Source organism: Tachyglossus aculeatus, chromosome X1 (genome assembly GCF_015852505.1).
Source record: "Tachyglossus aculeatus isolate mTacAcu1 chromosome X1, mTacAcu1.pri, whole genome shotgun sequence".
Lineage (NCBI taxonomy): Eukaryota > Metazoa > Chordata > Mammalia > Monotremata > Tachyglossidae > Tachyglossus > Tachyglossus aculeatus.
In genome coordinates, this window is record NC_052101.1 from 49,402,929 (window position 1) to 49,544,091 (window position 141,163).

The following is a 141,163-nucleotide window of genomic DNA, read 5'->3' on the forward strand; positions in this document are numbered from 1 at the left end:
AAGCACTTGGAAAGTACAATTCGGCAACAGATAAGAGACAATCCCTACCCAACAATGGGCTCACAGTCTAGAAGGAGGAGACAGACAACAAAACAAAATGTGAACGAATGAATGAATGAGTGAATGAATGAACAGTGCTTGGCATATAGTAAATGCTTAACAAATACCATCATTATTATTAGTATTAGCTTCCTCGTGTATATCCCTGTCTCCGATCTTTCACTCTCCAGTCCATACTTCACTCCGTAGGCTGGGTCATCTTCCTAAACCATTGTTTGGGTCACATCTCCCCAGTCGTCCAAAACTTCCAATGGTTGTCCATTCCTCTCCACATAATAATTACGGTATTTATTAAGCACTTACTATGTGCCAAGCACGAGGGTAGTAGATAGAAGATGATCAGGTTGGACACAGTCCCTGTCCCACATGGGGCCCATGAGAGAATAGGATTCGATCCCCATTTCACAGATGAGGAAACTGAGGCACCGAGAAGTTAGGTGACTTGCTCATCAGACGAAAGGGGAAACTCCTGATCTATAGCTTTCAGGCACTCAATAAACTCTCTTCCTATTTATTCTTGCTCCTTTCCCATTACAGTCTGGCTAATACACTTCAAGCAGTGTGGCTCAGTGGAAAGATCCCAGGCTGGGAGTCAGAGGTCACGGGTTCCAATCCCAGCTCCGCTGTTTGTCAGCTGTGTGACCTTGGGCGAGTCACTTGACTTCTCTGTGCCTCAACTACCTTGTCTGTAAAATGGGGATTACGACTGTAAGCCCCACGTGGGACAACCTGATAATCTTGTAACCTCCCCAGCGCTTAGAACAGTGCTTTGCACATAGTCAGCACTTAATAAATGCCATCATTATTTAATTACCTAATAATGGCATTTGTTAAGCGCTCACTCACAGTCTTCATCCCCATTTTACAGATGAGGGAACTGAAGCCCAGAGAAGCTAAGTGACTTGCCCGAAGTCACACAGCTGGCAAGTGGCAGAGCTGGAATTTGAACCCATGACCTCTGACTCCCAACCCCGGGCTCTTTCCACTGAGCCATGCTGCTTCTCTTGCCCATCCTATTCACTGTGCCTCTTTTCATCTTTCTCATCCTCCCTCCTACCTGGAACTTCTTGCTCCTTCACATCATCAATCGTATTTATTGAGCGCTTACTGTGTGCAGAGCACTGTACTAAGCGCTTCACATCAGGGCAAACCACTGCTCTCCCCATTTTTAAATCGCTTCTGGAATCCCATCTCTTCCAGGAGGCCTTTCCTGATTAATCACTCAACACCCTCCCTACCCCCCCCAACCACTTTAGCACTCCTCCTCCAAGAAGCCTTCCCAGATTAAGTCCCCTCAGCTTTCCGCTTCTCCCTCCTTCACCCTGATTTGCTCCCTTTGTTCTTCCCCAGTCCCAGCCCCACTGCACTTATGTACATATCTGCAATTTATTTATTTGTAATTCATGTCTGTCTCCCCCACTCAGAACTGTGAACTCATTGTGGGCTGGGAATGTGTCTGTTTACTGTTGTATTGTACTTTCCCAAGCGCTTAATACAGTGCTCTGCACACAGTAAGCGCTCAGTAAATGCAACTGAATGAATGAACGAACTGCTAAATCACCTAAGCATTTGGGTTCTCACTCCAGCCCCACCCATGTTTGTGCATATCTTTAAAATAAACTCCAGTCTCCCCTGATGGATTGTAAACTCCTTGAGGGAAGGGATTTTGTTTACCACCTCGAGAGTGCAGTTAGTACAGAGCTCTGCATAAGTTAAACACTCATTTTAAAAAACTTTTAATGGTATTTGTTAAGTGCTTACTATGTACCAAGCGTAGTGAAAAAGAGTGGCTTAATGGAAAGAGCACGGGCTTGGGAGTCAGAGGATGTGGGTTCTGATCCTGGCTCTGCCACTCGTCTGCTGTGTGACCCTGGGCAAGTCACTTAACTTATCTGTGCCTCAGTTCCCTCATCCGCAAAATGGGGATCGAGACCGTGAGCCCTGCGTGGGACGGGGACTGTGTCCAACCCGATTTGCTTGTATACACCCCAGCGCTTAGTACAGTGCCTGGCACATAGTAAGCGCCTAACTTACTATGAGAAGCAGTGTGGCTCAGTGGAAAGAGCACGGGCTTTGGAGTCAATGGTCATGGGTTCAAATCCCGGCTCCGCCAATTGTCAGCTGTGTGACCTTGGGCAAGTCAGTTAACTTCTCTGTGCCTCATCTGTAAAATGGGGATTGACTGTGAGCCCCCCCATGGGACAACCTGATCACCCTATATCTCCCCAGCACTTAGAACAGTGCTTTGCACATAGTAAGTGCTTAATAAATGCCATCATTATTATTATTAACAAATAGAATAATAATAATTTTATCGACACAGTTTTCTTTCATGGTTCTCCTCTTGCCCTTCGATTTCTTTCATCGACTTTTCCTCCACCTTCCATCCCCTAAGTCCTTCAAAGTTCCAGGCTAGGACTCCTCCTCTTCTCATTCTACATTCATTCTCTTGGGAAGTTCATCCTGGACTCCCCGGACTCTCCTTTTACGGATGACTCCCAAATCTACCTCACTAGTCAGCCATTCAATCCGTCGTATTTACTGAGCACTTACTGTGTGCAAAGCACTGTACTAAGCACTTGGGAGAGTACAAAATAACAATAAACGGACACGTTCCCAGCCCATATTGCCTAATCTCTCTCCTCTGCAATCTCTCATTTCCTTTTCCTTCCAGGACATCTCCGTATGGATGTCCAAACAGCAACTAAATCTCAGTAGATCAAAAACTGAACTAATCTTCTGACCTTCTAACCTTCTGACTCCCAAGGTTAGGTAGTGTTACCAGAAGAGGGAGTGATTCACAGCACCCTAGTTCTAAGGAATATGTTCAGGAAATGTTATGGGAAATACCTTGTTAACCTTGTTTCCAGAAAAGCGTGTAATGTCTTCTGCGTTCATTTATTGTCGTTCATTAAATCTTATTTAATAGTAATAATAATGATGATGATGGCATTTGTTATGCCCTTACGATGTGCTAAGCTCTGTTCTAGGTGCAGGGGTAGATACAAGGTGATCAGGTTGTCCCACGTGGGGCTCACAGTCTTAATCCCCATTTTACAGATGGGGTAACTGAGGCACAGAACAGTGAAGTGACTTGCCCAGAGTCACACAGCTGATAAGTGGCGGAGCCGGGATTCGAACCCAACACCTCTGACTCCCAAGCCCTGGCCCTTTCCACTAAGCCACGCTGCTTCTCTATTTGTTGAATGCTTACCAGGTGCTACACACCATACTAAGCGCTTGGAAGAGTACAATGCAACAAAAAAGAAACACACAGCCCACAGTGCTCAGTCTAAAGGGCGAGCTCACAAACTCATTTACACAGCACCTTTGTAAGTTAGGTAGGCACAGGAGGCAGAGTAAAGCAGCTCTAGGAGAGGTCAAGGAGGATTTGGAGAAACTCAATTTCTCTACTAAAGACATCTAGAACAGATCCAAGTTCAGCCTTCATTTCCAGGGGAAGATTCTACCTTCTCTGTGTTTGAATTCTACCAACACTGATTATCCCCGTGGTGCCTCTCCTGTAAAGCAAGCCAAATATTCAGTCAGAACCCACTGAAGCTGAACAAGTGTCTACCAAAATGTAGGTGAAAGAATGTTTTGGGGGCAGCGAGTTCACCGCAATTATCCTTGAAGGTATTTTCCGTGGTCAAATAAGTTTGCACGAAACCATCCACAATCCTGGTCTGTCGTGGCAAAAAAAAAAGTTTTGTTTTCTATTTATCCTGAATGGAGAACTGATGAGCCCTGTCCATCAGGTGTTTAACATGCTGTGCAGCTATCACCGGACATTCTTCTGCAGATTTAGGGAAAGTGTACAGGTGACGGAGTCAGAAGAAATTGCTGCTAATGCATGTCAGCAAATTTCACTGGCAAGGGCCATTTCCAACTCCAAGATCTATTTACTAAGGAAACCACTCTACTTGACTCGGTTATTTATCTAGCACCTGTCAACACTGCACACCGGAGATTTATAAACAGAAAGAGTTACGGTGTGAAGGGAGAGGGCAGAGAAGTGTTGCAGCAAATCCAAAAAAGGGGGATTTTTCATGGTGGGTGCTCACTGTGGATAAGGAATGGGTGTACCAACTGTTATATTGTACACTCCTTAGTGCTTAGTACAGAGCTGTGCATACAGTAAGCACTCAACAAATACCATTGATTGACTGATTATTTGGACGGCCTTGTTAGTTCTGCATAAGGTGGTCATTGATCATCCGCCGGTTTGTCCTCTGGCCGATAGGGATGTGGAAACAAGCGGCTTTATGCTGGGTATTTTAATTTTCACTTCCCACCCTCCCTCCACTATGACTTAGCTGCCAAGTTCCACACCTTGGACAAAACACCCAAGTTCACCCGGGAAGGGAACTGGGTGTCTCTGGAGTAATAATAATAATAATTATTATTATGGTATTTGTTAAGCGCTTACTCTGTGCCAAGCACTGTTTGAAGCGCTGAAGTAGATACAAGGTAATCAGGTTGTCCCACGTGGGGCTCACAGTCCTAATCCCCATTTTACAGCTGAGGTAACTGAGGCACAGAGAAGTGAAGTGACTTATGCAAGGTCACACAGCAGACAAGTGACAGAGGTGGGATTAGGACCCATGTCCTCTGACTTCCAAGCCTGGGCTCTTTCCACTAAGCCACGCTGCTTCTCAAAATTCAATAATTCAGGCATATAAGGCAGGAATCGACAGGACGTCTGCGAAGATAACAGCCTTAGGAGATCATCGGGTTAAGCCGGGTGCCAAAGTGACTTGTACATATTTACTATTCTATTTATTTTATTTTGTTAATATGTTTTGTTTTGTTGTCTGTCTCCCCCTTCTAGACTGTGAGCCCGCTGTTGGGTAGGGACCGTCTCTATATGTTGCCAACTTGTACTTCCCAACCGCTTAGTACAGTGCTCTGCACACAGTAAGCACTCAATAAATGCGATTGAATGAATGAATGATTTAATGGGATGCCATTGCTGGTCACCCTAGTTCTGAGGAATATGTTAAGGAAATGATCTGGGAAATGCATCATTTACCATGTTTCCAGAAAAGTGCGTAATGTTTTCTACATTCACTCACTCATTCAATCGTATTTATTGAGTGCTTACTGTGTGCAGAGCACTGTACTGAACACTTAAATACTAATTATTATGGTATTTGTTAAGCTCTTACTACGTGCCAGGCACTGTTCTACGCACTGGAGTAGATCCAAGGCAATCCGGTTGTCCCATGTGGGGCTCAAATTCTTAATCCTCATTCTACAGATGAGGGAACCGAGGCCCAGAGAAGTGAAGTGGCTTGCCCGGGGTCACGCAGCAGATGAGTGGCGGAGGCGAGATTAGAACCCACGTCCTCTGACTCCCAAGCCCGGGCTCTTGCCACTAAGCCATGCTGCTTCTCACATCCTCCCCTCTCCTGGAACCCCCTCCCCATTCACATCTGACAAATTATCTCTCCATCTTTAAAGCCCCACTAAAATAATATCTCCTCCGCAAAACCTTCCCTGACTTACTTCTCATTTCCTGATGTTATTTGCCCTCCCTTCTGGGTCTCCTATGCACTTGGGTCTTAAGTACTTTTGATAGTCACCCAACCGCCAAGACCCACAGCATTTATTATCATTATACTCTGACTTTCCCTTAGCTATAATTTATTTTAATGTCCATCTACCCGACCAGACTGTAAGCTCCTTGAAGGCAGGGATCTTTCTACCAACTCTATTCTGTTTTCCCAAGCACTTAGTACAGGGCTCTGCACACAGTAAGCCATAAATACCATTGATTGATTAACTGATTAATCAATCAGTGATATCTGCCTTTCTACCTGACTCACAGGTGGTGAGGGCAAAAATGAGTTAAATAATGCCAGAGCTCTTCGAGAATGAAAGCACTATACAACTAAGTTATTTATTATTATTATTATTTTTCCACAACACTCCTGTACATATCCTTATGCTTTGCTAGTTCCCCTAACTGTATTTTAAATATGTCTGCCTCCTTCACTAGATTGTAAGCTCCTAGAAGTCAGGGACTGTGCCTACCTACTATTATTGTACTTTCCTAAGTGTAGTCTCGCCTACTACACTTTAAAGAATATCCAGAAGACTCCAGAAAGGGTTAACTTTTAGAGCAGTTAAGGGCTGATTACTCAAGATAAAATGAGTTAATGGATTTCCAGTTCCTGGTTAGGAACACCAGAATATTTTCCTAATGTATGCGCTCAACTGAGAGGAAAGATAGGTGTTTTTCAGTTCATCGCAGTGGTTAATTTTATTGAATCAACTTTTTGGTGTATATTTCATGCCTGCTCCGGTAGCTTAACTTATACTACGTCAGTCATCTTCATCAGTACCATCTGAACAGGCTCAGAAATTGATTACCTAAAGCAAAGTCCAAAGAAGACTTGACAACCCAATTTAACCCCTGACCTCTGGAAAATCTGAGTCAAGAGATGTGCTTCGTACCATGCTCAGGGTCCACAGGAGATGCCTCTGTTGAAACATTTTGGTGATGTGAATTTAAAAGTTCGGCTTCCTGGATCCACGTCCCCTTGATTTAAATGGGTTCTTGGGGGAGATGGGCGGAACAACTTCACAGTACAGACATTTCCTCTACCAAGAGAGCACCTACAATTATAGTGTCGAAATCTGAAATGACACAATGATATTCCAAAACTAGAGCTGCAACAAAACCATGAAATGGGAAATGCAAAATCACCCATGGTGGTAGAAGTTCAAAGGAGATTTTACCCAAGAGAGAGGGATTGTAATCTGAGCCTCCTTCCACCTCGGCTCCTGTGGTCTCCATGGTGGTAGAAATTCAAAGGGAAATTTTACCCAAGAGAGAGGGATTCTAATCTGAACCTCCTTCCATCTCAGCTCCTGTGGTCTCCGGCCGAGTTCCAAAATTCTTGGAGCCTCTGTTCACAGAGAACTTGAACTTGGAGAGGATAATGGCCATGTAGCAGCGTGGCTCCGTGGAAAGAGCACGGGTTTGGGAGTTGGGGGTCATGGGTTTGCTTCCGGGATCTGTGGTGTTTCTGACAACCCTTCGTGGCCGTCCTGGCCCGCAGTGGCCTTCCCTTGTACTTCCCAAGCGCTTAGTACAGTGCTCTGCACACAGTAAGCGCTCAATAAATACGATTGATGATGATGATGGCCTTCACTGCCTCTCCCCCGGGGGGAGGAGATGGCCCAGCTTAGATGCCCTCGTCCCCCTCTCCATCCCCCCCATCTTACCTCCTTCCCTTCCCCACTGCACCTGTATATATGTTTGTACATATTTATTACTCTATTTATTCATTTGTTTATTTATTTTACTTGTACATATCTATTCTATTGACTTTATTTTGTTAGTATGTTTGGTTTTGTTCTCTGTCTCCCCCTTTGAGACTGTGAGCCCACTGTTGGGTAGGGACTGTCTCTATGTGTTGCCAATTTGTACTTCCCAAGCGCTTAGTACAGTGCTCTGCACATAGTAAGCGCTCAATAAATACGATTGATGATGATGATGTTGATGGGTTCTAATCCCGGCTCTGCCCCTTGTCAGCTGTGTGACTTTGGGCAAGTCACTTAACTTCTCTGTGCCTCAGTTACCTCATCTGGAAAATGGAGACTGTGAGCCTCACATGGAACAACCTGATCACTTTATTTCCCCCCCGCCCCCGCGCCAGTGCTTAGAACAGGTCTTTGCACATAGTAAGTGCTTAACAAATACCATTATTATTATTACTAAGCAAGTGTGAGGGGACAGGGATTGTCTCCCTGACCAGTATTTCCGCAGAATAACGCATCAGTTTCACAGGGTTATGCAACGTGCCCAGCTTATTTCACATAATAGCCCACGTATCTCCGTGTCTGATATATTTCAAGGGCTTCAGTAGCTCCCACCTAGAGCTGAAATGGCCACCATCTTCACCTGTCACCTTTATAGGCAGGCTGGGTTCATCCCCCCTCCCAGCTCCACAGCACTTATGTACATACCTGTAATTTTATTTATTTATTTATTATTATTTATAATATATATAATAATATAATATTATTTATATTAGTGTCTGTCTTCCCCTCTAGACTGTAGGCTCATCGTGGGCAGCGAATGTGTCTGTTTATGGTGATATTGTACTCTCCCAAGCGCTTAGAACAGTGCTCTCTGTACATTGTAAGCGCTCAATAAATACGGTCGATTGACTGACTGACTGGAAGGTCATTGTGGGCGGGGAATGTGCTTATTGTATTGTTATATTGTACTCTCCAAAGCGATTAGTACCGTGCTCTGCACACAGTAAGCGCTCAAGAAATATTATTGCCTGACTGACAAACTGACAGCTGACTGTTCCGCTCACGGGGGCCAGATGGAAGCCACCAGAAGTACTGCTGCCAAGATGGTGAGTCCACTTCTTTTAGTTGCCCCTCAGGGTGAGCCATGGTAACCAGTCCCGGCCCTCAAAACCAGCAGGAGCTCCAGGGAGTTTTCCCACCCTGCCAGGCTCCGGGGCTGGAAGAGAAAGAAGACCTTCTCGCCTCCAGCCCGGACAAGGATCCCGGTAGAAGTTCTGAAAGCGAGCTGAAGGGGAGTCACTTCCCACGTCTGTGTCCACCAAGTTTCTTGCACAGTACTTTCCCAAACACTTAGGACAGTGTTCTGCACCCAGTAAGCACTCAATAAATACAACTGATTGATTGATTGATTGATTGAATAAATACTACTGATTGGTTGATTCTTTTTCCCCACACTGGAATCTCAAAGGGAACCAGGCTTCCCTAGATGAGGTGTCCAATTCCCTTTCCATTAAGCTTCTCATGGGCAGGGAACGTTACCGACTCTGTTATATTATACTCTCCCAAGTGCTTAGTTCTGTGCTCTGCACACAGTAGGCAATCAATAAATACCATGGATTGATTGCAGTCAATTCAGCCACAGCGTGGGAGCTGTAGTCTTGAAGAACTTCACGGTGACAAAAACTCGCAACGTAGTGCTCACTCCATGTTTTACGTCATACACCGGCACAGAACCATTTCTTCTTTAGAAGGCTCATCTCCTAGATAATGCACCCTCTCAAAATCCCGTCTTGTGTCACCCCCTCCCCTTTTACCTCACCTCAAATCACCACCGGATTCAAAATGAACACCTGGGCACCTTTTCAGCAAGTTACAGGTTATTTGCAATCAGGCCCTGACCTTGAGGGTGTCTCTTACTCAGTTCTACTCTCCTAAACACTCAGTGTTCTGCACATACATAAGTGCTCAATAAATGGTACTGACTCAATAACTGATCGACCTCAGATTCTTCCGATTTTCTCTAAGATGGAGAAGGTAATATTTAACCAACTGATGCCGTTTATAATAGGCTTTAATATCCCTGGAAAAAAGGAACCCAGAATATTCTTAAGGCTAGCAATTCTAAAAGAGGATGGGAACTAGAAAACGGGAACTGGAGAAAAATAACTAAAGTATTTTAGGTCATTGAGGAAAAATTTGTAATCTATATTACTCCATTTAAAGTCTCTCTCAGGAAGTTTTAAAAAATTCTAGCAACTAATAACACAATTGTTCCCATCCTTTCCTGTCGATTTTCCTTTCTTGTTATTTTGTAAAAAATTCAAGATCTTAAGTGGCTATTTCCTTTCTTTCTCAATCATGTCTCCTATCTCAGTTGAACTCTCCCCAGGGCGTGGTACAGTATTTTGCACACAAAAAGACCTCAGCAAATGGAGCAAATAAGCAGAGGAGGATATGTCACCGTGCTTAGATCATTAGCCCCGATGGACAGGGACAGTAGGTGGGAGAGTACAGTAGAACAAGAGTCGGTAGACACATTCCCTGCCCATGAGAAGCTTAATGGAAAGGGAACTGGACAATTCAACGCCTGATGAGGTAGAGAACTTCCTTCCTATTTAAATGAGGATTCTTTTAATAGGTGTTATTACAGGAAGGAATCGATCCAGGAGTGCCCTTTGATGAATGGGGAACTATATTACATGTAAAAAATTTTCAGAGTTGAAACACATCCAGTGAGTCATGCGCATTACATACTGTTCAGTCATGTATTGGTCTTTCCTTAGTTAATTAGTAAGGCATGGTGTGGTATTCACTAAGTGCTTACTGTGGGCCAAGCTAAATGTTGGGATGAATACATAATTTAACAGATCAAGCAAAGTCTCTGTCCCAGTTGGGGCTCACAATCTAGGTGGGGGTAGAAAAATAAAGACTACGGTTACAGTGAACTGCAAGAACGGGGCAACCTGGATCGACCAGCCAAACCAGTGTCAAAATTTGGATTTTGGAGGTGGGAATCCCCACTGCTCCGGGTAAAGAGTCCTTAGTTACAAACTCCATCAGCCTCCCCAGTGCTCTAAAAGTGTGTTCTGCCATGCTGGGGGAGTCTGGGCAGACTGCAGGGGGGAGGGCCAGCCCCAGTCTTAAGAGGGTGCCGAGCCCCTCTTCATTCAGTCTTTGCCGCTACCACACAGAGAATGGGGCTTCTGGCACAGTGCCCTGGGGCACTAGGGGAAGATGGGTGGGCGCAGGGGGGTGATGTAGACCCCAGAGACCCGATCTGAAGTGGGCACCGAGCCACGTGCGACTCAATCCCTGACCTCCCGTCCTACTGTCCGGGGAATCCACACATCCGCCAAGCTAGCTCTCTTCCTCCCTTCAAAGCCCTACTGGGAGCTCACCTCCTCCAGGAGGCCTTCCCAGACTGAGCCCTCTTTTTTCTCTCCTCCTCTCCATCCCCCTCGCCCTACCTCCTTCCCCTCCCCTCAGCACCTGTATATATGTTTGTACAGGTTTATTACTCTATTTATTTTACTTGTACATATTTACTATTCTATTTATTTTGTTAATGATGTGCATTTAGCTTTAATTCTATTTGTTCTGATGACTTGACACCTGTCCACATGTTTTGTTTGGTTGCCTGTCTCCCCCTTCTAGACTGTGAGCCCGTTGTTGGGTAGGGACCGTCGCTATATGTTGCCGACTTGTACTTCCCAAGCGCTTAGTCCAGTGCTCTGCACACAGTAAGCGCTCAATAAAGATGACTGAATGAAATGAATGAATGAATGAATGAATGGGACTTCCGGCCCTGGTTTTCTGAGGTCTTAGGGGAGGCTACAGCCCCAGTCACAGATTTCCCGACCTTCTCAAAGTTGGGGAGTTCTCAACCTGCCCTTCCCTCCTTCCTCTGCCCTGCCAGGAAAGGGGCTGCTGGAAAACCCGGAATGTGCAGGGCTGGTCAGTCTCGTTGCGGGCCTTGGGGTTCCTGCTGTCGAGGGAGCCGCCCAGCCACCCACTGCCACTTGGTCCTTCCTCTGCCTCCTCCTTCCTTAATGGCAATCTCAGATCCTGAACTGAGAGCAGGCTAGAATAAAATCAGAGCTGGGATAAGGGCTTTTGGGGGTTTGTGGAACCCATAGCTCTTTTGAGCCACTCTTCACTCTGTTGGCACCTCTCCGTGATCATCCATGTGGGAAGCATTGGCCCAGAGTGCAGTAGTAATAGTAATAATGGTACTTATGGTACTTTGAGAAGCAGTGTGGCTCAGTGGAAAGAGCCCGGGCTTTGGAGTCAGAGGTCATGGGTTCAAATGCCGGCTCTGTCACTTGTCAGCTGTGTGACTTTGGGCAAGTCACCTAACTTCTCTGTGCCTCAGTTACCTCATCTGTAAAATGGGGATTAAGACTGTGAGCCCCACGTGGGACTACCTGATCACCTTGTCACTTCCCCAGCGCCTAGAACAGTGCTTTGCACATAGAAAGCACTTAAAAATGCCATCATTATTATTATTATTATCATTATTACTTGGTAAGCACTTACTATGTGACAAGCACTGTTCTAAGTGCTGGAGTGGATTCAAGTTAATCAGGTTGGACAGAGTCCCTGTCCCGCTTGGGGTTCACACTTTTAATTCTCATTTTACAGATGAGGGATCTGAGGCCCAGAGAAGTTAAGTGACTTGCCCAAGGTCGCACAGCAAACGTGTGGCAGAGCCAGAATTAGAACCCAGGTCCATGCTCTAACTACTAAGCCACCCTGGCAAGAGGTGTTTGCAATACAGGAGGTTGGTGGCCTTTCCAGTGAATGATCCTCACTGACCTCGCCCTCTTTCTTCCTTTTTTTTAAATAAAAAAGTATTTGTTAAAACGCTTATTATGCCCCAGGCACTGAACTAAGTGCTGCGGTAGATACAAGATAATCAAGTTGGACACAGTCCCTGTCCCCCATGGGGTTAGCAGTATTCATCCCCATTTTACTGAGGAGGTAACTGAGGCAAGAGAAGTTAAGTGAGTTGCCCAGTGTCCCGCAGCAGACAGACAAGTGGCAGAGACTGGATTAGAACCCAGGCCCTTCTGACTCTCAGACCCTTCCTTTCTCTCCCTCTCCTAGATGGGGAACTAAAGGGTTTAGTCTGGGAAGTTTTCTTGGAGGAGATGAGACTTTCGGAGGGTTTTGCAAGGGGTGGACTGTTGGTTATTAAGAGAGAAGGAGTTCCAGGCAAGAGGGAGAAAACAGGCAAGGAGTCAGTGGCGGGATAGACGAGCACGAGGCACAGAGAGTAGGTTGGTGTGAGGTTGGCAGGGTGTGTGGGCCGGGCTGTAGTGAAAAATGGGGGGTAAAGTAGGAGGGACAGAACTGATTTGAATGCCTTAAAGGTAATGGTGAGGAGCTTCTGTTTGATTTGGAGGTGGATGGGCAATCCTTGGAGGTTTTTGAGGACTGGGGAGCTGTAGACTGAATTCATTCATTCATTCATTCAATTGTATTTATTGAGCGCTTACTGTGTGTAGAGCACTGTACTAAGCACTTGGGAAGTACAAGTTGGTGACCTATAGAGACGGTCTCTCCCCAACAGCGGGCTCACGGTCTAGAAGGGGGAGACAGCCAACAAAACAAAACGTGTGGACAGGTGTCAAGTCGTCAGGACAAATAGAATTAAAGCTAAATGCACATTCATTCAATCGTATTTATTGAGCGCTTACTGTGTGCAGAGCACTGTACTAAGCACTTGGGAAGTACAAGTTGGCGACCTATAGAGAGGGTCCCTACCCAACAGCGGGCTCACAGTCTAGAAGGGAGAGACAGCCAACAAAACAAAACGTGTGGACAGGTGTCAAGTCGTCAGGACAAATAGAATTAAAGCTAAATGCACATCATTAACAAAATAAATAGAATAGTAAATATGTACAAGTAAAATAGAGTAATAAATCGGTACAAACATATATACAGGTGCTGCGGGGAGGGGAAGGAGGTAGGGCGGGGGGGATGGGGAGGAGGAGAGGGAAAAGGGGGATCAGTCTGGGAAGGCCTCTTGGAGGAGGTGAGCTCCCAGTAGGGCTTTGAAGGGAGGATGTGCAGAGGGAGGGCATTCCAGGCCAGGGGGAGGACGTGGGCCGGGGGTCAACGGTGGGACAGGCGAGAACGAGGCACAGTGAGGAGGTTAGCGGCAGAGGAGCGGAGGGTGCGGGCTGGGCTGCTGTATAACCTTTTCAGAACATTGATCCGGGGCAGGAGAGTAAACTGTAGACCGGAGAGGAAAGAAACCAAGCACTAGTCCCTAAAGTGAAGTCCAGGACTGCTGGCCCGTAAGATGCGTCGGATTCTGGTAAGTGCTCAGAGCCTGGAGTGGAAGATCTGGAAAGCTGTTATCAGAGAACTGGAGGGCAAGATTCACATCAACTAACTCTGTTGTACTCTCCCAAGCATTTAGCTCAGTGCTCAGCTCGCCAGAAGCGATCACTAAAAGCAACAACTCGTCAAGCAAGGCCACTCCCTGGTTTGGCGTGGGAAGGGAATGAGTCTGAGCTGGGATCCCATGACTACCCTCCCTGACTCTCCTTCCCCAAACTTACCCTCCCGCATGAAGCCATCTGACCGATCCTCAGATCAGTTCCTCAAAAATGCCGTTCCTTAAATCAGAAAATGGAGACGTTCTCGGTGGCCGTGGAGGCAACCTCTCCCTCTCTCTCCCCTTTCATTTCCCTCGCCTAGGGCTTTGCCTTCCGGCCGCGGGAGCTGACATTGGTTTTGAGCAGTTACCCGTGACAGGGGCTGGGAGTCGGGCCGTTCCCTTCGCGATGCCCTGAAGAACGGTATGTTATCTGTCCCACACCTGTGGCTTCCTCCTCAGTCGGCCGGACCACGTCGGCTGAGGAAACGAGGCGGCAAGGAGGTGGGCCGGTTTCAGGTGAGGCCCTCCACACGGTTCAGGGGAAGCGGCCGCGGTCGGCTTCATTCATTCATTCATTAGATGGTATTTATTGAGCGCTTACTGTGTGCCGACCACTGTACTAAATGCTTGGAAAGTACAATTTGGCAACATACAACAGAGACGGCAGTCCCTACCCAACAGCGGGCTCACGGTCTAGAAGGGGGGAGATGGACAGCAAGACGGAACAAGTAGACAGGTGTCAGTACCATCAAAATCAATCGAATTGTATATACACATCATTAATGAAATAAACGCCAAGCACGGGCATAGTGGATAGTGCCCTGGTCTGAGAGTCAGAAGGTTATGAGTTCTAATTCATTCATTCATTCAATCGTATTTATTGAGCGCTTAACGTGTGCAAAGCACTGTACTAAGCGCTTGGGAAGTACAAGTCGGCAACATATAGAGACAGTCCCTACCCAACAACGGGCTCACAGTCTAGAAGGGGGAGACAGACGACAAAACAAAACATGTGGACAGGTGTCATTCATTCAATTGTATTTATTGAGCGCTTACTGTGTGCAGAGCACTGTACTAAGCGCTTGGGAAGTACAAGTTGGCAACATATAGAGACGGTCCCTACCCAACAGTGGGCTCACAGTCTAGAAGGGGGAGACAGGGAACAAAACCAAACATATTAACAAAATAAAATAAGTAGAATAAATATGTACAAATAAAATAGAGTAATAAATGCGTACAAACATGTATACATGTATACAGGAGCTGTGGGGAGGGGAAGGAGGTAAGGCGGGGGGATGGGGAGGGGGAGGAGGGGGAGAGGAAGGAGGAGGCTCAGTCTGGGAAGGCCTCCTGGAGGAGGTGAGCTCTCAGTAGAGCTTTGAAGGGAGGATGTCAAGTCATCAGAATAAACAGAAATAAAGCTAGATGCACATCATTTACAAAATAAATAGAATAGTAAATATGTACAAATAAAATAAGCAGAGTAGTAAATCTGTACAAACATATATACAGGCGAAGGGTTACTGCCGATATTCATTCACTCATTCAATCGTGTTTATTGATTCTATTCTATATTATTATTCTTTCCCGGCTCTGCCACTTGTCTGCTGTGTGACCTCGGGCAAGCCGCTTCACCGTGCCTCAGTTACCTCATCTATAAAATGGGGATTGAGCCCGTGCGCCCCACATGGGACAAGGGAGTGTGTCCAACCCGATTTGGCTGCATCTACCCCAGCGCTCAGTACAGTTCCCGGCCCATAGTAAGCGCTTGCCAAATGCCACTGTGATTTTGGAAGCGGCGTGGCTCAGAGGAAAGAGCCCGGGCTCGCCCGCTGGTCCGCCGTGTGACTTCGGGCGAGTGGCCTCCCTTCTCCGGGCCTCAGTTCCCTGGGCCGTCAAATGGGGACGAAGACTGGGGGCCCCCCGTGGGCCAACCTGATCGCCTCGTATCCCCCGCGCCGCCCCAGCCCAGCGCTTCGAATGGCGTTTACCACATAGCGAGCGCTTAACCAACGCCTTCGTCAGGAATGGCGTGAATCTAGAACTCACTGGGTCCCATCCCATGAGAAGCCCCTCGTCTCCCTCTCCATCTCCCCCGCCTCACCTCCTTCCCTTCCCCGCAGCACCTGTATATATGTATATATGTTTGTGCGGATTTATTACTCTACTGATTTTACTTGTACATATTTATTCTATTCATTTTATTCTGTTAGTACGTTTTGTTTGGTTGTCTGTCTCCCCCTTCCAGACTGTGAGCCCGCTGTTGGGTAGGGACCATCTTTATATGTTGCCTACTTGTACTTAGAACTTGTACTAAGTACTTGTACTTAGAACAGTGCTTTGCACATAGTAAGCGCTTAATCATCATCATCATCATCAATCGTATTTATTGAGCGCTTACTGTGTGCAGAGCACTGTACTAAGCGCTTGGGAAGTACACGTTGGCAACATCTAGAGACAGTCCCTACCCAACAGCGGGCTCACAGTCTAAAAGGGGGAGACAGAGAACAAAACCAAACATACTGACAAAAGAAAATAAATAGGATGGATGTGTACAAGTAAAATAAATAGAGTAATAAATCTGTACAAACATATCTACAGGTGCTGTGGGGAAGGGAAGGAGGTAAGATGGGGAGGGATGGAGAGGGGGAATAAATGCCATTATTATTATTATTGTACTTCCCCAAGCGCTTAGTCCAGTGCTCCGCACACAGTAAGCGCTCAATGAATAGGATTGAATGAATGAATGAATGAAGGAGGGGAGGCTGAGGAGAGGGGCGGGCCGGTGACGTCACGGCCGGAGTCCTGCCCGCCCGCCCGCCCTCGGGGCGGGGGGAGGGGCGCTCCCTCGGGGGCGCGCGCCGGGGGAGGAAGTGCCACGTGTCCCCAGTGCGCCTGCGCCGGCGGGCGGGCGGGCGGGCGGCCGGCCGCTTCCGGTCCCCGTCGGTGGCCCCGCCCCCGCTCCGGCTCGCCTCAGCTTCCCGCGGCTCCCCGCCGCGGCCACCGGTCCCGGGGTCGCGGCTACCGGCCCCCGCCGTCCGCCCCGAGGCCCTCCGTGTGTGAGGGCCGCGCCGCCGCCGCCGCCGCCGCCATGGCCCAGCCGAGGCGCCCCGGGTACCGGTACCCCGCGCCCCACAACGGGGCCGCCTCGCCCGCGGGGCCGCCCTACAGCAACGGTGAGTGCCGGGCCTGCTTTCTAAGCAGAAACGCTGGGCCCGACGAGGGCTCTCGGCCTTCCTCCTCCTCCTCCTCCCCCGGGGAGACGCCATCAGTCGTATGGAGTGAGCGCCTACCGGGTGTGCGGGGCACTGTGCTAAGCGCTCGGGAGAAGGCTGTGCTACGGAGGCCGTAGGCGCGTTCCCTGCCCGCCGTCTGGAGAAATCATCATCATCATCATTGAGCGCTTACTGTGTGCAGAGCACTGGACTGAGCGCTTGGGAAGTACAAGTCGGCGACATAGAGAGACAAGTCCCTACCCAGCAGTGGGCTCACAGTCTAGAAGGGGGAGACAGAGAACAAAGCCAAACGTACTAACAAAATAAAATAAATAGAATAGATACGTACAAGTAAAATAAATAGGTAAATAGAGTGATAAATCTGTACAAACATATATACAGGTGCTGTGGGGAAGGGAAGGAGGTAAGATGGAGGGGATGGAGAGAAATCGAAGATCGGGGAGGCCAGGAGGCCGGGCCCGCCTGGTGCTGGTGAAGGGGTTTGAGCCTTTGGGCCAGCCCAAGACGTGGTCGTCTGGGAAACGATGAGAAGAATCAATCAGTCGTACTTATTGAGCGCTTACTGGGTGCAGAGCACTGACGTACAAGTTGGCAACATAGAGAGACAGTCCCTACCCAGCAGTGGGCTCACAGTCTAAAAGGGGGAGACAGAGAACAAAACCAAACATACTAACAAAATAAAATAAATAGAATAGATATGTACAAGTAAAATAAATAAAGTGATAAATCTGTACAAACATATATACAGGTGCTGTGGGGAAGGGAAGGAGGTAAGATGGGGGGGATGGAGAGAAATCGAAGATCGGGGAGGCCAGGAGCCCGGGCCCGCCTGGTGCTGGTGAAGGGGTTTGAGCCTTTGGGCCAGCCCAAGACGTGGTCTTCTGGGAAACGATGAGAAGAATCAATCAATCAATCGTATTTATTGAGCTCCTACTGGGTGCAGAGCACCGGACTAAGCGCTTGGGAAGTACAAGTTGGCGACATAGAGAGACAGTCCCTACCCAACAGTGGGCTAACAGTCGAAAAGAAGAAGAAGAATGGCATTTGTTAAGCGTTTACTATGTGCGAAGCACTGTTCTAAGCGCCGGGTGGGGGGGGGATGCAAGGGGATCAGGTTGTCCCACGTGGGGATCACAGTCTCAGTCCCCATTTTACAGCGCTTAGAACAGTGCTTTGCACATAGTAAGCGCTTAGTAAATGCCATCATTATTATTATTATTTACAGATGAGCTCATTGAGGCGCAGAGAAGTTAAGTGATTTAAGGCATACGGCTGACAAGTGGCGGGGCCGGGATTAGAACCCGTGACTTCTGGCTCCCAAACCCGGGTTCTTTCCACTGAGCCACGCTGCTTCTCTCCCCCAATAGTTTCCTGCCGGAGGGGTAGACTTTCTTCGTAAACGGCACTATTAGGGCCAGGGAACTCAGTCGCTACCTTTCTTTAAAGGGTGGCCCAGAATCGATCACCGGCAGTCTCGGCTTTTATCAGCTTTTGTTCTGTCACCCCCCCCCAAACAAAACAGCTTGGTTTCAGCCATCTCCTTTTAGAACACCTATAGTAAATCAGGGTGCTTTGGATAAAGCAAGAGGGAGGAGATCGGCGAAATAGTTCCACCCTAAAATAATGTCTGACCCTTCAGATTCAAGTGTACATGTGGCATCCTGGGTTTATTTGGAGGGGGAGTGTCTTGAAGCCTTACAGCTCTTCTTGGATTCTTTTGACTTCCCGAGTTATTTGCTTACCAGCGTGAACTCATGAGGAAGACTTCCTAATTCTAGAAGTTGTCCCCTGGGACAAAGCTTTTATTTGTGAGAACCAAGTTAAAGACCGGGTAGACTGCTCTGATTTCCAAGAGCACTGGAAGTATTGCGGTACAGAATTGGCATGTGTACAGTTGTTGGGACCTAGCTTAGAAGGGACTTTGAGCCCCACAGTAAGCCTTGAATATAAAATTTGAACAGAAATGGAATTCCTCTCGTAGCAGGTCTGTCTCAAAAAGACCCATGTATGGAAGATAACAATTGGGAAAGATGGGAAGGAGGGGAATAAATAGGAGAAAGGCATTAAAATTGGGACAAACTAACCAGTCAATTGGTTCTCTCTCTCAAATGGGGAAAGAAAAGCATGGAAACATTTTTTCTATGTCTTTAAATGGTTTCAGGTGAGTTTTTGCTTGATATTATATATATATATATATATGTGTATAAGCCATAATTGGTATATATGTAAGTGCTTACTATGTGTCAAGCACTGTTCTTGCTTGGCTTGCATCTACCTTGAGGTAGATGCAAGCCAATCAACCAGACACAGTCCCTGTCCCACATGAGGGTCACAATCTAAGTAGGAGGGAGAATGAGTAATTCCCATCTTGCAGTTGAGGAAACTGAGTCACCTAGAAGTTAAGTGACTTGCCCAAGGTCACACAGTGGGCAAGTGTCAGAGCTGAGATTAGAAGGTCGTCAGGCTCCATCCCAACCGCTACCCTGCTCATTCAAGCTCTCATCCTATCCCGTCTGGACTACTGCATCAGCCTTCTCTCTGATCTCCCATCCTCATGTCTCTCTCCACTTCAATCCATACTTCATGCTGCTGCCCGGATTATCTTTGTCCAGAAACGCTCTGGGCATATTACTCCCCTCCTCAAAAATCTCCAGTGGCTACCAATCAATCTGCGCATCAGGCAGAAACTCCTCACCCTGGGCTTCAAGGCTCTCCATCATCTCGCCCCCTCCTACCTCACCTCCCTTCTCTCCTTCTCCAGCCCAGCCCGCACCCTCCGCTCCTCCGCCGCTAAGCTCCTCACTGTACCTCGCTCTCGCCTGTCCCGCCATCGACCCCGGCCCACGTCATCCCCCGGGCCTGGAATGCCCTCCCTCTGCCCATCCGCCAAGCTAGCTCTCTTCCTCCCTTCAAGGCCCTACTGAGAGCTCACCTCCTCCAGGAGGCCTTCCCAGACTGAGCCCCTTCCTTCCTCTCCCCCCTCTCCATCCCCCCATCTTACCTCCTTCCCTTCCCCACAGCACCTGTATATATGTATATATGTTTGTACATATTTATTACTCTATTTATTTTATTTGTACATATCTATTCTATTTATTTTATTTTGTTAGTATGTTTGGTTTTGTTCTCTGTCTCCCCCTTTTAGACTGTGAGCCCACTGTTGGGTAGGGACTGTCTCTATATGCTGCAAATTTGTACTTCCCAAGCGCTTAGTACAGTGCTCTGCACATAGTAAGCGCTCAATAAATACGATTGATGATGATGATGATGATTTAGGGGGTTCATGGTAAACTTTGAGTGATCTCTTGACCATTCGTGCAACTGGTATAAAATATGTGCTTTTCTACATGGAGTACCCTTGTAGGCTAACTCTAAAAATTAGCACCTGATTAATTTAAAAATATAAGCTAACAATGCTCCTCATTCCGATTACAAAACCCTCCAACAACTTTTTTAAGGACTGGCCTATCAGTTTTTATTGGGGGGATGCTAAGGAATCGGTTTCTAATGTCTTGGTACACGTGTATCCCCTGACTAGACAGATGCTCTTTTCATCTTTCTAGTTTTATTCAGCAAGCATTTTTCCGAGTACACATCTCTGAAGGCCCATTTAGAAACATTCATTTTTGAAGATATTTAGGGTGAGACATTGTGTTGCTGTGACAACCACCTTGTGTTCTTTCAGGTGGTAGTTTCATTGAAGTTTTTTTGGACCCAAAAATAAAACGAGCTGGTTAACTTGGGGAGCGGTGGGTGGGGCGTCCTGACTTTTGAATGTTACTTTCGTTTATAGTTTTTCATTTTTAGTCGTCTGGAAAGATTAACATCCTGCACCGAGATCTGCATTCATTAAACTGTTTATTTTTTAATATGTAGGACTTGTTCTGTTCCCAGCCCTTATCTTTTCCTGAAGGGTCATGAACTTGTGCTTTTGCTTCTCGAGGAAGTTCATAGCCTTTAGAGCTCTTTTTCGTGCAGCTGTATTCAGTTGGATTTATTGAGCGCTTACTGTGTGCAGAGCACTGTACTAAGCGCTTGGGAAGTACAAGTTGGCAACATAGAGATGGTCCCTACCCAACAGTAGGCTCACATTCTAGAAGGGACTAGACAAATGTAGGCTTCACTTGTTTTCAAAATGATCACTCACCTCATCTTAAAATTGAAACTCCCAAAGACTCTGGGAGTTTAAAGTTCAAGGCCCTGCATAGTTTAATCCGACCCTGTAATTTTTTCTTCTGCTCATGTGTTCTCTCCTCTTCCTCTGTGCTACACGTTTTCTGTAAATTCCATGGTGTCCCCAGAACTACTCCATTTTATCCTTCAAAACTTGGAAAGTGCATGCGGATGGAAGCCATGGAGACCCTGATTCTAATCTCTTTACTAGCCTGCTGTTTTTGACATGCCCGGGGCTTCAGTGGGGTCTTGGAAACCCTGTGTGACAAGGACAAGTTATTATCTTGAATTTACCTTTGCACTTGACACAGTTAATACAGTTCTGTGGCATATAGTAAGTGCTTCATAGGTACCATAACTGCTCTGCTTAAAATTTAATTGTTTTTAGTGGACACTTACTGTGTGCAGAGCACTGTAGTAAACGCTTGGGAGAAAACCATACAATAAAGCTTGTAGCCTTGATTTTTGCCCTCTGGCTTACAGTCTAATGGGGGAGACAGACATTAAAATGAATTTCAGATAGGGGAAGGGTGGAGTGTAAGGCTATGGAAAATAAGGGCTGTGGGACCCAGGTACAAAGAAAATCAAAGTGCGTAAGGAATACAGATCCAAGTGCATAGGTGAAGCAGGAGAGAGGGCAAGTGGTTGAGGAAATGAGTTGTTCAGGGATGGCTCTCATAGGAGGTGTGATTTTTAGCAAGACTTTCAAAATGGGGAGGGTGGTCGTCAATCAATCAGTGGTATTTACTGAGCGTTTAGTATGCGCAGAGCAGAGTACTGAGCATTTGGGAGAGTACAGTACAACTGAATTAGCAGACATGCACCCTGCCCATAACGAGCTTAGAGTATAGGGTGTTCTGACAGGAATGAAGGGAAAAAGAGTTCCAGGCTAGGGGTTGTTGGTAAGACAAATGAAATCAAGGTACAGTGAGCAGGTTGGAGTTGGAGGAGCAAAGTGTGAATATGGTTGTATTAGGAAATCAGTGAGGTAAGTTAGGAAGGGGAGAGCTGATTGCCTTAATGCCAGTGGTAGGGGGTTTCTGTTTGCAGAAGTGGTTGGGCAACCCCTGGAGAGTCTAGAGGAATGGGAAGACAGGATTGAGAGGGTTTTTTCCTTCTTTTTCGTATTTTAAAAAACCATCCGGTCAGCAAAATGATGTAAGCACTGGAGTGGGGAGAGACAGGAGGCAGGGAGGTTAACGTAGGAGGCTGATACAGTAATCGAGGCAGGATCAGCGTGGTAACAGTTTAGATGAAGAGGAAAAGGCGGATTTTAGAGCTGTTATGGAGGAAGAATCATCAGGATTTGATGGCAGACAGGATTCAGGTTGCATGAGAATGATGAGTTGAGGATTATGCCAAGGATACAGGCTCATGAGGCAGGGAGGACGGTGGTGTTGTCTGTAGTGATAGGAAAGTCATTTGGGGGAACAGGGCCTCGGTGGGAAGATGAGTTCTGTTTTGGACATGTTAAATTTAAGGTTGGGGGAAGAAGCGATGCCCTGAAGGCAGGTAGGACCGGGAGACTGCAAAGGAGAGAGGTCTGGGCTGGAGAAGTAGATTTGGGAATCATCTGCATAGAAATGGTAGTTGAAACGGTGGGAGTGATGAGTCCTCCAAGGGAATAGGTGAAGATGAAAAATAGACCGGGGAACCAAGAGTTGAAGGGAAACAGTGTGGTCTGGTTGATTAGAGCACTGGCCTGGGAGTCAGAAGGGCCTGGGTTCTAATTCTGGCTCCGCCTCTTGTCTGCCCAGTGACCTTGGGCAACTCACTTAACTTCTCTGGGCCTCAGTTACCTCATCTGTAAACTGGGGATTAATAGTGTGAGCCCCATGTGGGACGTGGATTCTGTCTAACCTGATTAGCTTGTACCTATCCCAGTGCTTAGTACAGTGCCTGGCACATAGTAAGTGCTCAACAAATACCATTAAAAAAAAAAACCAAAACAAAAAACACAAACTGAATCTTTAAGGGATTCCCACAGTTGGGCGGCAGGAGAGGAGCCGACAAAGGGGACTGAGAAGCAGCAGGCTGCCAGAGAGAGGAAGTGACCAGGAGAGGATGGTGCCAGAATCCGAGGTTAGATAGTGTTTCCGCTAGAAACTCTTGTTTAGCGATCAATTTTCCAGTGGTGGTGTAGTAATATTTAACATCTGTTGTAGCGGTGGATGCGTTTTTAGATAGTTATATTCTCAAAAAAGTGGTAAGATACTTTGTATGTTACAACTCAAAAGTAACGGTAGTGTTTGTGTGGTAACAATTTTGTTATTGCTGAAGCTTCAAATCTTGGAAAGCAGTTTGTGCTCTCGTAGAAATGTTAGAGCTGTAGTACAATTTTCATTTACATAGTAGGACCTTAATTAACGAAACGGGACTTGAGAATTCTTTATTTCAAATTTGTCACGGTGCATTTGAAATACTCAGATTAATGACTATTTTGCTAAGGATAATGAAAAAAGGTTATATGTAAAGCTATTGGATTTAGAGATTAGCTACATTTTTGAGGATTTTGACCTGAAATATCTAGATTCCTGTATTTTGAAGGCCTGATTTGGCTAGGTAATTTACTTGTATAAACTCAAAGTTTATAAATGTTTTGTTTGGGGTAAGCACAGTAGAAGGCACCTGTAGACTAGTTAATTTGATTGCAGTGTGCTTTGCTCTTTTACTACGTGATAGGACACAACTGAGTTATTGTTTCTTGCATGTTAGTTTTACAGAGGCCATCAGATATCTCAAGTTGCCATTTTTAGCTTTAGTTTAAAGCAGGATGGAAGAACAAATCTAATAATGGCAAAAAAGAACAATTTACCTCTTGTCAGTAGAACTTCAGAAAGAAATATTGGGAATATAATAGTGGTTTTTGTTACATGCTATGTGCCAACTACTGTAACTAAGTGCTGGAGTAGATAGAGCATCTTTGTGTTCCACATGGGGATCTTAAGTAGAAGGGAGAATAGGTATTAAATCCCCATTTTGCAGATGAGGGAACTTAGAAGTTAAATGACTTTCCCAAGGACACACAGCAGACAGGTGGCAGGGTCGGGATTAGAACCCAGGTCTCCTGGCTCTCAATCAATCAATCGTATTTATTGAGCGCTTACTGTGTGCAGAGCACTGTACTAAGCGCTTGGGAAGTACAAGTTGGCAACATATAGAGACAGTCCCTACCCAACAGTGGGCTCACAGTCTAGAAGGGGGAGACAGAGAACAAAACCAAACATATTAACAAAATAAAATAAATAGAATAGATATGTACAAGTAAAATAAATAAAGTGATAAATCTGTACAAACATATATACAGGTGCTGTGGGGAAGGGAAGGAGGTAAGACGGGGGGATGGAGAGGGGGACGAGGGGGAGAGGAAGGAAGGGGCTCAGTCTGGGAAGGCCTCCTGGAGGAGGTGAGCTCTCAGGGTCGTGTTCTTTCCGCTGGGCCATGCCGACACCAGTTGCCATGTTATACTCAGATATTTCGCCCTGCACATCCAATCCGTCACCAAAACCTGCCAGTCTGACCTCCACAGCATCACCAAGATCCGCTCTTTCCTCTCCATCCAAACCGCTACCTGGCTGTTTCAATCTCTCATCCTATCCCAACTGGACTACTGCATGGGCCTCCTTTTTGATCTCCCATCCTCCTGTCTCTCCCCGCTTCAGTCTATACTTCATGCTGCTGCCTGGATTATCTTTCTACAGAAACGCTCTGGGCATGTCACTCCCCTCCTCAAAAATCTCCAGTGATTGCCTGTCAACCTTTGAATCAAGCCAAAACTCCTCACTCTCGGCTTCAAGGCTGTCCATCACCTCACCCCCTCCTATCTCACCTCCCTTCTCTCCTACAGCCCAGCCCGCACACTCCACTCCTCTGCAGCTAACCTCCTCACCGTACCTCATTCTCGCCTGTCCTGCCATCAACCCCTGGCCCACGTCCAACCTCTGGCCTGGAATGCCCTCCCTCCTCACATCCGCCAAACTAGTTCTCTTCCTCCCTTCAAAGCCCTACTGAGAGCTCATCTCCTCCAGGAGGCCTTCCCAGACTGAGCCCCCCTTTTTCCTCTCCTCCTCCTCTCCCCATTGCCCCCCCTTCCCTCTGCCCTGTCCCTTTCCCTTCCCCACAGCACTTGTATATATTTGTACACATTTATTACTCTATTTTATTACTGATGTGTATATAGCTATAATTCTATTTATTCTGATGGTATTGACACCTGTCTGCTTGTTTTGTTGTCTGTCTCCCCCTTCTAGACTGTGAGCCCGTTGTTGGGTAGGGACCGTCTCTCTGTGTTACCAATTTGTACTTCCCAAGTGCTTAGTACAGTGCTCTGCACGCAGTAAGTGCTCAACAAATGAGATTGAATGAATGAATGAATTTTAAAAGCGCTTTTATGTACGTTTCTGTTTGAGTTCAGTCACTCAATCATATTTATTTAGCGCTTACTGTGTGCAGAGTTTGAGTTCCACATTGTGGGTCATATTATTAGCACTCAGTGGAACAGATGTTTAAATCAATGTGCCTTCACTTCTCTTTGTCTCAGTTACCTCATCTGTAAAATGGGGATTGAGACTGTGAGCCCCACAAGGGACAGGGACCGTGTCCAACCCAATTTGCTTGTACCTATCCCAGGGCTTAGTACGGTGCCTGGTACATAGTAAGCACTTAAATAACACAATTATTATTATTATTGGTATTTATTGAGGGCTTACTGTGTGCCCAGCACAGTAGTAAAGACTTGGGAGAGTACAACACAACAGAGTCCTGGAAAGAGCCCACACCCCATTAGTAATAATAATAATAATAATGTTGGTATTTGTTAAGCGCTTACTATGTGCTTAGCACTGTTCTAAGTGCCAGGGTAGATACAGGGTAATCAGTTTGTCCCACGTAGGGTTCACAGTCTTTATCCCCATTTTACAGATAAGGGAACTGCGGCCCAGAGAAGTTAAGTGACTTGCCTAAGGTCACAACAGCTGACAAGTGGAGGAGCCGGGATTAGAACCCATGACCTCTGGCTCCCCAGCCTTTGCTCTTTCCACTGATGAGCGATGCTGCTTCTCCACTCTCTCATGCTTTGCAATAGTTCCCAAATGAGGACACTAGTCTAGCCTGTATTTTCAATTTATCAGTGATCCTGTAGTAAAAGCCATAGTTAGATATTTTGTTTGGCAGGCATGGCATATTTTTAGTCGCATGGTTTAAAAAGATGCCCCCGCCCATTTTAGGATCCTTGGGCACTGAATTATTGGATTATTGAAATCCCATAAAAGGAATCGTGTCACTTCTTACTAAAGGATAGGACCGTATGGGCTCAGGAGAATCTGTTGACCCAGTCAGTCAATGGCATTTATTTGTTCAGTGCCTGCTGTTTGCAGAGCAGCAAGTGCTTAGGAAAATTCAGTAGAGTACAGTTGGTAGACCTGATCCCTGGCCTCAAGGAGCTTTCAGTTTAGTTTCGTGGGGGCAGGGGTGACCAGACATTAAAATGAATTACAGATAGGGGAAGCAGCAAAGTATAAAAATATGTACATGAGTGCTGTGAGGCAAGTGTCATCACAGTACTTACAGGATAGCGACACAAGTGCAGAGGTGATGCGAAAGGGAGGGCGAATAAGATGGGCGAAAAAGAGATTTGTCAGGGAAGGTTTTGTGGAGGATATCTGATTTTAGTAAGGTTTTGAGGACGGATGAGAGAATGGTGGTTTGCCTGGTGTGAAGTGGAACCTTCAGGCTAGAGGGAGGACATGAGGGCGCTAGTTTTAGAGGAACTGAGTTTGCAGGCTGGGTTTGTAGTAAGAAATAAGTGAGATTAGATAGGAGGGGGAGAGCTGACTGAGTGCCCAAAAGTCATAAGGAATCACTTATGTGGAGGTGAATGGACAACCATTTGAGGCTTTTGAGGAATAAGAACAGGGAGACACAGACAGAATTTTTTTAGAAAAATGACCTGGGTGGAAGAGTGAAGTGTGGCCTGGGGGCAGGGAGGTCAGTGAGGAGGCTGTTTCAGTAATCGAGGCAGGATAGGATAAAAGCATGGACTAGCCTGGTAGCAGTTTGGATGGAGAAAATTCTAGAGGTTGCGAGACTAGGACTGACAAGCCCAGTCCCAAAATAGGCTTTCGTGACAGCCAGTTGAGACGATGCAAATTTTTGTCTCAATTGAAGGTCTGCTCATTTTTCAGTTAGGGTTTAAGGATAAATGGTCTGTTCTATTGTTAAGAGTGGCTGTGATTGACTTGAACATCTCTAATACGCCTTTACTGGTAGATGAAAGGATCGCTTGTAAAAATGGCTTGTTTGAGGCAAGATTCACTCCATTCTTTTTTCTTCTCCAAAGGTCCTGTGCAAAACCCACTGATGCATTCACCGCAAGTGTCTGTAAGCCAAGGATATAATTCTCCATTTCCAGGATCCTACCCTCACCAGATGCCCACAAAGCCTCCTCCAAGTCCAGCACCCGGACAATACAACTACAGTGGTCCTCAGACTGTTTCTGCATTAAATAACTTTCAGGGACCCCAGCAGACTCTTAACAGACCACCTCTGGACTCAAATCTAATGGCCCCTCTTCCCCAGATGCCACCACTTCCATCTCCCAACCCTGCAGCTCTCACAGCACCTGCTGGGAACTTTCTTCCCGGAGCTAATCCTGCCCAACCTTCAAACTGGCAATACAGCCAGTCTTCTCGGAGTCAGCGACCCGGTGAATCCCAAGCAAACCATCTTGCTCCTGGACCATCCCAGCCAGCCTCCTCTTCAGAGAATACAAGCCCATTGACAAGTCAGTACGTTGCTTCTCCTGGAGGGCCTCCTCTTCAAAACAGCTACGTGAAATCAGGTAGTTCTTCTGGGACAGAGTGAATGGTATTCATGACAAAACTACGTTTTAGGCTTTGAAATTTGTGAGGCAAAGTATAAAACAACTATTGTGTTTCCTTTAATGGCTTGTGTCTTAGGCAGTCTTGAAATATTTGCGGGGCACAGATTACTTCTCACAGGAGTTTACTCTGCAAACATGCTAAATCCTTGAAATACTGGCACACACACACATCACATTCCTTAAAAAAAAAAAAACCCTGACCCTCCCCCTCCTTTTTTTTAAAGTAAACATTTTTCCAGGTCAGTCCCAGTCCAGAGTTCTGGAGGAAAGGGACATTTCTGTTACCTTCTGCCTACAATTTCATCTCTGCCCTGGCAGTGATGCAGGTGGAAAGCTAATTTATCTTGGATTTGCACGAGAACAGTACAGTGGCTAAGGGATTGCTTTTGTCATCAAAGGCTCTGTTCTCCAAATCAGAAAAGTTTTCTTTCCCCTTCATAGCTTTTGATGGGATGTGTGTGTGGAGTAGACCGTTTCAAGATCATACTAGGAGAATTCAGTCATATTTATTGAGTGCTTACCGTGTGCAGAGCACTAAGCACTTGGAAGAGTAAAATATAACAATATAGCAGAGTTGGTAGTCACATTACCTGGATAATTTGAGGGCCAAAGACAGTTTGAAAGTTAGCACCTTCCTTGGGCTTTTTAGATGGGGAGGAAGGTTTCTGCCTGAGTGTCTTTTATCAAATATTTTTCACCAGTGGCTTTGGTGTGCAAGTTTAATTAACATCCATCAGTGCTGCTCTAAACTCCCGCCTCCCAAAGAACTGCCAGATTTAATTCCCACTCTTCACCTACCTCTTGTTCCCCATGTCAGTCATTTCATCTTCCACGTACCCCGCCCTTTTCCTGACCTCTTAGTGAACTTTAGTGGAGTCCACTTTGGAAAATACACTTAATTTGTAATTAATTCCATAATGATGGTATTGAACTATTGACACTAACAAAACATTTAGATTGTGGTTATATTGTTCTTTCCCTCCTATTAAAATCTGAATAGATAGCATTGGCAGTCAAATTCTAGATTCAGCTACTTCTAAAGAAACCAACCCATTGGTTTTGGCAGCTGATACCCAAATAATTTGGCAGCACTGAATATCTAGAACAAAAGAATGATGGCACTTTCTTAATAGAAGTGCATTAAGAAGTAAACACAGTTAAAAATATTACTTATAAAATGCTCCTGTGAGTAGTTAACAGCCCACCTAAGTATATTATTATTAGTACCAGAAATAGTGGTGTGCCACTTATTCTCTTCTGTTTCTGTGCTAATGAATGCCTTATGAAGATGCTGCCATTTTTATATAACGTGAACACTCTGTTAGAAGGAAATCATTCCCGTAGTGTGCTTTGACTTTTGCTGCATGATATGCTTGAAGAGAACCCCGATTCCTTTTGTTCCCTATGTATTTTCTCTGACAGTTCTCCCTTAACACTGCCTTCCCCCCGCCCCATCAGAATATTCAGGCTTTTGAGAGAAACTAAAGTAATGCACTGTTGGGGTTCTATTGTTATTCTGTTATTTCATAACAGCCAGCAAAACTGTACTATACTAATGTAGTGCAGTCATTTTTTCCCCCCCTAGACCTTGAGCTCACTGTGGGCAGGGAAGGTGCCTGCCAACTCTGTTGTATTGTACTTTCCCAAGCGCTTAGTACAGTAAGCACTCAATAAATGAAATTGAAGTCGGTAGATGAGAAAGATGATGAAACTAAGGCAGAAGCAAACCAAATCACTTGTCCACAGTCATAGTGAGTCATTCATTATTAGGGTCAGGACTAGCACTCAGAGCACCTGTTTCTTGGTCCTTGCCCAAATTCCATGTACTAATCATCATTCCTGTTGATCATCATCATCATCAATCGTATTTATTGAGCGCTTACTGTGTTCAGAGCACTGTACTAAGCGCTTGGGAGGTACAATTTGGCAACATATAGAGACAGTCCCTACCCAACAGTGGGCTCACAGTCTAAAAGGGGGGATCGTTTCCCACCGGCTGGTCAACCTGGACATTTCTTAGGAAAATAGTGCATGCCATCTATTCTTTGTGTGCTGGAGGAATGGTTTTAACAAATTTTGTTACTAAAAAAAAGTGCACAGGTGTTGTGTTTTGGACAAGCCGTGGTACTCTAAATTGGAGTTGCTTTACTGACTCAAACATGAACGATCTGTTGGAAAGGCACCCCCCCAGGCGCACAGACTTCGAATCCAGCACAGATGTGTAGAAGTGTGTATTCATAAGTAAAATTTCGGTCACATTGCTGTCTTCGATGTCTTACTGTTCACAACCCAACAGTAATTACCCTGTGTTTTCTGCTCTGTAAAATTTGCTGGGCAACAGAAACTTTTATAGATTTTTTTTATTAATAGGTTCTTTATTTTTTCTACCTTGGTGTGCTTTTTAATGCAAGACATGACAGTATATATCATACATAAGATTCTGTAGATGCCAATCAGTCAGTGGTAGGTTTTTGAAATTGTTTTTCCATATAGGAACTTGGAAATGTGAGTGCATGCCTGAGACTAGTTGTGATAGTTTTGCTAGATACTCACAGTAATTTTAGGACCAGCATGTGTGCTTTTGGGTGTGCAGGGGGCAATTTTGCCACAGCAGCATACTGATTTGGTGTATTCAGTTACATTTTTAGTAATTGTCTAACACTGTTGTGGTATTAAGCACTCACTATATGTCAAGTATTACTATTATTATTAGGTTTGTTAGCATTTATTGTGTGTCAAACACAGTTCTAAGTTTTGGGGTAAATATAAATTAATCATGTCAGACACAGTCCCTGTCCCATGTGGGGCTCACATTCTAAGTAGGAAGGAGAGCAGGTATTGAACCCCCAGTTGAGGAAACTGGGGCTCAGAGAAGTTGTGACTTAGGAGCTGGTATTCGAACCCAGATTCTCTGACTCCCATTCCCACCCCTTTCCACTAGCCCACACTGCTTCCCCAAAGACCATTTCAAGATTATGCCATTTTTCTTCCTCTTTCATCCCCCACTCACCCCCAAATTAATGAAAACAGTAGGTCCTGGGCAGAGTTGTAGTGGACTTTGCCTGTGGAAAGGCAGGAGGAATTGCTGTGTAGAAGGAGCCTTTGACCCACCTTTTATTTCAAAGTATTTAATAGTGCCTCCTGTATTTACCCGTCTTATTACCAAAAGACATGGGTGTGGGGGGGAGAAGAATGGATCAGCCATTTTGAATGATTCAGAATTAGCAGAGACCCTCTTTGGAGTCTAAACTTCACTGCTCTCCTTTGAAACAAAACAGGCAGTTTTTTGCTTCCTCATGTTTGTAAATTCCAGGTCTCAAGTTCTTTTCCCAACAGTATCCACCCCACAGTTAGGTGGATGTGCTCAGTTTCTTCACCTGCCTGTGTGCTTTCTGGGAATGTCTTCCCACCTTCTTTACATCCCTGAATTTCTGTTGCCATTTGTGATCCTTTCTTTTTCCTGATTCCCCCTTAGTTGGAGCTCCTACTAGGTGAGCTTTAAAAAAGCTTCCTAAAATAAGTCTTCTGAGTAACTTGATATAGAACATGAATTATCCCCACAAGGAAAAACCGCAAATATTCACTTTTATCATGCGCATTCATTGAGAACATAGTGGCACTCTTTTTGTTTGAAAAAGTACAGTTCAGAATTGTTACAGCTGTGAATCATAACTATGGACTAATGACAACACCTACACGATTTTTAAAGGTCAACTGTATCACTTTAATAAATCTTGCAGTTGCTGTTAGCTGGCTCTGATGACTTTGCTGAGTTGGCCATGTACTTTGCCCCTTGGTCTTTGTCTTGTCTGAATTGCCAAAGGTATCCGTGGGCACACCGTCACAGATAAGGGAACAGAATGGGAGTAATCCTATTCCAGGTTTTGTCAATAAAAACCCAGGCTAACCATGTGAATATAGTGGTTACAAAAGGTAATTGTGCAATCTATTTTAATTTCAAAATGTTCTTGTAGCTCCTCTTTCCTGTGGTTAAACAAATGAATTTAAATATAATATCCAGTTCTATTCTGTATCTTGACGACTATTTTATTAAAGGTCATTTAACACAAAGGAGCATAGTGCAAATAAAGTAATCTGATGCCTAGCTAGTAGACCCTTGATGAGATCAGGGCCAAAAAAGTCTTATTTGGGCTGATGAATGAATTGGAAACCTCCGTAAACATACCTTATGCATTACTGCTCTCTTCTACTCCCCCCCAATCCACTTTTTCTCTAAACTAAGTAATATTGTCAACTTGGAGGGTCAGGTGGCAAACACAGAGCTTCCTAGGCCTGTTGATTTTTAAACCAGCCAAGTTTTTTGGTTTCCTTTTGGAAGAGAGACAGACCACATCACAGAGTGCAAGCAGTGTGGCGGAGTGGAAAGACCACAGGCTTGGGAGTCAAGAGACCTGGTTTCTAACAGCAGTTCTACGGCTGGCCTGCTGGGTGACCTAGGGCGAGTCACTTTACTTCTGGGCCTCAGTTTCCAATGAGGATTAAATACCTGCTTTCCTTACTCAAACTGTGAGCCAGTGTGGGTCTGGGACTGCGCCTGCTCTGATGTTTCCCGGCACCTAGACCAGTGCTTCATACAGGGTAAGCGCTCAATAAGTGCCACAGTTATTATTGAGAAGTTAAGGGCTTGAAAAGTTTTGAATAGAATTTGAAAATCCAAACAGAATGTGACGCATTTTTGGCCTGGGAAGCATTCTGTTATTTGATTTGGAATCTAAGTTATGGAACACATCAGACCAGTTTCAGATACATCAGACCAGTTTCAGATGTTGGAAACTAAAGTGCATACATAAAGGCACCCAGATTAAATATGGCAGTATGGTAAACAGGTTAGTGTTAATCTGTTCCACCCTTTGGGAGCTGCTTGACATCAACTTGTGATGTCACTGAAATCCATTAGCCTATTTTCAGACTTTATTTTTCAAATTGTTTACAGTAGTCATAATGAAAAGTGTGAGGACAGGTCCTATTGCCACTAAAGAAAACTCCAGAATCACTTCGCACCTTACACGTGCCTCCAAGTTGGTAGGTTTTTCTTCCAAGAATATCTTAACAAGAGGATGCCCTGATTCTGAGAAAAATCATTGACTGAAAATAAAGCGAAGAACCAAGATACTAAATAGGTATATGTTGGAATGTGTCTAATCTGATTATCCTGCCTCTACTCCACTGTTTAACAAAGTGCTTGACAAATACCAGAGTTATCGTTATATGTTGACCGAATCTTCGGTCCAAACCCACTACTGGGAGATTGTCTAAAAACACACTCTCATTCTAATGCAGATATAAAGATTGAGTCGTGAGAATGAAATGGTATGAGATTGCAAGCGTGCGTACTGCATCTTGAAGTTCAGTGCCAACTGAGTTAGAGAGGAAAGGAAATAATCAAATCCCAGGTTGGGAGGAATTACAGTACTGTAATTGAGCTTAAGGTACAGTATTGGAAAACCTAGTTGTGTACTACAATTATCCTCAAACACTGTGTTTTATGTGCAAATAAATGTTCCTACAGGCTCTGCCCCACCGGTGAATCAGCCTTTGCCTACGACTTTTCAGCCAACTCGGGCTCCTGTTGGGCCTCCTCCCTGTGGAGGCCCACCTCCACTAAAGCCATTGGCTCCCCCAAGAGGATCACCAAACAGTGCTACTCCCCAAACCCAGAATAATTCAGCTACGAACCCAGAAGGTAAGGAATTCTGAACCATGGGGGGAAAGATCCAAAATTCGCACTGTTCCGGAATTATGGTCGTATCCTGACAGAACGGTAAACATTCCCGACCAGCAGAATTGTAGCACATTCAGTTCTCAGATGTGGTGATTAAGTTATTGATTACCCTCACTTTAAACAAAACTCATGTCACCTGGACCAGCTGCACGTGTATATGGGCTCCGTTCCTTCTGACATCACCGCTGCATTCTTTGCAGACAGTTGTGTGTTGGTAGGACATTCCGTCATTTGTCTATGCGCTGAAATCTACCCCTTAAACACTTGGTATTCACCTCACTCTCAGTCCCAAAGCATTTATATATACTTGCCATTTCCCCTATCTGTAATTGATTTTGTGTTTCTCCCCGATCCAGACTGTAAGGTCCTTATGGGCAGGGATTGTACAATGAACCCACCCTGGTGCTTAGTACAGCACTCTTGCTCACAGTAAGAGCTCAATAAGTACCATTGATTCAGTCGTTCATTCTCTATTGGCCTTGTATCCAAAACAAATAGTGAAGACACCGGCTTTGGAAAGACTTCGGTGGTATAAACATTGTTTTGCCCCATGAACGCGATGCAACATAATTTTCTCACCAATCAAATTCCTTGCCCTTCCTGGTTTAGTAAAGACTCAATCTCTTGCCCTTTCGGCTAAGGTATAAGATACAAGACCCATCTCTTTTCAGTTGACTTTCTTACATCCTTTACACATGCATTTTTATTTTTAAAAGTTGCTTTTATAACCACATTATGTAACTGCTTTTATCACTATGTGTTTCATCAAGTCGTTTTGACTTTGTACTTATCCTGAGGCAACTGCATGATGATGGCTCAGGCTTTGGAATCTAGGCGGTGTGTTGTATTATATCATTATTCAACTATTGCAGTTTGGGAGGAAAGGGCAAAGTCAAGACTAGTGAATGGTGTGATCTTTGGGGCAAAGACAACCTAAAGCATTAACAGTCACAAGAACAGCTCGGAGAATCAGAGGCCATGCTTGGGAGTCAGAGGTCATGGGTTCTAATCCTGGCTCTGTCACTTATCAGCTGTGTGACTGTGGGCAAGTCACTTCTTTGTGCCTCAGTTACCTCATCTGTAAAATGGGGGTGAAGACTGTGAGCCCCACGTGGGACAATCTTAGGGACCGTCTCTATATGTTGCCAACTTGTTCTTCCCAGGCGCATAGTACAGTGCTCTGCACACAGTAAGCGCTCAATAAATACGATTGAATGAATGAATCACCTTTTATCCTCCCCAGTGCTTAGAACAGTGCTTTGCACATAGCGCTTAACAAATGCCATCATTATTATTATATCAGTATCGAGTTTTATCCAAAATGAAGTGATTTCAGAATATTAAATGATTGGAAAGTAGTGTAATACTGTTTTCTGGTGGAGTGGGATTTTTTAAAAAATCTCCCTAAACAGAGAACCACTTTTATATTGCTGAAAAAAATTTAGTTGATCCCAAGCAAATATTCCTATTGCTTGACTATGACTGCAGAGTTGGAAAAATCTTAAGAATTTTTGCACTTGTGCTGTGATCTTTTTTTTCTGGTTAAATTTACTGAGTTCAGTGTTTGGACTCCCCTCAGTGTAGTTCTTTTGACCTCTTGGTATTATATTGAAGTCCCCAAACTCTTAACAGTTTTAGCTTAATAACCAGGATTAAAGAGTTGGCTTCTTAATCGGAAATTTTCCCTTTAAACTGCTTTTCTTGTGACTAAAAAGCACAATCTTAGTTTTTTTCCACCATTTTTTGCATCATGTCATCCAGCAATCTTTTTGTTAAGTGGGTTGTGATGATTCTCCCGGTACTTTTATACAACTACAGCTCCATCTAGTAAATTATGACCATTATTGCAATTTCTAATGCCTAGCTTTACAGGTTTACTATGGCTCCTTAAGTGCACACTTGTACCTCTAAAAGAGAGTCTCCATTGAGGAGTTTATATTTTCTCAGACTTCTATTATCGATCAGTGGTATTGAGCTCTTACTGTGTGCAGAGCACTGCACTAAGCGCTTGGGAGAGTACAGTGCAATACAGCTGAGTTGGTAGGTTCCCTGCCCACAGTGAGCTTTGCAGTCTAATGATGTGCCTGGATGCTCTGCCCTGTCAAAATATTGAGGAAGAAATCTTTGGTCATACTCATCGATTCCCAAGTTTTTGGGGGTGGTTTGTTTTGTTTTTTCGTGTTTTTAAAGTTTCAACCTGACTTGGAAACTGAAGCCATTTTGGGTGTTCTTTTAATGGCCTTTTTTTTAAAAACACACCATAGGTGATGTTGCTTCGACAGCAAATAATGGATCTACGGTCCACAACAGCTATGATGCAATTGAAGGAGGTGGCTTCATGGGTAAGACGTTAATAAATATTTGTAGTAGTGAAATGTTCTTCAATACAAATTCAAAATGAAAATAAATTATAATATGCTGTTAATATTTTGGGAGCAGAAAATTTAAGTGCACAGAAGGAAATTCGTAATAATTTCATCCTCTTTGAAATGTAAATCAATCCACGAGCATTTTGCAAATTACATGAATGGTCTTAGCTGTAGTCATGCATGACTCTTTACGATAACATGCCCCGTTCTGGTTGTAGTGGAAGTATGCTTCTCTTTTTTATGTTTAGACTCACATTTCTCTTCTATATTTAGGAGCATCACATCCTCCCAGCCAGAATCCTAAAATGGCTCGAAACGTTGGGTATTCGTATCCAACTTTACCACCAGGCTACCAAAATGTAGCTGTGCCCGGGGCACCGGGAATGTCGTCCACATCCTTGCAGTATCCCAGTGGACCGCAGCCATTTTCTCAGGTAAGCTTTTGTTGCTTTACTACTCTTCCCTCTGTCCGTCACACCCCTCGCCGGCCCTTGCCTTTGCCTTACCGAGGAGTTCTCCAGGACTGGTTTGGACGACTTGCAATGTTCCAAAGTTTCCTTAATTAATGTGAAGACAACCTTTTGTAATTGATGAGCTGCACACTTTTATTTAAAGCTTTCTATTTTTGCATGTTTTCTTCAGAGCTACGGTATTGTTGAATTGGATAAATTGATTGAATTTAGAAAGCCGAGTTTTTAGAAAAGTAAATCGAAAAACCAATTAATGTAAATGAATTTTTTTTAAGTCTCCCATAGGTGCTAATCACTTAACTGCAACCATGGGTGGCTTGAGTTTACACCCTGAAGGATTAAGAATGGTCAATCTTCTCCAAGAGAGAAATATGCTTCCTCCAACCCCATTAAAGGCTCCTGTCCCAAACCTGCATGAAGATATCCAGAAACTCAACTGTAACCCAGAGTAAGACTTTTAAAAGTAATGCAAAATCGTCTAAAACTTAACCTGCAATGATTTCTCCATTTCCCAGATTTTATTTTAGATATATAAGCCATGAATTCATGGCAAGGATGATTTTCTTAAAATGAGTATAAAGGTGTTTCAAGAACAGTAAATTTGATTTCATTCATTCAATCTTATTTATTGAGCCCCTACTGCGTGCAGAGCACTGTAATAAGCGCTTGGAAATTACATGAGCACTTAACTGAAACAAGTTGAAGAACTCCAGGCCGATTGCCTTGAAAATGGACTCATTTGAATACTTTGAGACATAGGGGTCCTGTTACTGGGGTATCCCCAATTCGGTTTTCTCTCACAAAGAGAAAACCTTTTGTTCTGTTGCATTCCACCTCTTAAGCCTCGTGAGACTTTTGATCTGTCCCTTACGGCAGATTGGCTGCTGGAACAGTAGACCGGGACCAAACCAACAACTGACAGGCCCAGCAATTAGACTCCTGGGTAACCACCAGGTTGTGGTTCGAAATACAAACCGTCCAGCCAGATAACATGCTGGAAGACCGACTTGATGGGGGAGACACTCCTAGAACAATAATGAAAATCATTGTGGTATTTAAGCGTTTAATATGTGTCAAAGCACTATACTAAACACTGGGGTTGACACAAGGTAATCAGATCCTATATGGGGCTCACATTCGAAGTAGGAGAGAGAACAGGCATTGAGTCACCATTCTGCAGCTGAGGGAACTGAGAAACAGAAGTCAAGCGCCTTGCCTACGGTCACCCAGCAAACAAGTGGCGGAGCTAGGGTTAGAACCCAGGTCTTCTGACTCCCAGGTTCAGCCCGGCTGCTTCTCTCTGAGTGTTCTTGCAAAACCTTGCATTAAGGAAAATTGTGCTGTAGTACTCAACGTGTTATACTCGGACGATTATACTTACCTAAAGCTGGAGCATCTTGGGAGGACCTTGTGGTTAGAGAATATCCCTTGTTCTACACCCAGCTGCATAAAAAATGCTGGTAGTCCAAGACTGGTCCAGCAGATTACTCTTTCCGTTGGCTCCTGGGTCCTTCGAACTTCTCCCTCCTCCCAGCCAACTCCTGGGATTTGGAAAAACATCTAATGCCACTCCAGAGTTTGTTTCCTGGTTCCTGCCTGCTAAAGGATGGAATCAGCTGCACGGATTGCCCTTGTCTAAAACGTGCCTTTCAAGTGCATTCACTATGAAAACCTCACTTACGTGTCAGGGGATTTGGATAAATGTTTAACGCCTTTCATATTGGGGGTTACTGGTAACTTGAGGGTCAGTGTCCGAAATGGTCCATTCAGAGTCATGTTCAAAACTTTATTTTTCAAATATAATTTTGACATTTATTTTTGAAATGAGAAAACTAAATGAGACTATTGTACCTCTACTAAATGAAAACCGTAACTCAACTCTGCCAATATAATGGAAACCGTGTTTAATAGCCTGATGAGGAAAAATTTTATTGCAGCCAACATAGTGACTTAACTGGGGTGGGATGGATGATTTGGCCTCTCTTTCTGGAAGTGCCTGAGTTAAAATGCTTGGTTTTAGTTGGCAGTGAAATTTTCAAAGGGATCTGGCTGAAATTAATTATTGGTGGGTGCCCCGCAAATTTTTTTTTTAACTACGTAACTTTTACTTGCTCAGATATTCATTTTCATCTGTCTAGGTTGTTTCGGTGTACCTTGACCAATATTCCTCAAACTCAGGCCTTATTGAACAAAGCCAAACTTCCTTTGGGACTGCTGCTTCATCCTTTCAAAGACTTACTGGTATGTTAAAGTGCTCGAAATGAGTCTCTCCAGATATATAAAATCAGGCATGTGATTGTCCTTTAACTGTAATCATTCAGGAAAAAAAATAACTTGAGGAGTAATTTAGACACTTGTAAAATTGATGTTTCTCTTCCTCCCAGGGGCCTAGATTGAAAATTTGAACTCTGTCTCAGCCAGGTTCCAAGTAAAATGCTACTGTTGAGGGAGATTCTGAGAGGGAGCCCAGAGGTGGCTTTCTCAAGATGTGGTGGCTCTTATATCTTTGTAGCCTTTATCACTTGATTAATCACCTTTCTCTTGAAGAAATTGTGCCTTTTGAATTGTATGAGTAAGAAAACAGTAAATGGGGTATTATGACAAAGGACACTCTACTTAAATAGAAGCAGAAGTAATTTGTTTCTGAGTGGTGCTTTCAGTGTGATTTCTCTGGACACACTTTTGGGCCACCCTAAATTTCTGAGTGTGCTGATTGCTCCTTGGAGTCATGGAAAGAGGCTGCCGGAAGGCGAGGAGGGAACAGCAGCCAGATTCAACTCCTGTACTTTTGCAGTAAAAAAGCCAGATCAGACTGTTTGAAGTGCCGTACCTTAAATTACAAATACTGTGTAGCTGCAGAACTGTGCCTCCGTCAGGACTCACGTGAGAAGCAATAGGTGTGATCCCAAGGCCTGAAAAGCATTCCTTAAGATGTTGTTTTAGAGCGTAATAACTTTGTCTTTTGTAGCAATTGCCTGTAGTTACCTCCAGTACAATTGTGAGATGTCGTTCGTGTAGGACATACATCAACCCCTTTGTCAGCTTTCTTGACCAAAGGAGATGGAAGTGCAACTTGTGTTACCGAGTGAATGACGGTAGGTATTAAACCAGAGGATTTTGAATATGCTCACCCAGGGACACTCAGCGGGGGTCTGGGAATGCTCCCTATTCTAAGTAATCCCCTTCCTCCCCCCAAAACAAAAACAAAAAACCTCTCTGGGTCTTGGGTGAGTCTTGGTACCATGTGGCGCTATCTCTCTGATCGCTCATTCTCAGGCTCCTCCTCTGCTTCCAACCCCCTTACTGTGGGAGTCCCTCAACGTCCAATTCTCGGTCCTCTTCCATTCTCTGTCTACACCCTCTCTTTTTTTATGGTACATAATAATAATAATAATGATGGTATTTGTTAAGCACTTTCTATGTACCAAGCACTGTTCTAAACCCTGGGGTAGCTACAAGGTAATCAGGTTGTCCCACGTGGGGCTCACAGTCTTAACCCCCATTTTACAGATGAGGTAACTGAGGCCCAGAGAAGTTAAGTGACTTGCCCAAAGTCACACAGCTGATAAACTTTGGAGCAGGGATTAGAACCCACAGCCTCTGACTCCCAAGCCCATGCTCGTCCCACCAAGCCACGCTGCTTCTCTGTACAGCCACTGTACTAAGAGCTAGAGTAGATATTTAGTACAGCGCTTAGTACAATGCCTGACACCCAGTAAGTACTCAACAAATTCCATCATTATTATGCAAGCTAATCAGGTTGGACATAGTCCCTGTCCCACAAATAGCTCGCAATCCTAACGCCCGTTTTACAGATGAGGTAACTGAGGCCCAGAGAATTTAAGTGGCTTACCAAAGGTTACACAGCAGACATGTGATGGAGCTGGGATGAGAATCCAGGTTCTTCGGACTTCCAAGGCCCATGGTCTATCCACTAGGCCATGCTGCTTATTTAAAAAAAAAAAAGAGCATGGGCCCGGGAATTAGAAATCCCAGCTCTGCCACATGCCTGCTGCGTGACATTATTTCCCTGTGCCTCAATTTCTTCAACTGTAAAATGGGGAGTTCTCCCTCCCACTTAGGCTTTAAGTCCCTTGTGGGACCGGGGTTGGGGTCGACCTGACTAGCGTGTATCTACCCCAGTGCGTAGTACAATGCCTGGCACGTAGTAATGCTTAACAAATGCCATTATCCTCTAAAGTATAAGCTCCTTATGGGCAGGGAACATATCTACCAACTCTGTTATATTACACTCTCCCAAGCTTACTGCACACAGTGTTTTCTAAAACCGCCAATTGATTATAAGGGGAATGAGGTTGTTAGTGTTGAAGTAACTCCCTGGAGCCTGGGAATCTGTCTGCGATTCTCTTACAGCACTCCCATGAGTACTTTAGGACTGCAAACTCCCTGCCTGAGAGCACCCGAGCCTATCACCCGTAGCTGGCCCGTGCCTTCTTCGTTTCCTATAAGCTAACACTTGGCATTTAGTAATGAGATTTAGAAAGCTGCAAAATTGGCGGACAGAAAAAGTGTTGGTAGGGGCAGGTGCTACTGTAAACTAACAAATGCTTTTTCTGAGATGAATTCCATTTTTCTTTTTTTTTATGGTATCTGAGCGCTTACTAAAGTGCCAGGCACTGTACTTATGGCTGGTATGGATACAAGCAAATCGGGTTAGAGACAGTCCCTGCCCCACGTGGGGCTCACAGTCTTAATCGCCATTTTACAGGCACTTAGGCACAGGAAAGTTAAGTGACTTGCCCAAGGTCACAGAGCAGGTAAGTGACGGAGCTGGGTTTAGAACCCAGGTCCTTTTGACTATCAGACCATGCTCTTTCCACTAGATCATGCTACTCCTCAAAATTCTTCCCATTTTATCACGTGGGAACCATTTCGTGTAAGTGGGAACAAAAGCAGAGGTGAACATACGTTTTTATTCAAGAAAAGATCTGGAAAGGAAAATATGGACCGGGGGAGAGGGAAGTCTTCCTTTCCATAGCTACAATTTAACGAGGATTTGTAGTGAGGCTGGATAAAGCCATAAAGGTTTGGGGAATGCATAACTTGTAGTTATGGCCTTTCAGGAGGCTGTGATAGTCCAGCCCTTGGCTCTTGAAATGACTTCAGAAATTAGGTCACCTGGTGAACTTGTGAAGTTGCCTGAGACGGGCATGCTTGGATCCTATTTGGATTCCTGTATTTCAGTTCAGAAAGGCACCACAACTGATGTGGCCCTTGCTAGACAGCCGTATCCCAGCCTGCTGCGGTTGCTTATCGGTAGAAGGGCCATTTTGCTGGCCAGTTTGCTGCTGCCGCTGGAAAACTTGGCATGGGGTGGTTTCCATGCCAGCCTGGAAACCTCACCCTCCTTACTCCTGCCCTTCTCTCCCTTCCAACTCCCTTAGTAATAACGATATAATAATTATTCTTGTATTTGTCAAGTCAGCCAATTGTATTTATCCAGCCCTTACTGTATGCAGAGCACTGTACTAAGGGCTGGGAAGAGTACGGTATAAAACACATTCCCTGCCCACAAAGAGCTTAGAATCTAGAGGGGGAGACAGACATTAATATAAATAAAAGAAATGCCCAAGTGCTGTGGGGCTGGGAGGGTTTAATGAATAAAGGGAGCAAGTCAGGGTGTCACGGAAGGGAGTGGAAGAAAAGGAAAAGAGAGCTTAGGCAGGGAAGACCTCTTGCAGGAGATGTGCCTTCAGTAAGGAGGGGAGCGTAATTGTCTGTTGGGGGAAGGCGTTCCAGGCCAGAGACGGTGTGGGTGAGAGGTCAAGTGTTTATGTTTTAGGCCCTGGGGTAGATTAAGATAATCGTGTTGGACAAAGTCCCTGCCAGTTACTGGGCTCACAGTCTAAGTAATAATAATAATGATGGTATTTGTTAAGTGCTTAATATGTGCCAGGCACTGTGCTAAGTGCTGGGATGGACACAAGCAAATAATAATAATGATGGCATTTGTTAAGCACTTACTATGTGCAAAGCACTGTGCAAAGCACGTGGGACAACCTGATTCTCAGGCTCCAGGGAGTTACTTCAACACTAACAACCTCATTCCCCTTATAATCAATTGGTGGTTTTATAAAACACTTACTGTGTGCAGTAAGCTTGGGAGAATGTAATATAACAGAGTTGGTAGAAAGCCCTCTTTCCACTGAGCCCTGCTGCGCCTCTGGTTGAACACAGTCCCGGTCCCATGTGGGGCTCTGAGCCTCAATCCCCATTTTACAGATGAGGTAACTGAGTCAGAGAAGTGAAGTGACTTGCCTAAGGTCACACAGCAGGCCAGTGGCAGAGCCAGGATTAGAACCCGTGACCTTCTGCCCCCCAGACTCAGGCTTCCTCCACTGCACGATGCTGCTCTCTTTTCCCTCTACTGCCACTTTGTTAGCAGCCTCCCTCTCCACCGATCTTCCACCAGGGACCCTGAAGGGTAGCACAAAACAATCAATCAGTCGTATTTATTGAGCGCTTACTGTGTGCAGAGCACTGTACTAAGCGCTTGGGAAGTACAAATTGGCAACATATAGAGACAGTCCCTACCCAACAGTGGGCTCACAGTGCCGCCACCCTGGCCATGAAGTCCCTGATCTGTCACTGGAGGAAACGGCCTCTGCTTACCCCTAGATCACATACTGCACAAGAGGGTGAAATGCGACGAGCAGTCACGTGTAACTCTTGAAGGCGTTATTATTAAATTCAGGGAATGAAGACAGTGGGTCAAATGGTAAATTCCATTGGAAATTGAAAATAGGAAGCTGCAATCAGCCGTAACTACTCAACACTCCTTGAGCGGTTTTTGTTTGGGTCAGCGGCTGCATTGCCTCCTTTCCTCCCTGTTGTTGCGGACGCTGTATTTAGTAATTGCTCTCTGTGTTTGTAGTTCCTGAAGAATTCATGTACAATCCAATGAGTAGAGTCTACGGAGAACCCCACAGAAGACCTGAAGTTCAAAATGCTACGATTGAGTTTATGGCTCCTTCAGAATACATGGTGAGTTAACTTTTTTTTTTCCATTTTTAATCTCTCAGAGTGAACTGGAACAGGGTGGATCATGAACGATGTCCATTTTGAAAACGTGACTTAGATACATGGCATAGAAATGCTTATTTGAGTGGATTTAGTTCCATCCGGATACACTGTTTTACTGTCATGATGAGTGACCGGGGTGATAAAAACTGAAGTCCCAGTACATAATTTTAACCAAAGCATATATATTTTGTTCTTTTAGTTACGCCCACCTCAGCCACCTGTGTACCTCTTTGTGTTTGATGTATCTCACAATGCAGTTGAAACTGGATATTTGAATGCAGTCTGCCAGAGTTTGCTAGAAAACCTGGACTCGTAAGTCTTATGCCTTGAGAATTATTCTTTGACCTGAAAGTAACCTAATGAAAAATTACATCCTAATTCTTCTGTTCGTATTAAACTCAAAATTTACCTTAGAATGTGATTTATTCTATTCATTCGTCCTTTCCTTTCCTCAAACTTCAACTTGTCAAGTGAACTGACATTTAGAAAGATATTTACATCGTCTCTTTAGGCACGCGGAAGTGCTCAAAACAATTAATTTAGCCATTTAATTTAACAATTAAAGCATAGACTCCTATTTTCAGTTGTCAAGTGAGCAGTGGTAAAAATTTAGGTACTTCTGAAAGTTAATGCATCCATCCTATAAAAATGAAATGCATTCTTAGCATAATTAGCCCTAAATTTTTTTTAGAAATAAAATAATTTCTAGAAAGAAGATCCCAGCACCCCTGTCATGCAAAAACTTGTAACAGGAATGTCCAAGAGAAGATTGAATTTCAGAGGATTTTTGATTCAGCATGCTCAGTATCAGGATAGCTCACACAGACCATTGAAAGGAATATATTTTTTTAGTTGAGAACTGTCAAGGTTAGGCCCTTTGGTCACTTCTTTGGGAGAAGGTGAGTCGCTTTGGCTCTGTCAAGATCTTCCATTAGAGCTGAAGGGAGCATTTTGAAGAAGTGCTTCAAAAGAAGTGCTCTGCCACTTATCTGCTGTGTGACCTTGGGCAAGTCACATAACTTCTGTGCCTCAGTTAACTTATCTGTAAAATGGGATTAATACTGTGCATCCCATGTGGGACATGAACTGTGTCCAAACTGATTCTCTTGCCTCTGCCCCGGCGCTTAGTAGAGTGCCTGGCACATAGTAAGCTCGTAACAAATACCCTAAAAAATCCATCAGAGACTAGGACAGGTGAAATGTAAGCTTCTGTGTAGCTAGTGAATTGAATAATGGAAGCAATCTACCCATCTAAACATGTTAAGGTAAAAGGTAAGAGGAACCAGGAGTGACTAGGGAGAGGACAACAAGGGAAACAGTGATATTTATTGAGTGCTTACTATCTGCAGAACACTTGAGCATACAGTACGACAGAAGTAGCAGACATGTAATGCATGAAAACTCTGGACTGTTCAATTTGATTCTTATAAATGATCTCTTTTAGCGGGAGAAGCAAATGTGAATGCACACAATTCTGCTGTAATTGGTGTTTTTGTTGTGCACTTTGGATAGGACACTAGGAAATAAGTGCATTCTGTGCATTCTGACATTGCACATCTGTTTTGAATAGAGCGCGATGCAATATTGGGAGAAATGGTTTTGCTGGTCAAGACATATGTACATTAATGTGTGTTTTCTTCAATATAGGGTTTGTCAGGAACTTTCCCCATACATTCTAGTAAAACTGAGTGTATTTGGAACCCAGTCATTATATCACCGTTTTTAGGACCCCTTTATTCTCTGTGTTTTCTGGTTTCTCACTTCCCCTATTCCCTCTGTGTTTTGCATTATCCTTGAATTTGGATTTGGGCCCTTACCCTCAGCCCCACAGCATTTACGTGCATGTCTGTGATTTATTTTAATGTCTGTCTGTGAACCCCTCGAAGGCAGGGGTCGCCTCTACCACCTTTGTTGTATTGTGGTCTCCCAAACGTTTAGTACAGTATTGTGCACCCAGTAAATACCATCTATTGAGAAGCAGCATGGCCTAATGGAAGGAGCCTGAACTTGAGAGTCAGATGACCTGGGTTCTAATCCAGCTCTGCCACTTGTCTACTGTGTGAACTTGGTCAAGTCACTGCTCTTCTCTGTGCCCCAGTTTCCTCGTTTGCAAAATGGGGATTAAATCCTACTCTCTCCAATTTAGACTGTGAACAGGGACTGTGTCTGACCTGACTGACTTATATCTACAGCACTTAGTGCTGTATTGTGGGTTTTTATGGTATTTGTTTAACGCTTACTATGTGTCTAATACTGTTCTAAGTGCTGGGGTAGACACAAGTCAGGGTGGACACAGTCCCTGTCCTATGTGGGGCTCACAGTCTAAGTAGGAGGGAGAACAGGAGAATCAAGGCATAGAGAGGTGAAGCCTAAGGTCACACAGCAAGCAGTTGGCAGAACTGGGATTAGAACCCAGGTCCTCTGACTCGCAGGTGTGTTCTCTTTCCACGAGCCATGCTGCTTCTCATATAGTGTTTAACAAAGACCATTTAAAAGAAATTGATTGCTTGATTGAGAGCCAGATAAAAGCCAGATTGGAGACTGCCGTGGGCCAGGTGGGACCAGTCTGTGCTATCTGGGAATGCAGAGGAACTCTGCATGGGCTCAAATTGCCCAACTCAGCCCACCCAACCCAACCTCCTGGCCATCCCAGCCCAGAGCCCTGAGACTGTCTTAATCAAAGCCTGACTGGAAGTTGGCCCAGACTTCACCCTCAAGGGACCTGTGGGATTCTGGAACTCATGCTCAGGTTACCCAGCTAATAGTTCCCTTAACCAGAGTCATCAGACCCCTGCCAGTCCTGCTTGGATTGAGTGTTGGCATATCTGTACTCAAATAAGCCCCGGCGGAACCCTTCCTCTGGAGGGTGGAGGGATTCAAGCCTCCTTTGCTTAATTGGTGGAACCTGTGGTGGCTTTGATAGGTGATACGTTGATTTGCCCTACTGCCCTGTAAAATAGAACCAGGCCAAACAATCTCCAGTGGTTAGGTATAGGGACATAAAAAAAACGTTTTGTGATAGTTAACTCCTGAACTTCTTTTTAGGCTTCCTGGCAACACTCGAACAAAAATTGGTTTTATCACATTTGACAGTGCGATTCACTTCTACAGTCTGCAAGAAGGCCTGTCTCAGCCTCAGATGCTAATAGTTTCAGATATTGAAGGTATGGGGAAAACTTTTATGACATGAAAATTTTCAGATGCCTTAGGGATTTTCCACATGGGGAAGTAAAGTTGCAGTTGTGCTAACTAAATGCAATTTAACATTTACTGAGCATCAACAGAGTATTGAGAACCGCATACAGATTAGAAGTGGTCTCTTTCAGGGTCAAATTTTAAATATTTGGGGTAAGACCTGTGAATTAACGAGACCCTTATGTAGTCATGGAAAGATTAAAAAAAATTCCTTAACTGTTTTCGGTTCACGGTCAATCTTTGGGGGTAGAGATTTTTTTCTGTCTTTCTTCCTTTCTTAATTTTTCCTTGGTCATAGCTACAGTCGCCATCTAAAGTGTTTTGTTTGGAAAGGAATATAGTTGGTCAGTATGTGACAGTGCACACAGATACTCTTTTTGCAAAATCAGCAGTAGGGAACTGTGGGCACTTTCAATAGTTTTCACTTTTAAGGGCCAGTACAAGAAACTGTAACTTCATTCAAAGAGTTCTGGACTGAGTCCATTTATGACATAAGTGAATTGAGTCATAATTGAGTTCACAAATTTAAGCTAGAAAACAAGTATTTTTTTTACGATGTTCAAAACTATTATATGGCTTGTTCAGTCAGGTTTTAAAGATGCACTTCAAATGGAGCTCTTCATTTGAAATTGCACATCGGGTGGGTTCAGGGGTTGCCACTTTGCCCCGCCGAATGTCAGACAAATCCCAGTCTTCAGGAATGGTAACAGCACCCTGCTATGCAAAGGAGCTGGGCGATTCAAACACCGTCAGCAGTGTGCCTCATAGATTCAGAGAGACGGCAGCATGGCCTGGAGGAAAGAGCATGGATGTGGGAGCCAGAGGCCCTGGCTTCTAATCCCAGCTCTGCCTGCTGTGTGACCGTGGGCAAGTCACTTAACTTCTCTATGCCTCAGTTTCCTCATCTGTGAAACGGGGATTTAATACCTGCTCTCCCTCCTCTTAGTCTGGGAGCTCACGTTGGACAGGGGCTGTGTCCAGTGCGATTCACTTGTATCTACCTTAGTGCTTAAAACAGTGCTTGACACATAGTAATCGCTTAACAAATGCCATAATGTGTGTTATCGTAGAAAAGGCCGCTGGGTTTCCTGTTAGTCAACATTTTCCTCCCTGCACCGAGCATCCTGAGTCTGGGTGGCTTCCAGGAATAAGCAGGGAGCTGAAACCAACCTTCCAAATTGCTGCCCTTGACCTAAGGAGCCCGGCTCTTTGGGGTGAATCATTCATTAGTGAGTCCTTGGCAAACTAGGAAGCTGTGGACCAACAACGTGCTAATTTAAAATGGTTTTTTTTAGGGTAGCGCTCTTACCCAGTCAAATTGAATTGCCCATTCTGTGGGTTTTCTTCCACAGATGCGTTTTTAAGCTCTCCCGTTTCGTCTGCCTTTTTTCGCCTCCCAGGCTGTGGGGCACACCTGTCTGCCACAGTGGCTCCCTCTGAGCTCCAATGCCCCGAGGTCCCACGTCCTCTGGTTTCTGCTCACCAGATCCCTTCTCTACATTCGTGCTGATGGGAAATATCGTATTTTACTCTTCCAAGTGCTCAGTACAGCGAGTGCTCTGCACTCAGAGAGCGCTTGGTAAATACCCCTGATCGGCCGAGTGATTGAAGATGCCTAGAGTGATCATAACCAAGCCAGATGTCATAAACGTAAGCCCGTCAGGACATCTGTTCCTTTTGAGCACAAATGCATCAAGCCTTCGGGGACTGGAGTTTGATTAGGGACAAGGAGTGCTTTAATGTCTTGGGAAATAATTGAACCCTAAATACTTTTCTTTTTCAGATGTCTTCATACCAATGCCAGAAAACTTGTTAGTAAATTTAAATGAAAATAAAGAGGTAAGACCTCTTTTCCCTCTTGGTACGAGGCATTTAAGGTAGAATTAAATCATTGTGGTATTTAAATGAACTGCAGTAAAATACTGCCCAGTTTTGTGAAATTACAGAATTTTAGACGATTGGCAGTATGTTCAAATTCACCTTCCCTAGAAGTTTTGCAGTGTAGTGTTGTAGTCTGCTGTTGACTTAATGTTGCGTAATAGTATCGCTTGTTCAAACGAAGGTGTCAAAGTAGCAAATCCTACGGCAACCTTTTAGGACGGGTAGTGTTTTCGAGCGGAGGCATTTCGTCTTTTAAAAGAAGCACAACAGCTATGCTGCTTTCAGTGCACTTTGCTTTTCTAATTCACAGAATGACTTTGGGGTCAGTTCAGAAGAAACTGTCCTATTACCAGCCTGGAAATTGACATGACATAATGCAGTGAGAGGTGAACCGAATGTGTCTGAAGGGATTATGTTGTCTACCCTGTACATTTACAGTAGGGGGTAACATCTTAACGAATGAGTCTATGGTCTGGGCTACTGGCATATATGACTATGTGGAGTGAAACTTTTTTTTATTCCATTAACTCTCCTTATTCGTGCAACTCATCCTGCGTAAATATTGATTTTTTTCTTTAAGTGGTATCGCTAGTTGGCAAACTTACTAAACGGTTTAGATTTTAAAGCAGGGAGCCCTGAAACTCACTTTGTGGTGGACTTGAGTGAAATGCGTAGAGGGAATTAAAGTTCCTGACATTCCTTAAAAGTGAGGCCTTGCACCGTCAGACACTTTTGCAAAAAAATCTCTTGGACTTATAGTCTTGCTGGAACCTCTGCATGTGCAAGAACTGTAAGGACCCAACCCTGATTCGTGTTGCTTGCCGATCTTATAAGATCGACTTAATAATAGGCTCATCTGTCTTAAGGCAAAACCCATTGTTTATCATGTTGTCTGTAGGTTCTCTAGCCATCCTCGTGGTTCCCAAATGTGTCTTGTCTTCGGTTTTAGCCATTGACTCATGGTGAAATCCAGCCTGTAAAATTATGACACGCCTAAGTGAGTTTTTGCTCTTTGATTCCACCAGCTCATCCAGGACCTCTTGAAGACGTTGCCGCAGATGTTTACCAAGTCTTTAGAGACTCAGAGTGCTCTGGGCCCCGCATTGCAGGCAGCCTTTAAACTGATGTCCCCCACTGGTGGCCGCATCACTGCCTTCCAAACCCAGCTTCCATCTATTGGAGCAGGAGCGTTAAAATCCCGCGAAGAACCTAACCAAAGAGCATCTGCTAAGGTTAGAAAAACGCCTGTCACCTCATCAGTAAAATGGGAATTAAGACTGTGAGCCCTACATGGGACAATCTGATTACCTTGCATCTACCCCAGTGCTTGGCCCGTAGTAAGCACTTAACAAATACCGTAATTTATTACTATTGTTATTATTAGAGAGATTGGGCTTGGGTGAATGAGGAGAAGGCAGCTGGTGGAGAGCCTTGAATCCGACGTCAGGTATTCCCGGTTGAAATGGTTTGTAGTGGGTAGCTATTGAAGATTTTTGAGGAGGGAAGAAGAGTAGGGGAATAGACTGAAGAGTGGGGAGTCTGCAGTATGGTGCGAAGCTCTTCCTGGCTCCCCTTTTGACCGTCTAGAAGACTGGAAGAAGAGTCCATGTTTGTGTTGCATATCTCCAAGGAATTTGGGTTCCTTCTAAATCCTCACCTGATCCTCCCTGCCCTTAACCTGTCCCCCTCGGTCACACCCATCCAGCAGTGATCCACGAAGTCAGGGTGATGCAGAGTGCCAGGTGGGAAGGGCAGGACTTGAGAAACGCTCCCGTCCCCTGGCTCAGTGAATCAGTCAGTGCTCTTGTGTGCAGAAACAGACTCATTTCTTGCAACAATCTAGGAGTTGATGGGCCTTAGTTTCCTCATCTGAAAAAAGAGGATAAGCTGGATTGTGAGCCCCAGGTGGGACAGGAACTGTGTCTGGTTTTATCACCTTCTATGTACCCCAGTGATTAACACTTAGTAAGCTCTTAATAAATGCTGTAATTATTATTGGTGCCTATCGTTACAACAGTTTTCTAGCTCTGGTGTGTTCACTGTTGTTCGGGTGGTTAGGAAAGTTGATGTACAGGGCATTCGTGAAACTTCTCTTGGGATTTCTTGTGGTGAACAGGACATACATCTCACACCGTCCACTGATTTCTATAAGAAGTTAGCCCTGGACTGCTCGGGCCAACAGGTAGCAGTTGATTTGTTTCTCCTCAGCGGACAGTATTCTGACTTGGCTTCTTTAGGTAAGTCACTTTTGCCACGTTCCTGCTTTTCACATTGCTCCACCGTTAATTTCCTCATCGGTAAAGAGATTCCCTATCAGTGTTGCACTGAATGGCGTGAGTGGCAATATTTTGGCAGAGAACGTGTCTGCCAACTCTCTTGTAGTGTACTCTCCCAAGTGCGTAGAACAGTATTCTGCCCAGAGTAAGTGCTCAGTAAATACTATTGATGTTATTTTTTCATAACAAATTGCTTAGGCCAGTCTTAATAGTAACTGAAAAATCCCAAATGCTGCATTGCAGTATGAGACCTGAGAAGATTGGCTCAGGAGAAAAACTTCTTTTGAAGGCAGACTTTGGGTGGACAGCCTCGGGTGTTAGTCAGTGCAATGCATAGCACTGTGACCTGGGAGCTTCATCTGGCCAGGGAAAAGATAGGGAATATACATTGCACAGGGAAAACCTTTTCAATACCTGTTCTCCCTGCTGCTTAGGCTCTGAGCCCAGCGCAGGACAGGGACTCTATCTGGCCTGATTAAGTTGTAACTCCCCAATGCTAGGAAGTGCTTGAAACATAGTGTTTAAGAGATACCATTCATTCATTAATCATAGTTGAGCACATACTGTGTGCAAAGCACTGTACTGAGCGCTTGGGAGAGTCCAGTACGGCAACAGACACATTTCCTGCCCACCGTAAAAAGTGACAGCTCTAGAACCTGTGTAAGGTTGAATTCGGAGTGAACATCATTTAAATGTAGATATTCACTCCTAATTCATACTTGAACAGGTTCGTTTTTCATTCAAAATCACATTGGTGGAAAATTATGCCAGTTGGTTCTTGTTACAGTTGTGAATCCTAATGGACCTTTCATATGGCCTAGTCTGGAAACACTGGCCAATGTGTATTTGCATGCTGCATTTATAAATAATTGCAGTCTCTCCCCTCTCCCTGTTGAATTGTAAGTTCCTTGTGGGTGGCAGATAAGTTCATTTGTTCTGCCTAGTACTTAGGACATGCCTTGCAGTCACTAAATCAATCAGTCATATTCATTGAGCGCTTACTGTGTGCAGAGCATTGTAGTAAGCGTTTGGGAGAGTACAGTATAACTGAGTTGGCAACTGTCCACGAGAAGCTTACAGTCCAGAGAGGGAGACGGACATTAATACAGATAAATTACGGATGTGTACCTAAGTGCCGTGGGGTTGAGGGACGGGTTAATAAAGGGTACAGATCCGAGGGCAATGGTGATGTAGAAGGAAGTGGGCGTTAAACGAGGGCTTAATAAATACCACTACGTATTTGATTGCATTAAAAAAATGTGACTAAACTCGCCAGAAAGCCACTAACTGTGAATGTCCATATTGTGTATTTTGTATCTTCCAGGTTGTATTTCTAGATATTCCGCAGGAAGTGTCTATTACTACCCATCTTACCATCACCAGCATAATCCAGTTCAAGTAGAGAAGCTACAGAAGGAACTGAAGCGCTACTTAACTAGAAAGATTGGTTTTGAAGCAGTCATGAGGATAAGATGCACCAAAGGTCAGAAACAATGTTTCCCTTGTAGATCTGACTATTTTATTTTGTACTACAAGAGCATGGAGTCCATTGTACTTCCTATTAAGGGCTACCCTCTGAGAACTCGTATTCTAAAATATTGGTCTAATAAAATTCATTCAATTGTATTTACTGAGCACTTCCTGTGGGCAAAGCAATGTACTAAGTGGTAGGGAGAGGACAGTATAACAGTAATTAGAGACACATTCCTGGCCCACATTGAGCTTACAGTCTAGACGGGGAGACAGACTCTGGTGGGAAGAGTCTGTCAGGGGGCTGGGGGAGCTGAGAAAGCATCAAGCAGCCCCTTGTTTCTGTCCCCTCAGAGGAGCACAAAGACCCGTTGGTGGTGGTGACCAAATGCGGCAGTGATTTCCCAGCAGGCAGGTCCAGTTATAGATGGGGCTCTAAACCACAGCAAGCTCAGCTCGCTGACCCGTAGAACCATATCCGCAGTCTGTCCTTCTGTCATGCTCAGTGTCCCAGCTTGGGTCCAACTGACCCAAGGGAAAGTCTCTGGTATCGAGTAGTCTCTGAGCACTGCCAAACACCCTAGAATTCAGCTCCTTCTGTCTTCAACCCTGGCAGACTTCTTTGGCCTTCTAGCAGCACCTCCAGGGAATGGTTGGGTATCAGCTTCCTCTTGGCGGGGGGTGCTCCTTCTCCCTACCCCCGTCCCTGTTTCTCGTGGCCCCGGGCATTGTTTCCCCAGGGTGGCAGAGACTGTGTGAGTGCATTGTGCTGAGGTGAAATTTCCAGATATTCCTGTTTCAATTGTCCCTGAGACAAAAGGCAGCCAGCTCCCCAGAATACATCAAGACAGCCCACACACATACATACAAGGAGAAAACAAGGCAGAGGAAAGAGATGAGCAGCAAAGACACTTTGTAGCAACAAAGACACTTTATAGGCTCACTCACTCTCCTGGAAGTTGAATCTGAGTTCCTATACCTAGGAGCATCCTTTCCCTTCCCCGAGTCCTCAGAGCTGCTGGGAATTTTGGAGAAGAGGGAGACGTTTGGGGGTGGAGATGTATAGGTGAGCGCCTCCTCCTGAAGTGGTGTGCGGAAATCCCAGACGGAAAAGTTGAAAGGAGTTGGAGGCAAAGTGCTAACAACCATACCAAATGAAAGGCTGTGGAGGGGATCATAGCCTCCTATGTACACTTTCCTCGGAGTTGCTGCTAACATTGTATTCAAGGAGAACAGAACTTTCTGGGTTTTCTTTTGTGACTTTTCCTACCTGCCACTGTTTCAGCTTTCTGATTTCTTCTCTCTGCCCTCTTCCTTCCCTTTCCCTCATTCTTAAGAGGTGATGTGTTGTGCTAAGAGAAGCAGCTGATTTTCTACAGACCATTTAGTTACACTTATGGCCCTCTCTTCCTTCCCTCCCCAGTCCCACACACAAACCTATACTGGAGGTGTGTGCTGTATTTAATCCCGTGTCCCTGTAAAAAAAAATCAGTAGAAAAGCCCAATCTGGTCTGGGATGTATCTCTTAAGCAAACTCTCTTTGTAACTGTAATTGCCAGTAAGTTTCAATTGTTCTAATGATCACATAATGAGGAAAATATCTGGTTCATACTAAAGGTATAAGCAGTTTTTTCCAGGAGACTACTGTTGCTTCTATTTATAGGTGGAAATCCTACAAAGCAGGCTACCCTCAGTTCTCCGTATCTTGTCTCTAAAGGGGTTATTTTCAAAGCTAGGAATAGAGTGACTGGGTCCCAGAGGCATGGGGAAAATGAATTTTCTTTTCCTTTCTGGTACATCAAATCAAGTGGGGAAGGAGTCTTCCATCCAGGTTTGGGCACAAAATGGTATGCGGCCAAATGACACAATCCTTATTGCTGGTTTATTCCTAACACAGAATGGTTTGGAGAATAGCAGAAGACAGCTACTGAAGCCATCCAGATCGCTGATACATAGTTCTCCGCTTAGTTTTAAAAATAAAAGGCCAAACTGGATCAGAACAGGAGTCCACGAAACCTCTGTACTGTATTTAACAGCAGCACCAAAAAAAAATGCTGTAGAGAATGAGATGGTTATGCATGTTCTGGCCATAACGTTTCTTCTTGGAACCCATTGTAATACGATTGATGATTGTAAACCACAAATTAATCCAGATCCTTGAACTTATTGTTCTTTTCTGCCCAGTCACCAGTGATAATGAACTCCAGGTGTTATCACCTACTCTGTGAAAAAATATTGGCTCTTTTTTGGTACACTGCACGCACGCACACCACACACACACACACCCCATTTGGTGTTTGCCCTGTCCACATTCTGTGTGTTGGTTTTGTGGGGGGGGGGGGGGGGGTTGCTATTTTTGAGTGGGTGTGTGAACGCACGTGTACACTTGAAGACCCTCCTGACAGCAAAATTCAATTATGAGTATGGGGATGACTGGAAAGGCCAGTGTGGGATCCACAGTTCAGGCTGCTTGGAGCATACACAAAACTGTTCATTGCTGGACTGTTGCTTGCAACACTTAGTGCGTTTTAATGACCTCTTGACTTCTTTAAAAATAGCCTAGTGTGTTCACAATTTCATGTATTTGATTATTTGCCAGTGTGCAGTCTTCAATACCAAAACATTTTTTCTTTTGCAGGCCTTTCCATTCACACCTTCCACGGGAACTTTTTTGTACGATCAACAGATTTGTTGTCTTTGCCTAATGTGAACCCGGATGCTGGATATGCAGTACAGATGTCAGTAGAAGAGAGTCTTACTGACACTCAGGTGGTTTCTTTCCAGTCAGCCCTCTTGTATACGTCCAGCAAAGGTACGTAATCTGATTGTACCATACTGTGAGTGCCCTGTCTGAACAAAAGTCCGCTGAATGATAGTTGTGTAATTGTCCTGATTAAAAAGCAGAGGGCCTCTGTGTTTACCCAGAAATTATGCTGGAGTTTCCACTTGCACAGAACTTCTGAAAACCTTTTGGACTTTATAGTTTGAACTGAGGTAACAGTTATCTTAAGTAGATAGTTAATTCCTGTTCTGACTACTCACTCTCAATCATTGTTATTTTTCAGCACTTACCGTGCACAGAGCAGTGTCAGCCTGGACTGTACTGTACTCCTCTCTGATCTCCCATCTTCGTGTCTCTCCCCACTTCAATCCATACTTCACACCGCTGCCCGGATTGTCTTTGTCCAGAAACGCTCTGGGCATGTTACTCCCCTCCTCAAAAATCTCCAGTGGCTACCAATCAACCTACACATCAGGCAGAAACTTCTCACCCTCGGCTTCAAGGCTGTCCATCACCTTGCCCCCTCCTACCTCACCTCCCTTCTCTCCTTCTACAGCCCAGCCCGCACCCTCCACTCCTCTGCCACTAATCTCCTCACCGTGCCTCGTTCTCGCCTGTCCCGCCGTCGACCCCCGGCCCACGTCCTCCCCCTGGCCTGGAATGCCCTGCCTCCCCACATCCACCAAGCTAGCTCTCTTCCTCCCTTCAAGACCCTACTGAGAACTCACCTCCTCCAGGAGGCCTTCCCAGACTAAGCCCCTAGTTCCTCTCCCCCTCCTCCCCCTCTCCACCCCCACAGCCTTACCTCCTTCCCTTCCCCACAGCACCTGTATATTTGTACGTATTTATTACTCTATTTTACTTGTACATATTCTATTTATTTTATTTTGTTAATATGTTTGGTTTTGTTCTCTGTCTCCCCCTTCTAGACTGTGAGCCCACTGTTGGGTAGGGACCGTCTCAATATGTTGCCAACTTGTACTTCCCAAGCGCTTAGTACAGTAAGCTCTGCACACAGTAAACGCTCAATAAATACAATTGAATGAATGAATGAACAGAGCACTGTACTAAGTGCTTGGGAGAGTGCAGTACAACATTTTTGATAAAAACATGCCCTGCCCAACAGAAGCTCACAGTATAGAGACCATCTAGGCTCTCCTAGTACCCAAATGTTGGTTATTCGACCAACCATGTCTTGGTGGGAGTGAGTGAGGTAATTCTAAATAGGCAGTTGGTTGTCCAGCTTTAGCATTGCCAGGGATGAAGAGAAGTCCTGGGCAGTCCATTCCAGCATTCATTAATCCTCCTCATCAGGGATGCTTTCTTTTGTCTGACTGAAATCTCTCTTGCTACAGTTTACGTCCACTTTGTTATACCCTGATTGTGTTCTCGGCAAAGATGGACAGCAGCCATTCAGCCTCCTCCTTCGCATCACTCGTGCAGTTCAGCCCTTTTTCATGTTCTATGCAAGGAGCAGTAAAGCTAGATTCTGTTAAGTAGTTCTGTGTGTTTTCAGTTTCAAGTAGTTTTTTCATGGACTTGGAGTTTTATCCTTCCACAAGGAAAAATCAGCCTAAGCACCAATTTCATGTGGTGCGCAAATGAATTATTCTGTTTTGAAGAAAAAATCTCAATTTGGAAGTATTAGAAACCCTAAATTTAGTTGAAATTTTCCGTCACCTGCATACGTATGGGTTGACCTGATAAAACACGTGAGCATGCTGGCCGTGACAGTCAAGGTAGATGCTGCACCGTCCTGCTGGCAAATGAAGGTTTTAGACAAACATCAAATCTGGCCTGACTTTTCTATCTCCAGGGCTCGTGGGAATTAGTCAAAAAAAGGAATAGGAATCATGGGGTTTGGAATATCCAGAAAAACTAGCTTCAAATAAAATATTGACTACACTTCTAGTAGCGCAAACGGCTGGGCACAGTTCAGCTTTCCCCAACTTAAATTCAGTCCAAGCTGGGTTAGTCTAGAAAAAAACTAAAACCAAAATATGTGCCTTTATTATGGGGTTGGTATTACCTATTTAAAATTTTCCCTTCCCCTTCTTGTGGCATGATTGGATCGCCTGCCGATCTGAAGTGAAGGGAGTCTTTAATTCTGACACTTAGTAAGCATCAAGTGGTGGCCAAGAGCAGGGGGAGCTAAAAGATCATCAGAATGGTCACAGTCCCTGCCCCACATGGGGCTTACTGTCTAAGAGGTAGGGAAAGCATGTATCCTATTCCCATTTTACAGATGAAGACCCTGAGGCCCACAGAAGATAAGTGACCTGCCCAGGATCACGCAGCAGGCCTGGGAGAAGGCTGAGATTTGGCACCATTCATTCATTCAAACCTATTTGTCTCCTGGCTCCCAGCATTTGTGGAAGACTTTCCCCTGGGTCCTGTTGCTATAAATTTACTGTGATTTCATTTGTATTTCTTCCCTGAAGGCGAACGAAGGATCCGGGTACATACAATGTGTTTGCCGGTTGTTTCAACACTGAATGAAGTCTACCTTGGAGCTGATGTGCAGGCCATTACGGGATTGTTGGCCAACATGGGTGAGAGTCATGGGCCGAAAAGTCTCCACAATCTCTAAAGAATATTGCACGAGATGTTCTGTGGCAGCTATGAAGGCAGAGTGGTTGCTAGGACAGTAGAGCCGTCAGGGCTCACGACTGGAGTGGTGGGACAGAAGGAGATTGACTAGGCCAGTCCGAGGACGGACAGGAGAGCTAAGATTGGAGGCCATTCTGGAACCCTGGCAAGGTGGACCGTGGATTTGCTCTGGGGAAGAAAATCCAGCTGCCAGACAGTGGCAGCCGGGACAGCAGGCCGAGCCGGAGCCCATCAGGAGGGCCGAGATAAACCGGAACACCAGGCCAGGCTGGATTTCCTGGCAGGCCAGTGAAAGATGGCCAGAGTGACAGAATGGGCCTGGGCTGGTAGAGATGGGAGAGGAGGACCAGGCAGGTCAGGACCCTCCAGCAGGTTGGGTCAGAAACAAAGGGCGATCTCGGGCTGGAGAGGCCTGCCCCAGACATCACAGCACAGCAGTCGGGCTGGAGCTGGGCGGGACAGAGGGAGCGGGGACGTGAGAAGGAGAAAGATGAGGAAAAATGAGAAGGTTAAAAATGGGTCACAGTCAATCCTTAGTACGTTCTGAGCTCTGACGATGGTGGGGTCAGAGAGGAAGACAAAAAGTGGCTTGGAGGGCAGAAAACCCCCGTGACTTTGTCCCAGGTTAAGAATGGGCTTTGAGAGAGAGCCTCACTTTTCAGGTGGGACGTGGCCTAGGTTTACTGACGAGGCAGCTCTGAAATAGCACCAGAGGTGATCAAAAGATTATATAAGGGATTCACGTCCGTCAGTGGCAGAATCTCAAGATGTCCCTGTAGTATTAAGAAAAAGCAGCTCTGAATGTTTTAGGCAGTGGAAGTGATTTACCCAAAACTTAATTTGCCACTTTTTCCTCATCTCTGCTTCCTTTCTCCGAAATTCATAACTCTAGTGTCCTTTTTAATTAACCAGAGGCGACTCCTTGTTTTCTCTGCTTTCTGATACTCTTACATGCTACGACCTCAGAAGGCAGACTGAGTCTAATTCCAACCAGTGTATTCTTTCCTAGTGCTTAGTACAGTACTACACACACTGTAAGGGCTCATTAAATACTGGTACTACTACTACCAAGTCTGTTGAATAGTTAGCTATATTTTCTTCTCATCCTCCTTCAGAATTACTCTGAAAAACATGTTTCTTCTATGGTACCATCTTGGCCATTCTCCATACCGTAAAGTGAATGGCGTTCACCACCCTAATACTCTAGCCGTCCTCATTGCTGGAGATGTGGATATCTGTAAGTGATATGAGTTTGGAGTTAACCTGGGCCTCTAAGGTAGTGATGTTATTCCATTTAAAAAATGACCACGCCTCACCTGGGCAGTTTTAGGTCCCGGTTGACCAGCCTCAGTAGCCCACTGCCATTTTCTCTCATTTTCATTCTGGACAGCTGTTGACAGGTCAGTGTCCGCCAGCCTCAGCGATGCCCGGGATGCCTTGGTGAATGCTGTCATCGACTCTCTGTCTGCCTACCGCTCTTCAATTCTGAGCGGTCAGCAACCTGGACTCATGGTTCCTTATTCTTTGCGTCTCTTCCCTCTGCTTGTGCTGGCCCTCCTTAAGCAGGTGAGGAAGAAAAGAGCTTTCCTGGGGGGAAGTGGAGCAAGAATACGTATGGCTACAGGTCTGATCTGCCACTGTTCGGGTGATCCAATTTCCAAGGATGGGGTCCTGTACCATAACCTTGCTGTCTCAAGATGCTACAGTAACAGTGGCAGGCTCAAGAGATGCAGGTTTTATGATTCGCTTGACTTAAACCATCTAAAGAATGCTTTTGCCCTTCGATTTTGCCCAAAGGGAAGAGGAGGGTTGGAATTACTCGATGAAGACAAGCAATGTAAAACCGTTCGTCCTCCAAATCCTGTTCCCTCAGCCATCTGAATTAGTCTGGTCTAAGCTAGAATGCCCCGAATACATTTAATATGGGTGGCTTTTCGTTTGAGTTTCCACGCCCTCCCAAATGCCAAGAGGTTTCTATAGTAATAAATATATCATTTCTTCAAGTAATTATTTATTGCGATACTACTGCATTAGGTTGCCAGAAGCAAAGCAGACAATTGGCTGTCAGTGTCTTGAGTTTTGTTTAATGTTTGATACCACCTTACCCCAATTAACAAGCTTACCCCAATTCTTGGTGGGGTGTTTCTTTCAGAAATCATTTCAGACTGGGATCACCGCACGATTAGATGAGCGTATTTTTGCCATGTGTCAAGTGAAAAATCAGCCCCTGGTATTCCTCATGCTCATGACTCACCCTAATCTGTATAGAGTTGACAATCTCTCCGATGAGGTAAAATTGATTATTGCGCCACGTTTGTGTCTAAACTTTCACAAAATGCATCTTCTGCTAAAAATGATGTGTTTGTGTGTTTCCCTGAAGATGTCTGAAGACCTGTGAAAGATGCAGTTTAATTTTGTGTTTGTCAAAAGTGTACCTAAAAATGTCCCTCAGGAGTCCTAAAAGGGCAAACTATTCGGAGTTTTGTGTTGGTAATTGTGTCATCAAACAGGCTGTCAAGAAAATTTTGAAAGTAGATCTCTAGTTACATGGTGCTTTCAAGCAAATTGAATAGTAAGGTGTTACTGAGATTAGGATATGATTTGAAGTTTCAAGGCCCTGAATTCAGGAACACGAGTGATGGCAGCCCCAGGTTAGACAGGTATGTGGTCCTGAGTGCCAAAGTGACAAGCATGTTGCAAGCTACACCCTCTCCACTAGTTGGGTGTATGGTAGGATCATCAGAGCTTATTTTTTTAAGAAAGGAGTAAGAGGACCTATTAAACGTGGGTGGCATAAATACCTAGAAAAGTGTGTTTTAAGAATACTAGCAAATCTTAGATTTCTATCAAGCCTGGAATTGATGTTTTTCTGGTAGAAAAACCCAAAATTTTATTAACGCCTTGTGAGATCATACAAATATAGTAATTCATTAAGAGGCAGTCAGCTCTCTGGCTTTTCCATGAATTTACTGTGATTTTTAATGAGTCATATAGCCCCTACCCTCATTTTCTCCTTGTTTAATCAAGAATACTTATGGTCTGCCTGGTAGGTTTTGTGTGCAAAGTCTGGGATTTGTGTTTGGTTTTTGCAGTCCTTGGGGGAGAGCCACTGGAGGTGTTCGTTTCTGTACTTAATTAAATATGTTCCCATATCTGCCTTCTTTCCCTATTGAAGTCACATACACCTGGAAAACTCTGGATATATTTCCTTATATAACATGAATTCTCTTAAACCCTTCAGGGAGCCCTGAACGTCAGTGACAGAACTATACCCCAACCCCCCATTCTCCAGCTGTCCGTGGAAAAGTTGAGCCGGGATGGTGCCTTCCTCATGGATGCTGGCTCGGTGGGTAGTGAAGTATACCGCAGGTTCTGAGAAATCCGAATTGTCACATTAATCCGCTTACAAACACCCAACTGATATTGAAGAGGAATGAACAGACAGTGCTGTGGTGAAAGACAAATGTGTGGTTTCTTTTCTCTCTTTAGGTGATGATGCTGTGGGTTGGAAAAAACTGTGGGCAGAATTTTATCAGCCAAGTTCTAGGGGCTCCCAACTATGCCTCCATCCCACAAAATATGGTAAGATTGAGTCTTGAATATACGTTTTGGGGTATGATTTTTAGAATGAGGCCATTGAACAAATTCTCTTTGGGAAGGCAAATGCCTCCAAGAGTCAACTACGTGGTGTTGCTTTCCGAAATGTCTGCTTTCAACCGGTCAATGGTATTTGAGTACTTACTGGGTGCAGAAGTGTACTATGCCCTTGGGAGAGTTCAGTGCAGCAGAGTTGGTTGGATCCCTGTCCCCAAGGAAGTTACAGTTTAGAGGAGGATACAGGCCTGTAATTAAAATAAATGACAGATATTTACGTAAGTGTTGGGGTGGGGTAGATATCAAATGTTTAAAGGATATAGATCCCAGTGTGTAGGGAGAGGGAGTAGGGGAAATGAGGCTTAGTTTAGGGAAGCGGTCTCGCCTCCCCAACATTGCCAAGATCCGTCCTTTCCTCTCCATCCAAACCGCTACTTTGCTGGTTCAGTCTCTCATCCTATCCCGACTGGATTACTGCATCAGCCTCCTCTCTGATCTCCCATCCTCCTGTCTCTCCCCGCTTCAGTCAATACTTCACTCTGCCGCCCGGATTATCTTTGTACAAGGACGCTCTGGGCATGTCACTCCCCTCCTCAAAAATCTCCAGTGGTTGCCTATCAACCTTCGAATCAAGTAAAAACTCCTCACTATTGACTTCAAAGCTCTCCATCACCTTGCCCCTCACCTCACCTCCCTTCTCTCCTCCATCCCAGCCCGCACCCTCCGCTCCTCTGCCGCCGCTAACCTCCTCACTGTACGCCGTTCTTGCCTGTCCCGCCATCAGCCCCTGGCCCACGACCTACTTCTGGCCTGGAATGCCCTCCCTCCACACATCCGCCAAACTAGCTCTCTTCCTCCCTTCAAAGCCCTATTGAGAGCTCACCTCCTCCAGGAGGCCTTCCCAGACTGAGCCCCCCTCTATCCTCTGCTCCTCCTCCCCTCCCATCGCCCCCACCCCCTCCCTCTGCCCTACCTCCTTCCCCTCCCCAGAGTACTTGTGTATATTTGTATGTATTTATTACTCTATTTAATTTATTAATGATGTGTGTATATCCATAATTCTATTTATTTTGATGGTATTGACACCTGTCTACTTATTCTGTTTTGCTGTCTCCCCCTTCTAGACCGTGAGCCCGTTGTTGGGTAGGGACTGTCTCTATATGTTGCCGAATTCTACTTTCCAAGTGCTTAGTACAGTGCTCTGCACACAGTAAGCGCTCAGTAAATATGATTGGATGAATTAATGGAAGACCTCTTAGAGAAAAATGTGATTTTTATTTTAAGTAATGCTTTGAAGGTGGAGAGAGTGGTTATCTGGCATATATGGAGCGGGAGGGAGTTCCAGGCCAGAGGGAGAACATAGGTGAGGGGTCATTGTCATGAGATACAGTGTGCAGGTTGGCATTGGAGGAGCCAAGTGTGTGGGCTGGGTAGCAGGAAAACCAAATGTGTGCTTTAAATCCGATGGGAAGGAGGTTGTTTGAGGAGCTCTGCACACGGTAAGCGCTCAATAAATACGACTGAATGAATGAGATAGATGGGCAACCACTGGAGGTTTTTGAGGACTTGGGAGATATGGACTGAATTGTTTTTGCTTTTGTGTTGGTTTTTTTTTTTAGAAAAGTGATCTGAGCAGCAGAGTGAAATGAGGGGAGACAGGAGGCAGGGAGGTCAGTAAGGAGTCTAATGCATCACAAGGTGTTTGGATCAGTCCGATAGCAGTTGTGATGAGGAGGAAAGGGCAGATTTTAATGCTGTTGTGAGGGTAGAATCATGAGGATTTTGCGACACATTGAGTGTGGGGGTTGAATAGACTCCCCCTGTAGACTAAGCATGTTGTGAGCAGGGAACATACGTGCCGATTTTGTTATATTTTAATTGGTGCTTAGTACAGTGCTCTGCACGTAGTAAGCACTCAGTGAATACGATTTAAAGAGAGCTGAGTTGAGGATAAAGCTGAGGTTACAGGCTTGTGAGACAGGGAGGATAGTGGTGTTGTCTATATTAATGGGAAGACCGGAAGGGCAGGACTTGGGTGGGAAGATGAGTTCTGCTTTGTTTTGCAAATTTTTCCAGGGACTCTGGAAGTTAGAAGGCCGCCTCCCTATCCCTTCCCCTCACTAGCTAAGTTATGCTTTGCAGTTAGGTCTCGCTCACAACCAAATTGTTGCTCAAACGTGGTAAGAACAGCGAGAGCACCTAAAGATGGGATAGAGAGAGCATGGTGATTGTATAGGTTTGATGGTGCCCTTCATTTCATAAGGGATTTTTTGTGCTGACTGACTTTGGGGGACCCAGAGTCATTTTACCTGCTGCTGAAATTCAGCTAGATAGGTCAGTGCTGCACATTAGCATAACTTGATTGCTGCTAATGACTGGATAAGCAGTGTGATTCTGGATGCAATTGAAACCTCAGAGAAAATATTAAGTTGGTAGCGTGAAAGTGTTGGAATGCAAAGAACACTTGGTTGTGGTGTCTTTAGTGACTTCTTAGAGGTCTCGACTTCCCATTTAGTGAAACACCCCCCCCCCCCCCCCCCCCCGGTATATTTTTCATGTCAGCTAGGTCTTTTATATGTGAATTCATGCAACTGATCCCATTTTATAAATGAAGAGCTGAGTGACTGATTTTAAGTGATGGGCTCAGGTTTACCTGTTACAGCCCAACCTGCAAACTTCCCTCCTAAATGCTAACTTACTCTCTGCACCTCGATCTCATCTATCACATTGCTGACCCCCTCCTCTCATCCTCAGGCCTGGAACTGCCTCCTCCTTCATATCCAACACACCACTTCTCTCCCCACCTTCAAAGCCTCCTAAAATCACCAAATCACATCTCCAAGAGGCTTTCCCCGACTAAGCCCTCATTTCCCATTCTACCCTCTCCTCTGCATTGCCTAGGCACTTGAATCTGTACCCCTTAAGCATTTGCTATTCACCCCTCTCTCAATCAATCAATCAATCAGTCGTATTTATTGAGCGCTTACTGTGTGCAGAGCACTGTACTAAGCGCTTGGGAAGTACAAGTTGGCAACACATAGAGACGGTCCCTACCCAACAGTGGGCTCACAGTCTAGAAGGGGGAGACAGAGAACAAAACAAAAGTTTTGTTAAGTTTCAGCAAAGGAAAATAAACAATAATCTTCTAAACATCTATCTTCCAACTTCAGTACGATCTAATAAAATCTAGAGCGTTATATCATCTCTTCATAGTTTGTGACACTAATGAAATTCCACTTAGAGAAACGGGGAAAATTCTGGCTCAACCCCACAGCATTAATGGACATTCGTATCCTTGCGCCCTACCATTTCTCCTCTCTGTAATTTATTTTGTCTGTCTCTCTAGACTGTAGTCTCCTTGTGGGCAGGGATTCTGTCAACCAACTCCTTTTAATTATACTTTCCCAAGCATTTAATACAATGCCCTGCATTGCTCAATAAATTCCCACTGACTGGTTAAGCTAGGGGGAGACCTGGGATAACCACGGGGGTTTGCCAGTCGCACCTTCAGACCCTTGTGTACTGTGTCTATCAGCAGGCTTGTTAGGCAGTAAAGCAGATAGGAAGGGTTGTCCTTTACATGTTGCTACTGTGTAGAAGGAGCTGCCTAGGTAAATTTTTTATTCTGAGTACCCCCTTTTGGGCAGGCAGTGGATTCAAAGGATTGTAGGTAAAGACAGGGCGTTCAAGGGGTTGGCACAGTGTTAATTGGTGTGGGGTGGCGGTTTGGGGGCGGTGGGATGTCACAGCGCTCTCCAGTCTTGTGCTAAAATAGCATTGAGGCCATCAGCATCCCTTCGCCCTCCCCACATTGATGCCCTGGGAGTGGGATCGTGCCATGGAAACAAAGTAGCCTGGTCTGGCTGTGGGTGAGGAATTACGTGCGGGAGATCGAGGCTGGATTTTCAAGGCCATCAATGATCTCTGTTGACAGACACACCTTCCAGAACTCGACACGGCGGAATCTGCCAGAACAATAGCTTTTATCTCTTGGCTTAGGGAACACAGACCATTCTTTCCCGTACTCTACGTAATAAGGTAAGTTGTAATCCTTCAACCGCTGGGGTTGAGAAGCGTTTACGTAAAAAGCAATCATACCTCCAAAGAACAAGCTTTTGGGTCACAAAAGTTGCAAGTGTTGGCAAGTTTCCACTGTACCTTTTGTGGATTTTTCTGCCCCAAATTACATATCCTCCAGCTGCAGCCTGCCTTTACTCATACCATCTTCAAACCCAAGCCCCAACCATCTTTCCAAAGTCTCTCAGCCCTGGGCCACTTCCCTGTGTGCACCACCCCTGTTTGTTTATTTTTTTCATAATTTACATGATCTCATCCACTCTTCCTTTGGAGTGGTGGAAATAATCAAGGGTAAAACCGAGAATAATGCAGCAGTGACATTATTTTCCTTTAGGTGATCAATTAGTCGTTTTGTCTTTTGGAGGAAAAAAATCTGTTACTGATGAGAAAGGTGAATGCAAACTAATTTTGGCAAGTCATAGGAAGAACTTCTGGTGCTTGGCATATAGGAAGCGCTTAACAAGTACCATCATTATTATTATTATCATTAACCAAAGAGATTTTTACTCAGGAAAGGCAGCTTCAACTAGCGAGAATGCAGTGAACATTCTGACTGTACCAGAACAGGAGAGGTGAAAAATCTGGGGCTTTGGCTATTACTGTACAGTATCTCATTCCTACTAACCTTGGCACCTTTTATCCCCAAGGGAGGAGAGTCCAATGAAAGCAAATTTTCTGCAGAACATGGTAGAAGACAGAACAGAGTCTGCGTTATCTTATTATGAGTTTCTCCTGCACATACAACAGCAAGTGAATAAATGAACAAGTAAATGAAATGAACCACTGAAGGGTTCACCTTTTAATTTTACCTTTTGGTTGGAAAGGAGAGTCACTCAACTACAAAACACTTCAACATTTGAGAGCATTTAATGCCTAAGTTTGTGGCCTGGTGTGATGGTTTAAGATGCTCACACTGTGATTCAACAGAGGACAGCAAATAAAGGACCACAGCAGAGAACCTAATATGTGCAATGATGAAATAATGTATTTTCAAATCAAAATGTATCTGAAAATGGTTGGGCTCCTTTTCATTTGCTACAAATTATGTTTTTAAATAGTTGTAGAATGAAGTCTATGAGGCAATATTGAAAGGGTAAAATACAAGTTGTAAAATCAAGGATTATTTTGTTCAGATTTTAAATTGCTCTAATCTACTTCTGCTGGTTTTTCTTTTTTTTTTCTTTTGCTGCTAGAATTAAGACCTCAAAAAACTTAGTTGTTGCAGGGAAGTTACGTACCCACGAATGAAAGATGGACCGCCATAAAGATTAAAATGGAGCAGTCCATTTTGACATGAATAGATTTTAACTTCTCGACATTTTCAAAATTTGTTGTGGGCGGGAGGGCGGGAGGGTTTGAGCCTTACCTAGCTGGCTTGAGAGGGGGAATATGAAGTAGAACAGTCAAAACTTAAAATTCATCAGTATTCCTTATACCTGAAGAACAAAACCTCCACTGACAGAGGGCAAGCAGAGAACTATCCAGCTGGGCTTCAGACATGCCAACTCTTGCGCAGTTCAGATAATCCAAGCTCTCTTCAAAGATACTCACCATTTTACTAAGGGCCAGAGGAGCAAAGAGAATCTTAGGAAGGTGTGAAACTGTAATCCTCTTGATCCTTTCTCGTAGTGAGTTTCATTTGATCCATTTCTGCTTGACACGTTCAACCAACCGTTTCAGGTGTGCAGTGAAAACGCTCCTTATGTGAAATGAGATTGTTGGCCACAAATATCAGATGTCTGTCAGATGTGCATTCTGCCTCAAAATGCACTAATAATTTCAAGTGTTATTAAAGTTAGGATGAGGAAACTGCAGAGTGAACATGAATGATGTTTTTTTAAATTAGAAATGAAGACCCGTTAAGCTTGAGTGGTGGTTTGAAATTTTCTCTCTCAAGATTTCATAAATCTTTATTAACCGAAGTTATGTAACAAAGCCTGATTTCAAGATGTGCAGCAAGATAAATAAAGCCTTTTTGGTCTGCAGGAGATTTTGAGGCCAAACCAGTTAAAGCCCCTGTAATATATGGATGCTGAAAAAGTAAAGCGTGATGATTAAAAAAGACTTGGGCGCACGTAGTTTGGCCCGTGGATTTCCCCAAAGTTCTCCTTGCCTACAGAATAAGAACATCCATATGTGACTTTTTTCCTTGTATTATTATTACTCAGTGGAACCTTTTGGTTTAGTGTGTTTACAAACCCGGTCAAGTACTATCACCAATTGAGTAGTAATTTTCGGGTTTACTTCAGTGTGAACTGTACTTCACCGAGTCGACTCGGTGAAGGTGAGAAACGGGGGCCCGAGGAGGATCCAGCCACTTTGGGTAGAGGATCAGAAACCAGTTATAATTTGACGACGAAGAAGGGGCCGGGGCCCGAGGAAGATCCAGCCACTTTGGGTAGAGGATCAGAAACCAGTTATAATTTGACGATGAAGAAGCGGCCCCTGTCTTCTCAGTGCAGCTTCACGCCTTGTCCTCTCCATGTGCAAATCAACGGACTGGGGTCCTTCCTGGAAGAAGCTTGCCAGAGCTTAATCTCTAGGTTTTGTTACTATTTAGTTGAAATGAAGCGGTTTATAAATTAGAAAAATAGAGCGCGTTCTGATTCTTTTTTCCTTTCCAAATAGATTGATATATCAGTTATTTATTGTACATTGCTATTTTTCTTGCAAAACTAACGTCTTTGAGGACAGTTTTAATTTTTAAAGCCTTTCGCAAGTGGTGAGAGGGCTGCCCAGGGCACGTGGTGTTGGCGTGAAGGCTGAGCTTGTCGGCTGGTGAACCCACTGGGGACCTTCTAACCTCCCCGTGGTGAGCGGGGCCGGGGAAAGAGGCAGGGCGGCGATATCCCCAACACCACGCACATTATTAGCAGATTTCCCAGATCTACCTATTTTTTTAATTCCTGTTTTAGATATTATCTAACTTATTTTGCACAAACCAGGGTAATTATCAATCCTCAAGGTCCTCTAAACATAGTTTCTTTTTAGAACTCAGTACATTTGGGTCTTTGACCTCCCCCAACCCCCAAGGAGTGGATTTCTTTTGGGGGAGTTGGAAATTGAAGCAGTTATTCATTGCAATATTGAATGTGGATGTTTGAGGTTTTTCTTCCTTGCAGCCCAGCGTGTGCTGCTGATTTGTCTCTTCTTTTTTTCGCCATTGTAAAGCAGACCACCATATTTTCAATCTAGGCCGTAGTTTTCCGCAAAGTTGTAAATGGGAAATGCTTGCATTTTCTACTTGTCTACAACGCCTGGAGTAACTGGCAAGGGCGGTCTTGACACTTTAATCTGAGCATGACAGCGCTGCCACAAGAAATGTACTCTATTTTTCTAGTTTCTGGGATTTTTAAAAATACTTTTTGTCAGTTTGACATCCTAGGATTCAGTAGTCAAGAGCAGTACCTTCCACCTTCATTGGCTTATTGTGTTAATTTACTACACTGTGTGAGTCTAATAGACTGTTTTGCAATAATTAGAATAAAAGACATGTCTCTTTATTCAGCGTTAACAATGCGTAATCAAGGATGCATAACAGCTATTACCCTGGGGACCATCAAATGTGATTTGAAGCTTCTGTTCACTATTACAGATGTAATCCTTAGAGTAAATTTAATTTTGTAAAGTAGTGTATAATATTGTAACATTAAATCCTCGTCTCAAACTCAAACATATATTGATCTTCAATGTGAAGTGTTAAATCTTGCCGCTTTTGGAATCTAAAGAGACAAGATGGACTTGTCCTCCTTTTTACAGTTTGTAATTTTCACTGTTTTATTCCTGTAAAAAAAAAAATAGTCATTTGTAACACATGCAAATGCTTATTTTATCTGTGCTAATTTATCAATTTGGCTACTCACAATAAAGTTAATCGAAAGAGCTCGCAAAAGACCACCACTGATTTGGTTTTTTTTCCCCCTTAACCCATCATCAGGCGACTCGTTCTCGCCTGTCCCGCCGTCCTCCCCCTGGCCTGGAATGCCGTCCCTCTGCACATCCGCCAAGCTAGCTCCCTTCCTCCCTTCAAAGCCCTACTGAGAGCTCACCTCCTCCAGGAGGCCTTCCCAGACTGAGCCCCCTCCTTCCTCTCCCCCACCCCATCCCCCTCGCCCTACCTCCTTCCCCTCCCCACAGCACCTGTATATATGTTTGTACAGATTTATTACTCGATTTATTTTACTTGTACAGATTTACTATCCTATTTATTCTATTTTGTTAATATGCGTCGTTGTCCGTCTCCCCCTTCTAGACTGTGAGCCCGTTGTTGGGTAGGGACCGTCTCTATATGTCGCCAACTTGTACTTCCCAAGCGCTTAGTACAGTGCTCTGCAGACAGTAAGCGCTCAATAAATACGATCGAATGAATCGTATTTATCAGAAATGATGGCTGATAGCGCCAGCGTGTTCTGGTTGGAAGCAGCATGGCTGACGGGGAAACCCCAGGATGGAGAGCAAGGGAAATTCTAACCGCTGTCGTCTGGCCCCAGGTAAATTCAATGAAAGGTCGCTGCTTAACCCCAAGGGTATAAAAGCAGGAGAGCGCCAGCCTACCTCAGAAACCTTGCTTGGATCACGTACCCCCCAGCCGCTACGTAAACCTTGATGGTTCTAACCCTGTTGTCTAGAAATATTGCAGTAGTTCCTCCGGGAAAGAGAAGTTGGTTATTAGACACTTCAGAGTTTGTGCTCATAGTCTCTGGATTATTTGATTGATGTAGTACAGTGCTCTGCACGCAGTAAGCGTTCGATACGATTGAATGAATGTAGCAGTTGGGTGGTTTTGCGCCTTAATTCATTAATTCATCTGCAGTGCTTCAATCACCAGCGCTTTAAAATGTAGATGGCAAGTTTTTATGCTGTCATCTTCAAGACTGCGGATTGTTTCCAGCGTTCTCGTAAACGCTTCATATCCTGGTAAAAAGTTAGTAAAGCACCAAGCTATGTTAGTCTCCAAGCCAAGCCACTCCAATTCCTTTAGGGTTTCCTTATAGCCCCTCCTTTTGTTTTCCCCTAATTTTGTCAGAATGCAGAGTTTTTGATATTAGCAGATAGCAAGCCTTCCCAAGGGAAGAAAATAACCCTTCTTCCACTACTGCCAATGATAAGTGCCAGTGAGTGGTGGCGGGGTAGGAAGAGAACTGGCCTCGCCTCGCCTCTTCGGGAGCGTGGAGACAGGTAAGGTAAGAGGCCCGGGAAACCGGGGAGAGGCTAGGTCTGCCTGGCGATTATCTCCCGATAGTCCTGTAGAAGCAAGCTCCCCTCATCCGAATCCCTCGACAGTCCTTGGCCATAGCTCCTCCCAAACTTCCGAGGACTAGCTCTTCCTGGCCGTGGATATCACCTCTCCTACAGCCCTCCCGATGATTAAGGTTCACTGCACTGAGCACAACAGAGGCAAAAAGCAAGTTTCCTGGCCTCAGTGAGCTTAGTCAAAAAGGGGAGATGGCGTATTTACAAATAATGGGAGCCGGAGGACGTGACAGGAGGTGACACTGATCTCTTTACTCCTTTCCCTTCATTTATAGGGTCCTTAGAGCTAGTAAGACCAGTCTGCAACAGTTCCCAAATAAAGCGTCACTTCCAGTTTCTAATGTGATATACACGTTAGTACGTTCTGTAGAGTATCGTATCGACTCTAATAGAATTTCACTGCTGACTGATTCAATTTGTCAATGATTGAATCCCCCGGGGTCTTTTCCTGCTGGACTTGTGCATAGGTTTTAGACTGTGCATAGGTTTTCCCCCTTTTCGACTGTGAGCCCACTGTTGGGTAGGGACTGTCTCTATATGTTGCCAACTTGTACTTCCCAAGCGCTTAGTACAGTGCTCTGCACTGTAAGCGCTCAATAAATACGATTGATGATGATGATGATGATAGGTTGCTTATTGTGCTTGAAAGGGGACAGTTAACTGGAGCTATTGCAGATCAGCGGCAATCCGTGTTAAGCACGCTGCTATGCAAGCAGCTTGAGTCGCAATAAGTCTGAGAAGCTCCAAGAACTCATTACCTTGGCTGTCAAAACTGAGGATGGAGTCCAGTCACTGCCCAAATTACTGTGGCCCTATTGAAGATGACCCCTTTTGAGTTTAAAATTGGGCCTTGAGAACTAAGACTTCTGTATTAGGATCCTTAGTCTTCAGCATCTCAAAAAATTCCTCACAAAAATACCATTTTGCATACTTATCTTCCTTCCCCACCCTGCTCCCATATATTGTTTGTGAGTAACCTAAAGGATTTTCCTTCTCTTTGGTGTAAACATGTTTTTAATATTGCATGTGGAAATGTCCAGGCTCATCTCACATTTTAGCTACGATTAATCGAGACAGACATTAATGTGAATAAATAATGCATAATCTAATAGGATGATTGATCCTGTTGCTCCCTGACAGGAAGAGTCAGGCTTGCATAGTTTTTACCTCCACCCTGATCCAGCCCTAGTTCTGGGATTTTCTCCCATTTCCTCCCATTTCTTCAGGCTCTGAAGCAGGAAGAAAAGGTTGTATACACACACAGCATCGATTAAGTAGTGATACCGCTAACTTTCCCAGCCTCTGCCTCAACCTTTCTGTGTGTTTCTTTGGGGGTTTACACTGGCAGGATGCTATACGTCTTTCGAAACTCGTTGCTACTTTGCTGGGAAAATAATGTAAAGTTATAGGTAAAACAGTAATGTAGGAATTTGAAAAAGTCAGATACTGGTGGTACCTTGAACACCTACCTCTTGCCCCATTAAGCTTGGTTCCTCGTATTTTCCCGCAGCAGAGGTTCAAGAGCACAACCCCAATCTTACCGTTCTCCCTACATTTTCCCCTTCTTAAGGCTTCCATTTCAATATGTTCCAAGACAGCATGGATGGATGCTTTATTCGTGAGGTTTTCATCCTTGTTTGGTAGTTCGGAGGTTCTGAATGTTGAGTTCTCACTTGAATTTTTGGCAAGAGGAGAGATTTGTTCTTGAAAGACTGTTGATTCAGGTATCTTTGAAATCATTAATATTTCAGGCCGTCCAAGTTGTGCTGGATAGTTTTATTGTGATCGAGATTCCACGGGAATTCCAGGAACTCATCTGACACTCCGTTACTGGCAGCCCCACTGAGAAACCAGAAAGCCGGACTGTGGATTGGAATATCGCCACTAAACTAATCGCTGCATGTGGGGGTTGAGAGGAGAGACCAAGTACAATTGATAGCACAATCTTCTCAAGTGCTCCTTTCTGGCACAGCATAAATAGCCAAGTTTTGCACGGTTGAACAGTTTTGCTAAGGAGAATATAGGCAGGTGGGGCAGTGCTTTCGACTGATGGTGGAAGAGGTTGAGGTTCTATCATTTTGTCTTAATGTGGTAATTATTTTGCATATTGTGGCAGTGTTAATCGTGGCCTTTTTGCCAGCCAAATTGGAGGCCTGGAAAAGGCAGGGCCAACAGGGGCGGGTGACAGACCCTTTCCCAGGGTCACACGGCTGGCAAGCGGCAGAGTCTGTATTAAAACCCAGGCCTCCAATTTGGCTCCTTCCTCTCCATCCAAACTGCTACCGTGCTAATGCAACCCCATCCTGCCTTGATTACTGCACCTTCCTCCTCACTGCCTCCTGTCTCTCCCCACTCCGGTGTCTACTTCACTCCGCTGTCCGGATTGTTCTCCTTAAAAATCGTTCAGCCCTCTTCACCCCACTCCTCAAAAAACTCCCAATAGTTGCCCATCCACCTCTGCTTCCAACAGAAGCTCCTCGCCATTGTTTTTAAGGCACCCAGTCAGCTCTCTCCCTTCTCCCTCAGTAAACTTCCATATCCCAGTTCACACACTTCACTTCTCCTATGCCAGTCTGCTACTCATTGTACCTCATCCTCATCTGTCTCGCTGCCAATCCTCCCTCTTACCCGGAACTTCCCCTTCGTATATATGTTTGTACGGATTTATTACTCTATTTATTTTACTTGTGCATATTTACTATTCTACTTATTTTGTCGATGATGTCCATCTAGCTTTACTTCTATTTATTCTGGTGACTTGACACCTGTCCACATGTTTTGTACTTGGCACTTGGGAATATTGGTTCTTATTTTTGGCTCTACTGCTACCACCCCTTGTTCCCATTTTATACGAACAATTTATCTGTCCCACTCGGCAAATTCCTCTAGTGTAACTTCCTTTTATGGTATATTCCCAAACATCTGACATGGTGTTTGTTCTGTATACATAATAATAATAATAATAATAATAATGGTATCTGTTAAGTGCTTACTATGTGCTGTTATCGACAAGTAGGAGACAAAATAGGTTAAGCGGTGTAAATCGACCGCAGGGTTCGAGAACCCAAGGTGGTGACGCAGATGGGAAAAATGACTCGGTGACATGAGTTCAGATGCAGCAGTAGAGGTAGGAAAGCTGACTGCTCGCCCGTCCACCTCCCGAGAAGTACGAGCGACGACCAGCCGCTTCTTCCCTTTCCTTTGGTTCCCCATCGGAGCTACACAAAGGATTCCCGCGCACTCGAAACTTTGGCACCCGAAGTTTCGGATCCGATGTTAACAGGAGACATCGTCCATACAGGATGGGGTCGTCTCAGACGGGGTGTAGCCGCTTTGATCAGTGTCAGCCCTCCTCGATCGCAGAATCTTCCGGGAGGCCGGCGCCTATTCCTCACGTATCCTCTTGCTACGCCCTGCACAAAATGGAGTCGGTTATGCTAAGCCTTTAGGGAAAAAGCAGTCAATGCCGCTTCTGCTAGGGTGGACGACAGCGCGAAACACTGTTCTAAGCGCTGGGGGCGGCACGAGGTGATCAGTTTGTCCCACGTGGGGTTCACGGTCTTCGCCCCCATTTTACAGATGAAGTAACTGAGGCAAAGAGATGTGACTTGGCCAAAGGCACACGGCTTACAAGGGGCGGAGTCGGGATTAGAACACATGACCTCTGACTCCCAAGCCCGTGCTCTTTCCACTGAGCCGTGCTGTTTCTCCAACATTAGTATTATTGTTTATTGTATTTATTGAGCGCTTACTGTGTGCAAACGACTGTAATAATGACGGTATTTGTTAAACTTACTACGTGCCAAGCACTGTTCTAAGCGCTCGGGAGAGAACTGTGTCACATCGAACACATCCCCTACCCACAACGAGCTTCCAGGCTAGAGACGAACTCATTAGAGAAGCAGCGTGGCTCAGTGGAAAAGAGCATGGGCTTTGGTGTCAGAGGTCATGGGTTCAAATCCCGGCTCCACCAATTGTCAGCTGTGTGACTTTGGGCAAGTCACTTAACTTCTCTGTGCCTCAGTTACCTCACCTGTAAAATGGGGATGAAGACCGTGAGCCCCATGTGGGACAACCTGATCACCTTGTAACCTCCCCAGCGCTTAGAACAGTGCTTTGCATATAGTAAGCGCTTAATAAATGCCATCATTATTATTATTATTATTATTATTAGAGGTACTAGGGCATTGCTAGGCACACCTCAGTGCTGGACACTGAAAGAGCCCGGGCTTGGGAGTCAGAGGTCGTGGGTTCTAATCCCCACACCACCACTTGTCTGCTGTGTGAACTCGAGCAAGCCACTTCACTTCTCTGGGCCTCAGTTCCCTCATCTGGAAAATGGGGATTAGGGTTGAGCGCCCACGTGGGACAACTTGACTACCTTGTATCTACCCCAGCGCTTAGAACAGTGCTTGGTACATAGTAAGCGCTTAATATACGTTTTGTTTTGCTGTCTGTCTCCCCCTTCTAGACTGTGAGCCCGCTGTTGGGTAGGGACCGTCTCTAGATGTTGCCAACTTGTACTTCCCAAGTGCTTAGTACAGTGCTTTATGCACAGTAAGCGCTCAATAAATACGATTGAATGAATGAATGAATGAATCATGATTATTATTACCCGGTTTTGCGCACCGTAATTGTGCCGGCCTGTGGGCCACACCATGAAGGGCAGGCGACAAGGGCCTGGGCACCATTCATTCGATTGTAGACTGAGCCCCTTCCTTCCTCTCCCCCTCGTCCCCCTCTCCACCCCCACCATTTTACCTCATTCCCTTCCCCACAGCACCTTTATATATGTATATATGTTTGTACATGCTTATTACTCTATTTATTTATTTATTTTACTTGTACATCTCTATTCTATTTATTTTATTCTGTTAGTATGTTTGGTTTTGTTCTCTGTCTCCCCCTTCTAGACTGTGAGCTCACTGTTGGGTAGGGACTGTCTCTATACGTTGCCAGCTTGTACTTCCCAAGCGCTTAGTACAGCGCTCTGCACACAGCGCTCAATAAATACGATTGATTGATTGTTCTGCACACAGTAAGCGCTCAATAAAGATGATTGAATGAATGAATGAATTATGATTATTATTACCGGGTTTTGCGCACCGTAATCGTAGGAGGCAGCGTGCCGGCCTGTGGGCCACACCATGAAGGGCAGGCGACAAGGGCCCGGGCACCATTCATTCGATCGTATTAAGTGGGCGCTTACTGTGTGCGGAACACTGTGCTAAACGCTCGGAAAACGCAATTCAGCCACAGAGCCGATCCCCACCCAACAACGGGCTCACAGTCTAGAAGGGGGGAGACGGTCAACAAAGTAGACGGGCATCAATATAAATAGAATTACAGATACATGCACATTAATAAATAGGGTTATAAATGTGTACACGGATACAGAAGTGCTGAGGGGCGGGGGGGGGGAAGCTGAGTAAAAGGGGGGCTCAGTCTGGGAAGGCCTCCTGGAGGAGGTGAGCTCTCAGCAGGGCAGGGTGGCGAGACGAGGGGAAGGGTGGCACAGCCCAACGGTGGGTGAGGACCAGAGCCGGGAAGCCACTTCCCTTCCCAACAGCACCTGTTTATATGTATATGTTTGTACATATTTATTACTCTAGTTAGTTATTTATTTTACTTGTACATATCTATTGTATTTATTTTATTTTGTTAGTATGTTTGGTTTTGTTCTCCGTCTCCCCCTTTTAGACTGTGAGCCCGCTGTTGGGTAGGGACTGTCTCTATATGTTGCCAACTTGGACTTCCCAAGCGCTTGGTCCAGTGCTCTGCACACAGTAAGCGCCCAATAAATACGATTGATTGATTGATTGATTGATTGACTGATTGATTGATTGATTGATTGATCGGCCGGAAGGCCTAGCAGCTGCGTGGCTCCGCCCGCCAGGCAAGGCGGAGGACCGGCCGGCCCCTCGCCCGTCGCCCCTCCCCGCTCACCATAGAGCTGGGCGCCGAGGAGAGCTAGAGTGTCTCCCTCCGGAGCCCGCTCCGCCCGCGGAGCAAGGCGGAGGACAGGCCGGCCCCTCCCCGTCCGCCATAGAGCTGGGCGCCGAGGAGAGCTAGAGTGTCTCCTTCCGGCCCGCCCTCGTTTTGTTCTAATAATGACGGGTTGGGGTCATTCATTCGGTCGTGTTTAGTGAGCGGTTACTGTGTGCTGAGCACTGTACTAAGCGCCTGGGACGTACAAGTCGGCAACATAGAGAGACGGTGTCCCTGCCTCACAGTCTAGAAAGCGCTTTACGTTGTGCCGAGCGCTGGGGGAGGTACAAGGTGATGGGGCTGTCCCACGTGGGGCTCACAGTCTTCATCCCCCATTTTACACCGGAGGAAACTGAGGCCTCGAGAAGTCAATCAATCAATCGTATTTATTGAGCGCTTACTGTGTGCAGTGCACTGCACTAAGCGCTTGGGAAGTCCAAGTTGGCAACATACAGAGACAGTCCCTACCCAACAGTGGGCCCACAGTCTAGAAGGGGGAGACAGAGGACAAAACATATTAACGAAATAAATGGAATAGATATGTACAAGAAAAATAAATAGAGTAATAAATCCGTACAAACATATACATATATACAGGTGCTGTGGGGAAGGGAAGGAGGTAAGGAGAAGGGGGCCCAGTGTGGGAAGGCCTCCTGGAGGAGGTGGGATCTCAGTAGGGCCTTGAAGGGAGGAAGAGAGCTAGCTTGGCGGAGGGAGGGCATTCCAGGCCCGGGGGTCGAAGTGAAGTGACTTGCCCAGAGTCACCCAGCAGACAAGTGGCGGAGCGGGATTAGAACCCATGCCCTCTGACTCCCCAGCCCGGGCTCTTTCCACTAAGCCACGCACGCTGCTTTGCAAATCAGCGGCCGCCAGCCTCCTCGTGGCTCTTCGGCAGGGACTGTCTCTATATGTTGCCAATTTGTACTTCCCAAGCGCTTAGTACGGTGCTCTGCACACGGGAAGCGCTCAATCAATACGATTGATTGATTGATTAGAGAAGCAGCGTGGCTCAGTGGAAAGAGCCCGGGCTTTGGAGTCAGAGGTCGTGGGCTCGAACCCCGGCTCCCCCACAAGTCTGCTGTGTGACCTTGGGCAAGTCACTTCCCTTCTCCGAGCCTCAGTTCCCTCATCTGTAAAAACGGGGATGAAGACTGCGAGCCCCCCGTGGGACCACCTGATCACCTTGTAACCTCCCCAGCGCTTAGAACAGCGCTTGGCACAGAGTAAGCGCTTAACAAATGCCATTATTATTATTGATTGTCTGGCGGGGGGCTCGCACCGGCCCGGGGCTGCGTGGGCCGAGGGAAAAGGCACGGGAGCCTGAGGGGGAGGGGGCGCGCGCGCGCGCGCTTTCCAGTGGAATGCGCCGGGCTCGCGCGCGCGCGCGTGCGTGCGTGCGGGTGCCCGCGAGGGGGCGGGCCCGTGGTGGGCGTGGGGCGCGCGCCCACAGTGGGCTGCGCCGGGCTCGCGCGTGCGTGCGTGCGGGTGCCCGCGAGGGGGCGGGCCCACAGTGGGCTGCACGGGGCTCGCGCGTGCGTGCGTGCGTGCGTGCGCGTGCCCGCGAAGGGGGGCGGGCCCGTGGTGGGCGTGGGGCGCGCGCCCGGGCGTCCGGCCCGGCTGAGGGGACGACGCCGCGGCCGCCTCCGCCTCCGCCTCCGCCTCCGCCTGCGCCGCCGCCATGGATCCGGCGGCCGTCACCGCCAACGGCGGGGGCCGGGGCCGGGGCCGGGGCCGGGGCCGGGGAGGGGCCGACGGCCTGACGGCTCCCCAGCGCCGGGCGGAGCTGAGGCGGAGGAAGCTGCTGATGAACTCGGAGCAGCGCATCAACCGGATCATGGGCTTCCACAGGCCGGGGGCCGCCCAGGGTGAGGGAGACACCCCCCCCCCGTCCGTCCGAACGCGGACCCCCCCCCCCCCCGCTATGTATTGAGCGCTTACCGTCCGCAGCGCACTGTACTGAACGCTTGGGAACCTCAAACGCATTCCCTGCCCACCCCGAGCTCCCCGTGCAGAGGGGCGCAGAGACGCCCACCGTGCCTTCCCCTTATGTTGCCCACTTGGCCTTCCCAAGCGCTTAGTGCAGCGCTCTGCACACAGTAAGCGCTCAATAAATACGATTGATTGATTGATTCCCCCCCCACCCTTCCTATGGGCCCCAGTTCCCCCCCAGACTGAGCCCCTTCCTTCCTCTCCCCCTCGTCCCCCTCCCCATCCCCCCATCTTACTTCATCACCATCATCATCATCAATCGTATTGATTGAGCGCTTACTATGTGCAGAGCACTGGACTAAGCGCTTGGGAAGTACAAGTTGGAAACATAGAGAGACAGTCATCATCATCATCAATCGTATTTATTGAGCGCTTACTATGTGCAGAGCACTGTACTAAGCGCTTGGGAAGTCCAAGTTGGCAACATATAGAGACAGTCCCTACCCAACAGTGGGCTCACAGTCTAGAAGGGGGAGACAGAGAACAAAACCAAACATACTAACAAAAGAAAATAAATCCTTCCCTTCCCCACAGTAGTTGTATACATGGATATATGTTTGTACATGTTTATCACTCTATTTGTTTATTTATTTTGCTTGTACATATCTATTCTATTTATTTTATTTTGTTAGTATGTTTGGTTTTGTGCTCTGTCTCCCCCTTTTAGACTGTGAGCCCGCTGTTGGGTAGGGACCGTCTCTCTATATCATCATCAGTCGTATTTATTGAGCGCTTACCGTGTGCAGAGCACTGTACTAAGCGCTTGGGAAGTCCAAGTTGGCAACATATAGAGACAGTCCCCACCCAACAGTGGGCTCACTATATGTTGCCAGCTTGTACTTCCCAAGCGCTTAGTACAGTGCTCTGCACACAGTAAGCGCTCAATAAATACGATTGATGATGATGATGATGATGACTGTCTCTAGATGTTGCCAACTTGTCCTTCCCAAGCGCCTAGTACAGTGCTCTGCACACAGTAAGCGCTCGATAAATACGATTGATTGATTGATTGATCGATCTCCTGAGGACATCGCCCACGCCCGACCCGGAAGAAAAGTCTTCTTTTTTAAGCCAGTCACCCGAAAGGAGCCACAGGAGCTGCGCCACCCAGCTAATCCATTATTGGGTCGGGGCTTCCCACTTCCCTGAAAAAATCTTCCGTTCATTCAGTCGTATTTACTGAGCACTTACTGTGTGCAAAGCACTGTACTAAGCGCTTGGGGAGTACCAGTCGGCAACATGTAGAGATGGTCCCTACCCAACAATGGGCTCACGGTCTAGAAGGGGGAGATAGCAAGTTTCATGGATGGCGTGGGGTGCTGTTTCTCCTCCATCACTCGTGTGTGTTCCCCCTTTTTCTCCCCTAGCCCCCCACCCACTTCAGTTGCCAACTTTGTTTTGCATTTTCAACTTTCTTTAAACCAGAAGTGCTGTGCAAACCCCCTTATGGTTTCCCTCAAGGCCGTAAGTTTGTAATGGGTAGGGAATGTGTCTGCTGCTTCTGTTGTGTTGTACTCTCCCAAACGCTTTGTGCAGTGCTTTGCACATAGTAAGCACTCAATAAATACCATTCATTGATCATTACTGGGATAGATGTTTTGTAATAAGACACATTTTGGCACCTCCTGCCAGATCAGGTACAGCGCAGAAGCTATTTAAATCCAGAAAAATTAAGAAATGGCACCCGTCATACTATCACGGAGAGTGGGGTCGGGATTTCTTTTGATCGTAGTATCAGAGCTCTCCATTTTCTCACCCTATATAGATTTCAGTTGCAGATTCAACTAACATCAAGTCTTGCCTTCGAGTACTTTCAACATCTTTTTCTTCTAACAGATGCCTCCATTTACAAGAAGATTATAAGCATTCAAATGCCTTTTTTTTGTGTTTTCAAGTCTGTAGTGGAAATGAGCAAGGAATGGTAGAAGACTGATTTCTGCTTTGAAAGCCATGATGACTAGGGTGTTTTTTTGTGATCGCAATGGAAGTATAGTCATCCTTCTAGCGTTTATCTTGTTTTGTCATATTAAAGAGGCACTACTTATTTAACCATCCCCCACATTTTGTTCCCATATAGAGCATTGTCTGGACTTTTTTTTAACTTGGCAGGATGTGTTTATCTTTCTTCCAGCCACCATATCTAACATAAGAATGTCATAGCTCCTTTTATTTCCTTGTGCACTTTATTCACACGGAGACCTCTTTGACAGCGAATTCTGAAACGCAGACCTTGGAATAAGGAGAGGGTAGTAGATTTCCTTTCGGCAATCTACACACTCCAGGATTCACTAGCATATTGGAAAGGTAGCTCATAGTTATTAAATCACCCAGACGCTGTCAAGTAGCGAACGGGAGAAACCCAGTCAGTGCTCTCAGCTAGGCCAATCTAAATCTAGGCCAATCATCATCATCATCAATTGTATTTATTGAGCGCTTACTGTGTGCAGAGCACTGTACTAAGCACTTGGGAAGTACAAGTTGGCAACACATAGAGACAGTCCCTACCCAACAGTGGGCTCACAGTCTAAAAGGGGGAGATCTGAAAATCTGAAAAGGTAGGTGTGGCAGAGTTGCCTGAAGAGTTCTAGACTTCAGCTCCATAGGACCAACAGGACAAGGAAATTCTAGGGATAAGTTGTTCTTTCTGCCCCTGCCCCCTGAAGTTCAAGTTTCTTCTGAAGCAGGACTATGTCCTAGTTGAATTAGAATGAGCCAGTTTTAATTGGGCATAGCTTGACTATGGATTCAAAACTGCCATGCTCTGACATTCTCTTTATAATTTGCCTTAGCATTGTGTACGCAGGCTAATGCTGATGTGGTCTAACTTAAAACGCGTTTGTTTTTTTTATTTCCCTCTCAGAAGAAGAAAGTCACACCGAATCAAAACAGCTAAGCAGTGAAAATCTGGACTGCCTCCCCGCTCCATCGGTTTCAAAGAGGGTGGTGCTTGGAGATTCAGTAGGGGCCAAGGATCAGCAGGGTGGTATCTCAGAGCTCAAGAGTTCCCACCTGGGAGACAAAAAGGACTCCTTCAACACACCCGTAGAATGTAGTAACGAGGGTCACCTTGAGCTCCGGCAACGGAGCAGAGGTGATCCGACCATGGAAAACGCCCAGAGGGGCCCCCGGCACGGGTTAGACCAGTACCTGTCGAGATTCGATGAAGCCATGAAGCTAAGAAACCAGTTGGTTAGTGAGAAGCCCGGTCAGGAGAATGGGAATTCAGCAGAGGAATTCGATTCTTTTCGCATTTTTAGATTGGTGGGGTGTGCTCTTCTTGCCTTTGGAGTCAGGGCTTTTGTATGCAAATACCTGGTAAGTTCAAGAGAAGACACCTGTGGGGAGTAGTGACAGTCCAACACCACAGATCTCTTTTAGTAGCGAACATTTGTCAGTGTTCACGTCTGGAGAAGCAGCACGGTTTAGTGGAACGAGCCTGGGCTTGGGAGTCAGAGGTCGTGGGTTCTATTCCCGGCTCCACCACTCATCAGCTGTGTGACTTTGGGCAAGTCGCTTCACTTCTCTGTGCCCCAGTTCCCTCATCTGTAAAATGGGGATTAAGTCTGAGAGCCCCATGTGGGAAAAGCTGATTGCCTTGTATCTAACCCAGTGCCTGGCACGTAGTGAGCGCTTAACAAATACCATCATTATTATTGTTGAATGACATTGATACACAATGGAGGGTTCATTTTTCAGGCAAAGAGAACCTGGGGAGGCCAAAAAAATAACTTCTCTGCCCAGGGGGACGTGCTGATTTTGCTATGAAAATCTTATTTGTTTTAGGTAAACCAAAACTCGTAGGGATATTCTCTAAATAACAACACGTGTAAAGTTTATGCTTTGTTGTAGTTCTTCCTCATGGGTTTTTTTTTGTCGTTTTACACGAGATAGTGTAAATTCAAGCATATACCCTAACGGTGGTTATTTAGACGGGGCCATAAATGACAAGAATGAGGAAATGAGTGACCTCGAATGAGGTCTGAGAAGAAAGTGTGTCATGGTCCCAATAGTCAAAACATCAAATTCTATTACTCACCATTTTTCTAAGGAAAAATTTGATTTTAAGACATCTGATCTCAAGGGAAATACTTTTTCTCAGGAATGAGGCAGCTGGGGCGGTTTTGCCTTCTGACTTCAGAGCTCTGGGGTGGGAAAGTCTAATTTTCTTCCGTTGTGTTTCCACAGTCCATTTTTGCACCATTTCTTACTTTACAACTTGCTTATATGGGATTGTCAAAATATTTTCCCAAGGTAAGCTCATTCTCTTAAAGAAGAAATGCATCAAAATACGTGTCATTCTTGGAGGGAGGTGTCCATGTTTGCTTTGTTTTGCTAGCTTGGGGGCCCCTACAGACAGTTCAGTAGTTGGAAATTAAGACCATGCCTCAAAATGAACAGTAACAGTGATCAGTCTGAGGGTCTGGGCTGTTTTAGCCCCAGGAATAGAGTTCTCTGGGGCTTTTTTTTTTTTTCTTTGCCCAAGGAACAGAAGTAAATAGGAAGAGGTGCCACTAATTTGCCCCTGGAGACCTCATCACTCTTGCCCCCCGGCCCTCTCTTCTCTGGAGGTGGCCCAAGCAGTGAAGAGCATCTGGGTTGGCCGACAGGGTGAGTGACCAAATCTCTAGAGCTGCGGATAAGGTTGGAAGCCCCGAAGCTCGGACTTGACTTGGGCCCTGCTTTCCTCCCAGCACCTCCCCAGTCCGGCTCACCGCCGTGGATGGTGGCGCTGGGCATGAGGCAGGGAGCGTCCAGGCCTCCCGCAGAGCTTACTCTAGTCGTACTTGCGGGTCATAGTATTGTTCGGGGAGCCTTGCTGCCGACCTAGACTTCCCCCCATCACATTCGCCTGGCCATCTCTGGGTGCAGGAGGGTATCTTGGTAAGCCCACTGCCCCTCATCTGCAAGGGGACGGTGTCAGGGGAGAAAGTACCTAGGTCAATCAGTTGTATTCGAGTGCTTACTGTGCGCAGAGCACTGCACTAAGCGCCTGGGAGAGTACACTCTAACAGTCGGTAGACACATTCCCTTCCCGCAGTGAGGTTAACAGTCGAGAGAGCGAGACTCATTGATGTATCGATAAAGTACGGATATGTACATGAGTGCTGTGGGGCTGAGAGAGGAGTGAATAAAGGGAGCTAATCAGGGTGACACAAGGGAGTGGGAGAAGAGGAAATCAGGGCTTAATCTGGGAAGGCTTCTTGGAGGAGGTGTGCTTTCGACAAATCTTTGAAGCTGGGGGAGAGTGATGGCCTGTCGAGATTTGAAGAGGTCGGTGGGAAGGATCCCCAGGTCTCCAGACTACCCTCGGCTTAGACCAGAGCCTCGCAGAGAAACGAGGTCTTGGGAACATCGCAAATCAGGCCCCAGCATTTCTTCATCAGAGCTGAATTTCACTCTGTATAAATATTTCCGGTTCAAATGGGTATTATCCCGCTGTACTGCCCCGTGGGTACTTTTGGACGGTGCAGGTGCCAGTCTTAGGGGAGATTACGGTACCTGAATAGTGGAGCTGAGCTGGGTAGCTTACAGCTGGTCTGCCTGGTTCTAGCCCTTGGAAGAGCCCAGGAAGGAGGAGGAGGAGTTGGCAGTCTCGATCCCAGGAGTGATTTTCCTGTTGAAATGATTTCTTAGCCGACCGCTTACCTCCAAGCTGCCCTTCACTTGCCCTCAAAGACTTTGAAAATGGAGCGTTAATGTTTTTAAAAAGAAACATCTCTGATTCAGAAAGTGAAAGGACGGGGGTTATGGTTATTTCCAGCTAAATGTCTGTTTATAAATTAAGTTTTGAAGGTTATGCCAAATTAGATTGGAAAACAGAGAACAGAAATCACTTTTTGCGAGGCCTCTCCTGCCTCCCCCTGCCCCTCCCACCCCTGGGATGTATCTACACAAACTGAGTGTCTTTTGTGATTTTCCCGTCTTCAAGTCCATCGCTCTGAATTTATTTGCAGAGCAAATGAATTAGAGTCACCATGATAAAAGCTGGGCCGTCTGAACTTGGGTTTATGTCCATCTTTTCTGGCCATTACTGACTATTAGGAATTTGGACCAAGGTATACTGGCTAATGTTTTCTGCTTTTGCAGGACAGAGGGTTGTAGTTTTTAATGCTGTAGTGGAACTGTTGGCTTAGCTTTTTATTTACCACCTTGTTAATAATGTCTGTTGAAGTGATTACCGTGTGTCCAGCACTATTCTAAACACTGGGGTAGATACAAGGTAATCAGGTCAGTCGCGGTCCCTGTCCCATGTGGGATTCACAGTACGTAGGAGGGAGAACTGGTTTTGAGTCCTCATTTTACAGTTGAGGAAACAGGCTCAGAGAAGTGAAGTGACTTGTCCAAGGTCACACGGCAGACAGGCGGCAAAACCAGGATTTAGAACCCAGAATCTCTGATTCCCAGACCCGTGCTCTTTCCCCTAGGCCACGCTGCTTCCCTGGGTCAGTGTCCTTCTGGTTCCTGACACTCTTCCTTTTTAACTATCATGTAGGTGGAGGAAGAGGCAGGAGCCCTGGGTTCCTTTAAACAGTCACCTCCAAACCTCAGGCAGGGACGGGGTTGGCCATCGGAAGAATCAGAGCCCCTGGCCTCGGGTTTCCTTTGGCAGAAACTCGGGGGCTCAGTGCCTCCGGGTGCAGTTCCCCCTTAAATCTCTGATGCCGTGGAGGGGCAGACGATAGGAAGGGAGCAACAACTGCTGCTGGTTTTTATTCATGCCCATTGTCCTAAACTAAGTCTCTTACCAGCCCTCACCTTTTTCAAATGTGCCAGCCCCCAAATCTGACGGGACTCTGTACGTTATTGTTGGATTGTAAGTGAGATAGCCTATCTCCTAGGGTGACTTCCTTGGAGTTTCTTCTTCCCGATCTCAAAGCACCTCATTTTCACTAGCCCCTAGTACTCGACCACTGGTAGAGGTCTTCGGGCTTAGTTGTGCCTAAATACACAGTGGCCAAGAGGAGGAAAAGATGGCTTTCACGTCGCCTGTGGTGCGGCATCCGGGTTTCTGTAGCCGATCGTTGGTCCACTTTGGCCTTGTCTTCTTTGAACTCAGCTCGCCGAGTGAAGCGAGTCCAAAGCAAAGGCAAGCGACATCGCCCGACTTGGCCTCTTCAGCAGTAGGGAACAGTGGTGAAAAACAGTCAAACCGCTGCCAAAATGAAGATTAGACGTGTCTGCCGGTGGGGTCCAGGAAGTGCCAGCTGTGCCACTGAAAAGGAAACCGTAGCTTCATGCCCCTCAAATTGACACTCTTGTTTTGAGGCCCGCTTTCAGCTTAAGCTTGCTAAAAATTGCCACGCTGATTTCATGTATTCTTGGGGTTTAGGTCGCCCGCTCAAAGCGGTGGTGGAATTTTTGCTCACCAGTTTTCCCATGTCTTCGTTCAGGGGGAAAAGAAGATGAAAACAACAGTGTTGACGGCTGCACTTCTACTGTCTGGAATCCCCGCTGAAGTTATCAGTCGGTCCATGGACACCTACAGCAAAATGGGCGATGTCTTCACAGACCTCTGCGTTTACTTTTTCACTTTTATCTTTTGCCATGAACTGCTTGTCTTCTGGGGGGTATGAAGGGCCAAAGTGCCTGTGAAACTCATTAGAGTAGCTTGCAAAACGTGTTTTCTTGTCCTGTATTACCGTAGCACCCCTGGGGGACGGACAGGTTTCCCTCTTCGTACAGAATTCTTCCCAGGGGTTGTAAATCCACTACTGCGAAAGGAAGAGCAGGGTCTTTGGTCAAATGTGTTGGGATTGTGTCCTAGTACCAATTATTTCGTTGCTAAGTATACAATTTCAGGTGTGGAGGGTAGAGGCTGGGTGTCACTCCCAGAGTTCCCAACTTACTCCCCACTTCCCCCTCGAGTTGTGCTTTTTTTTTTTTTTTTTAAACTGAGAGACCTTTGTAGTGAATTTAGCGGAACTGCCAGACATCCGGGTCACCTGCTCCTGGGGACTGCTTCCAGTATTCGTCTTCTCCTTCTGTACAATAAATTAATCCGTCCTAAAAATAGAAAGGACTCCTGTCTCGTAGCCGTATTTTGCCTCGTTTTACACCCAAAAGGGAAAGCCCTTTCAAGTCAACCAATCAGTCACATTTATTGAGTGCATACTGCGTACCAAGCACTGGATTAAGCGCTTGGAAAAGTACAATATAACAGAGTTGGTTTTCTGCCCACAACGAGCTTGCGGTCTAGAGCAGGAGAGGGGCACGAGTATAAGTAAATCTATAATTTCTGTAATTTCCTTCGAATACAAGAATCCAGAGCCATCCCTTCTTCCTCATCTCTCCCCAGCTCATATGGCCTGAAAGCATGTACCTGGCCAGATCAACCCTCCGACTTAAAAATGGCTTTTTTTTTTTTACTGATTGGCTAAAGCTTCCGTATGTTGAAGAATTACTTTTGACAAAGCGCCGATGAGAACCTGAAGATGAGAGTTTTAATGCAGGCAAGCCTTAACATCAACCTGAATCAAGGGACAGCCAGTGCGGTTCAAATCGAGCTGGTGGCACTGGAGTACAGTCTCTTTTGCGGGCTCCTCCTCCTCCTCTGCTTCTCACCACCTAACTGTGGGTGTCCCTTCAGGTTCAGTTCTGGGCCCACTTCTATTCTCCACCTGCATGCACTGCATCGGAGAACTCATTCGAGCACATGATCTCGACTACCACTCTTGCGCAGGTGATCCCCAAATCTGCTTCTCCAACCCTGATCTCTCACTCTCTGCAGTCTGGCATTTCCTCCTGCCTTCAAGACACCTCGAGCTTGGATGTCCTCTCATCCGCTCAGACTTACTATTTCTAAAACAGAACTTCTTATCTTCCCACCCAAATCCTGTCCTCCCCCTGACTTTCCCATCACTATAGACAGCACTGCCACGAGCCTGTAACCTTCCTGTTAGCCGTGACTCCTCTCCTTCAACCCACGGATTCAGTCCATCCGGTCGGTTCCGCCTTCACAACGGTGCTAAAATCCACCCTTCCTCTTAGGATTTCCTCTTAGGAAAGTGTCTGGCACATAGTAAGTGCTTAATAAACACCATAATCATCATCATCGTCAAATGCTTACCAAATGCCGTTTCTAGAAAGACAAAAAGCTACCAAGACTACCCAGATGCCCGGAGCCGGGGCTGCACTTTTTACTAATGGCTGCTCTCAAGCATTACCAACTAGTTTGGGGAATCAATAGTACTAAGTGCCTACTGTGTGTGCAGCGATCAATCTATGATAAATACAATAAATATATAAGATAAATTAGATATTACATTATATTATAAAATATAGTCTTCTAGACTGTGAGCCCACTGTTGGGTAGGGACTATCTCTATATGTTGCCAACCTGTACTTCCCAAGCGCTTAGTACAGTGCTCTGCACCCAGTAAGCGCTCAATAAATATGATTGAATTATACAATATACTATCTAATTAATATATAATAAATATAATAAATCTAGACTGTGAGCCCGCCGTTGGGTAGGGACCATCTCTATATGTTGCCAACTTGTACTTCCCAAGCGCTCTGCACACAGCACTCAATAAATACGATTGAATGAATAAATATAAATATGCAATTAATTTGTTTTAATGCCAGTCTCCTCCTCTAGACTGTAAGCTCGTGGACAGGGAATGTGTCTGTTTTTCGTTCATTCATTCAATCGTATTAAGCCCTAACTATGTGCAGAACACTGTACTAAGTGCTTGGGAAAGTACAATACAACAATAAACAGTGACATTCCCTGCCCACAACGAACTCACAGTCCAGAGGGGGGGGAGGCAGACATCGATACAAATAAAATGACATATGTACATAAATGCTGCGGGGCTGGAGGGGGGAAGAACAAAGGGAGCAAGTTAGCGGGAGTAGAAGGTGAGGAAAAGTGGGGTTTAGTTTGGGAAGGCCTCTTGGAGGAGATGTGCCTTCAATGAGGCTTTGAAGCAGGGGAGAAGGTTAGCACTGCTATTATATTGTGCTCTCCCAAGCGCTCAGTGCGGGGCTCTGCACACAGTAAGCTCTCAGTAAATACGATTAATTGATATTTAATGAGGGCTTAGTGTGCACAGCACTACACTGAGGACCTGGGATAGTATAGATCCATCCCCACAAGGAGCTTATAGCCTAGAGGTGGGAGGGAGACTTTGAAATAAACTACAGATGGGGAAGTGGCAGGGTGAAAGACTACATACCTAAGTGCTCTGGGGCAAGGGAGGAGTGAATATCAAAGGATTAAGAACAGATCCAGTGGCCTAGGCAATACAGAAGAAAGAGTGAATAGGGAAATGGGAGCTTAATTGGAGAAGTCCTCTTAAATAGGTGTCATTTCAGGTGGGCTTTAAATGTAGGCAGAGTGCAAATGAATCCTTCCCAGACTAAGCCTCCCTTTTCTTCAGCTCCCCCTCAGCATTCATTCCCTATGCTCTCCCCTTCTCTCCCCTCCCTAAAGCACTTGTGTATATATGTACGGGTATATAATTCTGTTTATACTGATGCCTGCTTACTTGTTTTGATGTGTATATATATATATATATATATATATATATATACACATCAAAACAAGTAAGCAGGCATCAGTATAAATAGAATTATATATACATATATATATACATATATATACATATATATATATCAGAGAAGCAGCATGGCTCAGTGGAAAGAGCACGCGCTTTGGAGTGAGAGGTCATGGGTTCAAATCCCAGCTCTGCCAATTGTCAGCTGTGTGACTTTGGGCAAGTCACTTAACTTCTCTTTGCCTCAGTTACCTCATCTGTGAAATGGGGATGAAGACTGTGAGCCCCCCGTGGGACAACCTGATCACCTTGTAACCACCCCAGCGCTTAGAACAGTGCTCTGCACATAGTAAGCGCTTAATAAATGCCATCATTATTATTATATATCTACCATTCTATTTATATTGATGCCTCTTTACTTCTTTTGATGTCTATCTCCCGGGGTGGGCAGGGATTGTGTGTCTTTATTGCTGAATTGTTTTTTCCAAGTGCTTAGTATAGTGCTCTGCACCCAATAAGCACTTAGTAAATATGATTGAATGAATGAATGAATGAATGCAATGCACTGGACGCAATGCAGAGTACTAAAGACTTGGGAAAGTGCGTCAGCTGCACAAGGCACTTTGTCTGCCCCGGGGTGATGATGATGATGAGGTCTCAGAGATATTTTGTTCCCCACCTCTGACAGCACTGCTATCCCTGCCAGCTGTCTTTCGGTGTCATCGTTGGCCATGGTGTGGGGGTCGAGCAAGAGGGCGCGAACCCGTCAGGGCCGATCATCACCATTACAGTTAAAACCGCTGTACACATACGTGTCCTCCCCTACTTTCTCTTGTCTTCCCGCCCTTACGCTCCAGTCCTATGGACAACAGTCTGCGCCAATCCGATCTCTTGCTGAAAGAGAGACAGTGCCGTTTGGCCGCTCTGCGGTATCCAAGCGACGCTCATCCCGAATGGCGAAGGCCAGAAAAGGTGGCCTGGGGCACCGTGTGCAATCTGCCGCTCAATCAACCGATCGTATTTATTGAGGGCTTACTCAGTGCAGAACACTGTACTCATTCCCTGCCCACAACAAGTTTATAGTCTAGACGGGGTCTAGAGTGCAAAAGACACTCACACAAATGGAAACAATGTCAATCAATCAATCGTATTTATTGAGCACTTACTGTGTGCAGAGCACTGTACTAAGCGCTTGGGAAGTACAAGTTGGCAACATATAGAGACAGTCCCTACCCAACAGTGGGCTCACAGTCTAAAAGGGGGAGACAGAGAACCAAACCAAACATACTAACAAAATAAAATAAATAGAATAGATATGTACAAGTAAAATAAATAAATAAATAGAGTAATAAATATGTACAAACATACATATATACAGGTGCTGTGGGGAAGGGAAGGAGGTAAGATGGGGGGCGTGGAGAGGGGGACGAGGGGGAGAGGAAGGAAGGGGCTCAGTCTGGGAAGGCCTCCTGGAGGAGGTGAGCTCTCAGTAGAGCCTTGAAGGGAGGAAGAGAGCTAGTTTGGCGGATGGGCAGAGGGAGGGCATTCCAGGCCAGGGGGATGACGTGGGCCGGGGGTCAATGGCGGGAAAGGCGAGAGCGAGGTACGGTGAGGAGATTAGCGGCGGAGGAGAAGAGGGTGCGGGCTGGGCTGTAGAAGGAGAGAAGGGAGGTGACGTAGGAGGGGGCGAGGTGATGGACAGCCTTGAAGCCCAGGGTGAGGAGTTTCTGCCTGATGCGCAGATTGATTGGTAGCCACTGGAGATTTTTGAGGAGGGGAGTAATATGCCCAGAGCGTTTCTGGACAAAGATAATCCGGGCAGCAGCATGAAGTATGGATTGAAGTGGGGAGAGACACGAGGATGGGAGATCAGAGAGAAGGCTGATGCAGTAGTCCAGACGGGACAGGATGAGAGCTTGAATGAGCAGGGTAGCGGTTTGGATGGAGAGGAAAGGGCGGATCTTGGCAATGTTGCGGAGCTGAGACAGGCAGGTTTTGGTGACGGCTTGGATGTGAGGGGTGAATGAGAGAGCGGAGTCGAGGATGACACCGAGGTTGCGGGCTTGTGAGACGGGAAGGATGGTAGTGCCGTCAACAGAGATGGGAAAGTCAGGGAGAGGGCAGGGTTTGGGAGGGAAGACAAGGAGTTCATTCTTGGACATGTTGAGTTTTAGGTGGCGGGCAGACATCCAGATGGAGAGGTCCTGAAGGCAGGAGGAGATGCGAGCCTGGAGGGAGGGGGAGAGAGCAGGGGCAGAGATGTAGATCTGGGTGTCATCAGCGTAGAGATGATAGTTGAAGCCGTGGGAGCGAATGAGGTCACCAAGGGAGTGAGTGTAGATCGAGAACAGAAGGGGACCAAGCACTGATCCTTGGGGAACCCCCACAGTAAGGGGATGGGAGGGGGAGGAGGAGCCTGCAAAAGAGACTGAGAATGAACGACCGGAGAGATAAGAGGAGAACCAGGAGAGGACGGAGTCTGTGAAGCCAAGGTCGGATAGTGTGTTGAGGAGAAGGGGGTGGTACACTGTGTCGAAGGCAGCTGAGAGGTCGAGGAGGATTAGGAAGGAGTATGAGCCGTTAGATTTGGCAAGCAGGAGGTCATTGGTGACCTTTGAGAGGGCAGTTTCCGTGGAATGTAGGGGACGGAGGCCAGACTGGAGAGGGTCGAGGAGAGAGTTGGTGTTGAGGAATTCGAGGCAGCGTGTGTAGACGACTCGTTCAAGGAGTTTGGAAAGGAATGGTAGGAGGGAGATGGGGCGATAACTAGAAGGTGAGGTGGGGTCAAGAGAGGGTTTTTTTAGGATGGGAGAGACATGGGCATGTTTGAAGGCAGAGGGGAAGGAACCAGTGGAGAGTGAGCGGTTGAAGATGGAAGTTAAGGAGAGGAGAAGGGATGGAGCAAGATATTTCATGAGATGAGAGGGAATTGGGTCAGAAGCACAGGTGGCCGGAGTAGCACTTGAGAGGAGGGAGGAGAGCTCCTCTGAGGATACTGCTGGGAAGGATGGGAGAGTAGCAGAGAGTGTTGAGAGCCGGGGGGTTGGAGAAAGGAGGGGAGTGACTTTGGGGAGGTCGGACATGATGGATTTAATTTTGTTAATGAAGTAGGAGGCCAGATCGTTGGGGGTGAGGGAAGGAGGAGGGGGAGGAACCGGGGGCCTGAGAAGGGAGTTGAATGTACGGAAGAGCTGGCGGGGGTGATGGGCATGGGTGTCAATAAGCGAGGAGAAATAGTTTTGTCTGGCAGAGGAGAGGGCTGAGTTAAGGCAGGAAAGGATAAACTTGAAGTGAAAGAGGTTGGCACGGTGTCTAGACTTTTGCCAGCAGCGTTCGGCAGCTCGAGCGTAACAGCGAAGGAGGCAGACAGTGGCAGTGATCCAGGGCTGTGGGTTAGTGGTACGAGAGCGGCGAAGGGAAAGGGGAGCGAGTGAGTCTAGCTGAGTAGAAAGGGTAGAGTTGAGAGCAGCAATCTGATCATCAAGATTGGGTAGAGAGGAGAGGGAGGCGACGTGGGGCGTGAGGCGCTCAGAAAGATGGATGGGGTCTAGAGAGCAGAGATCTCTGTGAGGGAGTAATATGGATTTACAGGGGAAAGGAGTGTGAGTGAGGAGGCAGGTGAGAAGATTATGATCAGAGAGAGGGATTTCAGAGTTGGTGAGGGTGGACACAGTGCAGCGGTAGGAGATGATGAGGTCGAGGGTATGACCAAGTTGGTGAGTGGGTGAGGTGGGGTGGTGCAAGAGGTTGGCAGCGTCGAGGAGAGATAGAAGGCGGGCGGCAGAGGAGTCATCAGGGATATCCATGTGGATATTGAAGTCTCCGAGGATCAGAGTGGGCATGGAAAAGGAGAGAAGGAAATTGAGGAAGGGGTCAAAATCGTTAAAGAAGTTGGAGGTGGGGCCGGGGAGGGGGGGGGCAGTAGATGACGGCTACAAGAATCTGGAGGGGGTGGGAGAGGCGAATAATGTGGGCTTCAAAGGAAGGGAAGGAAAGGGAAGGGGGAGGAGGGATAGTGTGAAAGCGACATTGGGGGGGCGAGAAGGAAGCCGGCACCTCCTCCTTTTCCGGTGAGTCTGGGGGAGTGGGAGAAGAAGAGGCCTGCACTGGAGAGAGCAGCAGAAGAGACCTTGTCGTCCGGAGACAACCGTGTTCCAGTTAGGGCGAGGAGGAGTAGAGAGCTGGAGAGGAATAGGTCCAGGATGAAAGGGAGCTTACTTCAAACGGAGCGGGGGTTCCAGAGGCCACACTTGGCAGCAGCTGTCGAGGGAGGGGAGGGAGGGGGAAGGGTGCGAGGGGTGGGGAGGGTTTGGATTGGGATGAGTTTGCGGGGGCCTGGGCGGGGAGAGTGGGAAGAGGGGTGGCGATGGGAAAGGAGAACTGGGATGGGGAGGGGCGGGGAGGAGGGGAGGGATGGGGGCCGGGAGGGAGGAGCGGAGGACTGGAGCTGGTACAGAGGGATCCTTGGTAGGGGGTGAGGGGAGTGGTCTCGGTGGGGGAGAGGGAGGGAAAAAGCTGGGTGGGAGAGGGGAAGGGGAAGGTGAGGAATGGGAATGGCAGTTGGGAGCAAGGGAATTGAAAGTTCATGGTAAGGACAGCAGGACGAGTGACAGTCCCGCGGGGGGTTAACAATTGAGATGCAGAAGCGATAAAACAGTAGCAATGATATAAGTAGGCGATGGCATCACAGGGGGTAGACAATTAACATGCTATGGCAATAATAAAATTGGCAGATAATGATTTCACAAAGAGCAGATACAAACTATAATGTGCTGGAGTAGGGTGGACCTGTTAAGGGGGTCAGGGAGCAGAGATACCTGGGGAGAGGAGTGAACAGCCAACTAGCATGGGAGGGCTGAGGAGGTGCCAATGAGGTTACAAGGTAATGGAACTTGGTGATAACAAGGGCCTTTTTCCCGGGGTGGGGAAAAAGGGGGGGTGGGGGAGAGTCAGTCAGGACCGGATTGGGAAGGGGGGGATGGGGGGTACTTTAAGGAAGGTCGCTTAAATGGGGGGGGGGGGTAGAAGCAGGGGGCGTCTATGGTGGCCTCCGGCCTAGAATGCCCTCCCTCCTCACATCCTTCAAACAATCACACTTCCCCCTTTGAAAGGCCTACTGAAGGCTCACGTCCTCCAGGACGCCTTCCCAGACTGAGCTCTCTCCCCCTTTTTCCTCTCCTCCCCCTCCCCTTCCCACCGCCCCCCTTCCCTCCCTCCTCCCCCTCCCCACAGCACTCGTGTACATATTTCTAATTCTATTTATTTTAGAATGATGTGTATATCGCTCCAATGCTATTTCAAGTGCTTAGTACAGTGCCCTGCACACAGTACACGCTCAATAAATCTGATCGAATGAATAAATAAATAGAGTAATAAATATGTACAAACATATATACATATATATAGGTATTATTATTATTAGAGAAGTGGCATGGCCTAGTGATGATGATGATGATGGCATTTATTAAGCACTTACTATGTGCAAAGCACTGTTCTAAGCCCTGGGGAGGCCCCCCACCCCACCTTACCTCCTTCCCTTCCCCACAGCACTTGTATATACGTATATATGTTTGTACATATTTATTACTCTATTTATTTATTTATTTTACTTGTACCTATCTATTCTATTTATTTTATTTTGTTAATATGTTTGGTTTTGTTCTCTGTCTCCCCCTTCTAGACTGTGAGCCCACTGTTGGGTAGGGACCGTCTCTAGATGTTGCCAACTTGGACTTCCCAAGCGCTTAGTACGGTGCTGCACACACAGTAAGCGCTCAATAAATACGATTGATTGATTGATTGATTGATTAGAGAAGCGGCATGGCTTAGTGATGATGATGATGATGATGATGATGATGATGATGATGGTATTTATTAAGCACTTACTATGTGCAAAGCACTGTTCTAAGCGCTGGGGAGGCCCCCCCCCCCCCCTTACCTCCTTCCCTTCCCCACAGCACTTGCATATATGTATATATAACTTGTACATATTTATTACTCTATTTATTTATTTATTTTACATGTACATATCCATTGTATTTATTTTATTTTGTTAATATGTTTGGTTTTGTTCTCCGACTCCCCCTTCTAGACTGTGAGCCCACTGTTGGGTAGGGACCGTCTCTAGATGTTGCCAAGTCGGACTTCCCAAGCGCTTAGTACGGTGCTCCGCACACAATAAGCGCTCAATAAATACAATTGATTGATTGATTGAATTTCTATTGGTGCCCAGGTACTTGTTTTGAGGTCTGCCTCCCGGCTTCTAGCCTGCGGGGCCCGTCTCTGTGTGTTCCAGGCGCTCAGTCCGGTGGTCCGCACACAGTAAGCGCTCGCTAAATACGGTTAAATGAGTGAATGAATGAGAGAGGGAGAGAGAGGGAGAGAGGGAGGTAGAGAGGGAGAGAGAGGGAGAGGAAGGGAGAGGGAGAGGGAGAGGGAGAGGGTCACCAATGGTCACCAATGGAGGGTCTCAAAGGTCACCAATGACCTCCTGCTTGCCAAATCCAACGGCTCCTACTCTGTCCTAATCCTCCTCGACCTCTCAGCTGCCTTTGACACTGTGGACCAGCCCCTTCTCCTCAACACGCTATCCGACCTTGGCTTCACAGACTCCGTCCTCTCCTGGTTCTCCTCTTTTCTCTCCGTTCGTTCTTTCTCAGTCTCTTTTGCAGGCTCCTCCTCCCCCTCCCATCCTCTTACTGTGGGGGTTCCACAAGGTTCAGTTCTTGGTCCCCTTCTGTTCTCGATCTACACTCACTCCCTTGGTGACCTCATTCGCTCCCACGGCTTCAACTATCATCTCTACGCTGATGACACCCAGATCTACGCCTCTGCCCCTGCTCTCTCCCCTTCTCTCCAGGCTCGCATCTCCTCCTGCCTTCAGGACATCTCCGTCTGGATGTCCTTCCGCCACCTAAAGCTCAACATGTCCAAGACTGAACTCCTTGTCTTCCCTCCCAAATGCTGCCCTCTCCCTGACCTTCCCATCACTGTTGACGGCACTACCATCCTTCCCGTCTCACAAGCCCACGACCTTGGTGTCATCCTCGACTCCGCTTTCTCGCTCACCCCTCACATCCAAGCCGTCACCAAAACCTGCCGGTCTCAGCTCCGCAACGTTGCCAAGATCCGCCCTCCATCCAAACCACTACCCTGCTCGTTCAAACTCTCATCCTATCCCGTCTGGACTACTGCATCAGCCTTCTCTCTGATCTCCCATCCTCGTGTCTCTCCCCACTTCAATCCATACTTCATGCTGCTGCCCGGATTATCTTTGTCCAGAAACGCTCTGGGCATACCACTCCCCTCCTCAAAACCTCCAGTGGCTACCGATCAATCTGCGCATCAGGCAGAAACTCCTCACCCCGGGCTTCAAGGCTGGCCATCCCCTCGCCCCCTCCTACCTCACCTCCCTTCTCTCCTTCTCCAGCCCAGCCCGCACCCTCCGCTCCTCCGCCGCGAATCTCCTCACCGTGCCTCGTTCTCGCCTGTCCCGCCATCGACCCCCGGGCCTGGAATGCCCCCAATCCCTCTGCCCCTCCGCCAAGCTGGCTCTCTTCCTCCCTTCAAGGCCCTGCTGAGAGCTCCCCTCCTCCAGGAGGCCTTCCCAGACTGAGCCCCTTCCTTCCTCTCCCCCTCGTCCCCCTCTCCATCCCCCCATCCTACCTACCTCCTTCCCTTCCCCACAGCAGCTGTATATATGCATATATTTTTGTACATATTTATTACTCAATTTATTTCTTTATTTCACTTGTACATATCTATTCTATTTAATTTTGTTAGCATGTTTGGTTTTGTTCTCCGTCTCCCCCTTTTAGACTGTGAGCCCACTGTTGGGTAGGGACCGTCTCTATATGTTGCCGATTTGTACTTCCCAAGTGCTTAGTACAGTGCTCTGCACATAGTAAGCGCTCAATAAATACGATTGATTGATTGATTGAGAGAGGGAGAGGGAGGGAGGGAGAGGGAGAGGGAGAGAGGGAGAGAGAGGGAGGGAGGGAGGGAGGGGGGAGGGGGAGGGAGAGAACGCGCGTGCGCGCGTGCGCGCGAATGATTGACGGCGCGAGGTGCGGGCGCCTGGCTCCAGCGCCGTGGGTTCCTCCGGCCGCCAGAGGGCGCGGTGGGGCGGGGCTGCGCGGCCTGGGCCCGTCCGGCTCCCCCTCTTGGCGGCTTGGCGGCTTGGCGGGCGCTTCCTGTCGGCCGCGGCCCGCGGGATGGACGGCCCGGGCCCCGCCGCCGCCGCCGCCGCTTAGCGCCGCCGCTTAGCGCCGCCGCCCCCGCCGAGCCCCAGGGAACGCCGGCCTCGCCATGGGCCGGGAGTCGCGGTGAGGAGCGGACGGGCGGGCGGGCGGGCGGGCGGGCGGAGGGGGGGAGGAGGAGAGAGGGGAGGGCCCGGCCACGGCCACGGCCACGGCCGGTCAGTCAGCCAGTCAGTCAGCCAGTCAGTCAGTCAGTCAGTGGTTTGGTGGGTGCGGAGCGCTTGGGCAGGAGGAAGGGGCCGCTGGGAGCGGGCGGGCTGCGCGGGGCGGCGGGCCTGACGGCTTCCCGGGGTGTGTGTGTGTGTGTGTGTGTCGCGTGCGTGTGTGTGTGCGTGTGCGTGTGTGTGCGCGCGTGTGCGTGGGGTCGGTCCCCGGTGTGTCCCCCCCGCCCCCCGTTAGGCACTACCGGAAGCGCTCGACGTCCCGGGGCCGTTCGGGCGGGCGGTCGGGCAGCCGCTCCCGCAGCCGCTCCCCGGCCGACAAGCGGCCCAAGCGCGACGAGCGGCGCTCCCGCAGCCGGGACCGCGACCGGGACCGCGACCGGGACCGAGACCGAGACCGCGACCGCGACCGGGACCGGGACCGGGACCGGGACCGAGAGCGGCGCAGGGACAGGTCGCGCAGCAGGGACAAGAGGAGGTCGCGATCCCGCGACAGGAAGCGCCCCAGGTACCTCCCCCCCCGACCCCGGGAACCGTGGCCACGGGCTCCGTTAGGGCCTCCGGGGCCACAGAGAAGCGGCGGCCACGTGCCGGCCGTGTGGCTTGGGCCGACTCCCTTCGCTTCTCTGGGCCTCAGCCACCTCATCTGCGAAATGGGGATGAAGACCGGGCCCACCTCATCACCTCGTATCCCCGCCCCCCGGCGCTTAGGGCAGCGCCTGCTCGGCCCGCAGTGAGCGCTGAAGCAGACAGCGTCGTCGCTAGTAGCCCCCGTTTTCCGGAAGAGGTAACTGAGGCACAGAAAAGCGAAGGGACTCGCCCGAGGTCACCCGGCCGACAAGTGGCAGAGCCGGGCTGAGAACCCACGTCCCCAGGCTCCCAAGCCCGGGCCGTGGCCACTGGGCCACTTGGCTTCTCGTGGAGCCGGGGATGGAGCTCCACGGCCCTTTCCCCTTCCCCAGTTTACGTCAGCCACAGCCCCCCGGCTCCCACCCGTCACCCCTTCCAAGCTCGCCCAGTAACAACAACAGGCTCAACAAACCACCAGACCACGGCCCTCTCGAACCATCGCTCTTGCGATCCTACGTAGTAGGCGCTTGCGGGGTTTCGAGCGCCGTACCGAACACCCGAGCGGATACAGTACAGCAGGATCGATAGCCATATTCCCCATCCACGGGGAGCTCGCGGGTCTAGGGCGGGAAACGGACGCTACGGTAAGTTACAGTTACGTACGTAGGGGGAGCGGGGCCGAGGGTCGGGTGACCGTCGAATGCCTAAACCCTTCAGATCCACGTGCCTAGGTGACCCAGGAGGGAGAGGAAGCAGAAGAAGTGAGGGATTAGCCGGGGAAGACCTCTCGGAGGAGGTGGGTTTTTAACAAGGCCCCGAAGGGGGGGGAGAGCGGTCATCCTGTCGGATACGAACGGGGAGGACGCTCCAGGCCAGAGCGGGGATGCGGGCGAGGGGTCGCCGGCGAGGTAGACGAGACGGAGGAACAGAGAGCTGGGTTGGCACTAGTGAATTGTGAAGACTGGGTTGTAGGGAAGGTGGCGGGGGGGCGAGGTGATCGAGTAAGCCGCCGTAAGTTCGTGGTTAGGAGTTGTCATATGAGGCCGAGATGGATGGGAACCACCGGGTGATCGAGTAAGCCGCCGTGAGTTCGTGGTTAGGAGTTGTCATACGAGGCAGAGATGGATGGGAACCACCGGAGGTGTCGAGGAGTAGGGAGATGTGGGAATGAACGCTTTTCTAGAAAAGAGATCTGGACAGCAGAGCGCAGGCTGGATGGGGGAGAGACAGGAGACGGAGGTCGGCGCGAAGGCTGAAGCCCTAGTCGAGGCGGGCTACCGTAAGCGCCTGGATCAACGCAATAGCACTGTGGATTGAGAGGAGAGAGTGAGCCCTAGGTGTGCTGTGATGGTAGAACTGACAGGTTTGGTGACGGAATACGGGGGGTTTGAATGAGAGATGAGTCCAGGAGAACGCCAAGGTTACGGACCTGAGACGGGTAGGCCGTTTCTGCTGTCTTCGGCGATGGGAAAGTCGGCCGGGGGACGGGGTTTGGGTGGGAAGTTGAAGAGTTCCGCTTCGGGCACGTTCAGTCCGAGGGGAGACCTCCGTGTAGAGTTGTCTCGAAGGCGAGATTGCAGAGAAGGAGAGAGGGCAGGGCAGGAGAGGGGATTTGGCAATCATCCACGTCGACCTGGTCGTTGAAACCGTGGGAGTGAGTGGGTGTAGGTGGGGAGTGGAAGGGGAGCCGGAACTAAGCTCCGTCGTACTCTCCCCCTCTTCAGAACCCTTCCAAAATCCCACCCCATCTTCAAAACCCTTCCAAAATCCCACCCCCTCTAGAAAGCCTTCTCTGATTAATCCACCACTCCCCAGTTAGGCCCACCTCACCCTACCTATAACGCTTATTTCTTTCAATCCTATCCTGAGAACTTGGCGGTCATTCTTAGTTGTACGTTTGTCCTAAAAACTGTGGTCTTTTAAAAAAAAAAAAATTGTAACGGTGGTATTTGCTAAGCGCCTACTTTGTGCCTCGCGCTGTACCGAGCACTGCTGTAGATATGAAATAACGAGGTCCGGCACAGTTCCTGGCCACGTGGGGATCACAGTCTAATAAGGGAGGACAGGTATTTGATCTCCGTTTTACAGAGGGGGAAACTGAGGCACAAAAGTTAAGTGACTCACCCGTAGTCAAAGGGTCGGCAAGTGGTGAAGCCGTAACTAAAACCCAGGGCCCCTGACTCCCAGCCCCTCGGCTGCCTAGCACTTTGCTCGGCGCTGGGGTGGATTTGCATTTTGTATTTTGTAGTAAGCGCTTAGTACAGTGCTCTGCACATAGTAAGCGCTCAATAAATACGATCGATGATTTGCCTAGCTATTCCATTCTGATATATTTGTACTGCCTTCTGCTGTATCCTTCCTTTTCCTCCTGCTCCCGCAATGGGTCCACAACTTCTTTGCCTTCCCCATTAACCTGTAAGCTCCCTGAGAACCGGAAACATCGATGTTACTTCTCCGGGGCGTTTGTCACAATGCTTCGCATTCAGCAGATACCACGGATGACGGTGATATCCGACGTCACACAGCAGTCGGTCGGTAGCATTTATTGAGCGGTACTAAGCGCTTGGGAGAATGCAGCATCGTTAGCAGACATGATCCCTGCCCTCAGGGACCTCACACGGTCGCTGGCAGTTGGCTTGGGGACAGTGGGCACCCCTGAAAAGCTCTCTCTCCATAAGCCATGTCTGGGCGGAGATGATTGAAGCGCAAGGGCCGCCTCTCCTTACCCCCACCCCCTCGCCCCGCTCCGGGCCGATTGAGATCACTGCAAATTTAGGGGTACAAAAAAGGGTGCTTGAACTACGTCTGCTACTGTTTAGTGGTGGATAGGGCCCTCCTGGGTACGATGAACAGCACAGAGTGTTTCTGAACGGTCACGCCGTTTCAGCTTAAAGCCCATTCGATCCACCTTTACACCGCCAGCCTCCCCCATGGCCCTAGCTCTGGGGCCGTCCCCGCGAGCCGCGGGGAAATGGCGAAACAATTTTTCAAAACTCGGGTGCACGGGTCACATTTCCTTCAAGAGGTCTTCCCCGGTGAAGCCCTCCTTTCCCCAGCCGTCTGTCTTTTCCACAGACTTCCCTCTGTGTCCTCTGTGCACTCAGATATTTGACATTCACTCCCTCCTCGGCCCCACGGCACGTACGTATAGGTCTTCGGAGTTACATATTATAAATGATTTATAGTCACGTCCGTCTCCCCCTGTAGACTGTAAGCTCGTCGTGGGCACGGAGAGTGTCCGCCAGCTGTTGTACTCTCCCAAGCGCTTAATACAGTGCCGTGAACGTAACGCGAGAAGCAGCGTGGCTCAGTGGAAAGAGCCCGGGCTTGGGAGTCAGAGGTCACGGGTTCTAATCCCGGCTCCGCCACTTGGCAGCTGTATGACTTTGGGCAAGTCACTTCTCTGTGCTTCAGTCACCTCATCTGTAAAATAGGGATGAAGATTGTGAGCCCCATGTGGGACACCCTGATTGCCTTGTATCCCCCCCAGCGCTTAGAACAGTGCTTGGCACAGAGTAAGCGCTCAACAGGTGCCATCATTATTATAATAAGCCCTCAGTAAATGTCACCGATTGAGTGATTGGCGAGTAGGGAGGGATGGGCCCGGGTGGCGGGGGGCGGGAGAGTTTAAAGAGAGCCGTGGGAGTGGAGCAGAAGAGGCTGGGGGATCGGACCACGTGGAGTGGTGGCGATTTTCAGTGAAATCATAGTGAGCGGAACCTCTGACTCAATCCGGTCACCTCACGACTCAAATCCGTCATGGGTTGAGTCCATAATTCTGGTAAAGATGCGGGGGCGGGAGGGGGTGTTACAGCCCCAGTTCGGGAACCAGTCCCCTGTATTTTACAGAGATTTCCAGGAGCAGGTTGGTTCCAGCGTAGGTTCTGATGAGAGGTCCAGTTCTCAGGGAGCAATTGTGTGGCTCATCCTAGGACTGTAGTACGCTTTAAAAGAAATTAATGTCTTCTCAAGAAATGTGCCACCACTTCCCCAGCCCTAGTGCCACACAAAGTTTTCCCAAACAAACTTGAAACAAAGTCCTGAAGATTGATCCCAAGTCTGTTATTGCCCCTCACCACCAGCCCTAGTGCCACACAAAGTTTTCCTAAACAGACTTGAAACAAAGTCCTGAAGATTGATCCCAAGTCCGTTATCGCCCCTGGCCGACCGTGGTGTTATGTAGAAAAGTTCCGCTTTTATATAGGCGTTCCAGAAGTAGAGAGCGGGAGAGAAGCAGAGATCGGAGACGGTCACGGAGTCGAGAGAGGAGGCGATCGAGAAGCAGAAGTCGAGGGAGACGGTCGCGGTCCGCCAGTCCCAGCAAAAACAAGAAAACCGAAACGAGGTACCGTGACCCCTGGATCGCTGAGAGCACCTAGAACTGTTCTTTTTTTCCTCTTCAGTGATTTAGGTTTTAATTCGCCTACCTAGGTGACTGCCGTCAGGGGCAGGCCGAAAGAGCTTCTTTGTAGTAAGTCGTAAAGTCTCAGAAAATGCAGCTGGAACTTTGTGACTCCTTGTCCATTGCGCTGGTTCTTATCATTTAGGCTTCCGAAGGACCAGAAGCGAACCGCTTGTTCCCGAGGTCCTACAGAGACAGTGCCTTTTGCCCTTCGAGTTGGGTCCTCATCACCAGTTACCGATTCTCTGACGTTAACCTGGTGATTAAACGTAGAGGCGGAGATTTGGCCTCGAAAAGACTTCAGACGCCATTAGGCGCTCTCTTCCATGCTCACGGGTGGCTTTTCTCTCTGCAGATCAAGATCTAAAGAGAAAACAGATGGTGTGGATGCTTCGAAAGAGAAGAAGAAGGAGAAGGAGGACAAGGAGGAAGAAAAAGAAAAAGATGTTAGCGTATGTGTAGTGACCTCTACGTTAAAAGGCTCTGCAGACCGACATAGTTTGCTTTTGTTTCAGAAAGAGGAGTTCCATTTGGATTTTATTCTCAAATCATTCGTTTTTTTCAGGTTTCGGAATTTAGAAGCCCAGCTCGTTCATTTGAACCCTGGATGTAGGGCTAATTAATTGCCTTGGCAGAGACTAGGAAGTTTCCAACGTATTCTGCAGGAAGGGTGGCCGTAAAACCACCATCCGATTTCTTGTGGCAATATGCCATAGGGGTATTTGAGCTTTCTTTGTCTTTTTCCCGTTCTTCTGCTCAGGGCCAGGCAGGTTTATAATAGAAAAGTTATAGAGTTGTGAGGAGGCAACAGAGGAACGGTGAATAGTGCTTAAAAGGCGGGGCCTGAGGGTAGTTGGGTGAAACTTGATTGGAAATTATTTCCGTTATCTCACCCATCCAAGTATAAACCCTTATATTAGTTGGGCCTAGAGCCTAACGTTGAGGTAGTTTTCGGCAGCTCTCGGATGTTAACCTGGTTGAATGGTTATTTTTGACCTTAGCGTGAGTTACACGTTGCAGTATTCTCCAAAGAAAAATAGCTTTCAGACGTGTTTTAGCTGTGCATTTGTTTCCCGTGTGATCATCCCAGATGAAATTGCCCTGTCTAAAGAATTAACTGGAAGTCACCATTTCTTTTAGAATTTTGACCAGAATAAACTGGAAGAAGAAATGAGGAAGCGCAAAGAGAGAGTGGAGAAGTGGAGGGAAGAGCAGAGGAAAAAGGCTATGGAAAATATAGGCGAACTGAAAAAGGAAATTGAAGAGATGAAGCAGGGCAAAAAATGGAGCTTAGAAGATGACGATGGTATTCTCTTTAATTTATTGGCTAAGTAGCTGGTGTTCCGATCGGTTTTATGTATGTCGTTTTGAAAACATTCATTTGTGAGCTTGAAACGGTCGCCTTTTCTCTGTCACATATTTTTAAAGTTTTCAGAAACTAGGTACGTGTAAGTCAGGAAATCCTTTGTGACGGAATAGGGTGTAGGATCGAATTCATTTTTAAAACAAACCCAGCCAGGAAAAATCCCCGTTTTAATTTGTCCGTGAACCCATTTGTGTGCCCTCTAGCACGACTGTCGTATCCTAGAGATCCCTGGTAGTAGTAGTATAATGGCATTTTAGGAGACCTTCCTCATCCCTGCACCCCGCTCCGTCCCCCAGAACTCCACGTAGTGCTCTGTCCTACATCTCAGGCCCCGTTGAAAGGTTTTCAGTCTGTTTGAACCGAATGTCATAATCTGTGAGTTCAAACTTGAGACTTGGGGTTTTATTTGGGCTCGAACTAATTCTCCTGCCATAGCTCCTTTTGTGGGGAAAAAGAGGCAAAAATCTTTTGTCTTTGGTGTTTTAGATGACGAAGAGGAACCTGCCGAAGGGGAGAAGGATGGAAATGAGGTTGAAGACGAAGAGTTAGATCCACTAGATGCTTACATGGAAGAAGTGAAAGAGGAGGTCAAGAAATTCAACATGAGGAGTGTCAAAGGGGGAGGTGGCAGTGAAAAGGTACGTCGATTCATTTGGCCGTTTGTGTCCCTTGGGAGTTCTTGATTCCCAGCGATTGTGGGGTGGTTTCGAGCGGCAGTTCAAGCTAGAGTAGCGCTTCACTGGGTGCTCGCTTGGGTTAGTGACAAGTTATGAATTGTCCCGCTGGGTATGTTCCAATGAGCAAGTTGGTTCATTTGTAGGTGTCAGTTTCCCCATCGCGACTGGGTCGTCAGTATGAACGAACGATAGATAAAAACACAAGCGCCATCCTGGATCCGGCCCGGGGTCCCCCCTTCAGTATTTTGGTTGCCCTCCTTGGCAGCGATTGTAATGTTCAAGGGCACACCAGCTGAAAGGGAGACAGCATTGAGGAGTGGAGAGAGGGCGGGTTTAAGTGTCAAAGGACCCAGTGTGTAGTCCCAACTCTGCCACTTGCCGATTGTGCGGCCTTGGGCAAATCACTTACCCTCTCCCTGCCTCGGGACGATGATGACATTGCCTGCCTTCCCCTACCTCCCAGGGATGTGGTACCACGGGGACAAAATGACCTAATCACTGCAAAAGCGCCTGGGGAATTTTCAAGATATTAATAATAACTCTGGTGCTTGTAAAGCACCGGGGTGGATGCAAGGTAATCACATTGGATACAGTCCCTGTCCCACAAGGAGCTCGCATTCTGAGTAGAAGGGGATCCCCATTTTACAGGTGATGAAAACTGAGGCACCAAGAGGTTAAAGTGACTTGCCCGGAGTCACATGCCAGATAAGTGATGGAACCGGGATTAGAACCCAGGTCCTCTGGTTCCCAGGCCAACACTTTTTCTACTAGGCCACGCTGCTCTCTAGCTGTAGTTTATTTTCTCGTCCGCCTCTCCAATTTGTTTGGGCGGTCCGGGAGGGCAAGAATCTTGTCTACTAGTCGTTATCGCATTCTCTCCAGTAGTCAGCACAGTGCTAAATGAGGGTTCGGGAAACGGTATCGATCGATTCCCCAGCTTGACTCTCTGTGACCCCAACTCTCCGGTACCCCATTTTGGGCCGCTCAGCCATAAATCCAATTTTTACTGTATTTCATTATTCCTGCAAACAGGCGAGGAGTAAGGCAGGCTAATAAGCTGAAGTCCCACCTTTCTTATTCACCAGCAACCTTACTTGGATCGGCGTGATAGGATTGCAGCCCCCATTCGGGGCATCCGACTTTTCGGGTGACGCTCTTGTGGGTCCGTGGCCCAAGAGCAAAGCCTCACCTGTCTTTGTTTGCCTGTCTTCTCTCTGTTTACCCATCTTCTCTGTCCTCTTGTTGTAGAAGTCAGGACCCACGGTGACTAAGGTCGTCACTGTGGTGACCACCAAAAAGGCCACAGTGGAGTCGGAAAAAAAGAAAGGCGAGCTCATGGAGAACGACCAGGATGCCATGGAGGTGGGTGTTAACTAACATCGACCGCCTTGGGGAGACAGCGCTGGGGAACGTGTTGTCTGTCGAGCAGTCAAGCTTCTTCGGAGCGGTTGAACGAATGAGCGGGTTGTTCATCTTGCTAAAGGCAATCTTTCCTCCTACCGTGCTTTATCCAGGGGCAGGTGACCATTTCGGGGGTTGTTTAACCCCTCTGTGTCTCCTCCCCTCCGGCCTCATTAATATATATATATATATATATATATATATATTGATGGCATTTGTTAAGCGCCTACTATGTGCAGAGCACTGTTCTAAGCGCTGGGGGGGATACAAGGTGATCAAGTTGCCTCACATGGGGCTCATAATCTTAATCCCCATTTTACAGATGAGGTAACTGAGGCTCAGAGAAGTTAAGTGACTTGCCCAAGATCACACAGCAGTCATGTGGCGGAGTCGGGACTCGAACCCTCGACCTCTGACTCCAAAGCCCGTGCTCTTTCCACTGAGCCACGCTCCTTCTCTATTATCTTACTGCCCGTTTGCACCTTCCCCAGAGCGATGGGGGGATGGAGGGAGGGCAGCTCCAAACCGGTTAAGTTTTCCTGTTAGCCCTTCACCTAAAAACTTGACGGAGAAGGAGTTTGGAGCCTTGGCTAACAAACCTGACCACTTTCGGATTTGATGTGAGTGCGGTTCTCAGGGATAGTGGAGAGTGGGCAGGGAAATTTTTCTGAAACAGGAAAATAAGATGCCGGGGAGGGGATGGTTGTGCGCGCTCCTCTCAGTGGCGGTTAAAATATCTTCAAAAGATAGCTCCCTCTCCAGAAGCAAGGGCAGCAGGGAGAACCTAGGAGTTGCCCATCGGCGGGTTTCAGTTGCGAATGCCCTCCATGCGGCGAGGGGATCGAAGGGGTCTGGCTCTTTGGAGAAGAGCGGAAACTGGGGAATTGAACCTCCTGGCCAGGAATTTTACAAGGGAGCTATTCTCCCACCTTGGGTCACGCTGTCATTTTCCAATCCTTAGTATTCATCAGAAGAAGAGGAAGTTGATCTTCAGACGGCTCTAACGGGCTACCAGACCAAACAGAGAAAGCTGCTGGAACCCGTGGACCACGGGAAAATCGAATACGAACCCTACCGAAAGAACTTCTACGTTGAAGTTCCGGAGCTGGCCAAAATGTCCCTCGAAGGTATCAACGAGAAAAAAAGGAAAAGAAAATGATGGGATTTAAGATGGTCCCACTGTCAGAGTGGTATCGCTTCCCCACCCCCGACTCATTTTGGCCTAGAAATTTCTGCTTGAACCCGTTGTGTAAATCCGGTCTGATGCTGGCAGTCTTCGGACTGCTTGGATGCGGTGCTGGCCCGCCTCCCCGCTTCTTCCCAGGAGACCCGATGTCACCTCGTGGCTCCGTCTGGCTGGAAGCACGTCAGGTTTTTCCAGTTCTCTGTCCCCACCTCGTTGTCTGCCACCTCGGGGGCGTCCCAGGGCAGGGCCCACGTTTCACGAAGGCTCGCGAGGGGGGAGAGTACGGCTAAGGTGGGAGGTGTCAGTCTGGCCGCCGCCTTGGCCAGTCAGGAGACTTTCTCTTGAGAAAGTCCACAGAGTGGATGGTCCCGCCTTGTCTCCGTGTGCCCGATCTGGTTATCACGGGAATCTCAGCCCTTGGGTGATTACACCGGTGGGGAGTGGCAGCAAAAACGACTAACTCCCATCCCCTGCTTTTCGTGGGTAGAGAATGAGGTTGGGACTGGAGCGATCTCTGATCCATTCAGCTTGGGTGTTGTGCCCAGTGTAGACCCAGCATCTTTGCGTGGCTGTCTTGATTTTGTTCAAATCATAACCAAGAATCTATGTGCAACATGAGAAACCTCCCCGCCTCTTCCCCCGCAACGAGCCGGCACCTTAACACCCCTCAGAATCCAAACTCATCCGTCCTTTGGTCAGACTCCGGAACTGTTTTCTTTTCAAGTGTTAAGAATTTTGTTTTATGGTATTTGTTAAGCGCTTACACTGTACAGAGCGCTGGGGGAGACACAAGCTAATCAGGTTGGACACAGTCCGTGTCTCACATAGGGCTCGCAGTTTTAATCCCTATTTTACAGATGAGGTAACTGAGGCACAGACGAGGGAAGTGACCTGGCGAAGGTCACCCAGCAGACAAGTGGAGGAGCTGGGATTAGAACCCAGGTCCCTTGGAGTCCCAGGCCCGCGACTTAGAATTGGGGCCTTCTGAGCCTCGTGGGGGGCGTGCGGGGCTGGGGGGGGGGACGACTTCTGGTGGTGTCATCTCCGTTGTTTCTCAGTTGCCCCGTGCACTTTTCAGTTCCATTAAGGACCTCACTGGAGACCTTGTGGAGGCAGTCACATCTGAGCAGAAAATCAAAGATTTGGAATGTCAGGGTGCTTTTGGCCTTTGCCCCAGAATGATGTGGAAATCTGTGTAGAAGCTGCCCATTAATCCCGGTTGTGTTTTGTAGAGGTGAACATAATGCGCCTGGAAATGGAGGGTATTACGGTCAAAGGGAAAGGCTGCCCAAAGCCACTCAAAAGCTGGGTCCAATGCGGAATTTCCATGAAGATATTAAATTCCCTGAGAAAGTAAGTTGGTTTTCATTTCCCACGGTTGCTGTTGGATGCAGAACGCTGCTGGAGCGGTAGGCATGCTCTTTGCCTCCAGGCTACGTTTTTTTATTCCGGTCGGACGTGTCCGGCTTTCCGAGGCAATCTTGAACGGTTCGTGGAAGATTCCCCGGTTGCTCACCGCATCTGCTCTTGTCTGTCCTTTTCAAGACACGGCTACGAAAAGCCGACTCCCATCCAGACCCAGGCTATTCCGGCCATCATGTCGGGCCGAGACCTGATTGGCATCGCCAAGACGGGAAGTGGGAAGACCATCGCGTTTCTGCTGCCCATGTTTAGACACATCATGGATCAGAGGTCATTAGAAGAAGGAGAAGGCCCAATAGGTACAGCTTGCCCTCTTTAAATGCTTTTTTGTTCTAGGCGCCTACTTTATCCTTCGAGAACCCAGACGCAACTGATCGACTGTGATTGTTTTTTTCAAAATGGGGCAGTAGCAGTGACTACATTTGTCCCACCTTTCCCTGTGCCACTTTGGAATTTGGGGGCCGATCTCCCCCTACTCGCAGGTGGCGCGTGAGCCTACGGAGCTTTGGCGCTTCACGTCTCCACTGGAGAAAACATCCTCTTTCCTGGCCCAGCTCAGTTTTTAAGCTGAAATCGGCAGTTAGTCTCCTTGTGCCGATCTTTTCCTGATGTTGAGGTTGTGTTTTTGGCCAGCAGCAGTGGAGTGCCAAACTCAACGAGAAACGGGGAGAGGAAAATTGCATTTAGCCTGCCTCACACCTTCGGACACAGACTTTGCAGTTCATTTTGTCAGCGATCCCTTTTCAAAGGCCAGTAGGGTTTTTGGCCAGGTGTTCGGGGAAATGGAGAGGAATCTGTTTCTCCTCTGCCCAGAATTCCCTTAAGGTTGTCTCAGCAGGTAGTGTGGATTCTGGCCTCCCCGTGAGTCGTTTTGGATTTTCTTGCATTCCGTTCCTCTGAGAATTTTCTTTGAGGTTGGCAGAAGCCATTTCCCCCCTCATTTAACCTTCCTCTAGCTTGTCGTTGACGCACCCGTTCAATTTATCGCCTTCTCCCCGACGACTTTTGTTCCTTTTAATCTTTTGAGCTGGGGGTTTTAACGGGGTGGGAAATAAATTAAGGCCCTAAAGAAGTGAGGCTCTAAAAGGTCTCGGCTTCCTTGCCGAGGCTGAATCGGCCTCTTTGGAACTTAGCCCCCTTTGAGAACTGTGGTGGCTGGGTTGGTAACACATCCGTCTTTTCAGCTGTCATCATGACTCCAACGCGAGAGTTGGCTTTGCAGATCACTAAGGAGTGTAAGAAGTTCTCGAAGGCCCTGGGCTTGCGAGTTGTATGTGTGTATGGAGGAACAGGAATCAGCGAGCAGGTATGTGAGGTGATTTGTCTGTCCTTTGGGTAGTGGCCCAGTTATTACCGTGATCTTAATTGTTTCAGAGATCCGTACTCCTGAGAAATGAGCCGTATAAATGTGACGTGGGAATATCAAGTACTTTTTTATTTTTGTCCTGATTTTAAAGAAATACCACAGAGCGATGACCAGCCCCTGACTTCCATGAATTTACCCTTATCTGCTTTTGCATTTGTTTCCCCTTTTCCTGAAAGCCGTAGTATTTCAACATTTTAAATAATACTCTCTAGTCTTGGAAATGCTGGTCCTAGCTCTTCCGTTAAGGCTTTTCTTGCCCAGAGGTTAGACTCCTTCCCGGACGGCTGTGATTTTGATTCTGATTTTGGCGCTTCTGATTCTGATTCTGATTTTGATTTTGATTTGATTCTGACCGTTGTAATAATGAGAATGAATAATTATGGTATTTGTGAAGCGCTTATTATATGTCAAGCACAAGTTAGAGAAGCAGAGCTGGGCTGGATACTAGCTAAACAGATTGAACACCCTGTTCCACATGGAGCTCACAGTCCTAAATAGAAGGAAGAACAGGTATTCAAACCCCATTTTAGAGAGGAGGAACCTGAGGTACAGAGAAGTTAAGTGACTTACCTAGAGTCGTACAGCCGGGAAGTGGCCGAGTCAGGATTAGAACCCTGATCTTCCAACTCCAAAGTCCATGCTCTTCCCATTAAGCCATGCTGCTCTTCAAGGGCTCAGTACTGGATTCTGCTCTAAGTAGGCGCTCAATAAATAACTTTGATGATGATGAAAATAGGCCGGGACGGTCAGGATGGGTATGGCGTGCTGTTCCTGTAAGTGCCGAGACCGGCGTTCTGGAATGATTTACTTGGAAGTGTTAGCCTCGCCCTGCCGTGGCTCCTGGCGCCAAACACCGTGACTGCATCGTACTTCACGCTGACCCTGGAGGGGAAACAAAGGCTCTGGAGCTAGTGGAGGCGCGGGCTCAGAATTCCCCGGGGCAGCAGGCTGCCATCTCTGGCCCCGCTCCCTCGGAGGGGGAGGTAGCGAGGCGGTGGCACCGGCCAGGGTCCCCGCCGGGAGGGACGGGGAGATGCCGAAAGAAGGGTCTCCCTGTGGTGGAGAACAGGAGCGAGATGTGAGGTGGGGTGCCCCTGCCCAGAGTTGGGGAGGGTGGACTCAGGGCGGGAAGAGGGCTGTTGGCTCCGGGGGACTGTGTCCTCCAGTGGGGATACCTGATGGGTCTGGGAATGTGCCAGATTGACATTGCCGGGAGGGAGGGAGGAAGGGAAAGTAGAGATCCACTTCTACCGTTTAGTCAGGGAGCAACCATCCCACCCGCTTCCTGTAAAAGCCTCTGTTCCTGTGTTCCCGAGGGTCAGTCATTCACGCCACAGAGGCGAGAGCGGCCAGACCCGCCTCGCACTTTCTCTCGACTTCGGAGGGGCCCAGACCCCGGCGTTGCAGGATTGAGTCTCCCCTTTCCCCGCGCAGTCTAGAGAGACGGTGCCCACATAGCTTTGGCCCCCATTGCTCCAAGAACAGAGAGTGATTCACTAAACCTCTTGCGGGGCAGCGATAGGCCTGACAGAGCAAGATGTTAATACCAGCCTGATTACTCCAATTAACCTGTTCTCCCGCCTATGTAGGCTGTGAGCCCCATGTGGGACAGGAACTGCGACCAACCTGCTGATCTCGCATCTACCCCAGCACTTAGTACGGTGCTCGCCACGGAGTAAGCACTAAACCGATGCCGTAATTTGGAGCTGTGCTACTGCTGCATGACCCGGATACGGGGGTCAGCGGGAGCGGCCACGGCCTGGAGGACCCTACCCCTGCGGGGCCCGTGCCGCCCCGGCTCCGGAGAGGCTGAGGCCACCCAGCCCCCAGGTGGTGAGGGTGGCGGCTCTGGAACTGGCACGGTGCCCACCCTGCCCGGACTCCACGGGCGCTGCCGTTCTTAGACCAGGAGCTGCCGCGTACCATTGACGCCGCTGCTGAGAACTCAGCCAAGAAATGTGCCCCGGCAAAAGATTGGGTAGGGTGTCGCCTTGTTGCTCTCTGGGTGCGGCGTGGCAAGTCGTCATTCGTTCTTTCAGTCGTATTGAGCGCTTACTGTGTGCAGAGCACTGAACTAAGTGCTTGGAAAGTACAATTCCACAGCAAATAGAGACAGTCCCTGCCCAACAACGGGCTCACAGTCTAGAAGGGGGGAGACAGATAGCAAAACAAGTAAACAGACATCAGTAGCATCAATATGAATAAACAGAACCATAGATAAAGGCACATCATTAATAAAATAAATAGCATAACAAATATGTACCTATATATGCAAGTGCTGTGGGGCGGGGAGGGGGGTAGAGCAGAGGGAGCGAGTCGGGGCGATGGGGAGGGGAGGAGGAGCAGCGGAAAAGGGGGGCTCAGTCTTGGAAGGCCTCCTGGAGGAGGTGAACTTTCAATAGGGCTTTGAAGGGGCGTAGCATTGCTAGTTTGGTGGGTGTGAGGAGGGAGGGCGTTCCAGGCCAGAGGTAGGACATGGGCCAGGGGTCGACAGCGGGACAGGTGAGAATGAGGCGCGGTGAGGAGGTTAGCGGCACCAGAGGAGCGGAGTGTGCAGGCTGGGCTGTCGAAGGCGAGGAGAGAGGTGAGGTAAGAAAGGCAAGGTGTTGGAGAGATTTGAAGCCAATAGTAGTTTTTGCGTGATTCAGAGCTTGACAGGCAACCACTGGAGATTTTTGAGAACCGGGGTGGCATGCCCAGAGTGTTTCTGTAGAAAGATAATCCGGGCAGCAGAGTGAAGTACAGACTGAAGTGGGGAGAGACAGGAGTTTGGGAGATCAGAAAGCATGCTGATTCTGTAATCCAGTTGGGATATGATGAGTGGTTGTACTAACAGGGTAGCACTTCGGATGGAGAGGAAAGGGCAGATCTTGGCGATGTTGTGAAGGTGAGACCGGCAGGTTTTAGTGACGGATTGGATATGTGGAGTGAATGAGAGAGCGGAGTCAACGATGACACCAAGGTTGCGGGGCTTGTGAGACGGAAAGGATGGTAGTGCCGTCCACAGTGACGGGAAAGTCAGGGAGAGGCAGGGTTGGGAGGGAAGATAAGGAGCTCAGTCTTGGACATGTTGAGTTTTAGGTGGCAGGCGGACATCCAGATGGAGGTGTCCTGAAGGCAGGAGGAGATATGAGCCTGGAGGGAGGGAGAAGAGAACAGTGGTGGAGATGTAGATTTGGGTGTCATCAGCGTAGAGATGATAGTTGAAGCCGTGGGAGCGAATGAGTTCACCAAGGGAGTGAACACAGATGGAGAACAGAAGGGGACCAACAACTGACCCTTGGGAAACCCCTACAGTTAGGGGATGGGAGGGGGAGGAGGAGCCCAGGAAGGAGACTGAGAATGAACGAATAAATGAATGAGATAAGAGGAGAGCCAGGAGAGGACGTCGTGGCTTCCCGGGTTTCCGGGTGGAGCGGCGGTACTTTGGAATCTTGCCTGCGGTCACCGGAAAGTCTGAAGCCGTGGTTCTCGTAAGAAAAAACTTCCAGTTTCACCCCAATGATAAGTGATGGAGTATAGCCATGGCCTAGCAGGTAGAGCCCGGACCTGGGAATCAGAAGGTCATGGGTTCTAATACCAGCTCTACCACTGTCTGCTGTTTGACCTTGGGCAAGTCACTTCACTTCTCTGTGCCACAGTTATCTATAAAATGGGGATTAAGTCTTTGAGCCCGATTTGGGACAGGGACTGTGTCCAACCCGATTTATTATCATTATTATTAATAATCCATGTGTTTTCTTGGACCACTGGCATATATTCTGCTACCCATTTTTTTACCTGGTAAAACCAGTCTTTTGATTTTGAATAGTGAATTAGGTCCCCTTGGGATGGGCATTCTCAGCTGGGATGGGACCACCTTACGAGAGAACAGGGACTGTGTCTGACCTAATTACCTTGGAGCTAGTCCGGTATTGAGTACTCTGCTTGGCAGATAGTAAGAGCTTAACAAATGTTAGTATTATTAGTATTATCATTAATGTTTAAATTCTGTGTAGATTAGCCACACACCCTATTTCCTCCTCCTTAAATAAACTGGGGTCGGAAAAACTCACTGTGGCGTTCAAACTCTCATGATTCTGTTTTATTCGGTATTAGATTGCTGAACTGAAAAGAGGAGCGGAAATTATTGTTTGCACCCCGGGACGGATGATCGACATGCTAGCGGCTAACAGCGGTGCGTAGGCCATGGTTTCCCATCTTTTGTTCCCTCCCTTCCCCTCTCCCCCCACTCCCCACCTCCCTCCCACCTTTATTTTTGGAAGTTTTCGACTCTTTTGTTGCTTAACTCTGTCGGTTCAAAAGCTGTGTTTCGTTGGACGGGTTTATGGAATTCGTATCTCTTGAAGCTGTAATATCTTTCTGTTTTTTGTGGGCATTTTATCAGCAAGGGGCTAGTGGCTTGATTCTCCTCTTTCACCACTTGGTTGTTTTTTCCTTTCCTAAGAGGAGGACCAGAGACGTTACCGGTTTTTCACCTGAGGACGAAGCGCGTCTTTTGATTTAATTAACGTTTGGTTTGTTTCTGGGCATTTTAACCCTTGGGAGGGTTTTGTAACCCTCCACCGTAGCATCTGGCTAGAGCTGCTCAGGTCTCACCTGGCTCAGGGCAAACCTGTTCCTCCTGAAAGCCCGAGGCCCTTCTCTCTCCGGAAGCTAGCATTTGCTTGGAGTGCTCGATGATCCGGCGAAGATATTAGAGCTTCAAGAAATTTGTTTTTTTTGTAAACGTTGCATGTTTTTAGACAAAGTTTGATGCTTGATTGACGAATGCCAAATCAAAACCGTTACTAAACTGTTTACATTATTTAACTTCTGTGGGAAAAGGCCCTTCGAGATTTATAGAACTGGGCTTCCGAGACTTAAACCAGCAAAGGTAGGTGAATTAACGATCCCAAACTTTGTAAAGTGACTCGGGACTGCGGATGTTAAAGGGTGAAATGGATAGATTTTTTAGAAACCTCTTATTTTAGCTTATTTTTGGAAGTCTGAAAAAAAATGCTTTTCTGGGATTTGTATTTCCGTGTCTTACCTAGCAAAATAATTTTGCAGCCTGCAGGGAATGCTTCTTCGTTTAAAGTTTCTTAATCACTTGGTTTTACGTGAAGTCAAGTTAACCTCCAAAGATGTTAGAGAAGACTAGGAAAATAGTTTGGCATGTTGCCTAGCCAATTCTTTTCTTTACTTTGATGTTGCACTGCTTCACTTTCCTTCTGAAATGCGACTTGATTGATTTGCCTTTCCTTTATTTTATTCCTTTGTCACCTTCTGGATCTTCTTTAATCACTATCCCGCAAATGCCTTTTATTTGCAAGCTGATGGGTAAAACCATTTGCTTCTGTTGAAATCCTCGGTCGATAGATCCTTAAGGAAAGATTGCCCTTTTTCCACTCCTTCCTCTCGCACTGGCTGTGAAGCCCATTTTGTGTACCTACATCTAAGTCAACCAAATGGGTCTGATGAGGATCTTAGGCGGTCTCTTGCAGAAAGTGTTTTTATGTTTGTATTCCATATAATGGGATGTAGCAGTTTCTGGTGAATGTTCAGTAATAGCGGTAGATGGTTTATAAATCTGTGGAGATATGTGCGGGCTACAGAATGAAGGGAGGTTTTCTGCCTTCCACACATACGCTGTAATCTCTAATATGTTTTTTCCTAGGTGATGCTGTCAGATAATGGCTGATGTGGCTCGATGCTTCCTCTCAGTCTTAGTTTTATGATGTGTTTTGGAGAGGGCTGTTTTCTGAATTTTACAGGTTCTTCAGGCCCTATGATGGTATGCAAGAGCAGTTTGAAAAAAAATACAGGGCCTCAGTGTACCCGTTGCCAGAATGTTTTGACCATTCGATTAAGACCCGCTCGTCAGAGCGCTCAGTTGTTGTTTGTTTTAAAGATACCCACTCCAGTCAGTTTAGCTCCCTTTCTTAGTTTTTAAAATTCCTCGGAGGGGAAAATGACTGTGGACTAACCCCCTTTCTCCCCCCCGACCCCATCCCCTTGTTTTCTATTCTCTCTCCTTGTTCTAGGCCGGGTGACAAACCTTCGCAGGGTGACGTACGTTGTCCTGGATGAAGCAGACAGGATGTTTGACATGGGTTTTGAGCCACAGGTAATTGACCACCAGATACTCTCGAACTTGAATAGCAGTCCCCCTCTCCCCCAATTGGCTAAGTGCTGACTGTGTGTAGATTACTGCACTCGACGCTGAGAAAAATGACACAGGTTAGGCAGGATCCCTGGCCCTTCAGGGGCTCCCAGTGGGAAAATATGGCGGGGAAGGGATTGGCTGCGGGACACAGTAGGAAAAACGAATGTTCGGTAACCTGAAAGACCACATAAATGTACTGTATCTGACGAGTCCAGTGGTAAAGGGGTCGTGTCGCGGCCTTCCAAAATTTTGGAGGTTGCGTGCCGCTGTAATCAGTCAGTCCCAGTGGTATTTATTGAGCACCTGCTGCTGTGTGCGGAGCACTGTACTAAGCGCTTGGGAGAATGCAATATAACTGAGTCGGTAGACATGTGCCCTGCCCACAAGGAGTTTACAGCCTTAGAGGGGAAGACAGTCATTTAAAGAAATTACTGGTACGTACCTGAGTGCTGTGGGGCTGAAGGTGGGGTGAGTTGAAAGGGTACAGATTCAAGTTCAAGGGTGATGCAGAAGGGAGAGGGAGTAGGGGAAATGAGAACTTAGTTGGGGAAGGCCTCTTGGAGGAGATATGATTTTAATAAGGCTTTAAAGGTGGGGAGAGTGACAGTCTGTCGGAGGAGAGTGACAGTCTGTCGGATATGAAGCTCCTCACCATCACCTTTAAAGCAATCACTTTACCCTTCATATCCGGCAGACAGTTACTCTCCCCCCACTTCAAAGACTTACTGAAGGCACAGCTCCTTCAAGAGACCTTCCCTGACTAAACCCCCATTTCCTTCTCCCCCACTCCGTCCATCCTTATTATTTCCTCGTCCATGCCGTTGCCCTCGCCAGTTGTTCCAGACGTTTCACTCTCTTCTCAAACCCCCGTCCCCCTGCCTCCCCCAGCCCTTGCCCCTAATGACCTGACCACCTTCTTTATTGAGAAAATTGAAACCGTCAGATATGATCTTCCTAAAGTCTCCCCTGCCCCTCCCTAGTCCCTCCCCTTCTTCAAGTCTCCCATCTTTCCCAGAAGTAGCTTAAGAACCCGGGAACTGTTAGAAAGGTGATTTTCCTGACAGAGCCCTTCATTTCCCCTGTCCACCCTCCCCTCTGCACTGACCATTCACTTGGCTATGTTACTTTGATACTTAATCCTAGTCCCGTGGTATTTATGTAAATATTCTTATAATCTACTGTTTCCTCTAACCATAATCTATTTTAATGTCTTTCTCCCCTTTTGGGCAGAGGTTCTCTCTACCTATTGTGTTGCATTGTACGTTCTCAAGTGCTTAGTATAGTGCTCTGTGACAAAATAAGTGCCCGGTAAATGCCATTTATTCATTCAATTGTATTTATTGAGCGCTTACTGTGTGCAGAGCACTGTACTAAGCGCTTGGGAAGTACAAGTTGGCAACATATAGAGACGGTCCCTACCCAGCAACGGGTTCACAGTCTAGAAGGAATACCACTGATTAACTGATTGCTTCTTGGAGGACTTAGGATCCCAGGACATCACTGAAGCTGGAGAGAGTTGACCGAAGTATTTGTAGATTTGATTTAATGATTGAAAGTGGTAAATCAGTCGTATTCATTGAGCACTTACTGTGTGCCGAGCACTGTAGTAAGCGCTTGGGAGAATACAATATAACAGTTAGTCATGATACTTGCCCATAAGGAGCTCGCAGTCTAGAGATATAAAGACAAGGAGCAACACTATCCATGAATTTTTCATAAGTTCTTAATACTATTGGACATCCCCATAAAGCACTGGACAAAGCTATACCACAGTCTTGTCATTCTGGTTACAAATTTTGCTAAATACTGTGGCTAATTGGGATTTCCTCAATTCAGAGGATGTTTTGCAACATTGGATGCAAAATATCCAATGCAGGAAGCCTTCCCAGACTGAGCCCCCTCCTTCCTCTCCCCCTCCCCATCCCCCCTGCCCTACCTCTTTCCTCTCCCTACAGCACCTGTATATAATAATAATGGCATTTATTAAGCGCTTACTATGTGCAAAGCACTGTTCTAACAGATTTATTACTCTATTTCACTTGTACATGTTTACCATTTGATTTATTTTATTTTGTTATTATGTTTTGTTTGGTTGTCTGTCTCCCCCTTCTAGACTGTGAGCCCGCTGTTGGGTAGGGACCGTCTCTATATGTTGCCGACTTGTACTTCCCAAGCGCTTAGTACAGTGCTTTGCACAAAGTAAGTGCTCAATAAATACGATTAAATGAACGAATGCGTGCGGGTGGGTGGACAGTTGACTTTCTGGGAAGGTTTGGGGACGGGGGATGGACTCCTCTCCGCCCTTTGATTCCGTCTTTGCAAACCGATAATCTCTCCTGACCTTCCTGCCATCCAGCCTTTTGGGTAGCACTCTGAAATGATTAAACTGTCCTTGTGCTCTCCATCATATTTTCTGCAGCCTGAGGACAACGCAGACTGTAGCTTCTGGCGTTAGGCCAGACTCTTCAAGGTGAAAGGAATGAATGGCAACTGAATCTTTAAAAGTTTAACGGAAGTCCCGTTTTTAAGTGGGAGGGGAATTGCCAGATGGGAATTGCCAATTGGGAATATGAGATGACATGCACGTATTCTTTGTATTTCCAGGAGAGTGAGTCATTTCCTGGGTTTTAAGAGGAACCTACTATTTAATTCATGAGCAGATTTTATTTTCATTGAATTTCCGAAAATCATGGGAAGCGTTCATTAGTGAAAGTGTAAGAAAGCAGAGTTAACCAAAGTCCGGTACCTGCCGTGGGAAGAGGGGAAGCCCGAATCAAATGGGAGCGCAGAAGGCAGCTGTTTTCTCAGAGACGGATAGCGACCAGGACGGGAAACCGCAAGAAGGGCCCATCTTCAGCTGGTCTTTTTTGAGCTGATTGTCCCTGGCCCTGGGCTGTCCGAAGTAGTGAGGTTGAAAATGTGCAGCCAAATCAGGGTGTCACCAGGCGAAGCACAGGAAATCCTGAACCAACCTCTCCGGGCGTGCGAACAGGATATCTCACCCAGAGTTCCTGGGAAGGCGCGGACCGTGACATAGCCATCACCGCATCACCTCTACCCTGTCTTCTCCAGGTCATGCGCATCGTGGACAACGTCCGGCCCGATCGCCAGACCGTCATGTTTTCGGCCACGTTCCCCAGGGCCATGGAGGCTCTGGCTCGCCGCATCCTGAACAAGCCCGTGGAGGTGCAGGTCGGCGGGAGGAGCGTGGTTTGCTCCGATGTTGAGCAGCAGGTGGTAAGTGACCGCTCTGGGGCTGTGCATGGCGGCTGGTCTCCCCTGGGCGGGACACTACAAGAGGCGGTACGGGTCCTGGGGGAATACCTCTATCCCCGATTGTGATGGAAATTAGGGATAGGGGATTTATAAGCAACCAGCTGAATGACTTTTGAGCCCCAAAATTATCCGCCGCCTTTCTTCTGTGGGCACTCAGGGGCGGGCCACCGTGTTCGGGCAAGTTCTCCCCTTTCAGCTCCTGGTGTGCGTACTTAAACGGGATGGTTCTGGAGGAGTTTCAGTACGGGAAAGTGGGTAGCAGTCTCTTGAAAATCTAGCCAGTCGGTTTTAAAAAAGAGCCTTGTTCTCTTTGGCCCAGCCCAAACCCTGGAAGACTGAGTTTGGATCCCGGCCTGGTTTTGCCTCCTGGGGCACTGCAGTTGTCTCTCGGGGTTCTCCGGATCTTCTGTCTTCCCTCTTTGTGGAGGAAAGGGGAGCGAGCCTGGGGCCCTCAGCCAAATTAGGGAAAAAGGAGTCAGGATTAGGCCGGGCTCAGGGCAAGGGAGTTTGACGGAGAGGGCCCAAAGTGTTCATAAATGCAGCAGATGGAGTACCTAGTTCTAAGGCAAAAGATTGGGTACCGCTGCCAAACCTTCAGAGTCCAGGGCTCCCAGAATCACCTTCAGGAATAACATCTTCCCCTTCGGTGAATCAGGAGCGACAGATCGATGGAGACCAGTTCGGCAGAGTTGGTTTGGGCTCAGGCCAGCCCAAGCTGCTTCTTTTGATTTGCCTAGTAGGCTCCCATCCCGACAACTGCCCTGACTGCTCTGCTTATATAGCAAGGGACTCGGCCAGCCTTCCTTGCTGTCGTGGGCCGGGGCCACCTTGCTACAGTTCCTAGAACAAGAAGCCAGAGGAGCCCTTCACCGATCCAGGCATTGGAAAGGAAAAAAGGAACAAAGGAAAAAAAAATCCATCCAGATTCTAAAAGGGAACACTGTTCAAAGAGTCCTGATACTCGGATTAAACCCGTCTAACGTAACAGTTTTCATCGCAGATTCAGTTGAAAAGAATGCCACCAAGTAAATTCAAGTAGAGATTTCAAATCACAGGCTCAAATTTAGACCAGACTTTGTCACCAAACCCCCACCTTTCTAACCTACCTTCCCATCAGCTTATTTAGGTGATAGGGCCTTCTTCCCATGTGGAGCCTGCTTCTAAGACCTGGAGTAAGAAGCCTCCACTCCACCAGCACCAGGAGAAAAGAGAAAGGTTTTTGCCTCTCCCCCCCTTCCCTCAGCCCTCTCTAAGAGAAATCTGGGAGCTAAACCCCATCCGGGACCATCCCTTCCGAAAGGGAATGAATCCGCCCCTTTGCCTCCTAGGAGACGTAGTCTCTCCTGTCCTTCCCTGCAGTCCCCTTGCTGACTTGGATGTCGTGGAACCCCGCAGCTCTCGCCAGAGAGACTGGCGGCTGCCACTTGCCACTTTTGTCAGTCCCACGGGAATAAGAGGTGTAAGTCTCGTAAACTACTTCCGTGGATTATGAATTTGGGAAAGCAAGGCTAACCTGGCACACCTAGACCACCTAACCCAAGTATGCCACCGCTTCCAGCTGCCCGTCTAGCTGGCTGCCGCCAAGGGAAGCGATCAATCGGAGGCCTGGGGCTGGTAGTAGCCTGGAGCCAGAGGCAAACAGAATAATAATAATAATAATAATAATGTCATATATTAAGCCCTTACTATATGCAAAGCACTGTTCTAAGCGCTGTAGAGGTTACAGGGTGATCAGGTTGTCCCACGGGGGGCTCACAGTCTTAATCCCCATTTTACAGATGAGGGAACTGAGGCCTAGAGAAGTTAAGTGACTTGCCCAAAGTCATACAGCTGACAGTTGGCGGAGCAGGGATTTGAACCCACGACCTCTGACTCCCAAGCCCGTGCTCTTTCCCCTGAGCCACGCTGGTTTTAGGATGTTTCTGTGCCCATCTCCGGACCCAGAGAAATTGTCTCCATCTTCAAACAGTGTAAAGATGGGTGAGAGTACCTTCATAAGATCAGTCAATCAATGGTATTTATCGAACGCTGCCTGTGCAAAGCGCTAATCATTTTCCTTGTTCTCTGGCTGAAAAAGTAGCCATTTTCCATCAGTAGCATTTATCGGACACCTGTTGTATGCAGGGCAGTGTCCGGAGCATCTAGGCAAGTACCAAAGAGTTCAGAAACACTGCTCTGAAAGAGCCCAAGGTGTGACAGGGAGATAGATCTTTAAGTAAATAAGTTGAGACGTATTAGGGTGTGTAAAGTAAATGCAGCAGGGGGGCGGTTAGACTTTTTGGGGGGTGATGTCTCTCTTCACAGAGAAATCGTCCAGTATATCGTCCTGTATGTGGTACACCCAGAGCACCTAGAACACGGGGTTTGTATTCTTGCAGAGCCCCGAGTTAAGGAAAACTTAGGCCGTTCCAGTCGCTGGGCTCACATGCTCCTGGGGAAACGCCATTTATCCTGCTTCCCCAGTGCACCAGCTCCAAACGGGCTGGCCTCGTCGGGTGACCGTCCCCCAGTATCCCACGGTGTTCTAGCCAGCAGGCGGAGTGACCCCGCACGTTTCGAAGGGGCCGAATGCGTCGGGAAGTCATCGAGGGCGATCCCTTTGCCGGAAATTTAGATCGAGCGGACAGAACGGCGTGTTTTCAGGAAGCGGTCCCACTGTTCATACGGTGTTCTTGGTGTGTTTAGATTGTGATAGAAGAAGAGAACAAATTCTTGAAGTTGCTTGAACTGCTGGGCCACTACCAGGAGTCGGGATCGGTCATCATCTTTGTAGATAAGCAGGAACATGCCGACGGGCTGCTGAAAGACTTGATGAGAGCCTCTTATCCCTGCATGTCCCTACATGGAGGTAACGCGCGTTTACGTGGAGACATTTGGTTGGGGCTCAGGTTGCTTCTCGAAATCCTCTTCACTTGTTGGCTGCTCCTCTCAGGAGTGACCAGCATCAGCACTGCCTGCTCACTCTCCGGTAAGATTGGCAGAAGCGAGAGGAGTCGGGGGCTGTCGGCCTGAGATGAGCTGGCTGGCTCGGAAGACTGACAGATAGCAGCCTGGACACCGGCTTCATTTCAGAGGAAAATCAGTCGATGAGCTCCGTAGAAGCCAGTTTTTTAAAGCCGAATCCCCAGGGATTTTTTTTTTCCAACCTGTATGGTTTATCCATGTTCAGCTGATGCACGCTTTAAGCTGGGGGTGGCTTTTTTTTAAAAAAAATAGTATTCGTTCCACACTGTGTGTCAAGCACTGGGGGTAGGTACAGTTTAATCAGGTCAGACGCAGTCCCTGTCCCACATTGGAATCACAGTTTGGATCCCAACAGTTGAATCCGCAGCGGAAGCTGAGGCACAGAGAAGTCAAGGTCACAAAGCAGACAAGTGGCAGAGCTGGAATCAGTCCAGATCATTCACCTCCCAGGCCCGCGTTCCTTCCCCTAGGCCACGCTGCTCCCCTGAGATGGTGCAGTGGGTCTGCGGGTTTGGCGGTTGTCGAGGCTTGTGGATCTCGGGTAACTTCGGGGAGCGGGGGCCGTGATGTGGAAGAAAGGGGAGGGAAAGGGAGGAGGCAGTGCCCAGCCCAGATGGCTGCAGCCTCATTTTCTGCCCGCCCCACGGGTGCTGGATAGGAGGGCAAGCCAGCAATGGCAGTGGCGGGTGGGGGATGTTGAAGGCGTGCAGGGGAAGGCCAAGAAGAGGGAATAATAATAATTGTGGTATTTGTTAAGTGCTTACTGTGAGCCAAGCCCTGTACTAAGCTCTGCTAAACTCAGCTAAATCAGGTTGGACACAGCCCCTGTCCCACATGGGGCTCACAGTCTCAGTCCTCATTTTACAGATGCGGTAAGTGTGGCTCACAGAAGTAAAGTGACTTGCCCAAGGTCCCACGGCAGACATGTGGTGGAGCCGGGATTAGAACCCCTGACCTTCCGACTCCCAGGCCCGAGCTGTAACAGGATGTACTGGCAAGGATTCTGCCCGGGTGTGGATTCCAACACGGTGCCTTACTGCTTCCTGCTTTTCTCCCCCGACTATGTTTCTCAAGTCCCCTACTTCCCGAAAATCCCAGACGGGGAATGACTGGTGTTTCTGGAGTTTGCCCTGAGTGTTCCGTTCCAACTGTTAAAATCGTGCTGGGCCAGGCCCCTGTTTTGCGGAGACCTGGGCCTGTCGGATGAATCCCGAGGCGGGGTCCCCGTGCCTGCCGGTGGGCTTTACAAGCAGGCCGCCTGGTTCGTTTGCAGGCATCGACCAGTACGACCGGGATAGCATAATCAACGACTTCAAGAGCGGGACGTGCAAACTTCTGGTGGCCACCTCTGTGGCCGCCCGCGGGCTGGATGTGAAGCACCTCATCCTGGTGGTCAATTACAGCTGCCCCAATCACTACGAGGACTACGTGCACCGCGCAGGCCGCACCGGGAGAGCGGGCAACAAAGTAAAGAGGATGGATTTTCTTTTTCGCACCCCTTCTCTAATTTCTGCGTAACACCAAGAGTCTGAGGAAGTGGTTGGGGAGGGGCCTGGTCCTGATTTCCAGGAAGCTTAAAGCAAATCAGTTAGTCAGTGGTATTTACTGAGCACTTACTATGTGCAGAGCACTGTACTAAATGCTTGGAGGAGTCCATTATGACAGTGTTAATGTTGTGCATCTAGCTTTACTTCTGTTTATTCTGATGACTTGACTCCTGTCCACTTGTTCTGTTTTGTTGTCTGTCTTCCCCTTCTAGATTGTGAGCCCATTGTTGGGTAGGGACCGTCTCTCTACGTTGCCAACTTGTACTTGTACAAGCCTTCCCAAGCGCTTAGTACAGTGCTCTGCACACAGTAAGCGCTCAATAAATACGATTGAGTGAATGAATGAATTAGCAGACACGGTCCCTGCCCGCAGCGAGCTTACGGTCCAGAGCAAATAGAAGAATTCTTCTACTTGCGTGTCCTCAGAAAGGCCACAAAACTCCTTGAGGTCAAGGAGTATGTCTTTCACATCTGGGGCCCCAACCCCAGAGAATCCATAATAGTATGATGCCACCCTTAGGGAATTTGGCAGTTTATTATATTCTTACTATGTACCAAGTCCTGGTATCGGGACATGGGAATCATATAGGACGCAGTCCCCCTCTCACACGAGACTCACAGTCTAAAGTGGGGAAAGCAGAGAGCTAATCCCCATTTTGCGGTCGAGGAAACGGCGGCCCAGAGTGAAGTGGCTTGCCCAAGGCCGTGTAGCAGGCCAGCGGGAGGATCTGGGATTGGAACCTGTGCCTCCTGACGCCCCCCTCCCCAGTCCCGTACTCTTTCCACTCGACCACGTTGCCACGGTCGGTCAGTCACTCAGTTAAGTGCAGATCGTGGCACTGCATCGAAGCCTGGAATTGAGTCTTGAGTCGCAGAGGACGGGCAGTGGACCGGGGTGTCGGGTGACCCGAACGAGGACTTTGCCCAGAGGCCACACCTGCAGCAGACTGTGGTCAGGGTAGACTTGGTTCCAGAGTTAGACTTGGCTCCGTCCACCACTCTGCATTAAGGACAGTCACAACCACACAAGTCTTGGCAGGAAAGGACCGGGTAGCTCAGAAGAAAATTTCCTGGCAGACTCATCCCATATAGTGTTTCTTGTCCCACCCTGCCAGAATGGAGACTGGAATTTCCCCCAAGCTGCAGATTGAATTTTATTCCAGACTTTGGGGTTTGGCTAGTCCCACGACCGGGGGCCGTCGTTTGCAGCTACAATGTAGTAGTAGTAGTATTATTTAAGTGCTTCCTTGTGCAGAGCACTGTTCTAAGCACTAGGAGAGAATGCTCAGGCGGTCCCTGCCTGTCGGGGGCTCACATTGTAAGAGTATAAGTGGAGAGAAGGGACTAGAAGACTGACACATCTGGAATGGTGAACAGTGCTGTGCACATAGTAAGTGCTTAATAAATGCCATTATTATTGTTATTGTTGTTACAGCACAACACAAATACACAAAATAAAACCCAAATCAGTTGGGTGCTGTGGCCAGAGGAGCAGAATTTCAGGCCCCAACACTGTCCGGTAGGTATTTATGTCCTGTTCCCCCTCTTCCCCCAGGGCCACGCTTTCACTTTCATCACCGAGGACCAAGCGCGATACGCTGGGGACATAATAAAAGCTCTGGAATTGTCCGGGACTGCCGTGCCGGCCGACCTGGAGAAACTGTGGAGTGACTTCAAAGACCAGCAGAAAGCCGTGAGTGACCTCCCCTCCCTTCTCTCCCTCCCCTCTTAGCTTGTCCAAGCCACTGGAAACAGCCATCCCATCTTGTCCCTAGGAACGGGGGAGTCCGTCTGGGCCACCTGAATGGAAAAGGTAGCGACCGTCCTCTCTGGGCCCCGTTGGATCAGCCGGTTCTAGGATCCTCAGGGATTAAGGAGGGACAGTCAGGTTACTGTATTGGATCCAATCACTTTATGAAAAATACTCTGTCTGTCAAAATAGTCTGTCGAAATTGAATTTCGTGTTTTAAAGAACTCATGTAGTAAAGGGCATTTAGCTGTCCCGATTTTGGGTTATGTGAGCTATTGAATGCTTGTCGTTATGGCTGTTTTATGATTGAATGCCAGTTCTGGGCCAAAACCCACTCAGCAAATACCCACTCAAAGCCATCCTGTCCATGTTCTCCATTTCACCTTGCTCCTGGCTCCCTTTCCCAAATGACTGCATCATGGTTGATTGCACTTTAGAGGAGTTGAAGTTGCTTATTCCTGCTCGCACTGTTTTGCCTCCCCCTTCTTTTTTCGTGGTATTTGTTAAGTGCTTACTATGTGCCAGGCACTGTCGTAAGCACCGGGAAACATACAAGGTAATCAGGTTGGACACAGTCCATGTTCCACAAGGGGCTCACAGTCTTAATCCCTATTTCACAGAGGAAAACTGAGGCTCAGAGAAGTGAAGTGACTTGCCCAAGGTCACATAGCAGACAAGTGGCCGAACAGGGATTGCAGCCCAGGTCCTTCTGATTCCTAGGTCCGTGCTCTTTCCAGTGGGCCACGATGCTTCCTATCTCCCTTGGATAAAGTTGATTTAATTTGCATCTGATTGAAGCTGTATTACTGATGTGCATGTGGGTTTTTTTTTATTTTTCCTAGGAGGGTAAGACCATTAAGAAGAGTAGTGGATTTTCTGGAAAAGGGTTCAAATTTGATGAAACAGAGCAGGCCCTAGCCAATGAGAGGAAGAAGTTGCAGAAAGCGGCGTTGGGTCTGCAGGATTCCGACGATGAAGACACCGCTGTCGACGTAAGTATTCTGGCCCCCACCCGCACTCTCGCCGGAATGGACTCCAAAGCAGCACAACCCGTCACGCCCTGTCCCATCCTTCCAGGTTCTCACTGGCGGAGAGACTTCCCCTCCAAACCTTGGCCAGGTCTCTCTCCACTCCGTGAGTGGGCCGGTGTTTGTTCAGGCCAGGGCATCTTGCATGGGCACAAGCCCAGCGTAGCAGGTGTCTTAGGGTTGGAGCCCCAGAGTCCAGCGGTTTGGTTCTGAGGGGGTTGCATTCACCTCTAGGAAGGCTCGGCACGTGGAGTCTCCTCCTGGCTTCCCTCAGGTGGTCTGTCCTTGAACGCAGCTTGGAAACGCAGGGCCACAGAAATACCTTTTATCTCGAGGGTAGGGAGCGTGGGGCTTTCCAGCGCTTAGAACAGTGCTGTGCACTTGTTTAACAAATGCCATCGTTATTATTATTATTTTAAAAAACAAGTAATTCAGAGGACAGAGTGGCTCATGATCTGGTTTTATTTGATCTTGTTTAAAATTTGGCCAACCATCTGGTTTGCTTTAAGGCCCCCCAATTTCTTTGAGCTTTGATTTTTATGATATAATAACGATTTGGGTATTTAAGCGCTTACTATGTGTCAGGCACTGTACTAAGCGCTGGGGTGAATACCAGCAAATCGGGTTGGACACGGTCCCTGTCCCACATGGGGCCCACAGTCTCAATCTCCATTTTGCAGATGAGGTAACTGAGGCACAGAGAAGTAAAGCAACTTGCCCAAGGCCACACAGCAGACAAGTGGCGGAGCAGGGATTAGAACCCGTGACGTTCCGACTCCCGGGCCCGCTACGCCTTGTTACCTTCCCGTACGTGACCCGATCCCAGGTGCTAACTAATGCTGCAGCTTGCTGGTGCAGAGCACCTGCGTGGCCAGCGCTTCTTTAGAAACTGGGTGAATGGTTGACCGACCAAACCCTCCCCATCCCGGCACACCCGGTGATGTTCCAGCCCTCCGCTCCAGATCCGCGGGTTCCTGATTCCACGTAAAACGTAGCAGTGCCCACACCTTGACTTTGTGGTGAGGGCTGGTAGTGGGGTGAGAAGAACGATGGCTCTCGCACACGAGACGAACAAAAACTGACCCCGGGTTGCCAGTTACCCCAGGAAACCCCCGGCCCACTGCACTGGGGAGAAGGGCAGGCCCCCTCGGTCTCCCAAAGAGGTATTTCACTTATTTAAAAATAACCCAACTGTCCCGATAACACATTACAAATTACAAGTTGAAGGCAGCAGAGATACTGACTGTCCTTCAGTTGACTTACGGCGATGTGACGCATTTAGGATGGTGGAGTACATCCGCGCGAGAGACCGTTTTGGAAATGAAAATGTTAAGAAAAACCGCACAAAGACAGTGTTTTCATAATAGAAGGCTTTTTGGCTTTTTTTCCACATTTAAACCCTAATTTTTAAGTTTAAGAGTTAGAAATGTTTCCCAGAGAATCCGCTATAACCCGAAGAATCCATTCTCCAATTCCTTACAAACCTGAATAAGCAATGCACTCATCTTTCCACATTTAAACCCTAATTTTTAAGTTTAGTTGAGTCAGAAACGTTTCCCAGAGAATCCGCTATAACCCGAAGAATCCGTTCTCCAATTCCTTACAAGCCTGAATAAGCAATGCACTCATCTTTCCGAGTAAGAGAGCAATCCTGCAAATCTGATTCCGGTGGGCTGGTTTGTGATTTGGCTTCGTGTGCCTCCCGTTTCAGATTGACGAGCAGATCGAGAGCATGTTCAACTCCAAGAAGAGGGTGAAGGACATGGCAGCTCCGGGAACATCAAGCGTTCCCGTCCCCACCGCTGGGAACGCGGAAAAGCTGGAAATTGCCAAGAGGCTGGCTCTCCGTATCAATGCCCAGAAGAATTTGGGGGCTGAGGCTCAGGTATTACGTATTTATTCCATGGCTCAACCTAGACATCACATTCAGCAGTTAAGTTGAGTTCGTTCTCTCTCTCTTTGTCTCTCTCTCAAAGCGGGGAGTTAACATGAGCCTCATGTAACAAAGCACCCAGCTACAGAACCTCTAGCGAAGCCTGGAGGGTTTTCCCTTTTGGGTTTTCTAATTGAGGTTCTACTGCTACCACTAATCTGCTCTAAGTACCCTCGCTGCAGTTGGGTTCACTCGTGTAACGGATTCCACCCGACAGATGTTGCCAGGGCCCGCAGAGAACCCAAGTACTGTCTCTGAAATTTCCTAAAAAACGTATTTCTCTTGGGTGGTTCCGTTGTTATGTGTTATTATTAATAATAATAATGGTGATGGTAATGAACTCCAATGGTACTATCGAAGGATTTGTTTTGAAATGTTGAGAAGGTTCCAACAGAGTGCAAGAGAGTCGTTTACCAGTAAGGTGCTGGGCTTGTGGTGTGGAAGTGTTTTGATATGGGTTTTGAGTCTAATCAGGAGATATCAATCTCAGTCCAGCCACCGAAGGCACACGCAGATTTGGGAAAGGTCCATGCCTCGTGACCGACGGGAGAAGTAAATCCACAGACGGTTGGGGCCGTCGAAACCGTCCGACAAAGTCATAGTGCTTCTCAGTTAAATTCCAGAAAGTTAACTGAGGCAGTAAACTGGCTGGGAGGAGACTCACTGACATGAGTTGAGATTTTCTGGAGAGCTTACCTAGCAAAGTCCACACTGTACTAAACACGAGGGAGCCAGAACAGACCCCCAAAACACATCGTTGCCTACCCCTGGGGGGAGAGTATCATTCTGGGCTCCGCCTGGAGTGGTGGGACACAAGCCGAATTTTCGGCAGGGTCTTCTGGCCCGATCTTTGCCCCTGCTCGTGATTTGAGGATAGGTTTTTTGGGGGTTTTTTTCCAAATTGCAGGACGTGATGCAGCAGGCCACAAATGCCATTTTACGAGGGGGCACCATTCTGGCACCCACTGTATCTGCAAAAACCATCGCAGAGCAACTTGCGGAGAAGATCAACGCCAAGCTCAATTATGTGCCTATAGACAAGCAAGAGGAAGAGAAGCAGGACGGCGGACAGAACGAATCATTCAAGAGATACGAAGAAGAATTAGAGATCAATGACTTCCCACAGGCAAGTAGCAACTTCCTTTCGCCCTGGGAGAATAGGTACCACGTAGAGACCATTTTCTTCTGGGTGCCTCGTTCAGCGTCCCCATGGTCGTGATTAAGCCCACACCAGGGATTTCACTTCTCTCTCCCCCCCATTCCTCATCCCTGCCAGATCCAGACAAGAGCCTTGTTGTGCCTGGTGTGCCTGGCAGCTTTTCTGCCTTAAGTAGCTCAGGGTTTATAAGGCCTTCAGGTGCCTTCCCAATTTCTTCCCCCAAACCTCCCTTTCTGTCTACAGTGGAGTATTTCTGTCACCGGTTCACTTGCTAGCCAGACCAAAGGAATTTGGGTGAGAAAATGACAGAGAGTGTTTTAAATACACTTGCGGGGTGCTATGTGTGAATAGGAAACGACTGTGTTACTTAAGAGGTCCATTTGTGTCGTGTGGTTCTCCCAAGCTGCTTTGGCGTAGGATGTGATGAAAGGTTGCATTGTGTGGCCGCTCTTTTCCCTGCGCTTAAATTAATGGGCCTCTCCTAATTCTCTTCCGCAGACTGCGAGGTGGAAAGTTACGTCCAAGGAGGCTCTGCAGAGAATCAGTGAATATTCAGAAGCTGCTATTACAATCAGAGGGACATATTTTCCTCCTGGCAAAGAGCCCAAGGAAGGAGAACGAAAAATTTACCTGGCAATTGAAAGTAAGTACTGCAGGGAATACTCCCTGGCGGGGAGACTCCCCCGGTGGTACGGGGTCAGAGCTGGGGAGTGAGGAGTCGGGAATTCTGTGCTTCCTGACCTGCTTTGCCCTCTGTGATGTTGCCACGGACAAATTATGACTTCCTCCTGCTTCACGGCTCCCTTCCTGCCTTGAGGAGATTGTGCTCGTTTGGGAAACCAGTTGAGATTTTCACGCCTAAGCAGTGGTGATATAAAGGCAATCTGGTATTTATCGAGGTCTTACTCTCAGCAGAGGGCTGTGCTAAACTCTCAGGAGAGTTCAAGGGACTAGGTAGACCCAAACCCTGCTCTCCAGGAGCTTGCACATGCGGGGGAGGCAACCAAGCCTAAGGAGGTGACATACAGCTGGGGACCAGTTTCTGGTCAAGTTTGGTCTCAAAGATAAATGTTGGAAGCTTCCGTTCTGTCCAGCAGTCTAGGGGTCGGGATTGCTGGTTCCATCAAGTGGAACACCTCTGCCGATCCCGTCACGGTTATAGAACAGAAAGAATCGTGTTCCCCTCCCACTCTGGAAAACTTGTCAGATGGGTCAGACAAGGGACTCGCACTTCTTAAAACATAAAGATTTTCAAATCAGTCAACCTTCTTTATCGAGCACCGTACTAAGCACTTGAGAAAGTACAGTGGAACAGAATCGCTAAACACGTTACCTGCCCACAATGAGCTTAAACTCCAGAGCGGGAGATGGACATTAATGTAAATAAATTACGTACTTAAGCGCTGTGGGATTGAAGGAGGGGTGAATAAAGAGTGCAAATTCAACAAGAGTGTCACAGAAGGGAGTAGGAGAAGAGGAAATGAGGGCTTAGTCAGGAGAGGCCTCTTGGAGGAGTTGTGCCTTTGAGTTGAAGGTGGGAGGGTGATCATCTGTCGGATATGAAGAGGGAGGGCGTTCCAGGCCAGAGGCGTGACTTGGGTGAGGGGTCGGCAGCGAGATAGATGAGCTCAAGATACAGTGAATTAGGTTGGCACTTAAGGAGCCAAATGTGCAGGCTGAGAGCAAAGTGCAAAACTCAGCAGCTGAGTTGGCCGTAAACACTGAAAGGCATCTTGAGCTCCTTCCAAGGGGAGCCAGTGGGCTTTCTCCTTAGGAGCACCTTTCGGTCCTCTTCAAAAGGCGATCCCAAATGGGTAGCCGGAACTTGGGCTGGGGCCTTCAGGGGGTGGAGTAGCAGGGCACCCGGCCCTCGAAACAGACGCAGAGACCAAGGCACAACAAGGAAATGGTAGAAGCACAACACAGAGCAGGGCAAAGCCTGTGGGGAGGAAAAAGCCCGCTCAGACCCTTTCCTGGCTGGAAAGCACTTAGTACAGTGCTTTGCACACAGTGAGCGCTCAATAAGTACAATTAAATAAATGAATGGGCCCTTCCTAGACAAGGGCAGGACAGGTGCAACTTAATTGATGGGAGCATGTGTTTCTGGCACCGAGAGAGATTTGGGAGGCATTGAAAGTGTGTGGCCAGAAGGGGCAAGACTTGTTTACTGGTCAGGGTTGGGATTTAACTGGGAACAGGAGACCAAGTTCGGTGAATATTAAATCTGCCCTAGGCTTCATCCTTTTCCCAGGGGAGTTGGCACCGTTTAGAGGGCCCATTTTCTGTGATTATCCTTAGCCCCTTAAGAGCATCGCTCAAGGGCACATTGTCTCTCTCTCTGTCTCTCTCTTTCTCTGTCTCTCTCCCCCCCCCCCCCCCACCCCATTTGAGAGTCAGAAGGAGAGGGTGTTATCCCTCAACCCCCAGGGCAGTTCCAACAGCCTGCTACTTAGCAATTTAAAATGGCAGAGGGCCCTGATGGGGCGTGGATTTGACTAATGTCAGGATTTGGACTCTGGTAGTCAGTTCACAAGGGTTTTTCTCAGATGTGACCTGAGAGAGGCAGGCAGAGAGGGAATGTGTTCTAAGGTGTCGTGACTTTTCCCTGGGTGTCTCTTTGCTTTTCCCTTTTTAACCTGGGTTTAGAAGGTGACACCTCAGCAGGGTTTTCTTTGAAGACCCAAGAGTCTCCAAGGTGCAAAGCACCGATACTTGAACATACTTTCATTCATTCATTCAATCGTGTTTATCGAGCACTTACTGTGTGCAGAACACTGTACTAAGCGCTTGGGAAGTACAAGTTGGCAACATATAGAGACGGTCCCTATCCAACAACGGGCTCACAGTCTAGAAGGGGGAGACAGACAACAAAACAAAACATGTGGACAGGGGTCAAGTCTTCAGAACAAACAGAATTAAAGCTAAATGCACATCATTGACAAAATAAGCAGAATAGTAGATATGTACAAGTAAGGTAGAGTAATAAATCTGTACAAACATATATACAGGTGCTGTGGGGAGGGGAAGGAGGTAGGGCGGGGGGATGGGGAGGAGGAGAGGAAAAAGGGGGCTCAATCTGGGGAGGCCTCTTGGAGGAGGTGAGCTTTCAGTGGGGCTTTGTAGGGAGGAAGAGAGCTAGCTTGGCGGATGTGTGGAGGGAGGGCATTCCAGGCCAGGGGGAGGACGTGGGCCGGGGGTCGACGGCAGGACAGGCGAGAACGCGGTACAGTGACACGATGGCTGGCTGATGTCGTTGAGAGCGGGTAGATTGGTTTAAAAGAGAAGCAGTGTGGCCTACTTGGGGTCAGAGGTCCCGGGTTCTACTCCCTGGCTCAGCCACTTGCCTGCTGAGACCTTGAGGAAGTCACTTAAGCTCCCTGGGCCTCAGCCTCCTCATCTGTAAAGTGGGGATTAAATACCTGTTCTCCCTAACCCTTAGACTGCGTCCCAGGTGAGACAGGGACTGTGTCCAATTCTGATTGTTGTGTGTGTCCACCCCAGGCTTAGAATGGTGTTCGGCCTGTAGTAAGCGCTTAAATACAATTATTATTATAATTTTTACGGTAAGCTGGGCTGATAGGCAATTCTTTCCTGTTACGTTTTAGTAACAATTATAGACATTTTAGGCACATTGTTTAAAAGTATAATAATCTAAAAATGATGATCAAAAACCGACCTAATTGCATATATAATGCCGGTTTATGTTTAGAGCTTTCTAGGAGGAAGAGAATTTGGCACACGGGATGCAAGAGCAAATAATTTCAGTCCTTTTCTGGCACGCAGTCGTGCTCTCATCTGGTGTTACCTTAATAGTTCTCCGTTGCTTCTTGGTGTGAAAATGACAGGAGGAAGCTTGTGAAATGGAGCTAGCAGAAGCTTTCAAGTAGCACTTTCCCTCTTTTAAATCAGTCCCGGAAGATGCTTCCAGTCTAAAAATACTGGCTGGGAATTTTCTCTTGAGTGCTTTTTTATTGCCCGCGAAATGGAAGTGAGGTGCTGTGCTGGAGCCGTATATAATACAGACAGCTGTGCCGGCTTCGCTGCTCTGTCCGCCTGCTTCCCCCGCTTCCCAGGTCTCGCCTCGAGGCCGCCATGGCTGGGTTGGCTTGTTCTGACTTGACTCAGACCTCCAGGAACTTGAGTGACAACCGCCGTGGTGGTGTGCTGCCTGTGAAAGCCTGCCTAGCCTAGCCTGGCTCAGCCCCTGGGCCCCCTGGCCTCTTTGGACACGGAGCCTTCCGTGTCTCCGTAAACCCGGGGGCTCTCCCTCCGGACCGGGAGAAGGGCCAGGGATGGCGGCGTTTGCTCCCGCAGCGGTGCGGTCGATTCTTCAAGGGGAGGGTGTAGGAGCTGTGCCAGAGCCGCGGCGGCCAGTGGGGAACACGGGGGGGGTCTTTTGCCTAAGCGGAGGAACAGAGTCACGTACCGAGTGTCCAAAATGGGTCCAGGAAAATGAGACTTGACACTGGAGCTACAGCAGGCTCTGTTGGCGTCCGGGTTACCAAAACCGGGCCCTCCTTTAGCATCGGAGGGCAAAAACTACCATTCTGGGGGGTTTTGATAGGCTCCTCGGTTCAATATGTCCATTCTTGGTTGAGTGGGTTTTGAAGCCTCCAAGTCAGCCGTAACCAAAACGGTAGCCAGGGCCCCACACGTCCTTCTCCTGTTACCCATCCGTCTGTCCGCCCGCCCCCGCATCCAGCAACCCTGGGAGCAAGTGGCACCAGTTCAGTGAGCAGAGTTGAGTTCATCGGCTGCGTCCTGGCAGACCCTCGCCCCCTGGCAGAGAGCTCCTTTCTGCCGAAAGACCCAGAGACTAAGAACCCGAGACCCCCGGCTGACATTTGACCCTGCACTCGGGCCGGCATTTGACCTCCCGCGGTTCACATGCATGCACGCCATCCAGAGGGGAGCCATGTTGGTCACTTCTTGCCCCGCCCTCAGCGTCCCCCGCCAAAGCTCAGTCTGTCCCAAACCCGTGGCGTGGTCGTTTAAATTGGACTCTCCCCACCTAAAAATCTTCCTCTTTGCCACTGCCCATGGCTGGTTGCTGTGGCGAGGGCATGGGTCAAACTCCAATTCCATCCCGCCAGGGTGTCTAGTCCATTTCTAATTGGTGCCAGCAAGTCTGTTTCAGTATTGTCTCAAGGATCCCTGCTCTTTACGCACAGTCCTTTCAGGTTCTCCTAGTCCTGGTCCCCATCAGGGGCATCTCAGCACTGACCCTCTCTTTCACCCAGCAAATACGAACCCTCCTTTCTCACCCCTGCCCCACTGAGCCATTTTAGCCCTCTATTTGACCTGATTTTTGGATCAAGCTCAGACGCTCCTCTCCGCGACATCAAGAGCATTTATTCATTCAGTCGTATTTATTGAGCGCTTACTGTGTGCAGAGCACTGTACTAAGCGCTTGGGAAGTACAAGTCGGCAACATATAAAGACGGTCCCTACCTCACAGTCTAGAAGTCCCCCTTCTAGACAGACAACAAAATAAAACATGTAGACAGGTGTCAAAGTCGTCTGGACAAATAGAATTAGAACGTACTGTGTGCGGAACACTATACTACCTGCTGGGAAATATACACGAGGGGTTAGATGTGGCCCGTGCCCTTGAGTGATGAGAAATTGCCAGGTATGTAGGTAAAAGATGAAGATCATTATTTTCAAGGATGGTGGGTGGCATTTGGGCATTTGTTATTCACCCTACCCTCAGCCCCACAGCACTTACAGGTATGTATCTCTAGATTATATGTCATAAATTATTTATATTAATGTCTGACTCACCCTGTGGACTGTAAGCTCCTTTGGGCAGGGAAAATGTCTACCAACTCTGTTACATTGTACTCTCCCAAGCCCTCAGTACAGTGCTCTGCATACAGTGAGCGCTCAGTAAGTATCATTTATTGATTGGTTGGGGGAGGGAGGGAGTCTGAGTTTTTCTGCAACAAAATGTTTTAATTTAAAACATGTCTTTCCCTTAATGAAGAATCTATCCCAGTCACCTTAGAGGCTCACAGTCATTCTCTCTTTCCCTCCCTCAGTCATTTTCTGACCCTTTTTGGACTGAAGTCCTGAGTTCCGTTATTGTATCATCACCCTTCGTGGGTGTTTTCGTCCTCCTTGGATTTCCATCGCGTCGGTTTCCAACCTGCAAGCACCTGAGTTCAGCTCCCTCCTGTTCCATGTCGAGACTTTCTTGACATTAGGGCAGGGAGCCTACCCTTTCCCCATCTGCCTGGCATCGGAGCAGACTTCAAGGCCTTTGACCCCCAGATGTGGTGCTGGTGGCCGGAAAGAGCCGGTTCAAAACGGCTTTTGCGGGTCCTGCCCCTGGATAGCGGAGGGCCGGGCGCTGGCTGCGGGGTCTTACGGTCGCCGCCGTCTTTGATGCCCCTCTTTGACCTCACCCCACCCACTGGTGCTCTCTCTCCCGATCCATACGCGCTGGCTGTGACTGTTGTTACGATCTGCAGAAACAGAGGTCGGGGAAAAGGCCTGCTCTTTGAAGAGCCCGTCTCCTGAGAGGGTCGGAGCATGCTGACCATGCTAATGCTATATTCATGAGAAGGGCCCTGCTCTGTGGCTGCCACTCGAACAACCAACCTTGAAAGATTTTCCTGGCCGACTCCTGAAAGTGGCCTTCGCTGTTCGCTCCCTGGCCGGTAACATAGGTAAACATCCTGTGGGATGCTAGTAATATGTGTTTTCTTTCCCCTCCCCAACCCCCCCCCAGGTGCCAATGAACTGGCAGTGCAGAAAGCTAAGGCAGAAATAACCAGGCTTATAAAAGAAGAACTGATCCGGCTGGTAAGTAAAAGCGTGTGGGGCTTTTTGTTTTCTGCTGAGTTCAGAAAAGCCCATCCCCTTGAAGGCAGCCTCCCGTGGCGGGACCTTGACACCAGTTCCGAGGATCTGTTCTTAGATCCTTCAACCCAAAGGTGTATCGCACTATTAAAAGTGTGAAGCAGCGTGGCCTCGTGGAAAAAACTTGGGCCTGGGACGGCCCGGTTTCTCATGACTTTGGGCAAATCATTTCACTTCCTCTGTGCCTCAGTTACTTCAGTTGTAAAATGGGGATGAAGACTGTGAGCCTCAAGTGGGACATGGACTATGTCCAACCTGAGTAGCGTGCATCTACCCCAGTGCTGAGAACAGTGCCTGACACTTAACAGATACTGTAAAACAGAGTAAGCGCTTAACAAATACCACTTAAAAACAAACAAAAAAGCAAAACATCCTTAGGAAGTTAAAGACTGGAAAGAAGATAAGTGCTTAGTACAGTGCCTGGGACATTATCCTGTCTTCTGCTGTGGAGTCCTCTCCAACCTAGTGCCTCATGCATGATAGGTGCTTAACAAGTGTCATTAAAAAAAATAAAGAGATCAGACAGTTGCGAGGAAGGAAGTTCAGTGGGACCATGGGGAAGTCATTTACTTTGGCCTTCCTTTTCCTCATCTCTAAATAATAATAATAGTTATTATAATGGCATTTGTTAAGCACTTACTGTGTGCAAAGCACTGTTCTAAGTGCTGGGGGGGATACAAGGTGATCAGGTTGTCCCACGGGCTCACAGTCGTAATCCCCATTTTACAGATGAGGTAACTGAGGCTCAGAGAAGTTAAGTGACTTGCCCAAAGTCACACAGCTGACAAGTGGTGGATCCGGGACCACCATGACCTTTGGCTCCCAAGCCCATGCCCTTTCCCCTGAGCCACGCTTTTTCTCTAAAATGTTGACTGATTACTGTTCACCTTCTCCCTTAGACTGTAATCTCCTTGGGGACAGGGACTGTATCCAGTCTGATTAACTTTAATCGGCCCCAGCACTAACAAATACTGCCGGTTTTAATTTATTTGGAAGAGAGGGTGAATTGGTACCCTGCCACAGGTTCAGTGACACTATGGTGAAACACACAAAAAAAGCCCCGCTCCCAACTATGTCTCAGCATCTTGGCGGGACTAGAAATTACAGAACTAAAAACGGCAGAGTGGAGCAGAGTGAATATCGGAAAATGACAAGCTGTTGAAAGATTTAACCTTTTTCTGCCTCCAGTCAGGGAGACGGTTTCCCTGACAGTGCCTAAAAAGTCCTAGAAATGCGTTTTCTGAAAAAGGCTCAAGAAATCACCATTCATTCCTTTACTAGATTTGGGCTTCCAGTTAAGTCAGCTTTAAGGAAAAGTGAAGAGCTTTATTGCGAAAATGTTTGTAACTGAGGGTTTGGGGAAGATCTATAATTTATCCTTCTCTTTTTATTGCAGCAAAATTCATACCAACCAACCAACAAAGGAAGATACAAAGTTTTGTGAACACCTGGAAATACCTGATTCCCAGTTGCTGATATGTGAAACCTTGTGGCTTCTATTGTCTTTGCAGTTTACACTCTTGTAAATTAAGATTTTTTTTTATTTTGTCGCTGTTTTTTTTATACAGGAAACAGTATTTGCTAAAGAAATCTTCATTCAGTCCCTTAGACTTAGCAGTTTTAAAGCCAATCATTTTGCAGACTGATTTCATCTACAGTAAAATTTATATTCTTTCGACTCTAAAAATGTTGAATAAACAGATTTTAATTCTTCTGGCAGATTCCACTATAAGTTACAACTCTGGGCTTTCCGTTCAAATCAATAAAGTACACTTGCATCTTTGATTTATCAACAAGGACATTTTGATTATCTCCTAGCAAAAAAGATACAATTCCCTTGTCTGGTTTCCCCTATTTTCAGGGTAAATCTCATGGAAATAAATGGAGCATCCAAGAGGACTGGAGATGAGAATTTTATCCTAGAACAAGTAGGATTTGGATTCAAAATCCTTCTTTTAACCTTTTATCATAGCAAATGGGTAATAACGGAACAACTTGGTGTTTTTATAAATCAAACATTTTTTGTAGCATAAAAATATATAGGTTTTTGTTTTTCTCCCGCCCTTCCCCTTTGCTTTTCTTTACATTTCGAGGGATTTCAGGATGCCATTCCAAGGACTTAGCTTTCCCCAAGAGTAAATCTGTAGCAATCCTTTTGTGGTTTGTTTGTTTGCTTTTTTCTTTTCTTCTGATTTCCCCAGACAAGCTATCTCTCAGCTTGGGCTGGTGGGGAGCAAACCCTACTTGTTTCTTTGGGACAGTCCTGGCACTTTTTGACACCGCTGCTTATATTTGCTCTCCCAGGAGTGGGAACCTCCGGTCCCTTCTCAGCTTGTGGCATTTTTCCCTTTGAAGATTTATCTGGATTGCCCACTGGGTATCTAGAAATGGGAGAGTTAACAGGAGAATGCCACTTTTACGGAACATTTTACTTTGCTCATGTAAAATCCTTTTTGAGGGCTTTGTTGCCTTGACTTCCTTGCCTTCAGAACAATTTTAAAGATAAAAAACACCTCACAGCTCTTGAGTTTTTAACTGGTAAGCATTTCTAGCTTACTAGCATTTCTAGTGTTGAAGGGGTTTTTTATTTTTAGGGTTTTTTTGTGGGGGTGGAGGGTTAATTTGAAAAGTGAAAAAGAATCCTGGAAATAAATTGGTTTTCCATCACACATATGCTTTCCTGGGTGGAGCCAGAAGAGGCACATGCAAAATGCAAGACATCTGTGACTAACCCAACTGAAAATGAGGCCATTTCAAACTTTGATGTCTTAAGACTTCCTTTCCCAGTTATTTATTTGCTTATCTTCTTCCACCTGTGTGAGTTTGGGTTCTCTTTTGACAGCTGAGACATTGCCACACAGGGCATTGGGAGAATTGAGGCTTTCAGCCAGGATGGGTTACTTTTGGAGGGTTCAGACATTTCTATCATGTTTATGGCATTTCCTGTCTTCAGACTTTGGGTTGCGAATTATCGGGAGAAGTCATTGTAAAGAATGGCCACTGTAAGGAAAACAAACTGTTACTTTGTCATTTCCAGCTGCACAGGGACAGTTCGGTTCTTAGAAATTGGATGTACAGCCTTTAACTTGTTTTTTTTTTAAACACAGTATCAATATTTGTTAATATGTTTTTTCTAAATTCCTCCCAAAATAAAAATTAAAACAAACTTGAAAGTGTAGCTTCTCAAAACCATCTTTTATTCAGATGTTTTCCACTCTGCTTTGCCTTTATCATTTAAAGGGCGTTTGCTGGCCGTCCAGCTCCTGGTCAAGCCACTGATATTTCTGGTCTGGGAGCTCTTGGGTGAGGTAGAGATGGGGAGGAGGAGGCCTGGAGAGAATGCAGCCCTCCCACCCCCAAGGCCCGAGGGTTTATAATAATAATGGCATTTATTAAGCGCTTACTATGTGCAAAGCACTGCTGTGCTGAGGTGGAGTGAGGAGGGCGTGTGTGAGAGAGTGCGGTGTGTGTGTGTTTCCGCGTGGGCTTTTGCACACATGGCATATGGTCCAGTCACATGATGGAAAGGAATTCACTTCTCTTTTGATTATTTTTCTTGACCCAAATAGGGTTCCAGCTTATAGAGTTCATGGTTTGAAGGCTCGATTTTCAGTAAAGTTCTGACATCTAATTAACCCTGGCGTGAGGGTTTTTTTAAAAAAAATAGCACTGATGGAAATATCTAGTAAAATACAAACAAAAAATTAAATTTGTTTTTGTCCAAAAATTCAGGTACTAAACGTTTTCTGAAGAAAAACTTTCTAAATTGAGCCATTATCTATGGAATTCTTACACAAATAGTGCCAATATAGCTCTCCAGTTAGCAGACCTTTAGCTGAGCCTTCCAAGTGTCCTCACCTTGATAATGAGCCTCAGTGGTGTGTGAAAATACCTGGCATTTCAGAGGTAGAATAGCCCCACCTCTTTGGGGAGATGATGATAATGATGGCATTTTTTAAGCGCTTACTACGTGCAAAGCACTGTTCTAACCGCTGGGGAGATTACTAGGTGATCAGGTTGTCCCGTGGAGGGCTCACAGTCTTAATCCCCATTTTACAGATGAGGTACACCGAGGCACAGAGACTTGTCCGAAATCACACGGCTGACGGTGGGGCCGGGATTTGAACCCCTGACCTCTGACTCCAAAGCCCGTGCTCTTTCCACGGAGCCACGCGGCTTCTCGGATCCTTGGAACGGAAGAGAACTATTGAACGTTCCCTACAGTATTTAGATATATGCAAGCTCGGGATCCCACCTGGAGAGTTTCCAGTACTCCGCCAGGATCGGCTATGGCAGGGGAGAGTCAAGCAGAGGCCTACCCATTCCATCCCTAGCTTGGCCAGTGGCTAGTGAGTGGAAGGCAACCTGCTACAAGCCAAAACTGACCTGTGCTGGGCGGCAGCGGCAATGAGAGAGAGAGTCGAAGGCAGAGA

The 141,163-nt window shown here is 47.3% G+C and overlaps 3 protein-coding genes across 3 annotated transcripts; all 3 read left to right on the forward strand.

Moving 5' to 3' along the window:
- The first annotated feature begins 16,801 nt into the window (after positions 1-16,801).
- SEC24A (SEC24 homolog A, COPII coat complex component) lies at positions 16,802-69,412 on the forward strand. The gene is made up of 23 exons (XM_038740594.1): positions 16,802-16,896; positions 27,467-27,967; positions 33,540-33,713; positions 36,017-36,094; positions 36,395-36,555; positions 36,867-37,039; positions 38,730-38,832; positions 39,560-39,686; positions 43,487-43,596; positions 43,835-43,947; positions 46,681-46,799; positions 48,614-48,669; positions 49,737-49,943; positions 50,828-50,948; positions 52,312-52,470; positions 55,096-55,269; positions 57,681-57,791; positions 59,240-59,415; positions 60,002-60,139; positions 61,091-61,195; positions 61,339-61,431; positions 65,378-65,481; positions 66,168-69,412. Exons 1-23 carry the CDS (start codon positions 16,812-16,814, stop codon positions 66,280-66,282), a joined length of 3,303 nt encoding a protein of 1,100 aa, XP_038596522.1. The 5' UTR covers positions 16,802-16,811; the 3' UTR covers positions 66,283-69,412.
- Positions 69,413-78,495: 9,083 nt separating this feature from the next.
- Positions 78,496-86,768, forward strand: CAMLG (calcium modulating ligand). Its single transcript, XM_038772617.1, has 4 exons — positions 78,496-78,626; positions 81,611-82,065; positions 82,936-83,001; positions 86,142-86,768. Exons 1-4 carry the CDS (start codon positions 78,566-78,568, stop codon positions 86,322-86,324), a joined length of 765 nt encoding a protein of 254 aa, XP_038628545.1. The 5' UTR covers positions 78,496-78,565; the 3' UTR covers positions 86,325-86,768.
- A 10,733-nt stretch (positions 86,769-97,501) lies between these two features.
- DDX46 (DEAD-box helicase 46) lies at positions 97,502-139,691 on the forward strand. Its single transcript, XM_038740375.1, has 23 exons — positions 97,502-97,576; positions 97,910-98,179; positions 102,446-102,586; positions 102,999-103,095; positions 103,784-103,949; positions 104,496-104,647; positions 105,935-106,048; positions 107,049-107,214; positions 108,506-108,626; positions 108,819-108,994; positions 109,880-110,001; positions 114,160-114,238; positions 116,088-116,170; positions 119,282-119,446; positions 122,171-122,333; positions 123,723-123,916; positions 125,552-125,689; positions 126,589-126,738; positions 128,486-128,662; positions 129,615-129,833; positions 130,365-130,509; positions 136,600-136,673; positions 138,127-139,691. Exons 1-23 carry the CDS (start codon positions 97,560-97,562, stop codon positions 138,172-138,174), a joined length of 3,177 nt encoding a protein of 1,058 aa, XP_038596303.1. The 5' UTR covers positions 97,502-97,559; the 3' UTR covers positions 138,175-139,691.
- The last annotated feature ends 1,472 nt before the right edge of the window (positions 139,692-141,163 follow it).

What these genes read in the sequence shown, in the direction of transcription:
- SEC24A (XM_038740594.1), top strand. Translation starts at nt 16,812, where the DNA reads ATGGCCCAGCCGAGGCGCCCCGGGTACCGGTACCCCGCGCCCCACAAC. An exon ending in GTGTTACCGAGTGAATGACG is followed by an intron (nt 39,687 to 43,486) that starts GTAGGTATTAAA and finishes CTGTGTTTGTAG; the next exon opens with TTCCTGAAGAATTCATGTAC. An exon ending in TGCTGGCCCTCCTTAAGCAG is followed by an intron (nt 59,416 to 60,001) that starts GTGAGGAAGAAA and finishes TGTTTCTTTCAG; the next exon opens with AAATCATTTCAGACTGGGAT.
- DDX46 (XM_038740375.1), top strand. An exon ending in CGCGACAGGAAGCGCCCCAG is followed by an intron (nt 98,180 to 102,445) that starts GTACCTCCCCCC and finishes GCTTTTATATAG; the next exon opens with GCGTTCCAGAAGTAGAGAGC. An exon ending in CTGCATGTCCCTACATGGAG is followed by an intron (nt 122,334 to 123,722) that starts GTAACGCGCGTT and finishes GTTCGTTTGCAG; the next exon opens with GCATCGACCAGTACGACCGG.
- CAMLG (XM_038772617.1), top strand. Translation starts at nt 78,566, where the DNA reads ATGAACTCGGAGCAGCGCATCAACCGGATCATGGGCTTCCACAGGCCG. An exon ending in CAGGCCGGGGGCCGCCCAGG is followed by an intron (nt 78,627 to 81,610) that starts GTGAGGGAGACA and finishes TTTCCCTCTCAG; the next exon opens with AAGAAGAAAGTCACACCGAA. An exon ending in CTTTTGTATGCAAATACCTG is followed by an intron (nt 82,066 to 82,935) that starts GTAAGTTCAAGA and finishes GTGTTTCCACAG; the next exon opens with TCCATTTTTGCACCATTTCT.